Source organism: Chlorocebus sabaeus, chromosome 17 (genome assembly GCF_047675955.1).
Source record: "Chlorocebus sabaeus isolate Y175 chromosome 17, mChlSab1.0.hap1, whole genome shotgun sequence".
NCBI lineage: Eukaryota > Metazoa > Chordata > Mammalia > Primates > Cercopithecidae > Chlorocebus > Chlorocebus sabaeus.
In genome coordinates, this window is record NC_132920.1 from 16,001,471 (window position 1) to 16,145,649 (window position 144,179).

At 41.2% G+C, this 144,179-nt stretch overlaps 1 protein-coding gene and 4 pseudogenes across 2 annotated transcripts; 4 read left to right on the forward strand and 1 right to left on the reverse strand.

The window, feature by feature from the left end:
• Nucleotides 1-12,432: 12,432 nt before the first annotated feature.
• Nucleotides 12,433-79,421, forward strand: LOC103222126 (malate dehydrogenase, cytoplasmic-like; annotated as a pseudogene).
• A 21,291-nt stretch (nt 79,422-100,712) lies between these two features.
• MYLIP (myosin regulatory light chain interacting protein) lies at nt 100,713-119,746 on the forward strand. Of its 2 annotated transcripts, XM_007973622.3 has the most exons (7): nt 100,713-101,037; nt 102,184-102,374; nt 113,085-113,270; nt 114,186-114,383; nt 114,865-115,029; nt 116,059-116,479; nt 118,141-119,746. In XM_007973622.3, the coding sequence occupies exons 1-7, from the start codon at nt 100,951-100,953 to the stop codon at nt 118,228-118,230; spliced, it is 1,338 nt and encodes a 445-aa protein (XP_007971813.1). In that variant the 5' UTR covers nt 100,713-100,950; the 3' UTR covers nt 118,231-119,746. The 2 variants fall into 2 exon arrangements, with proteins under 2 accessions (XP_007971813.1, XP_007971814.1); XM_007973623.3 differs by lacking the exon at nt 114,186-114,383 and having other exon boundaries at nt 100,736-101,037.
• A 128-nt stretch (nt 119,747-119,874) lies between these two features.
• Nucleotides 119,875-119,955, reverse strand: LOC119626902 (small nucleolar RNA U3; annotated as a pseudogene).
• A 12,498-nt stretch (nt 119,956-132,453) lies between these two features.
• Nucleotides 132,454-133,032, forward strand: LOC119626861 (p53 apoptosis effector related to PMP-22 pseudogene; annotated as a pseudogene).
• Nucleotides 133,033-143,203: 10,171 nt separating this feature from the next.
• On the forward strand, nt 143,204-143,687 carry LOC119626758 (large ribosomal subunit protein mL42 pseudogene; annotated as a pseudogene).
• Nucleotides 143,688-144,179: the final 492 nt, after the last annotated feature.

A 144,179-nucleotide genomic window follows, 5' to 3' on the forward strand; every position in this document is an offset into this window, starting at 1 on the left:
TAATAGCTAAATAAAGATGTAAACATGAGTAGAAATTAAGCAGGCAATGGCCAGGCATGATGGCTCACACTTGTAATCCCAGCACTTTGGGAAGCCAAGGAGGGCACATTGCTTGAGTCAAGGAGTTTTAGATCAGCCTGGGCAACATGGTAAAAACCCTGAGGGAGATGAGAGGAAGGAACCAGTTAGGCAGATAGTTAGGACAAGGTTCTTGGTAGAAGTCCTTCCAACAAAAGAGCAGCCTGGAAGAAATCAAGCTGCAAGCACAGATAAGGAAGCAAGGTCCAACACCTTTGTCTCTTATGCAACCAGTGTGCTCTACCTATACACAGTGGGCTTCAGTGAGCACATTCCTTTCCTTTTCAGGCATACTCAGATAAGGGAACTTGCACAGGGGGCTTGCCTAAGACAGACCTGCAGGTGTATAGATAAGGAAAGTTCCACAGAACCAGACACATCTGCAGTGGAAAATTCCATCTCCTGACACATGCACAGTAAGGAAAATAAAACAACATGGAGTAATTCAGGCTAAGGACCTGCATGAACACTAGAGGGATGGGGTGGAGCTGATAAGAATTTGCACCGTTTTTTCATGCCTTATGCAAATGAAACAGCCTGATCCATTAGCTTGTTTATAAAAGCCTTTGCATTCAGCTGTGAAATGGCAACCCTCTCAGGCCCCCTCTCTGCTGCAGAGAGCTTTCTTCTTTCACTTATTAAACTTTCACTCTGACCTCACCCTTGGTGTCCACACTCCTTAATTTTCTTGGTTGTGAGACAAAGAACTTCAGGTAACACCTCAGACAACAAAACTGCTTCAGTGACCTTAGACTACTTCACTCCATCTCTACAAAAAGTACAAAAATTAATCAGGCATGGTGGCACTGCCTGTAGTCCCAGCTACTTGGGTGGTTGAGATGGGAAGATGGCTTAAGTCCAGGAGGTAGAGGCTGCAGTGAGCCAAGACTGGACCACTGCACTCCAGCCTGGGTGACAGAATGAGACCCTGTCTCAAAAAAATAAATTAATTAAGAAGGCAAAACAAGGTGACCAAAGGGATCCGTCTGTTCAAAGGCCTAGAACCAAAAACAGAATATTAGCTACTTCAACAGGAATGTGTCTATAAGGGGAGACCTGGTGTAAGAGCAGCACCAAGGGCCAGATTTCGAAAGACAGAATATGTAGGATTTTGTAAGCTGAGTTGAAATCTTTGGGATTGATTCTCCTGGTGATAGGAAACCATGGGAGTGTTTTCAGCATGTGAACCCAAGCTACATCTGGTACTGGAAGTGGTTTCAGAGGAACAGAATCTCAACCGACGGGTCTCTCAATTGGTGATGATTCCATGTCAATCTCACTGGAGTCCTCTGGGGCTGTCATTAGAAAGCTGCTTGATGAATTTTAGTTGCTAGAAGATCCTGTGGCACCTTCTGAGCTGATGATTGGCACAAAGTATGAGCTGGGTGGAGGTTGAGCTTTGGGATTATCTCTGTTTCACTCAGCTGGGCATTTTCCTCTTGGGCACTCATGTTTACAGTGAATTTGGAGAACAGAAACTAGTGATTAGGCTGTGTCTGCGCTGGAAATGTTCAGTACATTGGACAAGTTGTTCTTTCTGAAGCATCACTAGTAGCTGCTGAAAATATCACATTACTGACTAGAGAAAGGATTGTTTGTGAGGCTTGTTGTTTTCCAGCCTCCTGGTTTTCTGTGCCCTAAAGTATTGGGAGGCAAGTCTCTGTTCAGGACGCAGGAGTGCAGGACCTCTAGGGTATGCAGTGAGCACAATCACAGAATATTTTGTTCTTCACCAAATTTCTAGGCTTCAATTGAGCACAAACTCCAGTGCAGACCTTCATCACACTGTCATTACTATACAGTTGAGGGACAGTCCTAACTAGTGTCCTGCCTCAAGACCACCCCAACTTTGAGGGGTCAGTTCCCTAGAACATCAGTTCTATCCTACTTTAAAAAGTATTGAGTGGTTCCTCAGCATTGGGAATAGTAGGTCTCAGCTCCACCTGCATGTTAGAGTTACCTGGGGAGATTTAAAAATATCAATGACCCATGTTCACTATACTGGTGATGAGATTGATAGAAGCCCAAACTCAACATCACGAAACATACCCTTGTAACAAACATTCACATGTAGCCCCTGAATCTAAAATAAAAGTTAAAAAAAAAAAATTCTTAGTGCCCAGACTGTGGAGTTCTGACATGACAAGTAAGCAACAATGAGGAAGAGGCCCTAGGCGGGGAAGGGCCCCAGGTGGGGAAGAACAATGAATAATTGTTCTGAGAGACGGCTAATCACAAACAACTTGCAGGCACAAAGATTTCTGTGGTCACAACGACCTTGTTCTGCACATAGCCCCCTCCAGCATGACCCTATAAAACTTCCCTCCAGCTTCTGCCTCTTTGCAGACAGCCCCTTCTCTGCTGTCCTGCCTGTTGCAAACTTGCAACGTATTATCATTCCTTTTCTAATAATTCTACCTTTCTTTACCCATGACTGTCTTGGTAAATTCCTTAACCGCCTGCACCACCAGCTCCAGATTGTCACTACCTGCCACACCGACCACTTGAATCAGCATCTCTGTATTTTTTTTATATCTTCTCAAGTTATTTTAATGTGTAGCAGAGTTGAGAATTATTAACCTACCCAACAATAGAATCCAAACTTCTTAGTTTGGTATTCAGAATCCTCCAGAATCTGGTCATGACATGGATCTCATAACCTATCTCAGTGACCTTACATGTACCTCAAGAGGCCCTCCTACTTCTGAGCTATGGGTCATAACAGAATCCCACCTAGAATGCCCCTCACTCTGGTCTGCTACGTCTGTTTGTCCAAACCTGCCTGCTCTCCAAGTCCTTCACCAAGGCTCAACTCCTCTCAGATCCTCCAGCCTATCATGACCTTCCTTTCTGACTTTCTAACACTTCATTTTCCAAAAATACAACTTTATGGTAAGTCATAATGGTGACTTATATTATTATTGATCTTGATTGATCTATTTATTTTTGCTTGCATGTGTGTCTCTTCTCCCCAGCACAATTCTTGAACATTTCCTCAGGGCGCAAGATCTTGCATATGGCAGGTGGTTGGTGAAAATGTATAGAATAAAAGAATGAATGAACACAATAACAGCAACTTTTTAAAAGTCCCTCAAATCAATTCGGGGTAGGGAAAGTGTGAGGAAAGAGTTAACACAGCGGGTCTGATTGCTTAGTTCTGCCATCTCCAAAGGTACCTGGAACCATGATTTACCATCCTCTGGGAATGTGGCCCTCAAAGTATTCTTTATGCTAGTGACAGATTATTTTGTTAGAAATACCTGGATCAATGAACCATGCCACACCAGCTTGTCAGTTTGCTTTGCACAAACATCAAGATTGATAATGTGTAGCTGCTTTTACTGTTGGAGTCTTGAGTTTTCTGTTGCCATGGCTGCATACATTCTAGGAGATGCCTATGTGAGCAGTCCCCTACCCACCACATCCCCACCCAGACTTGCAGAGGCTTCGCTGGGTGGAGATACACCATATGTGTCCCTGTATTTCATTGCTAGAGAGAACATTTCAATGTAGTCTCAGAAGGGAAATGACATGAAAGTCTGTGTCTGGGCTTTCTGGACTGTACTAGTGCATATCTTTTTCTTGTTGCTTTTCTTCTGTGTCATTTGCTGTAATAAACCAGACCTGTGAGTATCAGATTTTTTTTTAAAGTGAATGAATGGAATAAGTGAAATGAAATGGCCAGAGGATCATGTGTTTCCTATTTTCCAGTGCAGAATGAATGAATCTGTGTTGAGATGCATTTACCTTCAACTGTAAAACCCACTCTGGCAAAGATGGGCTTTGCTTGGAAAAATATTTAACATATATGATTAAAATAGAATTTAATGAGTGCCTGAGTGTTTTAATGCTTGGATACCTCTTCGCTCACTTAGTTCCAAAGAGACACTTCTTCGACACAAATTCTTCTCACCAAATTGTTTGCCAAGCAAGCCTACCCCCCGTTGCCTGTCATACTTACCTGGTATAGTATGTTCAGAACACTTTCCTACCCAGGCAAAAAGAATGTTGCAGTTTCATTCAACATCTCCCCCAAAGGCAAGTTGAATATATGCCAGCATGTGGGTCACCTGTCTGCACACACAGGTAGTAGAGAATGGTTCAAATAAGAAAGAAAAGAGCAGGTAGGAGTGGTGGCTTATGCCTGTAATCCCAGCACTTTGGCAGGCAGAGGCAGATGGACCGTTTGAGCCCAGGACTGCAAGACCAGCCTGGGCAACATGGTGAGACCCCATCTCTACAAAAAAATAAAAAAATTAACTGAGCATGGTGGTACCTGCTTATAGTCCCAGCTACTCAGAAGGCTAAGGTGGGAGGATCACTTGAACCCAGGAGGTCAAGGCTGCAGTGAGCCAAGATAATGCCACTGCACTCCAGTCTGGGTGACAGAACAAGACCCTATCTGAAAGAAAAAGTAATGAAGGAAGGAAGGAAGGAAGGAGAGAGAGAAGAAAGAAAAAGAGAGAGAGAAAGAAGAAAAGAAAGAGAAAGAAAGAAGGAAAGAAAAAGAGAGAAGAAAGAAAAAGAAGAAAAAAAAGAAAGAAAAGAAAGGAGAGAGAAGAAAGAAAAAGAGAAAGATAAGAAAGAAAGAAAGGAGGGAGGGAGGAAAGAAAAAGAAAGAAAGAGAAAGAAAGAAAAAGAAAGGAGGGAGGGAAGGAAGGAAGGAAGGAAGGAAGGAAGGAAGGAAGGAAGGAAGGAAGGAAGAAAGAAAGAAAGAAAGAAAGAAAGAAAGAAAGAAAGAAAGTGAGCAAAAGAAAGAAAGAAAGAAAAGAAAGAGAAAGAAAGAAAGAAAGAAAGAAAGAAAGAAAGAAAGAAAGAAAGAAAGAAAGAAAGAAAGAAAGAAAGAAATTAGTTTGACAGTGTCTGCTAAGGAAGGCTAATGACACCAGTGGTGGGAAAAAGCAAGACAGCCATAGTTTGGAATCTGAATTCTGTTCACATTATGCACACTTTTGATAGAGAGAACATGGCAGGAACAGAAAAGAAGCTGGTGATAACTTGATTGGTAAGACCTCTGAGTGTGAAGGGCGAGAAAGGTGAGAGAACAAGTGTTACAACAGTCCCCAGACCTTTGCAAGTTCCTTACTAATGCTCATAATCAATTCTCTAAAAATAATTTTGATTTTTAAAAAATCTTCCTTCGACTTCCTTTGTCCTCTGTGTTTCAATAAGCTGTGGCAGACGTGTTTCCTGACGTTGACATTTTCATCCGTAGAGAAAGCCTGGGGACTTTGGTAATAGATGATCGCAGGAATCCTGGATGACCAGCATGGGCTTTGTCTCTTTGGTTCTACTCTAATTAGATGATCACAGCCAACTCTCTTGACATATCCACAAGGGGCTGAAGAGCCTTGGCAACGAATCCATCAATCAAGCAGAGAGCGCAAATGGGCTGGGTCAAAGAGGTAGCCAGAAACCGCACCTTGATGTCACATCGTTTGTCTGGAAATTAGTCCACAGGCTTAAAAAGGAGGGTATAAAACTTTGTAGATACGTAATATAGATGAATCTTGCCATATTTTATTGTAGGTTAAAAGATCTGAAATTTGAGTTATTTCACAGTAATTTTAAAAAAAAGAAAATTTTCACATAAACCCAGAAATGCTAAGGCAAGCTATAAATAATAAATTTGAGTAAGTCAATCATATTTTGATATGCTAGAATCACTTGATATTTAAAGGAATTCTACAATGGACATTTTTGCAGTATGAAAAAACATCCCATATGTTTCTCTGCATTTTAAACTGTTTTAGGATCTGGATTATTCTGAAAGTTGTGTCCACTGAGTAAGATAAAAGATACTGTATTTTTGGTTGTGGTTGTTGCTTCTTTGTCCATTGTCCCCGAGCTTATTTAGCCATGATGACAGAGCAGCATGACTGCAAATCAAGGAATTTTTTTTTTTTTTTTTTTGTATTTAGCTATAACCACATGAGACTCCATTATATTCCACCAGTTCTCTCTGCAGGAGAGGCACAGATAGAAGGCCACCTGAGCATTCACGTCCAGAGCTGTGAGGTGTGGAAGGCAGTCAGATGCCCCTGCCAGACAGGCATGAATCATTGACTCCTCTCTTCTTCCTACGTCTTTCAACGTATAAATGAAGTTGTGTTTATTTCAGGGCTTCAGGTTAAGGAACCCAGGAATGTTTATTCCCTGGGAACCCTACTGGAGAGTGTGGATTTTTTGACAGCCAAGATACCTTGTGTTCTAAAGCACACATCTTACAAGGAGATCCACTCTTTTCAGAAATTCAGGAATAGGGCACCCAAGTGCAAACCCAAACCCTGCACAGCTTGAGCTTTTTGAAGTAAGTAAGTAATTATGGAGGGCCTACAAGTCTGAGACTGTGCTGTGTAACCTGGATTACCTCCATTAGCCCACGGAATATCACTGTGGGCAGATGTTATTTATATCTCCTTATTACAAACAAAGAAGCTGAGAGTCTCAGAGGTTAAACTACTTGCACAGTCACAGCTAGCAAGTGGCAACATTCGAATTTTAACCTAGGAGGTCAGGTTCCAGAGTCAATGCCCTAAAAGTGTTGTAACTTTACTGGCCACATTCAGTGAAGAGCTGCCACCTCCATCTCAGCTTAGCACTGAGCTGTTATTTCCTATTGAATCCCTTTTCAGCTTTCTGGGTCCTTTTTATATAAGGACCCTAGGCTTGCTGATTTTCTGTATATATATCTGCAAGTGTGTGGGTGTGTGTGTGTGTATGTGTGTGTGTGTATACATATATATATCTGTATCTCCTTGCATCCTTCTAGAGTGCACTGCAAAGGAATGGTAATGGGTGCTGCTCATTTGTTTGCCTATTTGTGACCCCTGGTCTGGGGCACCATTTTTAGTCCTGATACAGTCTTCATTTCTATCCGTCTGAAGCAACAAGATGTAGAAAGAGACTCCCCGCCGGTCCCTGTCATATCTGTGAAGCTCCACTGGGACAGAAAGCCCTTGCTGGCTTCTCAAACCTCTGAATTAGGCTTTAAAAAGAGCACAGGGTTCCAAGCACAAACAACAAATCTTCCTTCTAATCTGTTTTTAGATCAAATAATTGTATAGTACCAGAGCATAGTAATACGCAAACCTGAAATGTATCCTTGATAATACTCTCAGTAATACTCAGTAGGTCTCATTATTTCAGTCTACACGGGGTAATGCAGAGTAAACAAAAGTTATATGAAAGTACACAGCAAGTGGTCTCAAAATGCCTACTGTGTGTCACTCAATAGAGATGTAGAGATGGATGGGATATTGACCGTCACAACGTAACAGAGAAATGAGACAATAATTATATAAGTTATATATAATGATAAGTGCAAAAGAAGTTCTCAAAAATTTTTTCTCAATATTTCATTTCCTTTTTTCTTTCCTTTCCCCTTACCACCTACACTCCCACACCATATGATGTCCCTCTCTGCTGGCTTTTCTGGGCCACCCACTGTGACTTCTTATGAAGACCTAAATTTTTCCCTAGCAGCAAAGTTGCTGACCTATGTCAGCCTTATCTCACACATCAAAACTTAATCTTACTGGGTTCTGCTTCCTCAAAACAACGAATAGACTCATCCAAAGATGTCAATTACTAATAAAGATTTGACAGTCATTTATAGGTTAACAACAGCCTGTAATACCTTGACCCCTAGGGGTAAGACACTGAGCAAGAGCTGAAAAGACAAGACACATTAATAGACATAAACATATTGTTAAGAAGCTAAAATTTGTAAAATTGTTTCTACTTGGGCTTCTTAACATGAGGTTTCCATCATGCCACCGTAGAAAACCCATTATTTATCTGGGCCTTCCAAAGTCTTCCCTGATCTGTATACGGGTTAAGAGAAGAATTTTATTTTCCTCCATAATGATTGATGTTCAAGTCAAAGGCATCAGCAGTGAGTGTAAATTTGCATTTTAAATTTAGAATGATTTATTTTTAATGAAAAGTGTCACTGCTGCAGTTGGTCTAGCTGTGATAGGGATTAAAGATTGATATTGAAAGAATATTAGAAATATGAGCATCCCTATGAAGGAAAAGATTGGCACACTTGACTTCGTAATAAAACCTCTGTACGAGAAAAGATTCCATAAACAAAATTACATGACAAACAACAGACCTGGAGAAAATACTTGCAACATACATAATCAAAGGGTTATTTAGCATTAAGACCCTGTGAAAAGTTCCTGGCACTCAATAAGCAAAAGGCAGGCAACCTAATTTATATGAAGAAAAAAAATAAAGACTACTCAGAGAAAACCACAAATGATTAAAAAGCGCATGAGATTCAAACCTTTAGAAAACTGAAGGAATTCCATTTCTTGAACCTCTATTTGTCAATTTTTCATAAATCCTCAAAATGCTTTGTAAGGAAGTTTTTCTTCTCTTTTCCCAAAGAATTGCTTGGGAAGGGCTGTGTTAATTTCAGTTTCCTTCACAGTAGGTGTCTGACGTTCTACTTCATTAGTCTTCACTGTCTTCAAGTCATCTTGTTTACTTCTGATCTTCCACAGCTCTTCTCTCAGCAGCGCAGTGAAACCTCATCTGCCCAGCAGCTACTTCAATCCTCTGGAATCTCCTGGCTTTCTCACTTAAGCTTGAAAATCTTCTTTTTTCTCAACCATCTAATTACCATCTGCATCCAGCATTTTCAAGTCACGTTTTGAAGTAATGGTAAGATGGACAACCTAGTTATTCACTGATTTCTTAGACACAGTAACATGATATACTCTCTGGAAAAGTAAGCAAGTTTTATGAGGGGAAAAACGTACTTGATACACAGAGCCAGTATCAATTCTAGAAGTCCTGATGTTCCTAATAGGGTAAAGGAAGTTAAAAACTTATTTAAGATTTTCCCATCTGTAGCTTAGATCCCGTAAACTTCTGGTATATATTATTTCAGTTAGTTTAGCTGTATATTAGTTGTCTTTAAAATAACACGTACATTTTAATGTCCTATTTGGAAATAGAAGAAAGTATTTACATAGATACAAAAAAATGCTTGAGAAGAAGCTTAACCTGATGAATTAAAGATGTGCGAGCTCTCTGCTTATCAGACTGGCGAGGCTGGAAAAGATTAATATTTAGTGTTAATGTTGGCAAACAGTACTGAGTGAGAGCATTAACTGGCCTCACTTCTCTATACAGCAACACAGCAACATTTATCAACAATATAAATAAATGTTTTTTTTGCTCAGCAAATCTTCCAAGAATCTTTATGGCATAAATATTTGCAAAAGTGGATGAATATGCATGTTCAAAATTCTTGATTGTAGCCTTGTAATAATGAAGTGGTGATAACCGTTTCAATGTTGGCCAACAGAGGAGTGGATAAACACATTAAAATACATTCACAGGCCAGGCGCAGTGGCTCACGCCTATAATGTCAGCATTTTGGGAGGCTGATGCGGGCAGATCACTCAAGGTCAGGAGTTTGAGATGAGCCTGGCCTAGTGGTGAGACCTCCGGAATCTCTACTAAAAATACAAAAATTAGTTGGACATGGTAGCACACACCTGTAATCCCAGCTACTTGGGAGGCTGAGGTGGGAGGATTGAACGAACCTGGGAGGCAGAGGTTGCAGTGAGCTGAGATCGTACCACTGCACTCCAGCCTGGGTGACAGAGCAAGACTCCATCTCAAAAAATAATAATAATAAGAAGAAATGAAATAAAATACATTCACACCACACATGCAAAGGAGCTAAAAAATGAGTAAGAGTGTACTCCTATGCAAGGATGTCACTTTCTTTATTTTTTACAGTTTCAGGACAATGTATACACTATACACACTTTTGCAATTAGCAACAAACACCATAATCGTACATCTAGATGTAAGTGTGGGTATGTGTTCATAGAAAAATGGGTGACTCAAACTGCTGCCAGTGACCTCTAGGGAGGAGCTTGGGATTGGAACAAGGGAATATTTTAAATTTTTATTTTAATTTCTAACTTGCATTAAAAAATAACTTTCATTATTAACATACTGAAAAAAAAGAAGAGAAGAAGAGTTTTAACATTTTCTTATAAAATAGTGTGCCAAATTACCCAGATTCCATTACAGTGCTACTGCATTCTAGCAGAATTCTTCTGTCTCTTCAAATGCCTCCATTGATAATGCATTTACCTGTATTTCCTACCAGTTATTTGGAAGTCTGGAAAGAGCACGACCCTGAAAGTCAGGATGTGTGAGTTCGAGTTCCTGTTGACCTAGCTGTCTGTTTGCAGATCAGTACTTTCACTTCTCTGAATCTCTAAAAATGGACATTGGTAAGATGAGTGATTTTCTAACTCTGCTCCCTGCAGACACAAGGAACTCTTCTCCACAACCACCTACCACCCACCACCCTGCTTTTCAGCCAGAGCTGCTCTGGTTCTCTCTGTTTTATTCATTTTCATATCCACCTATGATTTTGTCTGATTCTGAGCAACAGTCATTTGAAAATATTCAGCAGAGATTATTGTAAAGCTCCTTCTAGAACCAATACTTCTTGCATCTCTGAAACCCAGGTGCTGATTAGGGGAGGAAGTCAACCCTTAAGTTTACCCCAGCTGGGAAGCTGCCTGCCTTCCTCATACATCAGGCCAGAAGCATAGACCTTCTTTATTTTTTCCAGAACATAAAGTTGGGCTGTCGAGGCTGTAATGGAGATGAATGAGAAGAAACAAAGTGTGTGTGTCACAACACAAGAGGCAAAGAGGGCTGCTGGGGAAACAAGGAATTCTTGATCTCCCCTTTCTTCAAATGACCACTGAGCCAGTTGGCATTAGTCTTGGCGTAATGACTTTGCTTGTTGTGTATGAACATGCTCTGTTCAGAAATAATAGTTGGCAGAATGCCTTGAGAATACATTCACTAGGGAATTGTAATTCATGCCTTACTGTTAAAGGTCATACCGGAAACTAGCACCAGCTCTTAATCAACAGCTGAATGCGGGAGGGCCAGGGCCTTATCTTCACTTCCAGAGCCATTGAAATTCAGTGCCCGTGTTCAGGGGCAGCACCATTCAGCCCAGTAAATTGTGTACAATTTAATAATTTGGCCTCCCAGGAAGCCGACAGGCCAAAGAAAGAGGCAGACATATCCAGTTTCTCAGCAAGAAACTTTTAGTAGGGACTTAGGTATAGAAGCCGTGTCTGTCTCGGGTGGTGGGAAGACAAGATGGTAGGCCCTGTGCCATTATCCCCCAGACCAAGGGCTTATGTACCACAGGGGAAAAGTGATTCAGAAGGGATGTGTAGGACAATTGAAGTATGATAACATCAACATTGTTGGACCCAAGGGCAAGATTTATGGTAAGTACCTGCTCTCACGAGGAACAGTAGATAAACTGGAAATTTTAGAGGCCTTCCCAGAACTGGGGTTAATAAGGAGCCAACATGGTAGATTAGCAATCTAAGATGGACTTGCTTTGGCCTCCATGCCATCCTTTCAAGACTCTAAATATGTCATAGTGAACTCATCTCTAACAACACTGTCTGCATCATGAGTGGCATCCAGTGGCCATGGAACTATTTGCCAAAGGAGGAAGTAAAAAACAGTATCAAGATGGAGCATTCATGTGTCACATTCTTATTTCACAGCCCAGACATAATGACATAGATTGGTCATTTATTCTATCATTCTATTTTTTCCATAGGAAAGTCTTAATACTGTGTTTAAAATATCACCAACTGAACCTACTTGACTTTAACTCATTGAATTCCCTGGTTGCCTCTTAACACTTCTATATAGACCAGATATCGCTGAAATTAATTCTTATCCTTTGAATTTGTGTTATTAAAGGAAGGTTCTGTCTCCTATTTCTCTTATATCTCCTCTGAGATCCAAATAAAATGCTAACAGCCAGAAGACTAAATGTGACTAATTTGGTTTTTTGCCATTAAAGAGACAAGAAACAGGAGAGAAGCAATTTGAGATATGTTACACTGACAAATAAGCATATTAAATGTAACAGTGTGCCTCGGCTGGACACTTTAAAGAGTAAGCTACAAAGGAAGGGAAGAGTGGATAAATAGGGAGCTGTCTCTGTTATTTAAATTAAAAAAAAATGTTGAATCACCAAAGGACTGCCATATAAACAATTTTTAGGCACCTCTTACATGTCATTTTGTGTAAGTTATTTACTGACACAATAATGCTGAGAATCCAACCACCCCAAAACTCAGTGGCTTAAAACAATAAGCATGTATTTAGCTCAACACTCTGTAGATTAGTGATTTAGATTGGGTTCAGTTGCAGGATCTTTCTCATCTGGGCTTGGCCCACTCACACTTCTGGAGATGGGTTAGTTGTCAGCTGTTAGCTGGGTCACACGATTCTCATCTTCCAGCAGGCTCGCCCAGGCAGGCGTTCATGGCAGTGTCAGAAGGCAAGAGCAAGAACAAGTCTCAATATGCAGGTCCTTTACAAGCCTCTATTTGCATCATGTTTGCTAACAGCCCGTTGGGCAAAGTAAGTTGCATGGCTAAGCCCAGAGGCAGAGGGGAGGGCATCACACAGTTACAAAGTAAAGAATATGAACATTGAAGAAATAAAGAATTAGGGCCCCGAATACCATCTCCCCTCAGACTCTGTGCTCCCTTGATTGATACCACCTCATTTAACTTCACAATAACTCTAAAGACATTTTTACTATTATTTCCGTTCAATAGATATAAATAATAAGGGTAAGAGAAAGATCAACCAGCTGGTGATGAAGAGAGTCACTACCTCTTCCCCTCTTTTATAGGGTCTTCTGTCTGCATATATTTTAGAATTTCTCGAATCTTGATTATTTACAGAAAAGATTGGAAAATTATGGCAGAGAGAGTGAGAGAGATAGCTTTCAAATAGAATGGTGTTTGGCAGAGAATGGCAAAGTTAGGAGCCAAAGAACCTAGTCTATATATTCCATTTAACTCGGATCATATTTCCTTTCCAAAAGGAATGAATCTATTGTATGTAAATTATATCCAAATTTAAAAAGAAAAGAAAAAAGCAAATGAATCTTACTGAGCTAATCTGTACACAAAAAGAATACCAGATGGAATTGGGGGAAGAGGGAGAAACTAGTCAAGACGATGGTAAAAAATGTATGGAGCCAAACACAGTGCCTTGAGCCTGTAATCCCAACTATTAGGGAGTCTGAAGTGGGAGAATCACCTGAGGCCAGGAGTTTGAGACCACCCTGGGCAACATAGCAAGACTTTATCTTAAAAAAAATTTTTTTTTAATTAAAGAAAACATATGAGAAAATGAACAAATAATAACCAATAATATTCTGAAAAAATTAGAGCATTGGAAAGTCACTTGTCTTTCCATATATTACCATACATTATAAAGCTACAATAATTAAATCAGTACTGCCACATGTGTAGGCGGATCAACAGACAGACTAGAAAGTAGAGAAATATGGCAGATTCATGTAGGAATTTAGAATATGATAAAGGTGCAATCCAAATAATTAAAAAATGACAGATTATTTAATAAATGATGCTGAGATAACTGGATAGTCATCTGAAAGGTTTATTGTATTTCTACCATAACGTACAATAAAAATCTTAGATCTGTCAAATATGTAAAAGTGAATGAAACACAAAAACTATGAGAAAAAAATGATAATATTTTTAAAATATAATTTCAAAATGGAGGAAGACCTTTTGGGTTTAACACAAACTTGGATCCCACTGAGAACTAGCTGGGAGACTGTGGAACACTCCTCAGAATTATCCCTCTGATGGGTGAAGAGACCACGTTATTTATCCAGAAATCCTGTTGGTTGAGGGTACTGTTGGGGCATTAGCCCTCAGAACTTCTGGCTGTCATAGACGATCTTTACCAGTAGGCCAATGGGATGTGAGAGGGCACCAGTGGCATCTGATAGTATAAGAAGCAAAAATCGTGTGTGTGTCATTAGGTGAAATAGTGAGGGATGACTCTTCCACTTTTTCCCTTGGTTCTGTATTCATGAATATGGTTTTGGGAGAAATAACATTGTATATTTGTCACTTGTTCAAAAGCATGTGGAACATCTTGTAAGACAGACCTCCAAACTGTGAAAGCTACAGTCTCTCAGATTCCACCATAATTGATTCTTCGGCAGGCCATTCTACCATTTTTAAGGTCAGCTTTTCCTAGGTGGTGGGATTCAGGGTAAGACCAGTGAATCCCACATGTATGAGCTAATTGCCTCTCTTCTTCTGCAGTAAAATTAATTTCTTGTTTGGAAGCAATACTCTGTGGGACACGCAACCACTTTTGGATCTCTCAGGCCATAAGCCCCAAGTAGAAAAGCTGCTTGAATGTCAATTTGACCCTGCTGAAGAACCTTCTCCAGCTTTGGGCTACAGTCATGACCAGAAGCTTTGAGAGTTGCTTGGCAATAGGTTGGAACACTGTGCCTCTTTCTTAATAGCAGATAATGCAATGTGATGCAAATTGTCTTTCACTTGGAAGGCATATCCTGAAAGTCTCAGTTTACTAAGCCCCCAGAATCTTCACTGAGATTCACTGAGGTCTCTAAACTTTCATGGGATTTATTACTCACCCTTGGACACGTACATATTTTACCAAGACATCCAGGGTACTTGCTACGCTTGCTCAATCAACAAGATCTAATCAATAGGGTGGAATAGAATAGAGCCCTATGGGATGGCGAAGTGACCAAATCTCTAGAGACTAGATTAAAGCAGCTAGCTGGATGTTGGTAAAGATGTATTGCTGGAGAATGAAAGTCAACTGCATTGTGTTGTATCTGCTAATTGGTATAGGAAAAAAAAGTTTGCAATATTACCGTCTGCATATCAAATACCAGGCATTGTGCTGACTTGCTCCACAAAAAAATACCACGTCTGTACAGCATCTGCAATTGGAGTCACTACCCAGTTAAGTTCCCTAAAGTCCAGCTATTCTGCCCATTTCTGCACAGGTCAAAGATATCAGGTTTAAGAGAGATATGATTGGAATCAATTCCCACATACTCTCCAGGTCCTTGATGTTGACATGAATTCTGCATTTCCTCCTGGAGTGTGATATTGTTTTGGCTCACAATTTGGAGGGGAGGAGATTTCACACTGCCTTTCTTCCCATAGTAGCCCTGACTCCATGAGTCAGAGAAAAAATGAGGGATTCCTTCAATTGCTAAATTATGCATTCAGGAACTGGATAAATAAATACAGCGTATATACATAGAATCCACTGAACTCTCTGTGAGACAAACTCTGGTCAAAACTGTCTTTATCACTAGAACCCCAGAGCCCCAATCTGAACGGAATACCTGTCCCCAAGGTTCCAGGAACTCTGCATACAAAAAATGCTTGAAACCCCCGACTGACCATTGTTTCTGTCCAAGGAACTCATTTTACTTCAAGAAGAGAAGTAATGAGCCTACATGCATGGGGTTCAATGAAGACAGTATCCAGAACTGCCCCCAAAATCTGATATCTCTCCCCAGTGCACAGGCACCCTGTAAATGGCTACAGAACTCTGTAGGGAAGACTAAGATGATTTATAGTATGCACATGTAGGGAACTCTGAGCATCTTCTCTTGAGTAGTCACCGGACTTAAAGTTTCATCGGTTATATAAACCAACCTTAGTAGTAACCTATCTATTTCAGTGCTAGAGATATATGATCAATAATCTGCTGGAAAAAAAAATCCCCAAAGGTAAAACCATTCTGGTCATGGCTCCAGCCCTGTGGCCTGCTACAATAACCACACCCACCTTGTTTCTAATGGTTAACTTGGTTTCTGTCACTCTGGAATCTCATCATCCCCACTGAAATCAGGAATCCTGTTCCAATGGCAGCATCTCCCTGATTCATCCTCAGCCTCATTGCCAGGGTCATGTTTGTATCCAGAAGGCTAGCTGCAAAACAGTCTGGAAAATGTAATTATTAGCCTTCAAGCTCCTGAGATACATGAAAAGGCTGAAAATGGTTGATGAGTGTCAATAGAAAAGACCGTCACAATGAGAGAAAGAACATTTTCTATGAATTAGGAAAAAAGACTGACCTGATGCTGATGAACAGGGTAGATAAATGGATTAGGGATGCCTGTGGGGTATACAAAGAAGCTTATTGAATTTGAAGGAGTGTGACACATGTCCTTTTGTAAACATAGCCCTTTGATTGCTCCAAAAATAGGCATAAGAGGAAACACATGACCCCAAAAAGCAGAGAGCTACCAAATATGAATGTTTGCAATTAATAAAAATGATGTTTGCAAAGAACAATTATGCTGTGAGGAAATGGTGATTATATCCCATTGAGTGAAAAAAGAAACGTATGACACTACACTAATATGGTTTGACTGTGACCTCACCCAAATCTTATCTTGAACTGTAGCTCCCACAATTTCCACATTGTGGGAAGGACTCAGTAGGAGATAATTGGGAATCATGGGGGTGGTTTTCCCCTTACACTTCTTTTTTTTACTATTATTAGTATACTTTATGTTCTAAGGTACATGTGCACAATGTGCAAGTTTGTTACATATGTATACATGTGCCATGTTGGTGTGCTGCACCCATTAACTCATCATTTACATTAGGTATATCTCCTAATGCTATCCCTCCCCCCTACCCCCACCCCACAATAGGCCCCCGTGTGTGATTCCCCTTCCTGTGTCCAAGTGTTCTCATTGTTCAATTCCCACCTATGAGTGAGAATATGTGGTGTTTGGTTTTCTGTTCTTGCGATAGTTTGCTGAGAATGATGGTTTCCAGCTGCATCCATGTCCCTACAAAGGACATGAACTCATCCTTTTTTATGGCTGCATAGTATTCCATGGTATATATGTGCCACATTTTCTTAATCCCATCTATCCTTGTTGGACATTTGGGTTGGTTCCAAGTCTTTGCTATTGTGAATAGTGTCGCAATAAACATACGTGTGCATGTGTCTTTATAGCAGCATGATTTATAATCCTTTGGGTATATACCCAGTAATGGGATGGCTGGGTCAAATGGTATTTCTAGTTCTAGATCCTTGAGGAATCACCACACTGTTTTCCACAATGGTTGAACTAGTTTACAGTCCCACCAGAAGTGTAAAAGTGTTCCTATTTCTCCACATCCTCTCCAGCACCTATTGTTTCCTGACTTTCCCCATACAGTTCTTGTAGTAGTGACTAAGTCTCATGAGACCTGATGGCTTTGAGAGGAAACCCCTTTCACTGGATTCTTATTCTCTCTTTGCCTGTTGCCATGTAAGATGTGCCTTTTGCTTTCCATCATGATTGTGAGGTATCCTCAACCACATGGGATTGAGTCCATTAAATTTCTTTTCCTTTATAAGTTACCGACCTTCAGCTTTATCAGCAGCAGTAATTAGTAAATGAACTAATTAGTAAATTAGTAAACCAACTAATGCAGTAAGTTGATACAGGAAGTAGGGTGCTGTGGTAAAAATACCCAAAAATATAGAAGCAACTTTGAAACTGGGTAACAGGCAGAGGTTGGAACAGTTTGGAGGACTCAGAAGAAAACAGGAAAATGTGGGAAAGTTTGGAACTTCCTAGAGACTTGTTGAATGGCTTTGACCAAAATGCTGATACTGATATGGACAATGAAATCCAGGCTAAGGTGGTCGCAGATAGAGATGAGAAACTTGTTGGAACTGGAGTAAAGGTGATGCTTGCTATGTTTTAGCAAAGAAACTGGTGGCATTTTGCCCCTGCCCTAGAGAGACTTGTGGAACTTTGAACTTGAGGGAGATGATTTACGATATCTGGCAGAAGTTTCTAAGCAGCAAAGCATTCAAGAGGTGACTTGGGTGCTGTTAAAAGCATTCAGTTTCAAAAGGGAAAGAGAGCATAGAAGTTCAGAAAATGTGCAACCTGACAACACGATAGAAAAGAAAAACTCATTTTTTAAGGAGAAATTCAAGTTGGCTGCAAAAATTTGCATAAGTAAGCAGAAGCCAAATGTTAATCATCAAGACAATGGGGAAAATGTCTCCAGGGCATGTCAGAGACCTTTACAGCAGACCCTCTCATCACAAGCCCATAGGGCTGGAAGCTAAAAATGGTTTCATGGGCCTCCCTGAAGTATGCAGCTTAGGTACTTGGTGCTCTGCATCCCAGCTGCTCTAGCCATGGCTAAAAGGGGCCAAGGTGCAGCTTGAGCTGTGGCTTCAGAGGGTACAAGCCCAAAGCCTTCACAGCTTCCATGTGGTGAGCCTGTGGGTGCACAGAAGTTAAGAACTGAGGTTTGGGAACCTCTGCCTAGATTTCAGAGGACGTGTGGAAATGCCTGGATGTCCAGGCAGGAGTTTGCTGCAGGGGTGGGGCCCTCATGGAGAACCTCTGCTAGGGCAGCATGGAAGGGAAATGTGGAGCTGTGAGAAGAGGAACTGAGAGAAAAGGGCCAGCTTCCTGCAGATCCCAGAACAGTCAACTTACACTGGCAGTTCACACCATGCACCTGGAAAAGTCACAGACACTCAATGCCAGCCCATGAAAGCAGCCTGGAGGGAGGCTGTGCCCTGTAAAGCCACAGGGATGGAGCTTCCCAAGACCATGGGAACCCACCTCTTGCATCAGCATGACCTGGATATGAGACATGGAGTTGAAGGAGATCATTTTGGAGCTTTAAGATTTGACTGCCCCACTGGATTTTGGACTTGCATGTGACCTGGAGCCCCTTTGTTTTGGCCACTTTCTCCAATTTGGAACAACAATATTTACTCAGTACCTGTACCCCCATTGTATCTAGGAAGTAACTAACTTGCTTTTGATCTTACAGACTCATAGGTGGAAGGACTTGCCTTGTCTCAGATAAGACTTTGGACTATGGACTTTTGAGTTAATGCTGAAATGAGTTAAGACTTTGTGGGACTGTTGGGAAGGCATGATTGGTTTTGAAACGTGAGAACATAACATTTAGGAGGAGTCAGAGACAGAATGACATGGTTTGGTTGTGTCCCCACCCAAATATCATCTTGAATTATAGCTCCCACAATTGCCACATGTTGCAGGAGGGACCTGGTGGGAGATAATTGAATCATGGGGGTAGTTTCCCCCATACTATCCTTGTAGTAGTGAATAAGTCTCACGAAATCTGATGATTTTATAAGAGGAAACCCCTTTCACTTGATTCTTGTTCTCTCTTTGCCTGCCGCCATGTAAGATGTGCCTTTTGCCTTCAGCCGTGGTTATGAGGTCTCCACAGCCACATGGAACTGTGAGTCCATTAAACCTCTTTTCCTTTATAAATTACCAAGTCTCAGGTATGTCTTTATCAGCAGCATGAAAATGAACTAATATACATACATCATGTTCAACTTGTGTGCATGTGTACACACACATATAATGGAAGGAAGCATTTCAAACTGTTAAAAGCTGTTGGACTATAAACAACAAAAGGTTTTTTCTCTCATTTTTCAAAATTTTTGCAATTACTTGCATGCTAAAAGTTAACTTTATTTCAATAAGGCATTATACAAAAGAAAATGTAATAGTTAATGAATGTTGTATTAGTCCATTCTCATGCTGCTCTAAAGACACTACCAGAGACTGGGTAATTTATAAAGAAAGAAGATTCAATTGACTCACAGTTCCACATGGTTGGGGAGGCCTCAGAAAACTTACAATCATGGTGAAAGATGAAGGGGAAGCAAAGCACGTCTTCCATGGCAGCAGCTGAGAGAGAAAACACAAGGGAAATTACCACTTCTAGACCATCAGATCTCATGAACACTCCCTCACTATGACAAGAACATCATGGGGAAAACCAACCCCATAATCCAATCACCTCCCACAAGGTCCCTCCCTAGGCACATGGGGATTACAATCTGAGATGAGATTTGGGTAAGGACACAGAGCCAAGCTGTATCAAATGTGTTCTAATTAAGGTCTAAAAAAGACTAGTGTTATCATTATTCAAAATCTCTAAAATTTGTATCTAATACAGTATGCAGAAGGAAACATCATAAGAACTAGACTCAGGGTTAGAAGAAAAAAGTTGTGTTCCCAAAATCCTCAGTGTGGGTTTGATAAAAATTCTGGAAGTAAAACCAAGCTCTAGACATCAACAAGTTCACTGACTTTTCATACTTGATTTTCATAACAGAAATCCCTGTTGCTTTTACAAGAAAATATAGATGAACTCTAACGATAAAAATTAAACTGCTTCATTTGAAGCCAAACCCTCCAGGAGTATGCTTGAACTCTATAGTAACCTATTTGGAATCCACTGACCTAGTCCAACCCACGACTTTCCAGATGAACAGATCCCCAGATGGAAGGGACTCATCTTCCTCTTCTTTAATCCAGGGTCAGATAAAAGGAGGCCCCATGCTACCTCTCAGCAGTCCAGGGCCAGGTGACTCTTATCATCATTGCAAGTCAAAGATAGAGAAGAAAATCATGTCCCACAGGACTGTGAAAGGGAAAAGCCAAAGGTACAAACCATGTTGTCCTTGAAGGGCCAGAAGGCAGAGACTAAATCTAAGAGCCAGTGCCTGCTTTTCTGAGACTCCAGTGATGGCTTGCACAACTACTCCAGGTTAGTGTAGGGAGTCAGGATGGGGCAGATATTGAATGTCTTGCTGATGAGGGTCACATGGCCAACTAGTGAAACTCTAGGACTGAAAGCCAGGTGTTTCAACTCAGTAAGATGGCCTGGCTAATTCACACACACACACACACACACACACACACACACGCACACACACATAAATCTATGTAAACCACATAAACTTCATATTCCAGTGTTCACCTTATTGAAAATGTCCTTCCTGAGATCCTCAACGATCAACCTCAATGCCAATCCAATGAATAATTTCATTCGTTTTCCTATGTAATCTCTCCTTTGTCCTTTCCTTTGGCCATCTTCTCACTATATATTTTCTCAGAACTCTGTCACCCTCTCCCATTGCATCAATTAGCATCTAGTTTTAGTGATCAGACTCCAGTATGCTTAAGAGTCATCTGAAAAGTAGAATTAAAATGACGATCTAGGGCCCATTCCCAGAGGAGTTGGCTGCCAGGGTTTTGGGGGTGGGTGCAATGTACACAGATGGTCTTCGAGAAACACTGAACAATATGGTAATGATTCTCAAAGTGAGTCTCCAGTCCAGATCTTTCTCCTGGGCTCAAGGCCTAAAATTTCAACTGCTCGATACATTTGGAGAAATTCTGTCACTTTAAATTCATCATGCTCTTATCCACCCACCCTCAAATCCACTGTGTCTTTTCCTACATGTCCACTGTGGTCCTGCCATCTCTTCAGACTCTGCCACAAGGTTGTATCCAGGTCCTCAATAATGCTGAGTTCCCACCTATTTTCCCCCTTTGCTGGTCTCTGCTTTCTCTTTCCCTCCCTTACTTATTTCTAATGGCTGAATCTCACCGAAAGATAGGAAAAGCCACTGACTACACAACATTCGGTACTTCCCAAATCTCCGAGTTCAGTCATTACAATGACTGCTACCAGTTTTCATGGAAAAAAGGAGAAAATATAGGAATAAACATATTAATATTTCCATGCCCATACAATTTTCCCAAAACATTATTCATAAAAAGGATATCTAGTAGTCAACGTTGATGGAAGCTTCAAGACTAGTTAGGGGACAGGAAGTAAGAGCAGTTTGCCAGGTTGCTATGGAACTGATGGCTTAAAGCTAAATGTTAAGCAGACTTATTCTCAGAAGTCCTCTAATCTTGATCTCCTCCTCACCTCTTCATCTATTCAAGCCCACCCTCCCTTCATCTGACCTTGGCTCCTCTACTTAGCTTTCTTCCTCTCCTCCACACTCACTCACTGAGAACCCCCAACTTCCTGGGCATTGCTTCTGCAGAGCAGTTGAACTCTTCCTATATGTCACTCTAAGCCCATTCCAACTATGTCTAGAGATCAACCTCACTAACTAGAATGAACCACCAATGGATTTTTAAATATAGATATGTTTTCTCCTTCAAGAAAAAAAATCCCGTTACCAGCCCTTTCATTATTTTTTCCCTATGGCATAAGTAGGATCTTTTGAAATTGCTTTGATATTAGTCACAGTCTGACCACCATGATTTTTTTTATCTCTTCCTCTTGTGAGAACAGTTGAGCAGAGTCATTACAGTAAATTGCTAGTGAGGCCAGTGTCTCTGGTTCAGTCCTCCTGAGGGTTAGTTAGCTTTGTGCTGTTGCCAGATCATAGCACTCCTCCTCCCTCCAGCTAGGCGTCTTGCCAGGGCAGGTTTATTACTAGAAAGGCCAGTTTGAGGGCGGCAGTTTGGAGAAAGGAAGGAAAAGGGTGTGGGGGAAGAGAGCACCTTTTCTTTTTTCTTTTTTCTTTTTTTTTTTTTTTTGAGACAAAGTCTCACTCTGTCGTCCAGGCTGGAGTGCAATGGCGCGATCTTGGCTCACTGCAACCCCTGCCTCCTGGGTTCAGACGATTCTCATGCCTCAACCTCCTGAGTAGCTGGGATTACAGGCACACGCCACCATACCCAGCTAATTTTTTTGAATTTTTTGGTAGAGATGGAATTTCACCATGTTGGCCAAGCCGTAGCACTTTTTCTTATTTACCTCAAAATATCCAGAAACTTGAAACCAGAATCGATCTTTCACTGTGTTTGAGTTAATGGATTATATGACAATATTCACCAGCCCTGCCCATTTCCCCAGGAGCTCCTTGGTAAGATTAGGTTGCTTCCTTGTGAAATCTCTTCTTAGACAAGAAAACAGACTCTGATTTTATCCTTGGCCATAGTTAGTATCTTCCAATTTCTATTGACGGTAGCTTTGAGTTTTCAATTTTTAACTTCAGAATCTGAAACTTTACATGCATCCTAAGTGAGTGGGTCAATGGCAGAACCCAGCCCTTGCTTCAGATGGAACAACATTCGATGGACATGTTTATTTTTCACTTATTTATTTATTTATGAGTCAGGGTCTCATTCTGTTGCCCAGGCTGGAGTGCAGTGGTGCAATTACAGCTCACTATAACCTTAAACTACTGGATTCAAGAGATCCTCCGGCCTCAGCCTATTGAGTAGCTGGGGCTACAGGTGCACATGCCTAGCTAATTTTTTTAAAAATAGAGACAAGGTCTCATTATATTTCCAAGGCTGGTCTCGACTCCTGAGCTCAAGTGATCCTCCTGCCTCGGCCTCCCAAAGTGCTGGGATTACCAGCATGAGCCACTGTGCCCAGCCATGATATGTTTATTTTTAAAGAAAAAAAAAGTTTTAAATGTCATTCAACAATAGTGTAGTTATGAATAGAGATGGAAAAGGCTGATGACCCAATGGTTATTTTAACAGTGAACTAATTACAGAAAAAAAATTTATTGATGTGACTTATAAAAATAATTTTAAAGAGATTTAAAAACTTCGGAAATTTATGTTTATGGTTTTTTTTTTTTTTTTTTTTTTGAGACGGAGTCTTGCTAGGTCGCCCAGGCTGGAGTGCAGTGGCGCGATCTCGGCTCACTGCAAGCTCCGCCTCCCAGGTTCACGCCATTCTCCTGCCTCAGCCTCCCCAGTAGCTGGGACTACAGACGCCCGCCACCATGCCCGGCTAATTTTTTTTGTATTTTTAGTAGAGACGGGGTTTCACCATGTTAGCCAGGATGGTCTCGACCTCATGATCCACCCATGTCGGCCTCCCAAAGTGCTGGGATTACAGGCGTGAGCCACTGCACCCGGCCCGGAAATTTATGTTTTTATAATCAGATATAGAAACTAATAACTTGATGCTTTAAAAAACATCCAACAATATAACTAATAGTAACTCAGTAGCTCTAATTACAAACTATTACTGTTCTCTATCAGTAATTTTTAATTGTAAATTTTGTGAGTTTTTTTATGATGGCAATACAAGACGAGATATGGTCTGTGTATTTCAGTAAGGATTTTCCTTAGTTCCAGAACCATCCAGGTGATCTTGAACAGCACACTATGTAGTAGAATCCCTGGTTTCAACTTCTGTTAAATAACAGAAGTCATATTTCTAGATCCATTCATCTTAATACTCTATGATCTCTGACAAAAAAAAAAGAAAAACATTTAGTAGGATTAGCAATGCAGCCTATGCCAATGACTATTACACACATCTTAACCCACAGCCATCCTTACATAGGGCAATTTCAAAATTGTTCTCCTACTTCCGTTAAACTTTAAGCAGCAATTCTTTTGTGGCTCACGGACCCTTTAGAGAAGCTGATGGAAGCTATGGCCCTTCTCCTCAATTTGAGAAAAAGAGAGAAATCCATACACAATATAGTATTATAATTTTAGGAGAGCTACTGACCTCTTCAACCCTGTAAATGGACTTTGCAAAGAACCATAGATCCCAGTTTTTAAAACTCTGGATAAGTATTTACTTTTAGTGTCTAGCCTTAAGAACTAAACTCAGACAAGATGTTGAATGAATATAAAACAAGCTGCAAAAAATAATCTTCCCTACCTAACTCATATTTTACACTACCATCAAAATATCTCAAAGCTTAGCACAGGGGCATTTCTCCCTGTTTCTAGCCCTCTGTGACCCCATTACCCCTCGAAGTGAGAGCACAGGCCCCCACATGGCCTGCCAGTCTCACATCCACTCTGGCCTGTTGCCCAGGACTCCCTAAAGACCACGCCTGTCAAAACAGACATGACCCATTTCCCTGTGATACTCACCTGTGTGCCTTTTCTCACATTTTCCTCATTGCCTGCACTGCTACCTTCTTTCCTAGGTTTACCTGTTAATATCTTTCCACTTATTTGCATGTAAGATAGAGTGTCACCTCCTCCATAAAGATTTCCCTGAGCTTTTGTGCTGAGTGTAGAAAGGCCTGCCTTAAAACCCGTGGCAATTTATTATTACATGTCACCTAGTTCCTTAAATTGATTCACATGGCCTGCCTTGCCCAAATGACACATTAAAGGCTATTGAATGATCAAATGAATGAATGGTAATGGTTATTGAATGAATAAATGAATGAATGAATACCTGAATTATTATAATGAAAGTCTGACTGGATCAGAAGTTTACAAACTTGAGACACTGGGAAGTGAGAAGCGAATAAACAACTGGATGGGAAAAATTAGCACTGGCCTAGGAGCCAGAATTCCAGGGTTCTAGCCCCTCTCAAACATTTCTTTAGTGTGTCACCTTGAGTAAGTCATTTAATTTCTTCAGTGCTCACTTTTCTTGTGTAAATTAAATGAAATATAAAATACATATGTATGTGTGTGTGAACGTGCTTTGTAAACTAACTGACATCAAATTGTATATCACTATCATCATTTTATTTCATTATCATCATTCGTCACATGACTGTCAAGAAGTAAGTGGAAAATTGTACAATCCAAATAAAGGTAACCCAAGTAACTCAACTGTTTCAACTACCTTGATTTTATTCAAGCTTTGTAGACATTTACAAATTAAATCAACAGTACAGGCAATTGGTGTTTCTCAATGTGATGATACTGCCCAACCTTCACTTTCTCTGAATTTTTTTAACTTAAGTATTTAAACACAGTCAAAATTTATTACACAATAATTGCTCTAAGCAAGCTTTATTGCAGGGGTTCTCAGTGTGGAGTCCATGGACTACAGGGTTGTCAATGTACTTTAGTAGGTTCCAAGAAACCTCTGTAATTTTATGCAAAATTTTATGAATCTGCGTTCAAAAAAAGGATCTGAGGCTGGGTGCAGTTGCTCACAACTGTAATCCCAGGACTTTGGGAGGCCAAGGTGGGCAGACAACTTGAGTCCAGAAGTTTGAGACCAGCCTGGGAAACACAGCAAGACCTTGTCTCTACAAGTAGTAAAAAAATTAGCTGGGTGTGGGCTGGGTGCAGTGGTTCACACCTGTAATCCCAGCACTTTGGGAGGCCGAGGTGGGCGGATCACAGGGTCAGGAGATCAGACCATCCTGGCTAACATGGTGAAACCCTGCCTCTACTAAAAATACAAAAAAATAGCTGGGTGTGGTGGCGGGCGCCTGTAGTCCCAGCTACTCAGGAGCCTGAGGCAGGAGAATGTCGTGAACCCAGGAAGTGGAGTTTGCAGGGAGCCAAGATTGCACCACTGCACTCCAGGCTGGGCAACAGAGCAAGACTCCATCTCAAAAAAAAAAAAAAAAAAATTAGCTGGGTGTGGTGGCACACACCTGTTGTCCCAGCTACTCAGGAGGCTGAGATAGGAGGATGAAACAGGAGGATCACCTGAGCCAGGAAAGTTGAGGCTGCAGTAAGCCCTAATCACGCCTCTGCACCCTAGCCTGGGTGATGGGAGTGAGATGCTGTCTTAAAATAAATAAATAAATAAATAAACAAAAAAACCAGGATCTGTACTTCTTATCAAACCCTCAAAGGGACCTATGACCACAAAAAGTTTAGGAACATCTATTAAAGTTTAATGAAACCTGGAAAACCCCTTGGATTTGTACTTGCCTGACACAATGATAGGAGTAGGACTCCAAAATGTATGGTAATGTGAATCTAGCTAGAGAGTTGTTAAGAGCTGGCCATGGAAGGATTAAGAGGCCCTGATGTGGGGATTACAGTGGAAATAGAAAGGACAAAGCAGATGCAAGGAACATCTTTTAGACAGCCAATCCACCCTTGTGTAATCTGTCAATTTTCGCAGACGAGAGATTCTCTTCCATCACAAGGTATTCTTAGCTCTGTCTGAAAGTTATCTCTGTTTTCGTCTAGGGATTCCATCTTCCTTCTAGTCTTATATATTTCCAAAACTTAATGCATCAATAATTTATCCCTAATTTTGAAAGGATACCTTGAGGCTCTTGATGTATGAGTGAGGAATGAACGATGTTTTGCTGAGTTTGATTTGAGAAGCAGTATGGGGAAAAAGGGCCCCACTGTGGGGAAAAGTGGCTGGAGATGACACTGAAACAAAGAGGAGTTCCTGGGAAAGAGACAGGATAGATATAAATCTTTAGTCAAAGGAACTTTGGAAAAAGCACAGATGTTAAAAAAGGAATATTTAAGAAGCTTTGCTGTGTGGTGTGCAATGGAACCTTTTATACCCCTTTCGTGCCACTGATGTTTCAGTAAAATCCATGTTGTGCAGTTTGGCATAAACTCATAAATCTAGACTGATCACTGATTTTCAGCTTTGGCTGTCTGTTATAATCACCTGAAGAGCTTCTAGTAAATAGTCAATGTTTTGACTCTGCTCCCAGATATTCTGATATCTTTGGTCTTAAGTGGGGTCTCAGTATATTACTTTGAAAAAGTGCTGCAGGTGATCTAAAGTGATCTTAAAACCAACGGTTTAGGGTCTGGAATGGTGATTTGTAGTCTTCCTCTGATTCATCGGAATCATCCTAGGAGCTTTTAAACAGTACAGATGTACTGGCTCCACCTTACCCCATTTAAGCTGAATCACTGGACATTACAAGTTTTTGTAAAGTTTCCCAGGTGATTCTGACGCAAGATGAAGTTTAAAAACTGCTGGCTCTAGAAGAGAAATATACCAGGTCCTAAAAGACAAGATGAATCCCTTAAGAAGCCATATAGACTGCTTCTTAATGGCACTAAGTAACTAATTCCAACATATCTCCCTCTCAAAAGGTACTTATCAGCATTTTATTTCTATGCTAAATGAATGAAAACGATGGTAAGAGCTATCCAAGGTTGATCCTACCATCTAGACAAAAAAGAAGCGAGATGATTAGGATGAAAGCAAACTTCCAATGCAACTCTTATTGTGCTTTAAGAATTCGTGCTTTCAGACTGCTTTCTTATTAACAACAATTTGAAGTGGTAACTCATAGAAACTCTAATGTGAAGTCGTATGAAGGAAAAGGAAAAGAAAACCATCTTAGAAAACAGAGGTCTTTTCAATATTAATCTGGTTTGATTCAGCTTTGAAGAGAAAGAAAGATACACAGCCTGATCCATTTTCGGGGACCAGCAGGGACATGAGGGGCCAAGTAGAATGGGATGGGACAGTGGTGTCCTGTCAGAGGTGGTAGGTGGCCAAGATGTCCTCAATCCTTTCCTGTTCTGGAACATTCTGTGCAGGCAAGTTGGTGGCCTTTCAAGTGTTCTGGATGGCGGCACCCCCTACACACATAGTTATTTATTAAACAACCACTTCCTTTTGCCAAAAATAATAAAAAAATTGATCTGGTGTAAAATCATGAGGCCTATTATTCCACAGCAAGAAAACCACCTCATAATTCCTCATAATTTACTACTTTGTAGTGTGGGCCATTTTTCTTTTCTCTTTTTTTTTTTTTTTTTTTCCTGAGACAGAGCCTTGCTCTGTCACCCAGGCTGGAGTGCAGCGGCATGATCGCAGCTCACTGCAACCACCACCTCCTGGGTTCAAGAGTTTCTCCTGTCTCAGCCTCCCGAGTGGCTGGGATTACAGGTGCACGCCAACGCGTCCAGCTAATTTTTGTATTTTTAGTACAGACAGGGGTTCACCATGTTGGCCAGGTTGGTCTCGAACTCCTGACCTCAGATGATCCGCCTGCCTCGGCCTCCCAAAGTGCTGGGATTGCAGGTGTGAGCCACGGTGCCCAGTCAGTGTGGGGTATTTTTTACTACTGAAGTATTTGGGGCTTAAATTTATAAACAAGCACACATACGCACACACACACGCACGCACACACACGCCCACGCACGCCCACGCACGCACACACGCGCACACACACTCGCACACACGCACACGCATATGCACACACAGACGTGCACACACACACGCATATGCACACAAAGTTTCTGGGACATATTCACAGGCATAGACATTCATGCACGCACAGACATTCACTCATACGATTTCTTTCGGCTGATCCTGCGTGTTCTCCTCTTGTTCATAACATGGGAGCAGTTGACTGTTACTGCAGTGACTATTCCAATTATTAGGGCAATGAAATAGGTTGCCAGCAAGCCATAAAAAGCTCATTAGTTTTAAAAAATGCCAGCACTTTGTTTTTTGGTGAGATTAGTTCCTTACTTGCATAGGACAGACTGTAATTACTCAATAAAGCTGCATTTTGTCACTCTGAAAGCTGCTGGCATACCAGGTGTTTAAGAAAGCGATACTATGATTTTCCTCGTAACACCTGAATTCTAATCAAGAATGTTTAGTGCTGTAGTTTCCATATGAAAAAGAAAGGAGAAAGACAAAAGGCAAATCAAGAGTCTAACTCTGAGAACTGGCTAGAGCTGGTGAGAGTCCGTGGGCCAGTGCTGGAGGAATGAAGATGGTCTCTAATCATCCCGGATCATCCTAGATCAGCTCAGACCCAGTCCAGAGCCCAAGGGAACAATGCCACTGAGTTAAGACAAGGTTGATTATGAAAGATCTACAAAGCGTGAAGTGTACTGATACGAAAAAAAAGCCTTTCTACTGACACATGGAAGATGATTCAGACAGGATTTGTTTTGTTTTGTTTTACCATAACAAAGTAACAAATAAAATGAAAACCTTAATAATGATACCAACTGCTGTTACAGAATTTTTTAAAAATTGCCCTTATGAATACAATGGTAGAGTTTTCTGCTATTTTTTCAAAGCACTACTCACATTGATTGATTGCTTATATTTGTCTTCAGGACCATGTTTACTTTCGCTTTGCTTCTGTGAGTCAAGAGTGAAAAGCATAAATTCAGAGACAAGGTCCATTCCAGCCAGGGAACTTCATGACGCAAGGCTTGGAGTAGGAATGAACACAGTCTTGGGGAAATCAGTATGACAGATGACTCAAGAAAGACCTGGGTTGAAATTCTGACTCCCGTTAGCTATGCTAACCTGAAAAAGTTATGTAATCTCTGTGCCTCAGTTTGCTCATCTATAAAATGACAACACAAATACTGTCTACTTTATGTAGTCATTAGAAGAATCAAATGAATTAATGCATTTCATGCATTAATTCTTGTAAGCACTTAATTCAAGAGCATTACATGCATTAATTCAAGAGCATTGCATGCATTAATTCAAGAGCGCTTAGCACAGCCCTCAGTAAGTCTTAGCTTCTATTAGTCATCTTTGACTCATTCTTGTACCTCCTGCATCCAGCTCACTGCCAAGACTTACTGATTCTATCTCTATCTCTTATATCACCTCCACTTTTGTTTTTTTGTTTTTGTTTCTTTGACATGGAGTTTCGCTCTTGTTGCTGAGGCTGGAGTGCAATAGCACAATCTCGGCTCACTGCAACCTCCACCTTCAAGGTTCAAATGATTCTCCTGCCTCAGCCTTCCAAGTAGCTGGGATTACAGGCATGAGCCACGCCCAGCTGATTTTGTATTTTTAGTAGAAGTGGGGTTTCTCCATGTTGGTCAGGCTGGTCTTGAACTCCCCAGCTCAGGTGATCCGCCCACCTCAGCCTCCCAAAGTGCTGGGATTACAGGCATGAGCCACCGTGCCCGGCCCACTTTTTTTTTTTTTTTTTCAATTCCTACTGTGCTGTCCTGATTCAGGCAGATCCTCCTTATTTCTGATCTGAATTCCTATAGCACCTTCCACATTGGCGTCCTCACCCTTTATTTTTTCTCTCTCCAGTCCATTCTGTATACTGAGACTAAATTAATCTTCTAGAACTGCAGTTCACATCACAGCCCTCTCTTGGGCAAAACCGTGTGAGTGCCCAGTGTCTGTAGAATGAAGCTCCTGGCATCAAAGCTGTCCAGCGTAGGCCCAACAGACTCGGACTCCCACGATTCTCCTGAACGTCCTCTGTACCTCCAGCCCAAGCATGAGGCATGCATTTGAACAGAACATCGTGTGTGCCTCCATACCATCCCCTTCTTCCACACGGGATACCTCCGTTTCCCTCCTCCTCTTCCCTCTCCTTCACTTCCTTACTACGGACTCACCTGAACATTTCTGCTTGCCATAATTATAGATATTCTTTATGTCTGAGCTTAAATGCCGCCTCTATGAATCAGCCTGCTTCCATCTCATCAAACAGATTCTATTTCTCATCCTTTGTATCCCTACAGCACATTCTGGATGTTTATATAAAGTAATTTTCCCTCTGTGGTGCAGCCACGGGTATTTGTGTAATCTTCCCCTCACCGCTGTGAGTTTTCTAGGTCCTGGCCCTGTGTCTTATCCATCGTTGTCTCCGCTGCAGTCCCTAAGTGCTGTTGTAGAATTTAGCCTAGATTGAGAACTCAGTACATGTTTATTGAGTGAAAGATGTTCATTGATATTGAAAATGTTGATGTTTCAATATCCAATGTAAACACAAAAACAAAAGATGGTTGGGATAAAGTCTTAAGACATGAGAGGCCAAGACTAAGAATTCAAGAATATGTTTCCAGCCCTGAGCTGCGCCTACCTGGCATGTGTAATACATAATTATTGTGGAGGTAGTGTCACGTAGCCTCTCAAGGCAGATAGAAGATATTCCTTAAAGAATCCCTTGCTGTTTGTCCTGATTATGAATGACTTTTCCCAGGCACCTGTGTTCCTAGAAGGGAGTAGACTCCCTGGTAGTGGCACCCTGAAGTGCTTATTTTCCTCAGTAAATTAATCAACCGGGGCTTTGGTTTGCAAATCAGACCAGTGTGGAACCTTCTTTCAGGGCCTGATCCTTGCTGGCAGAGTGCCAAAGGCTTCTAGGTGTGCAGACAGCCAAGACCTTTGTTCTATACTTAGATGCCGTAGAAGAGTGAAAGACCAAGACAAAAACCAAACAAGCGGAAATATCATCCTTTAATAATCTTCCTCTCCTTTTCTTAAAACAAGGCTAAATTCTCCTCTGGGACTCTAGGACTTCAGGATCTTCTGATTCATGCCAAACCGACGTAAATCATCTCTCCTGCCCTCTGCTCAGGACCAAGAGGAAAGTTTCAAGGGCAGGGCATGGGAGTGGGGGCGTAGGACCAGAAGGTTACATAAAGCAAGAGCTGGGGAGAACCCTCTGCCCACCCAGGCCCTCCATCTTTCCCTTAAAAACCTGTATTCCTTCCAATCCTCCTTGCTCCTGTTGAGCCATCCCCACTTTTTCCTTGGGCTGTTTATCTCTGCCTGGGAGTCTGAATGTCAGGCTGTGTGTGTCTGTGTGCATCTGTCTCTGCTAATCTGTGATGCTATTAAAGTTGTTGGGATTGTATATATCAATATGCAAATTTATGCAACAACTAATGCGTAACTTAGCATTTTACTTTTGAGCCAAAAGACTACACATGACTACTTACAATGATTTTATGTCCCCCAGAAACTTTTGAATATGAAAAAAACAAATCTCTGCAGCTCATCTGGTTTAGCCATTGTCTCTGTTGTTGTTTCAGCCACCAGGAGAAAGCAGTCAGGGAATGTTAGCAAAAGGGCTGAAGACTGTGGAATCCGCCCTAAAAAAGAAAGCAAAAAAGACAAGTGTACAAACTGCTAGCATATGGAAGCCAAGAAGGGAAACTTCATACTGAAGACACTGAGCATAATCATTTTTAAATGGCAATGTGAGCTGGAAAATGTTTTGCTAACCAGTCTTTGGAGAATTGAGCTCTACACTAGAGAAGGAGGAATCAATAATCTTAAATGACCTGAGAAGAAAGCAAATAGCTGGAAATACTCATACACACCATAGAATTAACGAGTAAAGCAAGCTCCAGTTTGCTATATGGGTCTACGTACTTAGAAGAATAGATTTTTTATGCAAGTAAAGTCCTGGTACTTCCTATTTATTTTATTATTCGATAAATCAAGAGACTTAAAGGATCTAGCTATTTTGAGACCTTTGTTATATTTTTAAAAATCAAAAAAGTTTTATTCTCAATTTTCTGCCCTTACCATCCAAGGACAGCCAAGGTCACTTCTCACTGCTAGAACAGATCCATTCTGTAATGCCAGATACTCAAGCTAATGATTCAGGGATTGAGTTTCTTGTCAACAAGCTTCAAATTCATATGTTAAACAATTCTCAGAGGAAGCCTGACTATTCAAGCAGGTGCTCCAAGCCCCCAAGGGAAGGGGAAAGAGGCTTGGACCAGCCTGTAGATGTAGTGGAAAGCTTGGGCTGCTCAGCTACTCATGAGTAAACAAAAATGAGAAGGGACAGGAGAGGCAGCTCTGCCCACCATTTTACGTACAGAGATGTTTTGCTGTGCAGTTGCCTCTGTGACACAGCCACTTTCTTGTCTTCTCTGCCTCCTTTTCTCTCCTTAGGTTCAGTTGGCTCTAGAATCCCCTCTGACAGGGCTTTTTATGGTGTCCACAATGTGTCAGTTAGGATCACTTTGGGCTACATCTAACAAAAAGCCAACTGTAGAGGCCTCACCAAAGGGGGCTTTAGTTTTTCTAGCTGAATGAAAAGTCCACATGTTGGCAGAGCAGGGCAGACTTGAGGAAGCCATGGAGGGTCCTTCAACCAGAGTCCTTCTAGTTTCTTGTTCTGCTGTCCTGATTGTGGTTTTTGTCTTCCTGGTTGCAGGCTGGGTACTACAGGTGAGACAGCCAGGTGGGAGGGAGTCCTTGGAGAAACTCCAACCAGCCTGCCCACTGGGGTGGAGCCATGGGAAGTTCACAACGTTTGCAGCAGGGAGGAGCCTGGCCCCTCCTCTTCCTGTGTGGAACCTGAGATTCAAACGACATCTAGCAGGAGACTCTGGCCTTGTGGAGAGTCCCGGTTTCCCCCTTTTCTTCCTTTTCACCAAATAAAACCCTGCTTTACTCACCCTTCAAATTGTCTGTGAACCTAAATTTTCATGGCCGTGGGACAGACAAGGATCCTGTCTTTAGCTGAGCTAAGGAAAAGTCCTGCAACACAGGTACAGAAATGGTGTAGGAAGAAGTGGGAAAGGAAGAAGGAAAGGGAGTATGCTAGCTGAGCCTGTCCCTTTTCATGAGATAAACAATAGATTCCCAGAAGCCCCTCCCTATAGACTTCAGTTTTGTCACCAATCCGGGTCACATGGCTACTCCTACCCATAAGAGGGCCCAAGGGAGTAAGCATTTTTAACTGAGCCCATCATCATCCTGAATGAATTTACCTTCTCTTTGTAAAAAAGGAGTCGACATTGGGTAAGCAATGAATTAATCAAGACTGTTTTCCTGAGCAGTTATCAAATGCGAGGGTGGTGCAGGGTGTCATCTGTATGAGAAGATGTGTCTTACACCTTTCTATTATACAATGAACAAAGTGTTACTTAACAAATGTGTGTTGATTTAGGTTAAATTCAAATAGGTCAGACAGAGTAGCTTGGATATGCTTAAGCTTTACGGTAGCATAAAGAAAACGTTTCCCTTTATAAGTAGCACCTCACTGAGACTTGTTTCTCTGTCAAATGAGTCCACTGAACTAATCTCTGCTTTTTTTTCTAACTCAAAACTAGAGTGGATGTCAGCCATCCTGAAATGAGGATGAAAGAAATTGCAGTGTCTTCCCCTCAATTGCTATAGCAGGGGATGTACATTGACTAGCTTCGGACTGGCTTCATGAACACATCCTGTGCAGTTACACAGGGCCCTGCACTTCATTTAAAGCTCTGCTGCCACCATCTTGAAACTTGAAGAGTTTTTTGACAAGGAACCCTGTGTTTTCCTTTGTCATTGGGCCCACACGTTACGTAGCTACTGTTATAGGCCATTATAGGAGAGTGACTAAGAAGTCAGGCATGGGGTAGGCATGTCTAGCCCAAATCTCTGGTCTAATTTCTACTAGCTGAGCATTTTTCACAAATGATTTCACTTCTCTAAATCTCAGCTTTACCACATGTAAAGTAATGATGATGATAATTGTACCAACATCACAAGGTTGTTGGAAGAATCAAACATGATAATGTGTTTAAAAAAATATTGAGTACTGGCCGGGTGCGGTGACTCACGCCTGTAATCCCAGCACTTTGGGAGGCCGAAGCCAGTGGATCACAAGGTCAGGATATTGAGACCATCCTGGCTAACACGGTGAAACCCCGTCTCTACAAAAAATACAAAAATATTCTTTGGGCGTGGTGGCGGGCTCCTGTAGTCCCAGCTAATAGGGAGGCTGAGGCAGGAGAATGGCGTGAACCCAGGAGGCAGAGCTTGCAGTGAACCAAGATCGCACCTCTGCTCTCCTGCCTGGATGACAGAGCAAGACTCCATCTAAAAAAAAACAAAACAAAACAAAAAAAATACTGAGTACAGCACCTGAAACATATCAGGTACACAATAAAAAACAGCAATTATGATTTGCTATATTTCATATATTAAATTTATTCAGCAAAATATTTATTGAGCACCTACTATGTGCCAGGCACTGTCCTAGACACTTGGGATAAGTCTGTGAATAAAATAGACCAAGATTTCCACCCTAGGCCTGGGAGAGGACCTTCACAACAAGCCCAGTGAATATAAGTGGATGTAATTGGAGGTAAGAGGTAAATGGGTAAAGTAAAAACAAGGCAGGATAAACAGGGTAAGGCAGATGGGGAGGACAGTTCACAGCATCAAATGAGGAGCTTCAACAAAAAGACTTAAAGAGGTCAGATAACTCATCTGGGAGACAAGTATTCGAGAAGAGGTTTCCTCAGTAATGGAGGGCAATGCTTAACAGAGCCTCCACTAAAAGTTATATTCTTCCCAGTAAAGGCTAGATAAGTCCATCCACCAGCAATCCCTCTCCACAGCGCAGAGGAAATACTTTATAATTAGTCATTGCTAAAACATTTTAGAGTTGGAGGTTGCAACTCAAGCATTTGCATACATTTATAACACCCAATTAGGGAAACAGTTCATTTTATTAAAGTATAGTTTTGTGGAATAAAAACAGAGACAGAACATTTGTTATTTTTATTTTTTATTTTTTTTTTGAGATGGAGTTTCACTCTTTTACCCAGGATGGAGTACAGTGGGGCGATCTCGGCTCAATGAAACCCTCACCTTCCGGTTTTAAGTGATTCTCTTGCCTCAGCCTACCGAGTAGCTAGGATTACAGGCACCCACCATCACGCCCAGCTAATTTCTGTACTTTTAGTAGAGACGGAGTTTCATCACGTTGGCCAGGCTAGTCTTGAACTCCTGATCTGCTCACCTTAGCCTCCCAAAGTTCTGGGATTACAGGCATGAGCCACCATACATGCAAGTATTTAAAATAACCAAGAGAAGAGTTTCTTCTGAACTGACAAGTCCAGGATGTGAACAACTGGGCCAGCATGGATGATGAAAGATCAAAGGCCCAGTAGGCATTAATGAAGAGAGGAGACCAAGACCAAGCCAGGACCATGGTGCTCCTCTCAGCCACACCTGGCAAAGCTTTGTCATGGGGAGGAATCGTTAGAAAGCACCAGACCCACTCTGTATCCATCCTGTGTGCTATCGGTGGCAGGTTTTGCATAGCAAACAGTTTAGAATATTCTATTAATATGTCATTCCAGAATATGGGATCTGTTCTGCTTAAGGTATAATTAAGTAGATGACCAATTGGCAATTACCACCATAATCCTGGTATCTATGCTGAAAAGAACAACAAAGCAACCTCTTTTATAGAATAGATCCTAAACAAGATCTGCTGTTATGTGAGAGTGCCAAATTGATCCTAAACAAGATCTGTTGTTATGTGAGAGTGCCAAATTACCAAGTCAACCAGAAGAGGCGGAGGAAGAAGGCAAGGAGGGCTAGAAGGAGGAGGAGAAGGAAGGAAGGAAGGAAGGAAGGAAGGAAGGAAGGAAGGAAGGAAGGAAGGAAGGAAGGAAGGAAGGGAGGGAGGGAGGGAGGGAGGGAGGGAGGGAGGGACGGAGGGACAGAGGGAGGGGAGGGAGGGACAGAGGGAGGGATGAGAGAGGAAGAGAGGGAGGAGAAAAGCCACACAAAAATTTTGAGTTCCTAGTCATACCATTTGAGGCTTGTGTGTGCTGTTAGGGAAACCTCCTACTTTGATGTAAAGAAGATGAGCCACAGACAAATTGTCAACTTATAGAGTGTTTAAAATATAAGTCCAAAACTTAAACATAAGGGAGTCAGTTTTAAATCTTTCACTGAACAAAAGTAAAAGAAACCATGAAGTGAGTATAATTTGACATTCCAAAGACAATATTCCTGCAATTGGTGTATGGGATAATTAGATGTTCACAATAGAAATTTCAACCTGGCGTAGTGGTTCGGTCTCTGCAGTAAAATCTTAATAATTTAAATCCCACTAATGCACATAAGAACTGAGCTAAACTTTACCTTTGTACCATCTATGAGGAAACAGATTGCTTAGCAAATTAAATATGAATAAGGATTTAGATGGGTTATTTAACTTACCAAGAAAGCAAAACACTCCTTAGCAGCACCACTCACTTTTAATGTATTAATTAAGGTAAAAATTGGAAAATTGTGTCAGTGTATATTACTGGCTAAAACTTCACTTATTTTAAATACAGCATTGAGTAATGTAGATCACACTTCTTTATTTTAAATTAGTGAACTTTATATCCTTTTAGGCAGACTCTAGGTCTGGCTAAGGCCCATAGGAAAGAGCATCGAATTGCTTAGTCCTGGAGTTAATACAAACTATGATTCTGTCTGGTAATTTCTTCTCAAGCTAACTTGCCGTGAGAATGGAGTCTCTGTTTTCCAACACATCTTTGAAAACAGCCTCGAAAAGGCTGACATGTGGCAACTGTCAAGCTCCCACCTGAGTTCTAGTTCCCCGGACATGGAAACTCTTTAACCAGCTTTGCACATTTTTCACTAACAAATGATTTCTCCAGCTCCAGCATTGTGTCGCGACTCATCTGCTTTCCTAAGCACAGTCCATGCAGGCAGTTGTTCTTGTCATAAATCCACTGTGCCGTTTGGTCTCCTGTGTGATACTGTCTGTGACATGTTAGGTGCCTTCCCTCTGCAGTAATACCCTCATTCACCAAGCTCAGCCACAGGGTTTGTTTGAGCTGAGTGCTGGGGTTAATTGCCCACCTGTCCTCAGAGACTGGCCAGCCGTTCTCAGACGTCTTTCATGCTGGCTGAACCTAGGGGACGACTACCCTAAGGGCAGTGCTCAAAGGGAGAGAACAAAGGGAAGGAAATGGCTGGCACTTCATTTTCTTTGGGAATGAAGGGAAGTGGATGATGTAGCCACAAGCTTAGTCACTTCCTCGAATCTGTTCAAGGATAATTGAGATGCGTTAAATCCTTCTGAAAAGAAATGGGAGAGTGCTGAATTTTACCTGTTCCCGGAGTCAAAGGCATCCCTAGCAAGATAGTCTCTTCCCATAACACACACACACATAAGAACACATCAAGTGCAAAAACATAGACAGCGACAATATCACTAATCATCAGAGAACTGCAAATGAAAACCACAGTGAGATACCATTTCATACCCATGGGATGATGACTATCCAAAAAAAAAAATGGACGATAATAATTGGTGAGGATGTAGATAAATTGGAGCCCTTTTGCATTGCTGGTGGGAGTGAAAAATGGAGCAGCCACTGTGGAAAAGAGGATGGCAGTTCCTCAAAAATTAAATTCCACTTCTAGATATAAACTCAAAAACATTGAAGACAGCATCCCAATAGATAGTTGCATCCTCATGATCATAGCACCATTACACACAATAGCCAAAAGATAGGAACAACCAACTGTGTTCAACTGATGACTAGATAAACAAAAATATGGTATGTCCACACGGTGAAATGATATTCAGTCACATAATGGAATGGAAGTGTGATGCGTGTTACAACATGTATGTACCTTGAGGACATTATGCTCTGTGAAATAAGCCAGTCACAAAAGGGCAAATACTGTATGATTCTGCTGTATGATTGTACTGTACGATTCTGCTCATATGAGATACCTACAATAGTCAAATTCATAGGGACATAAAGTAGTGGTGGTTGCCAGGAGGTGTTGGTGGGGGGAAATGGGAGTCTTTGTTTAAAGGGTACAGAGTTTCGGTTTGAGATAATGAAGAGTAATTTAGAGGTGGATCGTGGTGATGCTTTCAGAACAATTTTTTTTTTCTTTTTGAGTCTCGCTCTGTCACCCAGGCTGGAGTGCAGTGGTGCAATCTCAGCTCACTGCAACCGCCGCCTCCCAGGTGCAAGCAATTCTCCTGCCTCAGTCTCCCAAAGTGCTGGGATTACAGGTGTGAGTCATCATGCCCAGCCTTGCAGAACAATTTTGATATACCTAATGCCAGTGAACTGTACACTTTAAAGTGGTTAAAATGGCATATTTTATGATATGTATATTTTACCACACACACACACACACACACACACACACACACACACACAACCCATGAAGAAGAAATGTGAGCAACAGCGCAGAGGGCTTCAGTAAGACTCATTTCTTTCGTAAAAGGGGAACTTACACGAAAAATTGCTTTTGCCTATTCCTTACAAAGTCAAAATGGAACTTGCCCTTCATTCTTAATGGTTGAAAAATCTTTCACAGAGTATTTGGTGAATTGAATCTTATCGTAAAATCAGATAAGAATGTTTAGAAATCCAGCCCATTAAAGGAAATTATACAATTTTACAGGTCAGCTAGGTAAAATGTTTTCCTTCTATTTTCATAGTCCATATCAACTGTTTCCCTGAGGAAGGTGGGTGCGTGGAAGGAACACCATGGGTGCCATCTCATGTGTCAAGGCTACATTGGCGGGAGTGGGGGAGCCACTGCCAGAGGCACCAAGCAGGAGGATGACCCAACACAGAACATGCCACCACGCATGCCAAGAGAAGCAGAACAGGGCCATGCCAGGGTCAAGGTATACCTGGGCTAAGTTCAGACTTGTTAGGTGAGCACCTTGGGGCTGGGCTTGTTATTTTTAACTAGTTGTGCCCTGCCTTCTTTGTGGCTACCTCTTGTCCATTTTATTTTTATATTTTATTTTATTTATTTTATTTTATTTTTTAAGACAGAGTCTCACTGTGTCACCCAGGCTGGAGTGCAGTGGTGTCATCTTGGCTTACTACCATCTCTGCCTTCTGAGCTCAAGTTGTCCTCCTGCCTCAGCCTTCCGAGAGGCTCGGACTGCAGGCATGCGCCACTATGTCTGGCTAATTTTTTTGCATTTTTTGTGGAGATGAGGTGTCAACATGTTGCCCAGGCTGGTCTCAAACTCCTGAGCTTAAGCGATTCTCCCACCGCGGCCTCCCAAATTGCTGGGATTACAGGTGTCAGCCACTACATCTGGCCCTGTTGTCCATTTTACAAAGGCCAGTCCAGTTAGTGTTTGTCAAATCAGGTTAAATAAGGTAAATTTATCTCTTTATTTTCTATAAATAATTAATGATTTTTAAAACTATGAAAGAAAATTAAACCTGCAGTAACAACTCTTGTCAAAAACCTCTGTCGTTGAAAAACCTCCATAGTAACATCAGTCAGAAAGAGAAAGCTTTGAAGTAGGATGATTCATTTCTTTTATGCATATAACTGTAGCATGTTACATAATAGGTCTAGAGCACGTTTTATCTTGTTCAAAGAATATATAGTTCTAATCTCAGGATGTAAAAACACGAACCATTTCATATACAATCACAGACCTCTCTATGGCTGTCTGTGTATTTGGGATGGAAAGTCTTTAAATTGTCATGTTTGAGCCTAAGAAACTAAGGGAATTAAAAATATATATATTGGCATGACAGCAGCTTGATAAAATTGGAGCAATTATTTTTGGTGAGTAGTATCACTGTCCTCTGTTGGGTGGTTTTTCCAGTTTTCATTATTAGGGCTCAGCAAACTTAAATGATTTTTCATCTTTGTGACACGCAGCAGAATTTCACACTCAGCTTTCTGTCAACATCTAAATCACCATGAAGATAGAATTACTGCTTCTGCTTTCACTGGGTCCTCTAGCTCAGGGAGATTTCTGCTGTTTTTGCAGAAATTTGAATGACCAACACTCCCTAGAAAGCAAAGGGCTTCACAAATTTTGTTTTGTCTGTTTCTTTTCTTTAAAACAACACTTTGAATAATGGTGACAGGGTATACGTTTAAATATGGGTTCTTTGAGTAAGTTTCACTGTTCTTAAAGTTATCTTCATTGTGTAACTTCCCTTCCTGAGCCTTGAAAGCCCACAAAGAATTTGCTAGGATAGAAACTACTGAGGTCTTCCATTTCTGGAAATACTGTGGATAAGCTACTCTGGACAACCTGCCTTCTGAAATAACTTGAAATGCTGGAGAAGCTTTATAAAAATCACTGAAAGTGCGTCACTGAGCTGGCAATAATGTAAGAAATCCAGAGAGGCCAAACATGCAGAGATGTCAGCAAGCAGCCAAGCTGGCTCTCACCCTGGCAGCAGGGCCAAGCCCCAGCAACTTGAAGCTTCGGCTTTGACAGATGTGTGGGGATACAGGGACAGAAAAGCAAAGACACCTGCCCATCCAAGGTGGCATCCTGATAACAGACTCTAATAAAGCTGGAATGCCACAGGACTATTCTCATTGTAAGGGCCTATCAGAAATAAACCTGCCTTACAGATGGAAACCACAAGGAAAAGTGCCACTTCCAGCATGGGTTTGGGTGGAAGGGAGGAAAATTCTACTCCAATTGAAGTCGAAAGCCAACTCTTGCAGATTTGCCGCCCAAATTCACCCTACATGTGTTGTCCTACAAACTTCCAGCTAATAATTTATTTTAAAGCATCATGGGTTTGTAATACCCCCGTAGCCTAGAAGAAGCCAACACAAATACTTGCTGCATGAACCAGAAGGAATTATCTATCAATCCTAAAAAAAAAAATTACTAATAAAACATGAACTTATAGTCACACACACATGTACACACACACACACACACACACATACACAACAAAGAAGCCACCACATGCAAGAGCCAGCAGAAACAACACACAGCAAAATCAAACTCATGGTAATTTTAGATTTTAGATAATTTTAGATTTAGATATGGGCATAGACTAAAAATTAAGCATGATTTAACTATTTGAAAATATAAAAGCGATCAAAGCATGAATAAGAGACAGTAAAACAAATAGAGCTAGGGAAAGGAAAGAAATATTTATGTTATTTATAAAATATAACTATATATTTATATGCCCCATATCTATTTATTTAAAATATAAATATATTTATAAATATGTAAATAAGTATGAATCGATTTACAAATAAATATTTATTTATTTATTTATAAATTATAAATTAACATGTAAAGCCTGAAGGACTCACTAATAGTGGATTAGAACCAGTTTAAAAAAGAAATTAGTGCGGTGGCTCATGCCTGTAATCCAGCACTTTGGGAGGCTGAGGCGGGTGGATCATCTGAGGTCAGGAGTTCAAGACCAGACTGGTCAACATGGTGAAATCCCGTCTCTACTAAAAATACAAAAATTAGCCAGCATGGTGGCAGACGCCTGTAGTCCCAGCTACTTGGGAGGCTGAGGAAGGAGAATCTCTTGAACCTGGGTGGTGGAGGTTGCAGTGAGCCAATATTGTGCCACTGCACTCTAGCCTGGGCAACAGAGCAAGACTCCCTCCCCTCTCCCCACCAGAAAAAAAAAAAAAGAAGAAGAAGAAGAAGAAAGAAAAGAAATTAGTGAACTGGAAAACTGATTTGAACAAATTACTCAAAGTGCATCATGGAGCAACAAAGAAATGAAAAATGTAAATAATTAATAAGGGTCTCAGAGACTAGAAAGAACAGAGCTCATATACACCCCGTTGCAACTTATTAATAGAATAGAGAGAATGAGAGAGAGAGAGGAGATGTTTAAAGAGATAGAAGTTCCAAAATTATAGCAAGATATCAATCTTCAGATTTAAAAATCCAAACAAAATACAGTAGACATATATATTAGAGTCATGCCATTCTCTGCTTAAAAATAATAACCATTTATTGATAGAGTACTATGTGCAGGTATTATCACAGTATTTTATAATATGGAGTGACTTCATAGTCACAGACTCAGGCATGCAAAAATGTGTCTTTATCTTTGAAAAACTCAATGCGATGTTTTGTCTCCAAGCTGTATTCTGTCTGCTGGAGATATTTAATTCAGTTGCTTCCATGGAAACTCAGTCCATTTGAGTGAGTGAATTCTCGGTCAATTCAGACTTGTAACTCAGTCACTTTCAGGTTGAAATTTCCCTCTTGCTTGTTCCCCAGCCTTTGTCCCCACAAGGTGTGGAGTTGTCGGCTTTTGTACTCAAGTCAGTAGTTTTCAACCCTGGCTGCCTATTAAAATCAGCCGAGATGCTTTTGAAAACTACCAAAGACCAGTCTCCCCAAGAGATATTTTGATCTCAAAGGTCTGGGGTGGAATATTCTGCAAGGCTGAAAATCCCTGATCTAAGCGTGAGATGGGCTCCCTACCGCAGGTCCACCTGGCCTCGTCTGGTTCTTGCCCAGCAGGTGAGCAGCAGCCTTCTCAACTGTAACACACACATGAGCTCCCTCCGATCTTCTTAAACTGTAGATTCTGAGACAGAAGCTCTGGGGTAGGGCCTGCAGTTCTGCATTTCTAACACATGCGCAGGTGATGCTGATGCTGCCAGTCTTTGAGCACCACACTTTAGGTAAGTAGCAAGGGAGGACAGAACAAACCGGATCTGTGGTTCCCAACCTTGACTCCACATTGAAATTACATGGGGGTATCTCCCCTCAGGCTGCCATAACAAAGTACTGTAGACTGAGTGGTTTTAAACAACAAAAATGTATTTCCCACCGTTTTGGAGACTGGAAGTCTGACATTGGGCACCAACATGGTGGAGTTCTGGTGAGGGCTCTCTTCCATTGTAGATGGCCGACTTCTCCTTGTATCCTCACATGGCAGAAAGAGAGCGGGCTAGCTCTTGGTCTTTCTTTCCTTCCTTTTTTTTTTTTTTTTTGAGACAGGGTCTCTAGGGTCTCACTCTGTCGCCCAGGCTGGAGTTCAGTGGTGCAATATTGGCTCACAGCTGCCTCGCCTTCCGGGTTCAAGCGATTCTCCTGCTTCAGCTGCCTGAGTAGTTAGGGTTACAGGTGTGCACCATCACACCCAGCTAGCTTTTTGTGTTTTTAGTAGAGACAGGGTTTCACTATGTTGGCCAGGCTGGTCTTGAACTCCTGACCTCAAGTGATCTGCCTGCCTTGGCCTCCCAAAGTGCTGGGATTACAGGTGTGAGCCACCATGCCCGGCTTCTCTGGTCTTTTCTTATTAGGGCACCAGTCCCATCTTAATGGTTTCACTCTCATTGTCTAATCACCTCCCAAAGGCTAAACACCATCACATCAGGATTAGGGTTTCAACATATAAATGTGGGGAGTCCATGGTAAGGAGCTTTAAAATATAGTACAGTCATGCCTTGGTATATGCGGGGGATCAGCTCCAGAACGCCCCTCCACCACCACATAACCAAAATCCACGCATGCTCAGGTTCCATAGTCAGCCCTGAGGAACCCGTATATATGAAAACTCCCTATTCTCGAGTTTTGCATCCCTGGAATACTGTACTTTCCATCTACTTGGTTGAAAAAAATCCGTGTGTAAGTGGAACCATGCAGTTCAAATTTAGGTTGTTCATGGGTCAACTGTAATGCTTGCATAGCACGGTCAGAGATTCTGAATGATGAGACCAGAGTGTGGCTCAGCACTGAGAATTGCTGAAGCTCCCATGATGGAGAACGTCTGTTGTAGAAGATGGGAAATCTACCGATGCTGACACTGCTTCCCCTGGGCTCCCTGGTTCTGGGTATCTGCTCAAATGACAGTTGCCACTCTAAGACCCCTGCAGGCCCACGGACCCCTCACTACTGTTGTCTGTCTCACACATTCTGCTGACTTCTTCCTCCCACTGGGGACCTTGGGAACTCTGAGATGTGCAGCAGCTGCCACCCTCTCATTTGGAAGATGCAGGAGTCCTAGGGTAGCCAGCGATCCCTCACCCTGCTCTTCACCATCCTTAGGACAAGTGACTCTGGGATGTCTCAGTGGGCCTGTGGGAGAGGAGACTCCTCTCACATCCACCAAACTTCACACTAAAGAGGCTGCTAGGACCTTTTCCTGCCCTCTCAGATTTGCCCTGGCAGGACAGGACGACCCATATCTAAGTTTTCTTGATGCTTCCAACTCTCATCTTCCTCCCTGGATCAGGGACAGGGCTCTCTATCTCACTGGGGATGGAAAGCATGGAAACTCTTTTCTCCCTGTTCATCCCCCCTTTTATAGGTGTTGTCTTACAACATCAAGGTGCTTTTAAATTTAAAAGCAAAGCAACCGGTGTGGAGACACAGAATGCGTGTGACTTAGCCAAGGATACTTGGTCAGTAGGTGAAGAGCCAGAAGCCGGGAGCTCACTCTTGTCACCGCCACCCCCAGGGGTGTCACAGCAGCCTCCTCATCACCTTCCTTGTCACCATGCCCTATTTTCTGACTTAACATCTGGTACCTTTAAACTATACATCAACCCTCCACATGTTGCTTAGAGTGCTTCAGAAGGCTGAGGATGGAGAAGAAACTGAGTTCACCGGTCACAGAAGAGAACATATTCTCTGTTCCTTTCTTGTCACTCATTCTCATTCTTTTTGCCTCACACTATTTCTCCCCAGAATCTTCTAGCCATATAAGCAAGTGAACTTAAAAAAAAGATTGGTGTATTTTTTAAAGATTAATGAGTTCATCATGGCCTGAAAACCAAAATCTTGATGCTGAAAATCAAAATCTCTGTCAAAACCTTCATTCTGGTGGTAAATATTCCTGATGCTATATTATATGTAAAAAAACTGGGACATAGAAATGTAGGTGTATTAATTCAAGATTAGAGGAGGAGGAAGGCCTGTGCTCACATTAAGAATAACTACTTGGCATTACAGAGTCTTATTTCTTTTACAGTCATATAGGATTGCCAGGCTCTAGTCAACAGTGATGTGAATTCAGCTGTGAGTCAAAGATATTTTTACAATTCATAATCTTATATATATTTTTGTTTACTTGTGGCAAGGAATGATGTTGGGTAATTCCAGCTGTGACTGCACAAGGCAAATATCTTAGGCTGAATGATACCATATGGCTGATAAAACAGTGTGTGTGTGTGTGTATGTGTATGTGTGATTTTCATGTTCCACAGATCCCAATTATAAGAAAAGATACAATATGAAAATATTTTGAAACAGATAAAATTCATCTCTTTATGAAATCTCGTAGAAGCAAAAATTTAAGTCACTATAAACAGTAATTCTAGAATAAGTCTTTTCAGAACTGAAGATATTTGTTGCAGGACACTTTCTTGGCCTCATTTCTTGCCCAAAAGCTGTGGAAAGTTAAGGAAAGTGGAGTGAGAAGTAGCCTAGTAATAAAGCTCTTGTTGGCTCAGGGACTCACATACTGACAGTTAACAAAGTCAGTGTAGCCCTCTGGGTTCAGGAAAGGCTCACCTCATTGTTACTAGAGAGAGATTATTTTCTATGTTTCATGACATCAGAAAAATAAGTTAGTCATAAGCCTCCCCTTACTATACTGCATAAAGTATTTTTAAGTGTTTAATGTGAATATTTAGTATTTAATATTCACATTGTAATCACAGTATATGTAACTGTGTGCCTGAATCTGTCTTTTCAGTGGTTATGATTTCAAATGTCTCCCACATATGGCATGATAAAGAATTATTAACAAGTGCTGGTGAAAAGAAACATCCTTTATGTTTATGAAGCTTGTTAGACATTCAAAGCACGTCTCTTCTATCTTCACACGACCCCTTAAAACTATATGTTCCCTGCTTATGACGTTTTCTTGTTAGGAATTAAAGAACTTTCATGTGAATGAAAATCAATGTGTTCATGTGACAATGGCCTAATGGGCATTGATCAATTCTATTTAAATTCGATTGCTGAATTTAGGATCAAAATGTGACTCAGGGGACACAGGATGATGGGACAACAGGGGTTGGGGGACTGCCTACATAGGCTGGAACTTCGGTGGGTTTTCCACCAGCCTCTGCCTTTTCCCTCTACTGCAAAAGCTGGAAAGAAATGGGGATTGACTGATGCTATGGTGGGTAAAACTTTCCTAGCCACCGTTGGGAGGAAAATAAATTACTCTCAATCTTATATTTCTAGAGCCAAACACAGTTGACCCTTGAGTAACATAGGCTTGAATCGCAGGGGCCCACTTATATGTGAAACTTTTTCAATCAAAGTTATGCCATGTACCTGTCCCTCCTGCTTCCCCTTCCACCTCCTCCACCCCTTCCGCCTCTGCTACCCTGAGACAACAAGACCAACCCCTCCTCCTCTTCAGCCTACTCAAGGTGAAGACCATGAGAATGAAGACCTTTATGATAATCCACTTCCACCTAATGAATAGTAAATATAACTTCTCTTCCTTATTTCCAGCTTACTTTATGGTAAAAATAAAATATATATAAAATACATATAACATACAAAATATATGTTAATTGACACATATGTAATCAGTAAGGCTTCTGGTCAATAGTAGGTTATTAGTAGTTCAGTTTTGGGGGAATAAAAGTTATACATGGATTTCAACTGTGTATGAAATTCCACCTGGGGGTGCCCCTAACCGCCATGTTGTTCAAGGGTCAGCTGTACACCCAGTATCCCTCAATTTAAGGCCTATCTGCTTAATCACAATAATTCAATCATAGCCGACATGCTTCTGCCTATTACAGAATATGAGCTCAGGAATTGTGTCTACTTTGTTGTATCCTTAATACTTAATATAGAACCATGTACACAACAGATAATCTAAAAGTCTTTGTTAAATAAAAGAATAAATAGATTTTCATAGAATCGAAAGACTGGAAATCTATGGAAATCTGTCCCTTAGGTTGTTTTCAGCTGCAGGTAACAGAAAACTCAGAGTAACTTCAGAGGTGGTCAACAGAGAAATTCCATGATACCATCAAGGCCTGGGGTTTCTTCATTTCTCATTCTGCCCTCCAGAATGTTGGCTTCGTCGTGATTATCTTCTAGATTTTAGGGTGACTTCCTTGAGGAAATGCAGCTGCAGGATTCCCTGTTTGTGTTTGGAGAGAGAGAAGCTGCCAAGAGTTCTTCCTTTCAGCCAAATTGAGCTGAATCAGGCCATCTGCCTGTTTCTTAATCACTATCTGACCACTCAGGTCTGGGTCCCTGATGCAGCCACACATGGGAGGTATAGGATTAACATGATTGATTTAACCTAATCAGCGTCTACTCTGAAACAGATCTCTTCTGCATACCCTATTGCTCTTCTGCAATGGATGAGAAAGGAGACAGAGTTGGGGAATCAACTGCAATGTCCACCTAAAGGAAGAGGTGCAACTAGAGATTTAGTTACATAGTTCACATCCAAATAAAGTGATGGTTGTCACATTTTCCCAACCAGTGCTGGAATTAGTAGTGTCTCTTTACAAATATGAAAAGTATCTCCAGCCAGGCGTGGTGGCTTACGTCTGTAATCCCAACGCTTTGGGAGGCCAAGGTGGGCAGATCACCTGAGATCGGGGGTTCAAGACCAGATTGGTCAACATGGTGAAACCCCGTCTCTACTAAAAACACAAAAATTAGCCAGGCATGAAGGCAGGCACCTGTAATCCCAGCTACTCAGGAGGCTGAGGCAGGAGAATCACTTGAACCCAGGAGGAGGAGGTTGCAGTGAGCCAAGATCATACCGCTGTACTCCAGCCTGGGCTGGGCAACAACAGCGAGACTCCATCTCAAAAAAAAAAAAAAAGAAAGAAAGAAAGAAAGAAAAGAAAAGAAAAAAAACTCTCCATCAAAGGTCTATGCTATGGATACCTAGAGTGCTCTTCAATCCCACACAACAGATGAGCAAATCTGGAGATTAAATTATGGTTATTGTTTTGTTACTATTGTTATTATGGCTGGGAACCCAGAAACTAAGTGTCCCTTTATTAATGGATTCAGAAGAGCTTGAACCTAAGACAAGGCTCCAAGGAAATGGATATCCACTTCACCAGCTCCTCTAAGTACCTCTAGATTTTAAATCTTGTGCAAAGCATACTTAGATGAGAAGTACAGGGAGAAAGCTCAACAGAGCAAGCCAGTTCTGCAGAGAAAATTACTCACTGCTACTTGCAAGAGGACAGAGAACATAAATGGAATGAATGGACAGGGCTGGGCTGTCCCCCAGGAGTCAGTTCTTGCCTAGGTCTAAGACAAGAAACACAGAGTAAGAAGATGGAACTTGTGCATTTGTCTTTGAGTCACACTAACCCCACCCATTAGTAAAATACTGCCCAATGAAGCCCAAATACACCCAATAATATTATCAACTTATCCTCCCTTGTGGGGGACACAGATGAAGTTCTGGTATTAGATGCTCCCCTCTCATACAGTTAGGAGATATTACAGATTAACTGATATCGACAAAGCACTTGACAGTTTGTATTCACAAGCACTCTCTGAGTTTTTCTTCCCCCTTATTCTGTGCACAGTGACAACTACTTCCCATTTTACAGATGAAGAGACTGAGATTCAAGACTAACCAGATTTTATCAATTCCACAGCATGTGCTCATGGGACACTAGGCTCTGAAAAAGGACACCAAACTATCTAAATTTAGAATAAATTGTTTAATAATTGCAAAGGGAGGAAGTGAACAATAAGGGCCAGCTTGTCTAGAAGCTTGCTCCTCAAAGTGAGCTCCAGGGACCAACAGCACCAGCATCACCCATGAGACCTTGTTAGAAATGCAGAATTTTAGGCCCCAGCCCAGACCTGGTCCATCTGAATTTTAGTAAGTTACCTAGAGGATCCAAAGTACATTAAAATATGGGAGGTATGTATCTAGAAGGGTCTAGAAGAGATGGTACACTGTCTGGGGCATTTTATCTTCTACTGGAGATCAGGAAGCGGGGACCCAAGGGAGAGGGTATACTACAAGGACACTCTATGGATAGACTTAAGGATTCAGGGGTGACAAGATGCTTTCTGGGGAGTCAATGATGGGCATTAGACAGTCATACAGCACAGACTGAGGTCTCCTCTATTAGCTTCTGCCTCTGTGTTCAGGGAATTTCTATGCTGCCCAGACTGATAAAGCATTCCATGGGAGTGCTCTGGACATACTTTTGTTGGTGCAAGGTTGGCAAGGCAATTATTCAGCTACATCTTGGTCTTCACCTTTGCTCATGCAAAGTCTGTTACCATGATTGCAAAAATCTTTGCAAACTGCAGGTCAAACTCTCCAGGCAACAGGTAAGGAGATTTTTATATTTTCTCTTTTCTCTCTTATATAAAAGGAGAGGCAAGAGTATTTCTTCCTGCAGATTGTAAATTAGTTCAGGCCCTATGGAAAGAAGATTGCAGATTTCTCAAAGAACTAAAAATAGAATTACCATTCGACCCAGCAATCAATCTCATTAATGGATATATACCCAAAGGAAAATAAATCATTCTACCAAAATACACATGCACATGTATGTTCCTCACAGCACTATTCACAATGGCAAAGTCATGGGATCAACCTAGGTGCCTATCAACAGTGGACTGGATAAAGAAAATGCAGTACATATACAGCATGGACTACTACTCAGCCATACAAAGAATGAAATAATGTCCTTTGCAGCAATGTGGATGCAGCTGGAGGTCATTATCCTAAGTGAATTAAACACAGGAACAGAAAACCAAATACCACATGCTCTCACTTACAAGGGAGCTAGACATTGGGTACGCATGGACATAAAGATAGAAACAGCAGACACTGGGGACTCCAAAAGAGGGGAGGTGGGGACAGGAGCAGGGGTTGCAAAACTACCTATTAGGTACTATGCTCCTTACTTGAGTGACAGGATCAGTCACACTCCAAACTTCAGCATTACACAATAAGCTCATGTAGCAAACCTGCACATGTACCCCTTGAATCTAATTTTTTTTTTAAAAAAGAGTATTTCCTCCTACAGAAGTGGTAACAGTTATGACCTAGCTTCACTACTTCCCGAGGCAAGACGAGTACACTTAAGTCTCTTTTCAAGAAAAGTTATCCCAAGAAGTCCAGTGGGCAAAGCATGCAAAGGGATAATAATAATCATCATAGAAATCAAGTCTTCCAAGAAAATTGGATTTTAATAACTGTTCTGTAAGGCTGGCATAGCCATCTGAAGTAAGGGAGGGGCCCAGCATATACCAGAGGACCAAATGCTAAAGAGAGTCATCATTTCTGCTCAATTACGTTCTGTAAGTTCACACAAGGAATTGTGTTTCATTTTTATGCTTCACAAAAACTCTCAGAAAAGACAGATTCTAAAAGCCAAAATATCCCTCTCCATAAAAAGCCCTTTCACATAATCAAGGCTTTTATTTCGGCTTTTACAATACTCTTTGCCCTTCTGTGCTTTGTCCTGAAATCTTATAAAACCGAGATTTGGCTCTTTTATAATTCATGGCATGTGATGTTCTTGGCCCTTGAAATTTCTTTAGAAAAAAGAGTGATTACATAGTTCAGTTCTGTTGCATGGGGCAGAGAGTCTTTATTTTTCCATGAAAGTCAAGGATTTAGACTTTTCCTGATAAAGTCAGGTGCCTGTATACTGCTGTCTCAGAGCGAAGTCAAACAAAGGAATATAATCAAGTGTCACTATTTTGTTTAACTAACTGGGTACGAGACCAGAGTAAAGCAATAAAAAGTTTGAGTTATGGACTCCACTTTAAAGAAATGCAATTTTATTGGTTTCAAGTATATAGAAAACTCAAATTAGGCCAATCAAGCAGTGTCAGATAAAGGTCCTTCGAGGATTTTCTTTAGCAAATAAACAAGGAAGAAGTGTAATGATTACAGTTCACTGACTAATTAATATTCTCCATTACATGGGTTTGTTATTATTACACTAATGCCACTGGTTTATTATCAGCTCACCAATACTGCTGATTTATTTTTATTCCTTAACAATCCTGCTTCTATAGCAAAACTCCCCAGTTTGTTCATTTAAATGATTGTAAAATTTTCCGTTTAATCTTTTTTACACTTTTAATTTGCCCAACAAAGGTTGATTTCAACTTTACCACTTTATAGTCAAGATTTAAAGGGAGACAACGGGTCTGTAACTAAATGATTTTTAACTCTAATTTGACGATTTTTTTCTATCAATGTGGTTTAGTGGGGGGGGGAAAAATAAAACTAAGACCTGAGTAGAAATCAAATTATTTACCCTCCCTGATCTTATTTCTTCCTCAGATTGGGATTGCAAGATACCTCAAAAGATTGTGTTGGGATGAAATAGGATTGATGTATATTAGTATTTTGCTTACTGTTCTGTTGACAGAGAGGCAGTATTCAAATGTTGGATATCATTATTAATAATACTTTAAACTCTAGATTAATGAAGCCCAAGTTAATGACTTTTTCTTTTATGTATGAAAAGAACTTGTTCAGTCAGACATTTTTCTATGATGAATCACTCCTTTTCAGTAAGGAAGGTTATTGGTAATTCCCCTATCTTTTTCAGGCCTCTAGAGTGCTAGCCTGTTTGCAAAGTATTACCCATGGTTTAGAAAAACAAACCTCTTTTTGGGGATCCAAATTAAGGTCTGCCTTCTCCAAGAAATGTGTTGTGGTTACTTCATTTCAGCTATTTCTCTGCCTCCTCTGATTGACTACACCCTGCAACTGGATGAAATTTAACAAACACAGACAGTCTTGACTCAACGACTTTTCCACTTTATGATGGTGCAAAAACAATATGCATTCAGTAGAAGCCATACTTTGAATTTTGAATTTTGATCTTTTTCCAGGCTAGCAATATGTGGTACGACACTGTCTCATGTAGCTAGGCAGTGGCAGCTCCCAATCAGTCACTCAATCACAAAGGTAAACACCTGATACGCTACAGCAGGCTGTGCTGCCCATGATTTTGCCCAGCTTTAGGCTAATGTAAGTGTCCTGAGCACATTTCAGGGAGGCTGGGCTAAGCTATGATGCTCAGTTGGTTAGGTGTATCAAATGCGTTTTCGACCTACAATGATTTCAACTTCAGGTGGGTTTATTAGGACATGGTTAAGTTGAGGAACACGTGTACTGAAAATGCTCTAAGGTTAAGACACCATCCTGGATGCTGGGGTAGGCCGTGAGGAGTGAGAAGGTCACGAGCTCCAACATGAAGAGAGAGCCAAAGGACAAATCCAACAGAGAAGCTCTCCAGGCCCCAGAATTCATAATCTACTGAAGGGCACACGTCGGACATTTATACCATATGAGGCAAGTAGTGGTAAATGAAAAATAGAAACAGAAAATGTTGAGTGTACAGAAAGAAGAGATTCATTCTGACTGAGAGCGTCTAGGAAGCCTTCTTAAGGAGAGGGGATTCTAGCAAAGTCTTGAAAGGTGTATTCAATCTGGGGAAGAAGTTAGATCTGCAGTTAGACCCAAGCTGCTGGATCTGGGGTAGGATTGCAGAACACTGGGGAAAGGAAGGAAGCTGGATCATGGGGCGTCTAGTGGGATGGACTCTTGACGCAGGTAGACACCTGTGTCCCTAAACCAAAGTGTGCCAAGTATCACCATTCTTTACTCTGCTTGAATCAACTTAACCTAGACTCTGAGCTTCTATGTCACCGAGCAGGTGGAAGTCCCATCTCAGCCATGACAGGCTTCTCTCTCTGTCCCTGGGAGTATACAATGCTTTTAGGGGCCACAGAAAAAAGGAGCAGAGGCGTCTATGCTCCAGTCCGTCACAGTCAGCACTGAGGTCTTCAGAGTCAAAGCCTGGGAGATCATATGAACGCTTGCTCCTTTCAGACAGAGAGTGAGGAGAAGGCATCTTTGCCTTGGCTGGCATCCCAGGGCTATAGTTCAGCCGCTCTAGACCCAGAATTCAGCCATTTCCCTCTTAGGCCTCTCACCTTCCTGGGACTTTACCCAAGAGGTAGCCACTCCCAGAACTTCTATCTCCTCTCTACTTGGGAAAAATCACTGACTCTCTCTTCTTCTAATTTCTAAGATAATGCTTTAATCTTCTTCCACCTCAGGGATCGCTATAGTTGTATGAGTCCATCTAGGCTGCTATAACAGAATCCCATAGATTGGGTGGCTTCAAGAAAAAACATCTCTTTCTCACAGTTTTGGAAGCTAGGAAGTCCAAGATCAAGGTACTGGCTTATTCAGTTCTTTGCAAGGGCCTTCATCCTGGCTTGGAGACAACCACCTTCTCGTTCAGTGCTCACTGGACTGACCTGGGTGGCAAAGAGAGCTCTCTTCCTCTTCTTCTCAGGGCCCTAATACCATCATAAGGATCCCATTCTCATGACCACATCTAAACCTGCTTATCTCCCAAAGGCTCCACTTCTAAATATCATCATATGGGGTTACAGATTCAACACATGAATTTCAGGGAGACACAAACACTCAGTCCATAACAATAATGTGTGCAATGAGCTTAGGTTTTTGCAAACTGCGGGAATGCTGTCAGCTCTGCAATGCAAGGAGTAGGAACAGTTCAGCTCTTTGTTTGAAACAGGTGGAAGAGTGGAAATACAGAAAACAAAGCTCAAGGTAACAGTATCTCAGGAATGAAATCAGCCACGTGGCTTATAGCTTTTCTCATATGGCTGTATTTTGCTGTTACTTCCCTTTTTATTTGGATGAATTTTCAACCCAATTGTATCATATATACCTTGAGGCCAATAAATATGCTTTATATCTTTTCATCCCCTGTGGCACTCAGGCAAGTTGTATGATTACAGAAAACACTGATGAATTTTTGTTGAGTCACAAGAAATGAATGTTCTCCAAGTCTCCCAAGGATACTACCCAGGGCGGGCTCTATGTGGAAAGCAGTCTATGGCTTCTCGTGAATATGGCATTTCCAACCATGTCCCAACACACACACAGATGTACGCACACACACTCCTTAGAGCACACATCAATCAATAAATAAGAATCTCAAAGTCACAGAAGAGTTTCTCATTTTGGATGTTATTTCCCTTTTAGCTTTAGGTGATGGAGAAAGTGGCACTTACTATCACTGCAAAATGTTCTAATTTGCTGTGTGACCGTCATACGGGTAATTTACCCAATAGAAAAGGTATCAGATATAGAAGAAAGACTATGCCCCCTTGAAACCACATTTCCAAAGGTTGCTGTAGTTGAGAGTCAGGAGGAACAGTAAGTTGGATAAGTCTTCATTATCATTATAATTTAAACCCAGTCTATAAGATCCCCTTCTTCTCTACAAAAGCACACGCCAACTAGAATACACACACAGGCATGCGCGTGCGCGCGCACACACACACACACACACATCAACTAGAATTCTAAATAGATGTTGTATTAGTTTCCTATGGATAGAAATAAATTTGTTGTAACGTTACTGCAAACTTAGTGGCTTAAATAACAGAAATTTATTCTCTCACAATTTTGGACTCCAGAAGTCCAAAATCAGTATCACTGGGCCAAAATCAGGGTGTTTGCTGGGCTACACTCCATCCTGAGGCTCTAAGGCAGGATCCATTCCTGGCCTCTTTCAGCTTTTGGTGGCTCTAGTATTCCTTGGCTTGTGTGCACATCACTTCCATCATCCAGGTCAACATTATCGAGTGTCTCTCTGCTCCATCTTCACATTTCCTTCTTTTCTTGTGTCAGATCTCTTTCGGCTTCCCTCTTATGAGGATACAGGTCATTGCACTTAGAGCCACCTGCATAGCCCAGGACCATCTCGTGACTTCAAGATCCTAATCACATCTGCAAAGCCCACTTTTTCTTACCAATTCAGGTAACATTCACAGGTTCCAAGGATTAGGATGCAGATATTTTGGGGAGGCCACTTTTCATCCCACCACAGAGGAGTTCTTATACCAACTCTAGAGCTCCCCTAAACTGTAATTATTAACAGGACAATTATCCAGTGTGTAGACTATTTGGACATTTTGCTTTTCTATTTTGTTATTCTCTGGACTTTCTGGGCCACATTGTTCTAAGAGTAGAGAGATGAAACTCAAAGAGTCAATTTAACAATTTAATTAATGAAAGGTTGATGAGTAGCTTTTCCTTGCATTGCAGCTCTGACAAATGGTTGATGAGTAGTTTAATTAGTTGGCTAAAATGAATATAATATTACCTGGGATTTGTTTATTCCTTGCTCAATTTAACTCAGATAATCAAGAATCAATAATAGAGAGTTGGGAACCCAAAAGGTAGATCAAATAAATCATTCATTTTCTTTTCGTGTTTTCTTTAGGCTCTTCTCTTGCTAGTTTCACAAATTATAAATTAATGAACCATGCAGAAGTAGACTGTGAAATCTGTCCTCTTGGGCAGGAGTCTCAGTTCTGTTTCTGTTTACTCTGGAATTACTCTGGCCAGTCACTGTGGGAAGTTTGAAAAACGATAAGAATTAATCTATTTATTTCTTTATATTACACTAGGATTCTTTAAACATAATGGATCTAATGAATTCAGTTTCTTTGTTTAACAAAAACTTCAGAAAGTGCTTTTGTATTTCTAATACATATTTAATGATGTGGGTTTAAATATTTATAAATTCATTCATTCATTTATCTGTTTATTTGGCCACTATTTAATCAATGCCAACTGTGTGTTTGCCACTGTTCTGGTCATTGGGGTACCTTAAAAGTCTGAATGTGCCTTGTAGTACTCTTAAAGCAAAGCTTAAATACTGGGAGAATCTAATTTATGTGAGTTGGTTTGCACTCCTAAGATCCTAGGAAGAAGGATGTTAAAGAAATCTAAGTCAACATTGGCCTTGACTCACTCCTTCAGGTATCAGGCAGTTCTAGCAATGCTGTGTTGTGGATAGAAGTGCCTCTTTCCAACTCCCACTAGCCTGACTGCATTGGATAGAAAGCTCTGATATGGTTTGGCTATTTCCCCGCCCAAATCTCATATTGAATTGTAGCTCCCATAATCTCCATGTGCCATGGGAGGGACCCCATGGGACGTAATTGAATCATGGAGGCCGGTCTCGCCTGTGCTGTTCTCATGATAGTGAATAAGTCTCACAAGATCTGATGGTTTTATAAAGGGCAGTTCCCCTGCACAAGCTCTCTTGCCTGCTGCCATGTAAGACATGCCTTTGCTCTTCCTTCACCTTCCACCATGATTGTGAGGCCTCCTCAGTCATGTGGAACTGAGTCCATTAAACCTCTGTTTCCTTATAAGTTACTCAATCTCGAGTATTGCTTCACAGCAGTATGAAGATGGACTAATACAAGCTCTAAAGCTAGGATAGTGACTGGAAGGCTCCCCTTCAGAGGGTTTAAACTTATGTTTCAACAACCCAATGTAAAATGAAGATCTGATCAATTAACCAGGTGATTGAATTGAGGAAGATAGCCAACCAAAGTTATTCTAACTTTGGAAAGAAATTTTTTACCACCTTCACATTCTAATAGATGAATCAAATGAATAGTGATTATTATCACATTAGCACTATAAATGCCTATGTGATTCAGTGTTATGAATACACACACTTCAATTTTGCCTAGGTATTTTCATTATTCTCTGTACCTCCATCATAACTCCACTGTGTATGCTTATGATTTTTATCATTATAAATAAGTTATTACTCAGACAATAAATGTATTTCTTTATTAAAACTATTTAGGATGATTGTATTAGGTTGTATTTAATCTCTTTATTAAGATGGTTGGCTGTCTGAATTATTTTGATATGCACTGAAAACAAGAAGTAAATAAATATAACTTAGAAAAAACAATAGGGCAAGAGATTGAAAGGAAGGTTAGATTTCACCATCTTGGTACTGAGTGTGTGTTCAACCCAGAAAACAGGAATTCTCTTCTTTTCAGAATGACTATGTTTTGGCAGGCAAAACTGCCACTAATTTATTGATTTCTTCTCTTCCTGTTAAAAAAAAATAGTGAATATTTCACTTAAGCCTAACTTGTAAGTATCAAGACAAAAATACTATGACATCGCTGTAGTATTTTTTTGAGTTGACATTTGCACAACTCAAACATCCTATCTACTTTTTAACCAAGGATTGTGTATTACTGAAATTGAGTGGCTGTGTTTTACCTCTTTGCTCAGATGTGTTTATGAAAACCATTGAGGGCAGGCATGGTGGTTCACACATATGAACCTAGCACATTGGGAGGCTGAGACAGGAGGATTACTTGAGCCCAGGAGTTTGAGACCAGCCTGGGCAATAAAGGAACACCCCATCTCTTAAAAAATCTTTCTTAAAAAATTAGCCAGGCATGGCAAAGGGCATACCTATAGTCTTAGCTATTTGGGAGGCTGACACAGGAGGATTGCTTGAGCCCAGGAGTTTGAGGCTACAGTGAGCTACTCTTGTGCCACTGCCCTCCATCTTGGGCAACAGAGAGAAACCCTGTCTCTAAAAATAAAAATAAAAATAAAAATAAAAAAAGGGTTGAGTACGAATAAGGATTTATTGGGAAACAGCTGTCAGTTTCCAGCCTTTGATCATCTTCCATTCCTCCCCCTGAATATTGCTTCCTGAATGATTGGTCAGGTGACAGCTTTAAGACTTAGCTCAAACCCGTTGGAGCCTGGCTATCCAGATGACCTGGTGTGGCTGGAAAGGATTTTGCCCTGCATGGATGTGACACTGTGGGATGATGTCAAGGGCTCTGGGGTGGGACAGAAACAAGTGGAAACTGGATCTGCCTGTCACTAGCTACTTGACCAGGGCCAAGAGAGTTTTCCCTTTCTGAGTTGCCAATTTCTCCACTGTGAACTGCACACAGTGGTAAGTACAGTGGTCACTGAGTGGGTGTAGTGGGCCTGCTGAGAGAATTCATTTAACCTTCTTAGGCTCAGGGAATGCCCACCTAGTGGGGCTTCTCTGCATCCTGTTCCTCTGGCCCTTGTCCCAGACCTCTGCACTCTACCATGAGGAAAATCAAACTGAATTTTGATTCAGTTTGGGCCGCATCTTTAACAGAAGCGCTATCTCTAGCAATCCTGTATTTTGTCTCTGGTTAGCGCACAAGGATTAACGTACTTCAGGTTTTACCTTTTCCTTTGGGCTGTGAATTCCGTCAGGCCACAGAGTTTGACACACTTATCTTTGTCTTCCCGCCATCTTACCCAACACCTGGAGAGGTACAGCTGTTTCATAAGTGTATGTTGAAATGAAATAAAATGAATGTAGTACATGGCAGAAGGTTGTCTCTTTTAAATACGAGTATAGACGAATCTATGCATTCATGCGTGCATCAAATTTATATTGATTACTTCTTGTGTGAAAGATCTCCAAGCTCTCTCCTCAGCTTCAAATATGTAGAAACCTTCTGTTGAGCTGACGAGGAAAAAGAAACATAAATTTTTTAAACGACCTAAGGTAATTAAGTTATTAAAATGCTTTTTCAGTGCAAAACACTATTACCTATCTATGCATATGTACCTTTTCATACCAGGTTCAGACTCTCTTTTCTACTTAGGTTATTGGGAAATGCTCATCAGCTTCAGCTGAGATTTTCATTGCTTTGAAGAACTCATTCCTAATTTTCATTGCCTTAAAAAATGATAAAAACTTCTTCGTTATTTTTATCACATTTTTGTCACATGCATTTATTGTCTTCTCTGCAGTCTCGCTATGCATCTCTCAACAGCCTCGTGACTCCACCGTGTTTTTGCATTGGGTCCTCTGCGGGAGTAGAACAATATGGCAAACACTCACTTAGCACTTACTGTGCGTGAGTATTATATTGTAAGCACTTTACACTTAATGACTCATATTTACCTTCTGAGGTAGGTTAAGAAAAAAAAAAAAGGTAGGTAGATAGTTTTTGCATCCGCAAAGCCCCACTTTGCAGATGAAAAAATTGACGTTAAGTAACTTGCTCAAAGCCCCACATTTGGTAAGCCATGGAGCTGGAATTTGAACCCAGGAAGTCTGTCATTAGAATCAGGGCCCACGACCACCATGCTCCACAGCCACAGGCTACAATGAAGATGGTGCATTGGACTCATTTGAATGTAATCCACATGCAGATAGAGTTTGCATATGCTACTGGGAAAACCCTTTGAATACTACCAGGACCCTATCATCTAGTCAATCTGTAACACCCAGAGGGAGTTCACATTTTTCTCTACTGCCATCCGGCGTAATGTCAGCTCTGTATTCAGGCACAGGAGGAGATATAGTTGTGGATACTCAATAAGTACTTACAAAATATGAAGGATCCCTAAACAGGAAAAGCAGATATTAATACCTTCACCTCTGTGGTTGTAATCAGTAGGCCTCCCTTTCATGAGATAAGGAATTACTTTATAATGTCAACGTTTTTCTATAAATCTATGTTGGGCCATTCTTGCATTGCCATAAAGAAATACCGGAGCTGGGTAACTTATAAGAAAAGAGGTTTAGGCCGGGCGTGGTGGCTCACACCTATAATCCCAGCACTTTGGGAGGCTGAGACGGGTGGATCACCTGAGGTCGGGAATTCAAGACCAGCCTGACCAAAATGGAGAAACCCTGTCTCTACTAAAAATGCAAAATTAGCTGGCCATAGTGGCACATGCCTGTAATCTCAGCTACTTGGGAGGCTGAGGCAGGAGAATCATTTGAACTCGAGAGGTGGAAGTTGTGGTGAGCTGGGATACGTCATTGCACTCCGGTCTGGGCAACAGGAGCGAAACTCTATTTCAAAAGAAAAAAAAAAAAAAAAAGAGTTTGGACTGATGATGAGTCTGCAGGGTGTACAGGAATCGTGGCACCAGCATCTGCGTCTAGGGAGGCCTCAGGAAGCTTAAAAATCATGGTGGAAGATAAAGGGGAACAGGGACTTCATATGGCGAAAGCAAGAGCAAGCAGAAGAGAGCCAGTGGTAGGAGGAGGTGCCACAGTTTACAACAACCAGATCTCACAAGGAATCACTCACTAACAAGAGGACAGTACCAAGGCATGAAGGATCTGCCCTGATGACCCAAACACCTCCCACCAGGTGCCATTTTCAACACTGGGGATTACAATTCAACATGAGACACTGGGGGATAGCCAAACGAGATCAGTATCCTTGAATGCAGCAGAATGTAGTGATCCTCTCAAACTGAGTGTAAGGGTTTGCTGTACAAAGCATATTACTCATGGCCTCTTTATTTACACTGGTGTGTTGGAATTTAAGTTGGCTGTTGCTGTAGTTTGATGTTCAGCCACTTGCAATCTTGGCTAGCTAACATAAACTCAGACGTTTGGAGTCATACAGAGATTCCTGTTTCCAATATAGTATGTAATATAGTGACTTGGTGTGGGGGTGTCAATTTGATGACTTCAATATCTGTTACCTAAACATATAAAAAAATACAGTCTGTTTCAGTCTTACAGACTGTTATAAAACCAAATGAGGTCATGCCCGTAAACTGCTTTCAGCTTTTTGGTGGAAAATACATAATAAACAGTGTGTCTTCTTCTTATACATAATAACTTGTTGCTGGGGAAGAGCTCAAAATTACCTTACATGGAATATAAGATATTCATGGAGATATGTGGAAATTTATGTCAGTCTCCCTTGTACTTATTTTTGGAAATGGCAATTTTTCCCAAATAAGAAATAGAAACTTATATGGGCAAATGTGGACTGTTAGAATAAAGTTTTCCTTTATCTAAAATTCTTTCCAAAACTAGACAAATAAGTAAAACCAGATAGGGCGTGTGTGTGTGTATGTGTAATTTTTATGAGAATTACAAATTGGGTCTGTTGATCTCAGGAGCTGTCAATCACAATATAATCAGAGAAGAAAATGTCTTGATGCTAGTATCTTTGTATGGTGGTTGTTTCTGAACAATACTGTATTGCTTTCCTATCAAGCACATTGATATGTACACTGAGGTTCATTCCGCATTTGCAAAATAACTCATGAACAAGTCAATGTTCAAGATAACTCGAGTGAAAAGAACATCATAAATGTGTAATAACTATCTAACTATACTGGATCCTGGCATGTTGGGAACTGGCAGAGGCCAGTCCTGAATGTGCTCGCTCACTAACTGGGATCCTAGGTTGTTTGAGAACCTGGAGGCAATGTCATATGCAGGCAACATGATCGCTCTGACTGACCCGGCAATGAGGCACCCAAAGCCCCATCAGAGGCTTCGGAGATGCCGTAGGCCAGGTGTGAGGCTGAGATGGGCACCAGATGAGTGACCAAGGGCCTGGCATAAAGGGCCCTGCATGGATTTAGCAGAGCATTCCTCAGCCATTTCAGCTGGCTTCTATGCCTACCTGCTTGGGAACATTTCCCTCCTTGGCAACTTAACAGGCACTAGACGAACTCTGGCCAGATATTTGGAGCAAACAGACGCAGTTCTACAGATCTGTACTGCAATTATTTGTTTTACAGAGATAAATAAAAACTGGGATCAAAACTTTGATCAAGAGAAATAAGTTATTAATCCCCCCAGAATTTTAAAAATTCATTTCTGAATCAATTTCATTAGAACAGAAATAAGTCTACCTCAATGGGACAGATACGGAGAGTAGTCTGAAATGAATGGAAAACTAGCTTGCAGTGCTGTCTGGTGGGTGTTGATAACAATGAGGTGCTTCTTTTACCAAAGCAGTGTGTCCAGGACAGGTGACATGCTCAGAGATCAGGGTAGGGCAGGACTTCAGGGGGTGCCTGGCCAGCAGGAAAGATAATTGTTCATTTTACAGTTTGACTTCAGGTCTAAAGAATCTGCCCGGGGCTGGCCTTGAAGAAGGTTGCATCGTCCCTGCTTTCTGGCAAAGGTAGACTTTCTTATTTGAATCCTAAAGGCTAAAAGAAAAAGAAGAAAAAGAAATTGTCATTAATAACTGTTGGTGACCTAAAACGTTACACGTCATTCAAACTAATATTCCTGTTGAATGTTGTTATTACATGTCACTCAAACTAATCCTGTTGAACATCATTATTTAATTACATTCAAATGATTGACTTGCTTATTATACTAATGAAAGAAAGAAAAACTGGTAAGTGTAAACCTATCAGTGAAATGGTGCTTCTGACTCAAGAGACTTATCAGTAGAATGACCCCATAAAGTTTTCACCTCAAGTAAGGCAAAGCCATATAAGGAAAAAATTCAGCCGGGCATGGTGGTTCATGCCTGTAATCTCAGCATTTTGGGAGACCAAAGCAAGTGGATTGCTTGAGCCAGGAGTTCAAGACCAGCCTGGGCAGCATAGTGAGACCCCTTTTAGTTTATTTGTTGTTGTTGTTGTTGTTAGTGCTTATCTATGTCTTGTTATATTTTTACCCCAAATACACTATTTGTATTATCTATTTTCAGTTCATGGAATGTGTATGTATTTCCATGGCAGTAAGTTTTTCTGTATAACCCATATAATCATTTCAATGGGTGTATTATATTCTATAATATGAATCCCTCATCATTTAGCTGATCTTAAATTTTAATATTTTTATTGAACATCCAGATTTACTTTCTCTTTTTGAACAAAATACAGATGGTAATTCCTATGTATATCTTTGTTTTCTTGCTTAGTGAGGGTAGAAACAAGGTCTCTTGTTTATTGCTGCATTCCCAGGAATTAACAAAGCACACAGTAGACATGTAGTATAATAAATATGAACTGAGTGAATTAATGGCCTGGTTATTTCTATAGGATTAGGAGTGGGACTTGATGGTAAGGCAGGCAGCCTAGTGATTGGGGTGGTTGAGCTGCTTGTGGCAGGGACCAGAAGTCATCTAGGTTTGCTGACGCTGGAGGTTGCCTGGGAGAGAGGAAGAGGCACAAAACTGGAGTTGACTTCTTCAGATATTTGCTGAATGCCTACTGTACACAGAAGGGCAGGAAATAAAAATCACTTCCTCTCTTGCTTTGTTTTTCCAAAGTGGTCAGTCTCCCTCCTGCAGGAAACCAACGTTTGAGGCTAGTTTCAGGCCAGTGTTCCTTGTCCTTTTCACCCTGTTATGCCAGCAGTAAGTAGAGAAGAATGGCAAAGAGCCTACCAGATTTAAGTCTCTACCTCTTACTGGCTCTGTGACCTTCAGTTGCCTAACCCCTGGAACGCTGGTCTTATCTCTGCAATATAGGGGTGATAATAATAGCTAATAATAATAGTTGTTGTGCCTTGCGGGGAGTAAGAGATTAAGTGTTAACTATTGCTAGCTAATATTATTATGGATTCGGTAAGCTTCCATAGGTTCCCTTTCACCCTTTTTCGTGACAGAAAGGCACTGGAAGCCCCAGACAAACCAATTTACTGACACATGTGTATAGGTTGAGTTTTCTAAAACACAATCATTTTATGAACTAGGGACCATCGGCAGCTACACTGGTTGACTGAGCAGAGAAATTTTTGTTCTTGTTCTCCTAGCTTTTAAGTCATGCTTTTCCACCACATAGCTATTAATAAACAACAGTGGCTGGCACCTTGGTGAAAAGAGTCACTATTTACCAACACCCCCAGTCCTACTCCCGCCCTCTTACAGTAGGAGAAAAGGTCTGTATGAGCTCAGTGGAAAGCTGTTTCTGAGTTTGGGATTGGGAGAACAAGCTGCAAAATGTCCATTGCGGGGTCCAGAATTTCAATGCATGTTGCTCTTTCAAAATAGAATAAATTGTTCATTTCTTCTCTGCTAACCACAGGTAACTCAAAGGTAACCCTAAAACCTCGAAAGAGAAGGAAGGAAAGTGAGTCCTGATGCAGAATGAGCAGTATTGTATATTACTGAAAGACGTGAAGCTCTGAAGATAAAAAGATAGAGGGTTAAGGGCCAGGCGCTGTGACTCACACCTGTAATCCCAACACTTTGGGAGGCCAAGGCAGGTGGATCACCTGAGGTCAGAAGTTTGAGACAAGCCTGACCAACATGGCGAAACCCCATCTCTACCAAAACAAAAACAAAAACTAGCCAGGCAAGGTGGTGCATGCCTGTAATCTCAGCTACTCAGGAGACTGAGGCAGGAGAATCACTTGAACCCAGGAGGCGGAGGTTGCAGTTAGCTGAGACCACGCCATTGCACTCCAGCCTGGGCAAAAGAGCAAGACTCTCTCTCAAAAAAAAAAAACAAAAAACAAAAAACAAAAGAAGAAGAGAGAGAGAGAGTTAAAAGACAGAGAGTATGGTTTACTTTAAGAAAAATTCTTGAATTCCCCACCAAAAGATCTTTCTTCTTTTCTTTGAGATGAAGTTTTGCTTTCTTTGCCCAGGCTGGCGTGCAGTGGCGTGATCTTGGCTCACTGCAACCTCCACTTCCCAGGTTCAAGCAATTCTTCTGCCTTAGCTTCCTGAGTAGCTGGGATTACAGGCGCCCGTCACCATGCCCAGCTAATTTTTTTCTTTTTTTGTATTTTTAGTAGAGACAGTTTCACCATGTTGGCCAGGCTGGTCTCGAACTCCTGACCTCAGGTGATCCATCTGCCTCGGCCTCCCAAAGTGCCGGGATTACAGGTGTGAGTCACCACGCCCGGCCCCAAAAGATCTTTAAAAATGACATTTCTTAGAATCCCATCAAGTTCAAAGGTGTAGAGTTAGAAGATGACAGGTATATGTCTCAGGGACTTACCAACTGGACCAGGAGCTGCAGGCTCCTGGTGGTAGACAGAAGACCAGGTCGTGTGTTCAACTTGAATCTTGGTGATGGGGCAGGTGACCATTCCTCTCTTGAATTTAAGGAGCCATTGATAAAACAACAGTTAATATGTTAAACACCCACCTTGAAGTCACAGAAGAGACTCCAGGTATCGCCCCACCTAAATCTCTATTAGTCGATTGTAACAAAACAGGCCATTATAGGTTGAACATCCCTAATCCAAAAATCTGAAATCCAAAATGCTCCAAAATCTGAAACTTTGTGAGCACTGACATGACACCACAAGTGGGAAATTCCACACGTGACCTCCTGGGACAGGTTGTAGTCAAAACACAAACTTCTTTCATATGCAAAATCATGAATGATGTTATATAAAACTACCTTCAGGCTACGTGTATGAGGTGTGTATGAAACATAAATAAATTCTGTGTTTAGATTTGGGTCCCAACCCCAAGATATCTCATTATGTATAATACAAATATTCCAAAATTTGAAGAAAATGCAAGGAGGTTTCAACTCTTTCCAGCTGTCTTCTTCCATCCCCTAGAGCAGAGATTGCTGTCATCAACAATCACTTCTATTCCAAGTCCCTTCTTGGCAAAAGTGTGGGCTTCCAGACCAAAACTGTACTGTTACAATCATATCTATACCAGCCAAGTGAGCGGCTGCATGGATTCTCCAGAAAGACCACCTCAGTCCCAGTGGACTGTGCCCTATGAAACTCTCTTGACCATCCTCAGAGAAAGATGCGTTCAGTGTAATTTGACCCTGTACTACTTCCAAAGACCTTCAGTTACCAAGCCACAGCACATCAAAGCTACCATCAAAACATAATGAGGCTGGTATTCTAAAACGTTCAAAAAAAGAAACCCGAATAATCCAGCCCTTGGTATAAACAGGCTTTTATTCTCAAGTCAGGAAGATAAACTGATACATATGCTTCCATTAAAAGGTTGACAAACTACTAAAAATATAGCATATGTACTTAGAATGTTTGCTTTCATCCGTGAGGTCAATATCAACTGGATTTATAATATTCCACACTTCAGATATTGACATTGGGATGAGTGAAAAATAACTTTATTAAAATGTTTTTTTATTGTACCCTTAAAAACAAAAACAAAAAGGGGCTGACTATTCTGCAAATTTTGGATACCATTTAAGACCTCAGAAAGTCTGGAGGGAACCACTGTTTCCAAAGCCTGCTGGCAGCGTCAGCCTAAGAGAGCAAGTGGCATGCACAAGTGACTGAATCAAGACCACAACAAAGTATGGAAGAACTGGGCGGACAGCATCAGGAGCATTGGCAGGAACTTGAAAACCACCAGACTGGTTCCCATTGCAGTGTGCAATAAATAGTCTTTCCTTTGCTTACAGTTATAGTTTGCTGCTCCCTGTGAGGAAGGCCCTCCTTCCCCTCTTCTCTCCTTGTCCACCCTGCTTAGGTGTCTCTTTCACTGATGATAAATAATGAAAATCTTTGGCAAGGTATAATCATAGCCTGATGACTACACTAAGTGTGTGCATTTGTACATCTGAGGGTCAGGGCGATGAAGAGGGAAACCAGTTCCTCTGTAATCAAAATAACTTGATAACACATATCATATATTATAAATATTTAAAACACAGTTAACAAAAATATTTCTGATATTTTACTCCCTCAAGGGCATAGGCCCTTTGTTCAACAAATATCATGCCTCCCTTTCTTCTAAAATGTATATCTGAATCTCTTTTCAGACACGAACCTCACTTTGTTTATTACCTTTGATTTCAAAATGTACATTTGAGGCCGGCGCGGTGGCTCATGCCTGTAATCCCAGCACTTTTTGGAGCTGAGATGGGTGGATTACTTGAGGTCAGGAGTTCAAGACTAGCCTGGCCAACATGGTAAAACTCCATCTCTACTAAAAATATAAAAATTAGACAGGCATGGGGGTGCGCACATGTGGTCCCAGCTACTCAGGAGGCTGAGGCACAACAATCGCTTGAACTCAGGAAGCGTAGGTTACAGTAAGCCAAGATGACACAACAGCACTCCAGCCTGGGCGATAGAGCAAGACTCCATCTCCAAAAAAAAGTATGTTTGAATCTGGTCTCAAAATATGTACTAGAGTTTGTATTGTATGTTTATTAACTTTTGAGTCCAAGGATTATTTTCTTTGTAGACTGCAAAACAATTTCCAGAAAGGTGGTGAGGAGGAGGGCTTAGGTTGTACTCAAAATAGAACACTTGGAAAATATATATGTTACGAATTCAGAGGGAGCTGTCACCAGGCTGGTGGATGTCCAACTCATTTCTTCCTGAATGTAGATTTCTTTTTAAGGGAATGGCAAAAGCCATATTAAAAAGAAATTCACTAGTAGCAAGAGTATGTGCTAACACAGATCTTCAGAAGATTTTAAAAGCTTACTTAACACCTTCATAAATCCAAAGCGTGGAAGTATGAACAAAAGTGTTATGAAGAGCTGCTGAGTCCAGCTACCATTCCTTTTCCAAGTCTCTTACTTTAACAACACCTACCTGTGTTTTTCCATTTACATTACAAATTAGAAGAAATTTAGTACGAGACAGACCCTTGCTTGCTTAAATGGCAAGAGTGAGGGCAAGGGCAAAGCCAGTTGATGAGTTAAGTTATTTATTATTGCCTGCATTTACTCATTCATTCATTCATTTATTCAACACTGAAAGATTGCCTTTTGTTGGGCCAGACCCCATGCCCAGCACCATATAAATAAGGCTTTGTGTGGTGAGATAAGGAAAAATTAAAGTAAGTACTATATGACAAGCAAAATAATGGAAGGAGATGTAAGAGAAGTACAGAGAAAAGATGGCTTCATTCTACTTGGGAGAAATTACTCAAAGGAGATCTCTGGGGACTTCAGCTGGTATTAAAGAATGAAGATGTCTTTCATTGGGTTTTAGAGGGAAGGAAGGAAGATTCTAGGCAGAGACAAGAGCAAGCCCAAGTGCACAGAGACATGATTCAGCATGGCACACTTAGGAAATTTCAACTGTCACTGGAGCACAGTTTGCAAGGGAGAAAGCAGCAATAGATGAGGCTAAAATTTCAGATAATATCCAATTGGAAGTCAAAGTTATTTTTGAAGCAATGGAAGCTGTGGAAGGGTTGCTTGTAGGATATGCTCCGGTCAGATTTTCATTTAGAGGGATCAGTCTGGTGACAGTCTTGGGGTTGGATGAGAAGGAGAAGCAGCAGAGAGTTAATCGGCAATAATCCTTGTGACAGAGGGTGGAGCCCAAGCAAAGGCTGGGGCAGTGGGATGGGGAGAACGTGTATTCAGTAAATATTTGGGGGTAGCATCAGCAGGTCTCTAGCCGTAGATGGATGGTACCATAGGTAAAGGCAGAAAGTTGGGATACCTGCAGCAGTCTCAGTTGCTGGCTTGTATTCATTATAGTAGGCCAGACTAGTGCTTCTCACACTGTTGTAGGGAGCTTTTACTTTCAATTTGTGATCACACTCACTGCCCATGAGTAGTATGTCACTCGCGCCATATGCAACTCACTACAGGAGTTCATCAGTACTCAACCCGGTTATACCCTGCTCAATGAGATGAATCCACTCATGACACTTAGGTAAATGGTAGTATCAAATTATTATAAAAGCTTCTTAATGCTTTACTCTCGAAACTATGTTTCTCTTATTGTGGACTAGTAATAAATTGTTCATGAATCAGCACCAATTCATGAACTACACTTTGAATAGCTAGATTATGATTAAAAAGTACATTTAAAATCATCCCCAAATCTCAATGGCTTAACACAAGGGAAGTCTGTTCCTTGCTCACTGTTCACTTAACTGTCTGCACCTGGTTGATAAGTAGTTCTCCTCCTCTTGGTGACTCAGAGACCCAGGCTCCTTGCACATTCTGTGCACCATCCTCTAGGGCCTTCTCTCAGACCCAGATCTATCTGCCAAAAAATAAAATGACATGGAGGAGAAACATCCACTTCTTAAAAACTGTGACCCAGAATGGCTCATATCACTTCCACTCACATTCCGTGGGTTAGAACTCAGTTGCATGGCCACACCTAATTGCAAAGGAGACTGGGAAGGGTAGTCCAGTATTATACCCAGGACAAAGAGGAAGTGAACTAGGGGGTTGGGAGACAGTCCACGGACTCTGACACGTGAGTATTCTAGATGGTACTCAGAATGACGCTGCTAACAAACCACATAATTCCCTCCAGAAAATATATTCAGCCTGAGGTGCGGTGAAGCCAAAGACAGACTCCTCAGAGGAGCTCAAGGCTTCCCCACAGTCCTGAGCTTCAACCTATCTCACAGCTTTGTTTGGATTAGGGACAGTTCAGATACAAACGAAGGCACATCTATAGCTTTTGCACAAGGCATACGTGCATGGTTAATTAAATATGCAAGGAGTGCCACATGCATATGCATGGACGCTCAGAGGTTGTTTATTACCTTTGATTTCAAAATATATGTTTGAGGCTGGCATATTGTGAATGGACTGGTTCACACTGTGCAGGAATAGATGCCCCTTTAAGCCCAAAGATTTACAATCTTCGTATCTCTACATACGGCTTTTATCTTGGCTTTATTTGGCAGTCTTGCAAGTCAAAAGCATACCTTTTGAGGTGGGTCAAGTTGATCGTTCTTACAAGACAGACTAGGGGCTTGGAGAGAAAGACAAGATCATTTACAGCAAAGGCTGAGCCTCTAAAACGTTCAATGTGGATTTAGACTTATTTGCTCACCACTTATTCACTGACTAAATAGCTTCTTGGTTCATTAGTTTTAAGTGCTACAGCTAAATCATTCACATTTCACAGAAAATGTAATGAATGCGATTTAAAATGTCACCCAAATAAAGAAATGTAAAAATGTCACCACCACTCTCTGAGTCCTCTTTAGTGCTTTTCCCAATTCAACAATTAGTTTCCTTTACTACCTTTCCATTTTCTCTGCAATACCCTAAAAATGGAATTGAGGCAAACATTTTAAAGGATCATTGGGTTAAATTCCAGACACTTAAGGAAAAGGTTGCCACCCTCTTCAGAAAACAACTCCTTGTGCCACTATGTGACAAGGCATCAAATATTTTAATACAATTGCTAAGAAGACAGTAGTTTTGGACCTGGCACAGTGGCTCATGCCTGTAATCCCAGCATTTTGGGAGGCCGAGGTGGATGCATCACTTGAGCTCAGGAGTTCGAGACCAGCCTGAGCAAAAAAGTGAAACCCTGTCTCTAAAAAAAATACAAAACAATTAGCCAGGCATGGTGGTGTATGCTTGAAATCCCAGCAACTCAGGAGGCTGATGTGGGAGGATGGCTTAAGCCCAGGAGGCAGAGGTTGCAGTGAACCAGGATTGTGTCATTGCACTCCAGCCTGGGTGAGAGAGCCAGACCTTGTCTCAAAAAAAAAAAAAAAAAAAAAAAAAAAAAAAAAAAAAAAAAGGAGGAGAAAGAAGAAGACAGTAGTCTTTTGTGGAGGTGTGGAGTTAGAATCCCTATCTGAGCTTCTCCATCTTCTAGCTCTGTGACCTGGGCAAGTGACCGAATCTGAGCCTGGGCTTCCTCTTCTGTGAGATTTGGGCAACCCCATAGGGTTGTTGTCTTCAGTCACATGTGACACCAAAGCCTGGCATGTAGCACACACTCAAGGAATGGTGGGTCTACTATTGTGGCAGTGGTTTGTGTCCATCAGAGAGAGACTTTAGAGGTCAAACTCCACTCTTCAATCAGTAAGCATCATAGGGATCTACCATTGTCCACTGTCTCCCAGTCTCTATTCTGGGAAGGACAAGGAGGAAGCAGAGCATGGTTACTGCCTTGCTGTATGGCAGGGTGTATCCATTTGCTGGGGATGCAATAGCAAAGCACTACACGCTGCATGGCTTAAAACAACAGAAACAGTCTCTCACAGTCCTGGGGGCAAGAAGTCTGAAATGAAGCTATTGGCAGGGTTGGTTCCTACTAGAGATTCTGAGGGAGAATCTGCTTCCTTCTCACCCACCTTCTGGGGGTTGTTGGCAGTCCATGGCATTCCTTGGTAGGTATGAGCTGCATCACCCCAATCTCTGCATCTGTCTTCACATGCTCTTCTTCCTTGTGCATGACTGTGTCTGTGTTCTCTCTTTTAAGAACATCTGTCATTGATTTCAATCTCATATTCTAATCTGTTGTGAACGGATATGGTTTGGCTGTGTCCCCACCCAAATCTCATGTTGAACTGTAATTCCCATAATCCCCACATGTTGCAGGAGGGGCCCAGTGGGAGGTGATTGAATCATGGGGGCAGCTACCTCCATGCTGTTCTCATGATAGTGAGTGAGTTCTCATGAGGTCTAATGGTTTTAGTTGGAGCTTTCCCCAACTTCGTTCTGCACTTCTCCTTGCTGCTGTCATGTGAAGAGGGACATGTTTGCTTCCCCTTCTGCTGTGATTGTAAGTTTCCTGAGGCTTCCCCAGCCATGCAGAACTGTGAGTCAATTAAACCTCTTTCCTTGATAAATTACCCAGTCTGGGGTATGCCTTTGTTAGCAGCATGAGAATGGACTAATACATGAACTCATCTTAACCTGATTACATCTGCAAAGACTTTCCAAATAAGGTCACACTCATGGGTCTGGGAGTTAGGACTTCAACATATCTTTGGGGACCATCATTCAAACCATAACACAAAGGACAGCAAAGAAGCAGCCATTCTTTCTCTTTGTGGTGTTTGATTTCCACGGTGCCCTGGAATCCCTTTCACCCATTGCCTTGGCAAAGGTGTAGCAGGGACAAGAAAGCATTTCCGAGAGAATCTAAGGTCAGTTAACCTGCACTAAGCATCACTTGGGCCACTTATCCGTTGAAACCAGAGCAGTGCCCGGAAGCATCTTGGATGAAAGCTCACTTCCCTCTTTTTTCCTTGACAAGTTTCAGAGAGGAACCTAGTGTTGTCCACGGCTGTCTTCATATCTTCTTCCCTTTGTGCTCTGTCTCACCTCCTGCACTGAGGGATAATGGCAGGGACATAGAAATTTTTCTCCAAGAAATATACTGTCTACTTCCAACATTGCCCCATGCAGCTAGCAAGAAGTTCTAGGACTCAATCATATGGGATCTTTCTTGAAACCTGCTTAACTATCTGCATTAATAATCAGCCTGAGGTCAGAATGGGTAAGAGTTGGTGGTGTTCATCAGCACTCCAAGGTTAGTACACATTGCCACACTTCAATTCCTATATTTTCTTTGTGGTCATTAGGCTTGCCTATGTGGAAAGAAAGACATACATGACATGAAACTTAAAAAATTATTTGCATGCATGAATAAAACACCATTTAAAAGTAATCAAATTGCTTTAATAAAGTTTTTTTATTCTGAATTGTGAGCAAAATTGCGAGCATTTGTGAGGGCCTGGGATAAAGAACAGGTGCTTCCAGCAGCTGTTTAAATTTTGCCAGGATCAGCAATGACCGCAAAGCCTGTGGCAATTACCCTCACTGACAAGTTGTCTTAAAAGATATGAAAATAAGGGGGCTCACCTTCCCAAATTCATCTTAGATACCCATTTTCATTGTTGTTAACATGATGCTTTTTTACAGATAATCAAAGGGAAGTAGGCCATGGTGTGTGCGTTACTGACTTGTTGAACTATTACTGCTTTACTCAGCCTTTCTTTGTAATTATCAAGTGAGAATAAAAGGTGATAAAGCACAGGTTTTTCTGGAAACAGCAATGCACTTACATTTCCTATTTGTATCTTACTGGGCTCTTTTAAATTGTTCAGAGCCCTCAAGAGGGGCCACATTCACACCAAAACATTCGGACCAAATGAAGACATAAACAATGCACTTTCTCTAATCGTTGAACCCAGTTAGACAACATCTGATGTAAAGCACAAGAATGAAGTCAGCCTGCAGAGGATTAAATCTGCCAGGCAGCACAGCTGCAGGTCAAGCTCTCTTCTAAGGTCAGACTCAAAGACCAACAAAAGACCAACAGGTGTGTAAAGTCTGGTAGGTTAAAGGTCTTGCTTGCCGTAGATATAGCATGGGGGAACAAGAGAGCCAAAGGTTTTGTTGAGACTTGTTAACTACAACTATAAGAGTTAAAAGTTGAGTTTGGATGTTGCTATACTTAGCTTATTCAAAGGATTATCTTATTTAGTTTTCTCTACCACTCAGAGATCTTTAAGATAACAGTAATAAGGCTATTATCTTAAAATGCGGGTACCAACATGGATTCCAAGCACAAAGAAATTATATCAATGGAAAATATAGCAATTTTAACTTACTTTAGATTGTTAGATATATTCTATTTTTATGCCAAAATGAAATGCCCAAAGGAGGAATATGAAATCCATGTTATTTTAGTTATACAGGAAGCTAGTCTATTCTTGCTGTTATTGTTTTTGTATGATAAAATTTATAAGAAAATGAAACTATGATTTTTATAAGAACAAATAATAAAACATCTAGAAGCACAAAATATTTCCCCTTTAAAAAATATTATTTGAAAGTAAAAGACTGGAACTGTTGTCTTTAAACTGAGTTGTTTCCTTGTTTGGTCTGATATATTACTGAAATTTACGGTTTTATCCTAAGGTGGAATTGTCTAAAATTTAGCATGTAGAGAATATAAAAATCTTTAAATAAACATTTAGAACTTAGGCACGACCAGGTGCGGTGGCTCACACCTATAATCTCAGCACTTTGGGAGACTGAGCCAGGTGGATCACTTGAGGTCAGGAGTTCGAGACCAGCCTGGCTAACATGGTGAAACCCCGTCTCTACTAAAAATACAAAAATTAGCAGGGCATAGTGGTGTGTGCCTGTAATCCCAGCTACACAAGGAGGCTGAGGCAGGAGAATCACTTGAATCCGGGAGGCAGAGGTTGCAGTGAGCCAAGATGGCACCACTGCATTCCAGCCTGGGTGACAGAGTAAGACTCCATCTCAAATAATAAATAAATAAATAAATAAATAAATAAATAAATAAATAAAACCTAGGCACTGAGAAGTTTACCAAAACGTATATACTTGTTGTAACAAATACATATAGATAGATCGTTAAGTGGTAGCTAATGAGGGGGAAGCTATGAGTTTTAGCTTTGTTAATTCATCATTGACTTCAACCTAACGTGTGATATATAAGGACGAATTCTTTCCATTTATTTTATTCACCAAGAGAATGCTTTCTACTGTGGGACTGAATGAGTGGCAGATTATCTTTCTTTGGCCGCCATAAAATGCCAAATAGTACTTGTGGTACAAGTATCCGGATCACAGAAGCATACTGCATGGTCATTTCCATTTTTCTTTTCTGTTTTGTAAATGGAAAATAACGGACTTGATGGTCCATGGTTCCACTGACCTCCACCCCACAGATGCTCTGCCAGATGTCTGGGAAAGCACATGATAAACTACTTGCTACCCAGGGGATGGCATCATTCTGATGTTCGGTGTTTTCCTTCGCTTTTGGCCCTGGGTCTCTGGAGCGCGGGCCAAGGGATCTGATCCCAGCGTGATCCTATTTCAACCCCTGGATGCTGGGAGCGTCCCAGCTAGAAGTTTTGTGAATTACCATACCAGATGGTGAGGGTCACGGTTCTCCAACTGGGGCTGAGTTTTATTACTGCTAAATTAATAACAGTGATTGACACAATAGGAGCTAACAAGAGATTTTTCCCTTCATTCTGGCCACTGTTAATTCTAGCATCTGTAGACATTAATTTCCTTAAATTAATTAGAATATTTGGTAATGCAGGGCAGCAAGGGGGACGGTGTGGTGGGGGGCAGCAACAATGATAGAATTTTGTAGACTTCTTTGAGTCCTGGTAAGAAAACTCAATAAGAACATACTCTTATTGTGTCCTGAAAACTGGTTAGTTATCATGCTCCCTAAAGAAACAAGACTCTTCATGCTAATTTCTGTCTTACTGCTTCCTCTGGTTAAGAACATCGGATTAATGAAGTATTGTATTACGGCAATCATTTGTTGGGAAAGTACCAGCCTGATATGGTGCAGGTAGGAGGAGTGAGGGCAGGAACAGGGGGTTGATCCCAACATGATGCCAGAGGTTTATTTATGAACCACTTAGACTGTACCTGTTTAATTAAAGACGGATTTTCTCATTTTGGGGGTAGAGCCAGGAGTAGGTATACCTTCTGCTATGCTGCTAAGGTTATGCTTGGAGTGGGCTGGTACTCATGAGGTACGAGTGAAACACAGTAAACTTAAATGCCACCTTCCATTAGACTGCTAGCAAAAAATGACTAGAGATTCTGGGTTTCACTGCTCCCGGAGGAGTGCTGAGCATGGGAGAGGATGCGGGCACATCCACAAAACCTGCAGGCAGATCTAGGGGACAAGCTGCACTACCACAAATCTGGGCGGGTACCTCTCAGCAGCAACTCCAACTGGGTTGTCCCCTCAGTCAGCCCTGGAGAGACGGCCACCATGTTCTCTCTGTTTTTGGAGTCACATGTCATTGAGAATCCCCAAGCACAAGCAATCCTCCAGTTTTTTCAAAATATATAGCTATACACCAAAAACATTCTTCAGGTTTTAATGTATTACTTGCAACTAAATTCAAACTGCTGCCCTAAATTTGAGTTGGATGGGCCAGCATGATATTTTAGGCTCACCAGCTGGCTCAGGGTAGTCTGCAGACCAAAGGCAGGCAGGCTTGTTACAAAGCAGCGTTATTTGAGAAAAAAACACCCCAAAAGTGCTAGGATTCTCACAGAGTTAATATCCAAAGTTTCCAGAGTTTCAATGGACATTCCACGATTACTGGGTTTCATGGCAAAACCAAATGAGGGTATACTCTCCCCAGCTTTTCGTTCTTGAGTACAACCTAAAAATGGCATCATACAGCCAAGACTCACCCACTTCAGCCTAAGAGGCATCAAATCACTTCCTGATCAAACCTGTATTAATTTAGAAGCTTCTAGATTATTGAATATCAAGCTTGTCCAATTCATGGCCCACAGGCCACATGCTGCTAAGGATGGTTTTGAATGTGGCCAAACACAAATTTGTAAACTTTCTTAAAACATTATGATATGTTTTTTGCAATTTTTTTTTTTTTTTAGCTCATCAGCTATCGTTAGTGTTGCTGTATTTTACGTGTGGCCCAAGACAATTCGTTGTCCAGTGTGGACTGGGGAAGCAAAAACCCTGGACACGCCTGCTGTATTAATATCTATCTATCTATATATATATAAATTATATACACATAATATATTATATATATTATATATATATAGTGGGTGCTTAATGCCTGAATCCCTTCTCTGGAGATTGAAGGAAGCAGTAGGATAACCTGAAGAGAATTCTAGGAGTAGTAGATATGGGTTCTTCCACTGGCCCAGAACTTGTTGTGTAATCTTAGGCAAATGCCTTAAAATCTCTGGGCCTACTTTCCCAGTCTGCACAGTGAAAAATTACATCTGGGTCTCTTAAGAACTCACTCATGTCTAAAACTCTAGGAATATCTCATCGTACTATAGGCCAGAAAAATTGTTTAGCATTCATTTTCAAATCCTATATCTAGAAACATGCTTGAGGTCCCTTTATGTGTTGAGTCAATATTTGCCTAGGAGAAGCTCCACAGGAATATTTTAGAGGGATAGTGACTTACACAGAAAAGCAGAACTCTTAAGTGTTTCATCACATTACTGGTGTCTTTCACAAGACTGTTTCTTCTTCTTCCTTTTATTCTTGAACATTAAAATGTTGTTAAAGATTGTGTCAGCCACGAGGCCACAAGTGTGAAGCAGAGTTGAGTTTGCCTGCATGAGAATGGGTTAACGTCACCCCTCTAAAGTGGGTTGTTTTAGTCTCTCCACAATTTACAAATAAATTTTGTATTTTACCTAAGCTGGTAGAAAGTAACCATTTTTAACCAGTAATGGGAGATGAAAGTATACACATGTATGTTTATGCACATATGCAAATATATTTGTGTATATATAAAGGCCATGCTAATTATCATCACAAGTTAAAGTACCATATTCCACCTCAATAATGCTTTAAAAATACAAGGCAAAATATATAATATTTATAAAAAAAAGTTTTAATGGGAAAAAGTTCTAAAACCACAAGATATATTCAAATCAAGACTTAAAATACTTAAGTCTCTCCTACCTGTCTCATTTCAGACTTCAGTAAACCAGCTCTTTTTTTTTTTTTTTTTGAGACAGAATTTCGCTCTTGTTGCCCAGTCTGGAGTGCAATGGCAAGATCTCGGCTCACTGCAACCTCCACCTCACGGGTTCAGGCAATTCTCCTGCCTCAGACTCCTGAGTAGTTGGAGAGGCATGCGCCATCAAGCCCGGATAATTTTGTATTCTTTTTAGTAGACACGGGGTTTCTCCATGTTGGCCAGGTTGGTCTCGAACTCCCAACCTCAGGTGATCCACCTGCTTTGGCCTCCCAAAGTGTTAGGATTACAGTCGTGAGCCACTGCGCCTAGCCACAAGCCGGATTTTCTTTTACTGGTCCTAAACTTGAAAAATGATTTTGACTTAAGTTTTCTGGGAACTTCTGTCCTGAGAAGTTTCCCTACAGTCTCAATATTATGATGACAGTCTCGTATTGAAGAAGACTGCTCTAAGCAAGTCTAGATTCAGAGAACTAGGGATTCTCCTTCCCCAATTCCACACAACACCAGACGTTTTTCAGGGGTGTGTGTGTGTGTGTGTTTGCGTGCATGTTTTCCCTCTCTTGTTTTAGTTTAACCAAACAAAAGCAGCAATGCCAACTATTTACTTACCATTTCAACATACCTAAGTATGGTATGATAAAAAGATTCTAACCCGTTGTATCACAGTAACTCTAATACCAATCTTCAAGTTATATTCAGCATCTGCCACAAGTCACATTTGTTTTTGATATAAGTTGAATTTACTCATGTGCCTATGAAATGGAATCATTTTTATTATTTATAGTGTATCATTTACCTGCTGTACAAATATTTTTGCAGCTTTTTGTATGTGCCAGCTACTTTTCTGAGCACTGGGTATTCAAAAAGCCAAACCAAAACGAAATATAAATATATGGTGCTAAAGGCGGTCACAAGTCAGTTGTGCAGTAGAGGTAACCCGACTCCCTGAGGCTCACTTTGCAAGTGCTAAAATTGTCACACAGTTCCCCGTTTTCTGAACCAATCCCAGTCCTTGCGACTAGGGCAGCTGGTCAAATCATATATTCACTGCTAAACAGTATTATAAATGCATCTGTCTTTGGTAAAGATTAGCCTATCATTCTTGTGCCATTGGATATCACCCCTGTGCTTGTTGTCCTGAACAGTGTCCTAATGGAACAGCAAGACTGTGCCCTTCCCCTCGGGAAAGATGTCATCCAAACAAATAAAGAAGTTGCCTTCAAAGACCTGGATGTGGCCATTCTCTTGGACTCTGTGCCAAGAAGGAAAGGTGTAGAGAGGAAATATTTACTGAAAATGTAAAAATCTTCAAATGGCAGGGGAAATATGACAAGAAGTTCATTAAGGTTATTGCTATGGGAAACCCAGCCAGTATCAACTGCCTGACTGCCTCCAAGTTGGCTCCATCCAGCTTCAAGGAGAACTTCAGTTGCTTGACTTGTTTGGATCACAACCAAACTCGAGCTCAAATTACTCTTAAACCTCGTGTGACTGCCGACAGTGCAAAGAATGTTACACATCTGGGGAAACCATTCCTTGACACAGTATCCAGATGTCAACCAAGCCAAGGTGAAGTTGCAAGGAAAAGAAGTTGTTTATGAAGCTCTGAAACGTGACAGCTGGCCCCAGGGAGAATTCACCACTGTGCAGCAACATGGTGCTGCTGTCATCAAGGCTTGAAAACCATCCAGGGCAATGTCCACTGCAAGAGCCGTCTCCAACCACCTCAGAAACATCCGGCTTGGAATCCCATAGGGAGAGTCTGTGTCCACTGGGGTTATCTCTGATAGTGACTCCTGTGGTATTCCCAGTCATCGTTCTACTCATTCTCTGTTGTATTCAAGAATAAGACCTGGACATTTGTTGAAGCTCTCTCTATTAATGATTCCTCATGTAAGAAGATGGATCTTACTGCAAAGGAACTGGCAGGGAAGAAAAAGAAACTGCTTTAGAATTGCTTTCCTCTGTCTGACTATAAATCATTTTGATGTTACTAAATGCCCGAAGCAGGAGAATCTAAATGTCGTCTTTGACGCTAGTACTAAATAGTAATACTGCTATGTGTAAATTACTCGTGAAAAACAACATGTTTTGAAGATTATGTGCTTCTCAGGACAGACCTGTGAGTGACAGTTTATTATCATGCCATTAATCCTGCATTCTAACTAAAAATATATGTTCAAATAAAAAATAATAAAGGCAGTCACAGGTTCCACTCTCTCTGGTAGACACTTATTCCATCTAGATTTTGCTTCTTCTCATTTCCTTTAGAAATAGATCCTAAAATGTACAGAGTCCAAGCAATGTGTGAAGTTCTATCCACATCTTCTTACCAGGCCAAGCTACTTTAAAAATATGCAAACAGTGTTTGTGTGTGCATAAGTAAGATCAAAATGTATCACCATGATTCCAAGGTGCAAAAAAAAATGAGAGATTTTCTTTAATTGACCTTATCTTGCTCTCGTTCTCTAAAATGCTTTATTTTTGTCAACTGAAAAGTAACAAATTCTTTTAACGCACTGTGCAGAGTTAACACGGCAGGCCTGAGATTGCTATCTTTAGAAAGCCCTGCTTGCGAGGTTGGCCCTTGGCTGGTGTGCAGGAATTTGGATTTGGGGAGGGTTTCCACCATTCCCAGAACGGATAAGAAGGACTCACTGTGCCTAAACTGTACAAACAATATGGTTTCTGCCAAACAACCTCTTTCCTTGTTTGGGGGTCTGGAATTTGGGTATGTGCCAGGCAGCAGTGCCTAGTGACCCGCCCCCAATAAAAACCATAGATCCTAAGCCTCTAATGAGCTTCCCTGGTAAACAACACTTCAGACCTGAGGTCACAACTTATTGCTGGAAGAATTAAGTGTGTCCTGTGTGATTCTGGTGGGAAAGGATCCTTGGAAGCTTGTGTCTGACTTCCCTGGACTTCGCCCCATGCGTGTTTTCCCTTTGCTGCTTGTGCCTGGCATTCTCCTGCTGTAATAAATCTTAGCCATGGGTATGATTCTATGTTGAGTCCTGTGAGTCCCCCTGGCAAATCCCTGAACCTGGAGGTGGACTTGGGACCCCTGGACACATACTAATTATTGAGGTGTCCTATGTGCCGAGCACTTTTCTGGGAGCTGAGGATATAGCAGTGAGCAAAACAAACGTCCCTGCCCCATGGATTTTACATGCCTTGGGGGTGAGAGGGTGGAGGAGGAGAGGAAGGAGACAGGCCATACCAAACAGACAAGTAAATTGTGTAATGTGCCTGACGATGAGAAGTGCTATGGAGGAAAATAAAGCCAGAAAGGAGGTAGGCAATGTTGGATTTGAGGCCTGTCACTTTAAATAGGGGAGTCATAGAAGGCTTTGAGTTAAGATCAGTAGGAGAAGGGGTAGGAATATCTGGAGACAAGGCTTTCTAAGCAAAGGTAACAGCTGGTGCTACAGGCCCTGAGCTGCAGGCATGTTCAGTTCGGGGACAGCAAGGCGGCCAGTGTGGCTGCAGGGCAGGGAGCCACAGGCCGGAGGGGTAGAATATGAGACCCAAGAGTACAGAGGGCTGGATCAGGTGGGCCATTGCCAGCTTTCTGGCTTTTATTCTGAGTGAGGCAGGAAGTCATTAGAGGGCTGTGAGCAGAGAAGCGACATTAAAAGGTTTGTTTTTAAAAGTATCACTGTGGCTATTGATGGAGAATACATTATAGGGTGGCAAAAGCAGAAGTAGGAAGGATGGTCAGGAGATTATTGTAATAACCTGGGACTCATGGGTGAATTAGATATGTGATGGGGGAAAAAAAAGGGGAGTCAATAATGATTCCAGGGCTTTGAGCCTGAGAACTTAATGAAGTTGCTGTTTACTTTGGGGAAACTGAGGAAACAGCAGTTTTGAAGGGGAAGGAGAAGATAGAAATTGGATTTTTTTTTTTTTTTTTGAGATGGAGTCTTATGCTGTCACCCTGCTGAAGTGTTGTGGCACAATCTTGGTTTGTTGCAGCCTCGAACTCTTGGACTCAAGCGATCCTCCCACTTGAGCCTCCCAAGAGTCTGGGACTACAGGCATGCACCACCACACCTGGCTAATTTTTGTATTTTTTTGTAGAGATGAGGTCTCCTTATGTTGCCCAGGCTGGTCTCGAACTACTGGGCTCAAGCAATCTTCCTACCTCGGCCTTCCAAAGTGCCGGGATTACAGGCGTGAGCTACTGCTCCCAGCATGGAAATTTGGATTTTAGATGTGTTAAATTTGAGATGCTTAACAGTCTAGTAAAGCCATACGGTTGATATTTCTATTTTATAGATGAGGAAACTGAGGCACAGAGAGGTTAAATGATTTGCTCAGGGCCACACATCTGAGAAAGTTTCAAATCCTCAGTCTGGTTCCAGCATGTATTCTCTCAACCCCTCCACTATACTGGACTTGCAATCTTCTAAGCTAAAATGACTTCCCATGATGCAATAATAGATATATACTAATAACAAATACATAAATATTATTCAAATAAGATTAATACAATATAATAAATAACAAATACTTATTTGTAAATATTATTATTATTATTATTATTTTTTTTTGAGACAGAGTTTCACTCCTTGTTGCCCAGGCTGGAGTGCAATGGCACCATCTCGGCTCACAGCAACCTCCGCCTCCCGGGTTGAGGTGATTCTCCTGCCTCAGCCTGCCATGTAGCTGGGATTACAGGCATGAGCCACCACACCCAGCTAATATTTGTATTTTTAGTAGAGACGGGGTTTCTCCATGTTGGTCAGGCTGGTCTCAAACTCCCGGCCTCAGGTGATCTGCCTGCCTCCGCCTCCCAAAGTGCTGGGAGTACAGGTGTGAGCCACTGCGCCCAGCCTGTAAATATTATTTATTTGCAGTTTGTTAGCATACGGATGGCTACTAAGTAGTTGATAAAATCCAGTTTTCCCCAGGAAGCTGTCTATTGGGAACAGAAGTTTCAAGACTGTGCATTGCCATTTGATATTGTTGTTCTGCCTATAATTAATGAAGGATAACCTAATAATACAATAAAGAGAAAAGAGGAAAGAAAAAAGGGAAAAAATACTGTTTAAAACACTAGGAAGACTCCCACACTATAAGAGTACATATGCACAAGGTTAGTCTTTGCAGTGTTATCTGTAATTGCAAAGTATGGGAAATGCCCTAAATGCCTGAACAGAAAAGTGGTCAAACTACAGTATGTCCACACAATGGAGAATAATGCAACTGTAAAATAGAATGAAGTGACCCGTATGAACTGATAGTGATTTCCAAAATATATTGTTTAGTTTTTCTAAAAAAAGCAAAGTCCAAAACAACGACTGATAGTAGACTACTTTTCAGGTAGGAAAGAAAGGAATTTTTATATATATGTGAATATACTTACTTTTTCAAAAAGGTATACCGAGCATGAAAGCTATTGTTCACCCACTAGAATGGTATGAAACAAACGAGGGGAGGCCGGGCGCAGTGGCTCACGCCTGTAATCCCAGCACTTTGGGAGGCCGAGGAGGGCAGATCATGAGGTCAGGAGATGGAGACCATCCTGGCTAACACGGTGAAACCCCGTCTCTATTAAAAATACAAAAAAAATTAGCTGGGCGTGGTGGCGGGCGCCTGTAGTCCCAGCTACTTGGGAGGTTGAGGCAGGAGAACGGCGTGAACCTGGGAGGCGGAGCTTGCGGTGAGCGGAGATTGTGCCACTGCACTCCAGCCTGGGCGACAGAGTGAGACTCTGTCAAAAAAGAAAGAAAGAAAGAAGAGAAAGAAGAGAAAGAAGAGAAAGAGAGAAAGAGAGAAAGAGAAGAAAGAAAGAAAGAAAGAAAGAAAGAAAGAAAGAAAGAAAGAAAGAAAGAAAGAAAGAAAGAAAGAAAGAGAAACAAACAAGGGGGCACCATCACTTTTATGAGTGTATGTTTTTATGTAATTTTGACATTTGATCCATGTAAATGTTTTACATACTTTCAAAATAATAATAACAATAAAATCAACAGGGGGAAAGCCCTAAAATGGAAAGTACCCAGAAACAAACCTAGTGCATTTCAAATGAATAACAAACCACACTAGGGGAGAAGAGGAAAGAAGGATTCAACCCAAGGCAACTTTGAACACCGTGTTTCAATTATATACTCTCAGACTAAAGGCAAAAAGAACTCTAAACAAATATTGAACTCTAGTTAATAGGTCTTTTGCAGTGGAATGACTGAGCAATTCTAAAACTGGTTTCAGTAAGTTTTAGGATTTAACCTGGATTAACAATGGATGCCAGGTCTCACTATCAGAAATGGGAGCTACAGGCCGGGCACGGTGGCTCGTGCTTGTAATCCCAGCACTTTGGGAGGCCAAGGTAGGCAGATCACTTGAGACAGGAGTTTGAAACCAGCCTGGCCAACATGGTGAAACCCTGTCTCTATTAAAAATACCACTGGAGTGCCACTAACTCCAGCCTGGGTGATGGAGTGTGATTCTGTCAAAAAAAAAAAAAAAGACAAGAAGAAAGAAAGAATACCTATAAATATGGAAAAGTAAAATTATACAACGAAACTTGTGGTGTTGAACTGGAATTGGAAATATTACTATAAACTTCTGTTTTTTTTTTTTTTTTTTTAAGACCATATCTTGCTCTGTCTCCCAGGCTGGAGTGCAGTGGCATAATCTTGGCTCACTGCAACCTCTACCTCTCTGGTTCAAGCAATTCCCCTGCCTCAGCCTCCCAAGTAGCTGGGATTACAGGCACATGCCACCACATCCAGCTAATTGTTTTGTATTTTTAGTAGAGATGGGGTTTCACCATGTTGGCCAGACTGGTCTTGAACTCCTGACCTTAGGCAACCCACCTGCCTCAGCCTCCCAAAGTGCTGGGATTACAGATGTGAGCCACCGCGCCCAGCCAAACTCCTGGTTTTTAAGACAGATAGATAGGTTCATGGATGGATGGATGGATGGATGGATGGATGGATGGATGGATGGACGGATGGATGGCAGACATTGATAGAGATAAGCCTGTGTGTAGATGTATCATCAGTAATCCCTGCTGCCCAGTCTTTTCATGACTGAAGGATTTATTACCAAAAATGCTGGAAACATTGTTGGCTAACAAGTCTCAGCTGCCAGCCCTTTTTTGGAATTGCCTTAGCTATTGCCTTAGCTCTCTTGCCTAGAGAGCCACCTTGCCCGACTTCATGAACCCTTCCTGGGGAGGCTCATATTCAATGACTGATTGACTCAGGGGTATGAAGGCCTGAATCCCTCACCCCAACTCAGAACAACTCTAAAGGAACATCCAGCATCAGAGCTCCTATGGGATCAACTGAGGTCTGTGTGGAGACTGTATCACAGCCTATCTTCTCCCTGTGCCCAATCCTGCTTCCTTCCCTTGCATTCCATACCACTGGAGCCTGGGAGGTTGAGGCTGCAGTGGGCCGAGATCACATGGCTACAGTCCAGCATGGGCAACAGGGTAAGAGACCCTGTCTCAAAAACAAAACAAAACAACAATTATTCTCCACTAAAAGGAACAACGGCTCCTTGGAGAAATGGCTGATTCCAGGGTTGGAAAAGAGAAAATAAAAAATGATCCTGAAACATCTTGAACCAGAAAGTAAAGAAGTGTTCAAAGAAGGATGGGGCCATGTCAAAAGAACACGGGAAATAGCTTGAAGGGTTCCCACTAGCCAAATCTTGTACAATTTGAGCATAAAAATAATGACAGTAACAAAGTATAGCTCACTGAATAAAATAAGAATCCATGAGTCTATACTGTAATAAGTAAATAAATGAATAAATAAATGAATAAATCAATGAGAAGAAAAAGCTCTTTACTGTAGTAGAACACCAGCAAAAAATCTAGAAGAAATGAAGTGATAGTCACCACTTGACAAACCTCATTGTTATGGTTGACTTGGGCAAGAATTATCAATGGATGTTAAAAACTATTGGGTAAGAGTTTTGATGAGGAATAGAATATAATCTATGCTATGTAATCTCAAAGTATCTTCCCACAAAGTACTTATCAGTTGCAAGGGGTAAGGGGAAAGGCAGAGGGGAATAATACCCTTACTCCAGGGAAACTGGGTAGATAGCATCTTAACTTAATGATCAAAGTTAACATCACCCGTAATGGAATAAATTTATATCCTGTCGCCTGATATCATGCACAGAGAATACAACATCACTTGTGTGGTACTCCTGTCAAAAATGTATAACCTCAATCTAATCTGAGGAAACATTAAGAACCCCCAATTGAGAGACATTCTACAAAATAACCGGCCTGTATTTGTCAAAAATATCAAGGTTATCAAGGACAGACTGAGGAGCTATTCCAGATTAAAGGCGACTAAAGAGATTTGGCAATGTGTGATCCTGGAGTGAACTCCGGACTAGATTTTTTTCTTCCTCTATTTTATCTTATTTTCACTATACAGGACATTATTAGAACAATTAACAAAATTTGAATGAAGTGTATAGATCAGAAAATACTATTTTATTAGTGTTCATTTCCTGTTTTAATAAATTATACTGTGGTTATTTTAGGAGAATGTCCTTGTTCTTAGGAAATACATACTGAAGTATTTAGGAGTAAGAGGGAATCATGTCTTCAATCTACTCTCAAATATTATATAAAAGTATCACACACACACACAATAATAAAGCAAATGTGGTAAAATGTTAACCATTGGGGAATCTGGATGAAGGGAATAGAAAACAACCTCTGTACAAAGAACTCTTTGTACTGTTCTTGCAACTTTCTGCATGTCTGAATTATTTCAAAATAAATAAATGTTTAAAATGTATAGAGGCCATTATTTTTTATTCTGATAGAAACAAACGTTACCATCTTAACCATTTCTTGTTGTACAGCTCAGTAAGGCTAAGAATATTGCACATTGTTGTGAAACAAAGCTCCAGAACTTTTTCATCTTGCAAAACTAAAACTCTGTACCCATTAAACAGCAACTCCCTGTTCTCCTCCCCCACCCCCTGGCAACACCCATTCTACTTTTTGTTTTTGCACATTTGAGTACTCTAGATACATCATGTAAGTGGAATTGTACAGTATCTTTCTTTTTGTGATTGGCTTATCTCATTTAACAAAAGTCCTCAGGGTTCATCCATGTTGTAGCATGTGACGAGATTTCCTTCATTTTTAAGGCTGAATAATATTCCATTCTAGACTGCACTTTCTTTATCCATTCATCTGTAGATGGGCATCTGGGTTGCATCCACCAGAGGCAACTTTTGAGTATCTTGTTTGATTGTCTGCAAAATCGAAAATATTCACTACTAGGGAAAAAATAAACTGCTAGAGAAAAAAAATGTTTGAGAGTTTGGGGATGTATATTCACTAAGATGAAGAATTAAAACAAGCTAAATCAGAAAACTAAATAAGTGTGCTAGATCAAATTTTCAGTATTCTACTGCTATACGTAGATGCCATTTCAGAGTATATGCTATATAGGCTCTGGTGCAATACCAAAAATATTTTTAAATATTATAATTGGAAAAGTAGAAGATAGTTATACCTACCAAATGATTACAACTGAAGGTGACTTGCCATAGTTTAGAAATGTTGATATGTTTTTTCAAAATTACTGTAAAGATGATTTAGTATTTTATGTAGATTTTAAGAATATTTTTTACTTTAACATGGCAAAGGAAATGCAGAAATGATTTTAATATACATTTCCAGGCAGTCACTGCATAGATATTTTAAGATAATACATTTAGCAATTCATTTAAAAGAGGAAAGTATCACTAGAGTCATTATTTGAATAAGTTTTGTGCAGTTGTCATTGAAATTTAATACTTTCTATATGTCTATTTCATGTTTGTAAATATGTAACTTTACTGCATCTGGAAGCTGCATTGATAGTTTTATTTTTAGAAATCATTACATTAACTTGAGAGAAACTACCTTAACCAAGCAATCAACGTCGTCAACGTCATGTGTCCATCCTGTATCCTTTCATAAGACACAGTGAGAATGTCACTTCGGCTCTGTGGAAATCTTACCCAAAACTTATACTTATTGTTGAATGTTTCATGAGAAAACATCAGACAAATTCAAACTGAGGGAGTGTCTACAAAAATACCTGGCCAGAACTCTTCAAAACTGTCAAGGACATGGAAAAGGGGGCAAGTCTGAGAAACTGTCACAGATCTGGAGCGACTAAGGATAACTGACAATTAACGTAATATCTTGGAGGGGATCCTGGAAGAGAAGAAGAACATTAGTACGGAAACTAGTGAAATCCAGAAGATGTCTATAGCTTCCTTAATAGTAATATATAATGTCAGTTTCCTAGTTTTGACAAATGTATGGTAGTTATAAGATGTTAAAATTAGAGGAAACTGGGCAAAGGGTATATAAAAACTCTGTACTATACTAAATTTACAAATTATTCTAAAATAAAAAGTTCAACAGATTCTATTAATATAAATTTATTCATAAGATTGCTAAAATCTAACTTGCTTTGAAAGTTGAACACTTATTCCCTCAAAAAGTATTTAAAGTGCCTCTCTGCTATGTGTCAGCTCAGAAAGGACTAAGTTAGCCCACTGAATACATTATTAAACAGAAGCACTCAGATTATTATTAGCCCGCATGACATCCCATTTTCTACTTTCAAGCCCAGAGGGGAGAAAATTTTTGAAAGCTTTTATTGGAAGTGGAGGAAACCAGATAATGAAACTGCAGACATAAAATAAGAATCAGTGATGATTCCATTCAAACATGGAGTTTTGAAGAATATTACCTATTAAGAAGTTGGACTGATGACCTGGAAAATAATCTCTGATTGAGGAAAAAAGGCTACACTATTTAGTATATATACACATATATACTTAGTATATATACACATATAACAGTATATATTTAGTATATATACACATATAACAGTCACAAAGATAAAATCCTTTGCTTCCTCTCATCTGTATAACTTTAGATTGTATTTAGAAAAGCTATATAATGTACAATTTAAGTCACAATCAGGAAGGTGGAGACTAAAAAAGGAAAGACATTATTTTACTGAAACAAAGTGATAAAATAGGAGAAGAAAATCCCACGACTGGCATAATTAGAAGTCTATAATTTTAAAACTCTGCACTTAATCTTAAAATCAGTATTTTTGGGGGCTGGCTGTAGTGGCTCACACCTGTAATCCCAGCACTTTGGGAGGTCAAGGCAGGTAGATCACCTGAGGTCAGGAGTTTGAGACCAGCCTGACCAACATGGTGAAACCCCATCTCTACTAAAAATACAAAAATTAGCCAGGCATGGTGGCAGGTGCCTGTAATCCCAGCTACTTGGGAGGCTGAGGCAGGAGGATTGCTTGAATCCAGGAGGCAGAGGTCACAGTGAGCCAAGATCATACCACTGTATTCCGACCTGAGTGACAGAGTGAGATTCTGTCACAAAAAGAAAGAAAGAAAGAAAAAAAGTCAATATTTTAACTCAAAGAAATCATTTACCATAAGCCTATTTTGCTAATATTTTTGCTGTTGTTTTTAAGGTAAAAGTCTAACTAAGTCCACCAATAATGAAATTGCCAAAGTGCGTTTAGTGACTTTTTAGTAGTTAGTAAAATGAAATGTCACGTAGAAATAACCTCCTATTTAGACATGTAGTCCATACTTGATCATCTACAGCTGTCTACATTGAGTTACATGTTCCATTCATAATCTACAAGTTTTCTTCTGCTGTTCAGCTACTACATTACCTACTTGGATTATATTAGTAGCCAGGACTCTGCTACATATCTGGCTACCATAACAGGCTTACCTTGTGGGTGCCCAAGATAGAGGGTTATTTAGGACAGTTGTGCCCGGTTCACTACAAAAATAAATCAGGTCCAACAGCAATGACAAAAATGTGGCCCAGGTTAAATATTTTCTCACATATTCAACAAAAAATAAAGGGAAAAAATATGAATTTGAAACCAATAGAATTAAACTCCAAATGAAATAGAATAATTCTAGTTTTGATAATGAAGTTTCAGAATACATACACTAGCCAAAAATGATTTTGATTATTCATCAAGCATGCTTCACTAAAGATGAATATACTAGGGACAAATTCTTTCTTAGGTAGCAGTAAGAAATTAGGAAAATGATTTTGTATATAACCTAATCTAACAGCCTCCCGGCTGGGCTGTGTCACCCAGGCTAGAGTGCAGTAGCACAATCTCTGCTCACCGCAACCTCCGCCTCCCAGGTTCAAGCGATTCTCCTGCCTCAGCTCCCGAGTAGCTGAGAGTACAGTTGTAATAATAGCCAGTATTTATTGTAGGCTTTCTGGGTGCCAAGGACTCTGCATGATTGCATTTAATCCTCACCAAAATCAAACAAGCAAGCAAATTCCTCAAAGATTAGGCAACCTTGAGGAGGGTTCTGCCTTAATATTTCTCCTGGGACATTGAGATGGTATTATTATAATCAGCAAGATTCAAAGGATTTCATGTAATTAGAGCATATAGTGTTTTAAAAAATGAGAAGCATGGATTTAGTAGAATTTAAAGAGAGGCAGAACTTCCTAATATCTTTCCAGTAACCTACTTGTCCAAATAAAAATACCTGCTAAACATCATTTGGGAAAATAACCTGAATCGTTAATTAGTATCTTGAATTGACAAAGTGGGCAGAATAATATTAATATTTATCCTTTGAAGTGCAACTAATGGAGTCTTGGTCTATTCATGTTGGAGGTTTATATCAAAGTTTAATGTTCTTGGTTAGTTTAAAATATCTCATTAATATTTTAACTAATTCTAAAAAACTGCCACACTTGAATATTTTTAGGTATTATTTTTAGATAACAAAAGCCATGGACACTCATTAAAATAAAGTTTAAAATTAAGTAAAGTCAGATAGTTGTTTTTTTTTTTTTTTTTTTTTTGAGACAGGGTCTTGCTCTGTTGCCCAGGCTGGAGTGTGCAGTGGTGTGATCTCAACTCACTGCAACCTCCACCTCCTGGATTCAAGAGATTCTCCTGCCTCAGCCTCCTGAGTAGCTGGGACTACAGGCATGTGCCACCATGCCCGGCTAATTTTTTGTATTTTTAGTCAAGACAGGGTTTCACCATGTTGGCCAGGCTGGTCTCGAGCTCCTGACCTCGTGATCCGCCCACCTTGGCCTCCCAAAGTGCTGGGATTACAGACATGAGCCATCATGCCTGGCCCAGATAGTTCTTTTCTTTAAAATTTCTTTTTGTAAATAGCTACCAGCCAAAACAATCAAGGCCAACATGAGTGTATGTCCTTCTGCGTTATTTTTCTGTATAGATTTGGTGTGCATTTAATATTCTTGTCACAATATTCTGCTGGCTGTTAAAACTTTATTCAGTGGTGAAGCAATGAGGGAGAGGAGGAGATAAGACATCACCCTAAAGTCTCTGCCAGCTCCATCAGCAGCTCGGGCAGGTTCTGTCTGCAATCTGTTCTTTTCTTAGATGATTTTTGATGAGTGAGGGGGTTGTTGAGCCCCCAGCTGCTATTCCCTCAGAGGTCTGCTTGCTCTTGGGTAAAATATGGAGACAAAGGCTGATAGCGCTTTGAAGTATGTACCTACTCCCTTAGGGCTGGAGTGTTTGAAAACATCTACACAGGACTCACTTATGTGCTGCTTACATATTTTTCCTGCCATTGAGTCAATGTGACACTTCATTTTCCATTGCCACAATAGTCGGGCAGGAAAGCTGCAAACAGGAACACAAACGGAAGAGCTGAGAGGCAGCCAGGCAATGTCCTCAACTGACCACAGTCTCATTATTAGAGAAGGTAGAAAGGTTATTTAAGTCGGAGGAATCGAATAGTCCCAGTGGATGAGAGATGAAATAGTGACTAGTGAGCTCCTTTTGTAGTTTACTGCTTTTAGGGACAGCATCCACTGAAGGCTTGCATAGCTCTGAGAAACCTGCAATGTGAAGGTTAGGCCAAGGCGAAATGGCCAACTCTTAACAAAGTTGACTTGCAACCCATCTAACTGGAATTTGATGGGGGAAAAGCGTGGCCCAACAAGTCAAGGCACAAGTAAGTCTCTAACCTGTTGTCCTTATGATCTTCAAATAAGAGTCCAGATCTAAAAGCCTCTTATATGACCATGAATTTAGATCTGTCCTAGAAAACAGCAAGAGTGTGTGAGGGACATTAAAGAGGTCTGGCTTTTAATAAATCTTTTATTCAACTTCTCAATGCATGTTACATTCTGCTATCTTTGCTTTTACCTTAAAAATGATTATTCACAAATTGAGGGATATCGTACAAGATCTGTACTCTTCAAAATGCCAATGTCATAAAAGACAAAGAAAAGACTGATGAGTTGTTCCAGATTAAGGGAAGATAAAGAGACTGACAACCTGAATGCAACACATAATCCAGGAGGTTTTCTTTGGCTATAAAAGACATTAATGGAACAATTGGCATAATATGAATAAGGTCCAGATATTAGATAACAGTACAGTAAGGATAAAATGTTAACATCTAAGGACTCATATGAAACTACATGAAAAGTGTTTGTACTATTATTTTCTGAAGTCCAAAATTCTTTCAGATAAAAATAATAATAAAAAAATACCCTTTAATGGTTAAAAAAAAATGTCGAAGATGGTTTTATTAACATTGTATAGGCCGGGTGCAGTGGCTTACTCCTGTAACGCTAGCACTTTGGGAGGCCAAGGTGGGTGGAGCTCGTGAGTTCAGGAGTTCGAGACCAGCCTAGGCAATATGGCAAAACCCTGTCTCTACAAAAACTATAAAAATTAGCCGGGTGTGGTGGCACATGCCTGTAGTCCCAGCTACTCGGGAGGCTGAGAGATGGGAGTATTCCTTGAGCCTGGGAGGTCGAGGTTGCAGTAAGCCATGATTGCAGCACCGCACTCCAGGCTGGGTGACAGACGGAGACCCTGGCTCAAAAAGAAAAAAAAAAAATCACACAAATATTACAAGGCACCACTGTAAATACCTAGGATAGTTTCAATTATTGCTAATATGTGTTTTCCTTTTCATGACATTCACCAACATTCTATTGACAAAATATAATTTTTCAGTTACAATAAGGAACAATCTAACTGGCCTTACAATGTGAGTATCACCTGGAGCAGCACATCCCATCAGTCATCTGCTAGCAAGAATTGTCTCCTAAGAAAACGGATTTACACAGCAGGACGTCAAATGGATGAAAAAGGCAGGTAACACAGGCAAGCAATTTAAAGGAATAATATCATTTTTGCACTGCACATTTGAAAATCACTTTTCTAAGTATTTTTGCCTCGTTATCTGTTTTTATACTTTGCATATATATACCATTTTTGGCTTGCCGTTTTTCAAGTAAACATTTTCACAGCTAGATGAGATTTTTTAAATATATATTTGAAGCTGGTTAAAAACAACTACAATCTGAGAAAGACCTCTTATTGACTAAAGTGGAGCTTAAAAAGAGAGAGAAGGATTTGGTTTGTCTCCAAGTGCCTAGAAATGTAAGTGATGCTTATTTTTAATCTATCGCAATCCTGTATCTAAGACCTTCCTCGGACAATCTATGATAAATCAAAATATCTTTGTCATGACAAGAACAGTGATATCCACCCAGGTAGAATCTTGATTTCATGAGTATGTATTTGACATAATTTATTACGGAAAAGTGAATTAAAACTTTGCATTACAAGTCTTTCCATCTAAACTAGACCCCAAGATCAAGAGATTTGGTGTTTATCTTCCTCACATCTGTCATTGGTGGCCAGGTTCTGAGAAGAACAAAGATTTTAAAAGATGACAGAAAAGAGAAAAATAACCATGAATTTTAACTTTCAATATTTTGAAAAGGAGGTAGATTCAAATGTAAGGGTTTCTCACACAGACAATTCCTCAATTACTTGCCTATTTAATTCTATTCAGTCTTCAAAACAAGAAGACAGTAAGCTCAGTAATTTTTGACAATAGATATAATTCAGATGACATTGTTATTCTGCCTGTCACTCCCTCTTATCTCCCAGATCATTTCTCCCTGCCCCAGACACACTGACCTCAGAACCCTCGAAAGCTTCCTGCATGGACAGTTCCTCTGTTTGGAAGGCTTTTTGCACAGATACCCATCCATAGCACTTGTCCATCCCTCCATCACCTGCTTACAGTCTTGCTTCTGTAACTTTCTTCATGAGCATTCCACGGCCAGTGTATCCAAAACTGCAAATCATGCCTTGCCCACCTCCCCATGTGCCCTATGCCCCTTCCTGGCTTTGTTTTCCTGTTTAGCTGGTAGGTGTTCTAACCAGCTGATCTGTAATGACACCTCTCCCTCAGGCCTAAGCATGCCCTTCTATAAAGGACAGAGGGGCCAACAAGATTCATTGTGTGAGTTTAGTGGGGATGGCTGTTCCCAATATTAATGGCACATTAGGGAGCCCCAACTTTCCAGAGAGAAAGCAACAACTGTTAGAAATGTTATAGATATACCAAGGGTATGCTAAATCAACCAGCGACGTATGTTGTGAAAGTGACAAGCTTTTGATCAAGATAGAAAACAAGATAAAAACTAAGAGCGTTTTAGGATGAGGCACCTTCTCATTAAAGTTCACTTACACCATCTCTGCCCAGCTTCTTTACTGCTATTGATATTTGCATAGTTTATAACACTTGGTATACAAACCTTACCCTCCTTCAGTTATTCAGTGTTGTGTCCTTCTGTGTTCTCTGAAATTGTGATTATTTGAAAATGATTTGAAAATGAAGGTCTCCTCCCTCGCAATCTCTCAGTGGCTATTCATATCTAGCATCCTCTGTCAACTGTTTTCCTGTTTCTCCACTTCTCCCCTCTTCTCTCACCCGGTTCAGAATTCATGGACAAGATTGCATGGGAAGCCATGGGCATTCCAGGGCAAGGAGAAGCACGCTGGTTCCTCCCTCCCTACACTGTCACTCTAAAACAGACATTTCTGTTCTCAGAGCTTAGGAACACAGCAAAGATTAGGGACAGACTGCGGACATTTCTCAGGTTGCCAAAAGCAAGAGATTCTGCTCTTCCTTGGGTCCAGATTTGCTGGAGAACAGGAGTCCAAGCATGTGCTCCTCAGTGGTTGGTGTAAAGCCGGTGCCCACTAACAGTTGGGCCAGATAGGTACCTTGAAGCCCGGAGAGCAAACCAAATCTTGCATTGAGCTACCTGGTTTTTGTGTAGTTGCCCTTGGAAATTCCTTAGTCTTATCTCTGGACAGAGTAAGGTGGGAATGGCCTCAGGCCCTCCCTTGGGTCTGAGTTTTAAAGCATCCCACAAGGCCAGTGCAGAGGCAATAGTATTAAACAGTAATTCCGAGAGAGTAATTCTAGAGAAAGGTGGAATGACCAGCTGCTCAAACTACATGGAATGTTCACCTCTTATCTCCCACCTTGGAAGATCTGGTTTTTAATTTCATTCAGGAAGACAGAAATGTTTGTGTACTCTCACACACGTTTCACATCTCAATGCATTTTCTATATCGTGGGCAAGTTCAAATGCATATCTATTAATGCTAACCTCGGAAAAGAACTGTTAGTTCATCAACTGAGATTCGGGCTTGAGTTGGAGCCTCAGGCAGATTGGTTGTCTGTTCTCTATTCTGTGGCTTCCAACTGCATCCCTAGCATCAGTGAGTCCCCAGCCTCATTCAAAACTAGAATGATGGTGAACTCTGCTGTGGGAGGCTATGCAGCTATGTGTCACTACCCTTGATAAGTAACTCAAAAAGACGTGCCTATTGATCATTTCCGTAAGTAAAAGGTAGGCATCAAAAACATTGTTGTTAAACAAAATGTACCAAGTTGGAATTTTCTCCCAGCTCTGAGCATCTCTCAGCGAAATGACACATGCTAAACAAATAAGCATATCACAAAATGTGACCTTTCAGGGCATTTTAGTAGTGAGAAAGAAGACAAACACAAGAAAGGTTAGTAGTCCAGAGAAGAAAAGGAGAGAGCTGAAAAACAGTAATAGTTGTAATTATTTTTGTGTGGTGGTTGTTCTTTCTGGTTATAACTTTCCTAATAGTCATAATACCAGGTTTAGATTTGGAACTCTGCATCCAAGTCTCTCTTGCTCTCTTAATATATTTCTGGAAATTAACAAGCAGTATTTGATTATAACATGATAAATATTTAGAGACCATCATATGCAAAATACAAGAGTGAAACATCAATACTAAATAGAAATGTCTGATAAAATTATAGGTACTTCATTTTTTGCCTTATACTTTTCTCTTTTCCAAGTATTCTACAATGAAGAGTAACTCTCCTAATTAGACATTTTTTTAACTGCCTGCTAATTAAAACAATGCCATTTCAGATCTCCCAGAGTTTTTAACATGAGTGCTGCCTATTCCTGCTTCATTCCTTCTTTTTCTCTTCAAACAGCCAGTTTCAGAAATGAGATGTTCCGGTTTGATGGTAGGCCAGGATCAAATTAAACTGCTCCTGAGTTTCACAAGTCTAATATTTCAAATGAGAGATTTCAGCTCATTTGACACATTCTAACATGCTTGTGTTTGATGAAGCATTACTTATGTGAACCATTAGCTTGAATAATGTGTGAAAGCAAAACGATGGTTTTTTCAGGCAGCCACTAATTGTTCTTCCCTCGGTGCTTCTACAAATGAGCCTTGAGAGGCAAAAAGAAGGGTGTGGCAGGTGATGAAGCCTGTCCTTCTCTGGAGACCCAGTACAGGGTTCCTGCAGTGGTACGCGCAGTGTTGAGAATGCAGTGCGCAGACAGGTACCTAGCCATCCGGATCAGACCCAGTGCTCAATCAGAAGGAAGATTTTGCAGCCAAATGATCATCACATCCCACAAATACGATCTAGTGCTCAGTCTTGAGTCCTAGTATGTGAGACAGAGAAAATCCGTGGTGCTCGGGCGTGTCTGAACAGCTAGGACTCCACTGGGTTCGCCAACTCTACCACCTAGTTATGGTTTCTATTTTTAAATTCTGTATTCATACAGCTGACCATTTTTTTTTTTTTTTTTTTTTTTTTTTTTTTTTTTTACTATGCTGGTTAATTTTAATGCTATCTTTAAAAGATGAGAGCTAATTGAAAGAAAAAGAGAGCAGACACAGATAACTTGGGCATCTCTCTGGCTTCAGTCATGGCTCAATCCAATATAGTTCCCACCCCGGGTGTTCAGAGTCTCTTATTTTGGAGTTAGACCCAGCTGGGGCTTGAAACTGGCTCCAGACGTTCAGTAGCATTAGCAGATGGTAGAATCCTCGAGGAAGTAATTCTACTGTGGGATTTCTATTCCCTAACCAGGTCTTTTGAGCATAATGTGCTTTCTCACCAGCTCACTCAGTCTCCTCATTCTGTAACTAACCAGTCTCTCCCTAGCTCTACTCAAGGAAGAAATTACAAAACAGAGATGAGAGAAACGACAGCGAGAGACAGCGAGGAGAGAGAGGGGTCATGGTTCAATATATTCCATACATGCTAGTGAGAAGCCAGAATTTTTTTTTTTTTTTTTTTTTTTTTTTGCTTCCTGGTCATAAGGATTCCTTACTGCCCGCCCCTCCTACCCTCAAGTGCCATTTTCCTATTTTTAGTTTTGTTTTTTAAGAAATCCTTCTCTTCAGTCTTATCTGGTGATTCTTAATTTCAAAACCACTGAATCTTCACCAACCATCCTACAGCAAAAGCACTATCTGGGTTTGGATTAGAAATATCCCTGTCACGAGCGCAGTGGCTCACGCCTGTAATCCCAACTCTTTGAGAGGCAGAGGCGGGGGGTCGCTTGAGCCCAGGAGTTCGAGACCAACCTGAGCAAGATAGCGAGAACCCCATCTCTACAAAAAAATACAAAAATTAGCCGGGTGTCGTGGCACCTGCTTGTGGTCCCAGCTATCTGGAGGCTGATGCGGGAAGACTGCTTGAGCCCAGCAGTTTGAGACTGCAGTGAGCTATGTTCATAACACTGCCTGCCCTCCAGCCTGGCAACAGAGCTATACTCTGTCTCTGAAAAAAAATTAAAAAAAAAAATTCTTATAAATCTTATACTTCCAACTATTTTGCAAATGATAATTGTTAAAAACAGTTTGGGGTGGTGGCTCACACCTGTTATCCCAGCTCTTTGGGAGGCCAAGGTGGGCAGATCATCTGAGGTCAGGAGTTCGAGACCAGCCTGACCAACACGGCAAAACCCCGTCTCTACTAAAAATACAAAAAATTAGCCGGGTGTGGGGGCATGGGCCTGTAATCCCAGCTACTCGGGAGGCTAAGGTAGGAGAATTGCTTGAACCAGGGAGTCGAAGGCTACAGTGAGCCAAAATCATGCCATTGCACTCCAGCCTGGGCGACAAGAACAAAACTCTGTCTAAAAACAACAACAACAGTATTAAAAATGTGGGGTTTTGTTTGATTTTTGTTTTGTTTGGGACAGGACCTCACTCCCTTCGGCCAGGCTGGAGTGCAGTGGTGAGATCACGACTGACTGAAGCCTGGACTTTCTGGGCTCAATCCATTATCCCACCTCAGCACCCTGAGTAAGCGGGACTACAGACACATGCCATCATGCCTGGCTAACTTTTTGTATTTTCAGGAGAGACAGGGTTTTGCCATTTTTCCCAGGCTGGTCTCAAACTCCTGGGCTCAAGGGATCTGCCTGCCTTGGCCTCCCAAAGCACTGGGATTACAGGCATGAGCCACCACGCCCAGACAAAAAGTTTTAAATAAATTAAAGCATGTCAGATTTTACCTATGCTTCTACAAACTATTTTACAAGCTTAGATTTTTTTAAAACAATGAAATCATACTTGCAAAAGAAAAATCCCTGCTAAAACCAAAAATCTAAGTTATTTTTAAAGTAGTCCACGAAGTGGGTATTTGGTTAGGGTTTTTGCTTGTTTTATTTTTGTTTTTGTTTTTGTTTTTTTCTTGACCAACCAATATTTCCCCATTCTACTCATTTCCACACCTGGTCCCATTGATTTCTGTGAGTTTCCAGTCAGCCAGCTTTAGTTTCTGTTGTTCATAAACAAAAATACTAACCAATACAACTGGTCTCCCTATTGCCCCTTGCCTCTTCTTCCTGTTCTGAAACTTGTAGCAATTAAGCATAAATTAGACAAGGAATGAACCAAATGCTATCTCCCAGATAAATTCCCCAGATTATTAGTAAACTGGAATTCAGGGAATAGGCACCGCAGTTAATACAAGAAGGGACTATTTCAGCCCACAATAGCATGAGGTGTATTTATAAGACAGAAAGATGTAAGAATGCACCTGTCCCTCTGCAACAGTGGGGGTTAGGACTTGGACAGTTTACAGTTTTACTCAGTCAGCTTTAGCAAAGAACTGTGTGTGGGAGGATCCCTCCTTTTTTTTAGCCTTGGGCTCTGATATCGTACCTACTTGATCAGAAATAAAGGCCACTAATAGATCCTTGGGACTTGTGAAGCAGGGTAGGGACAGGAAAAGTCATCATTAAGCATTGACAGAGCTGACCTTATAGCCTCCCTTACATGCACAGAGACATTCAAATGCTTTTGTGAACATGATTGTCTTTGCTTTGCTTCCCAACAATGCTGGGTGGAGACAGAGCAGATATTGCTGTCTCCATTTTACTGTTGACAACACCAAGCTTCCGACAGATGAAGTAAGTTTTCTCTTTTCTTTTTTTCTTTCGTTGTTTTCTTTTTGTTGTTGTTGTTTAGACAGGGCCTTTTGCTTTGTCGCCTAGGCTGGAGTGCACTAGCGGGATCACAGCACACGGCAGCCTCGAACTCCCAGGCTCAAGTGATCCTCCCACCTCAGCCTCCCGTGTAGCTGAGACTACAGGCAGGAGCCACCACACCTGGCTAACTTTTTTGTATTTTGTGTAGAGATGGGGTTTCACTATGTTGCCCAGTCTGGTCTCAAACTGCTGGGCTCAGGTGATCCTCCTGCCTCGGCCTTCCAAAGTGCTGGGATTACAGGTGTGAGCCATCAAGCTGGCCTGAAGTAAGTTTTCTAAGTTTCCATGGCTGAAACCCACATCATCTGGCTTCTATAAAGAAATCAAAAAGGTAGCCTATGTAATGTATTGGCAAAGAGGAACAAGCGGTAAATGAGTGAATAGTTGTAGACCTTTAATAGCTACTATTGCAGTAATGCAGTAATGCCACCTGTTAGGTCAGGAGATGGGCATCTTACCTTAAGAGAAGGACAACATCTGGTTGCCTGGGAGAAGGGACAGGCAGGGTATCAGATGCTGAATGAATGTTTAATGAATGAGTGAGATGAGGCAGGAGATAGAATGAGCAACCTGAGAGAAGGCCTGGTGCCCTGTAAGGCGTTTTGATTCAGCAGAACGAGTAAGGAGAAGCCCTTCTGGAGGGTAACACACCAGCACTAGACCAAGACACCTGGCTCACTGGTCAACTGCAAAAACTTTCATACTCAGACTGTTTTGCTCAATGATGAGGTCTTAATAAGGAACAACGATTATGCCTCCCAGCAACCCACTGTGGCTAAGCCTGGTGGAAAACAGTCTTTTTCCTTTCTTTTTCTTTTTCTTTTTTTTTTTTTTTTTGAGACAGAGTTTATTGCTCTTGTTGCCCAGGATAGAGTGCAGTGACACAATCTCAGCTCAGCTCACTGCAACCTCCACCTCCTGGGTTCAAGCGATTGTTCTGCCTCAGCCTCCCAGGTAGCTGGGATTACAGGTGCCTGCCACCACGCCTGGCTTTTTTTTTCATTTTTCTTTTTTCTTTTGTAGTAGAGACAGGGTTTCACCATGTTGGCCAGGCTGATCTCGAACTCCTGACCTCAGGTGATCCGCCTACCTCGGCCTCCCAAAGTGCTGGGATGAGCCACCAGCCCGGCCGAAAACAGTTTCCTTTAGGCTTTGGGTTGCTCCTTTTCCTTTTTGCTTTCACAACCGAAATGCGTGCTCGGAGTGATCCAAGATATCTGAAGAACAGTGGCAGCTTGCAGGTGTTTAATCACCGTAAATTCGAGATGGCAGAAAGGCGTCCCCGCCTGGAGCCCCGGGCGATCGCTCACTCCGAGCAGCGTCGCCCAGCGGGCAGAGGCGGCGGGTGTGCTCCCGTGCCTCCTTCCCTTCCCGCAGCACTTGGCGAGCGCAAGCTGCCACCTCCCGGGGCGGCCGGGGGAACTCAGCCGGCGCTGGGAGGCGGGGGCCGCGGTCGAGGTGCGCCGCTATTGGATGACCGGGCGGGAGAGGAGGGGCGGGGAGACCATGATTGGCGGGGACCCGAGCTGAAGGGGGCGGGGCCGCTATATCAGAGGAGTCCGTGTCGCGGCGCAGGCAGTTGAGCTGCTGGAGTGCGGCGCCACCGCGGAGGACAGGGGGAGCTGGCGGGCAGCGGGTGAGGGGGTGGCGGGGACGCGAGTGGCGGCCGCGGGGGGCAGGACAAGGGTCCGCAGAGCTGCAGCCTTCGAGGGCCAGCCCTCTCCGAGTCCGGGGCTGGGTCCCAGCGGTGACAAGGCGGCAGCCCCGCGCACACCAAAGAGAAGGCGGCTGTGGCGGCAGCGGCAGCCCCAGCCATGCTGTGTTATGTGACGAGGCCGGACGCGGTGCTGATGGAGGTGGAGGTGGAGGCGAAAGCCAACGGCGAGGACTGCCTCAACCAGGTGAGGGCGAGGGGTAAGAGGGGGCCCCGGAGGGTCCCGCGAGACCGAGGGGCCTCGCAGCGAAGCCTGGCACCCTGGCGCGCCGCCTACTAGGGGCCGGCAGGCACTGCGGCTGCAGCCGGGGAGGAGCGCGTCCCCTCCTCTCCACGGGCTTGGGGCGCGCGGTCTCCTCCTGGCGTGCGTGGGGTGCGCGGAGAAAGCGCGCAGCAGGGGTCCCCAGCGCTGAGGGCCTGGCGCCGCCCGCAGCCGGGATCCACCCTCCAGCCCCCCATCATCCCCCCAATCCAGCACTTTCCCGGAAGAAGGCGGCTCTGCACACCTGCCGCAGGTATGTGCGTGATACCGCCTGTCGGGTCCCTGCGGCGCCTGGCAGTGCCACCCGCGTGCCAGGATGGAATGGAGTGACTCGAAGCAGTCTCGGGCCCCAGGGGTTCTTGGCAGATAAGCCGGGCCCTTGTCTCACGCTGCTTCTCAGGCTGCTGCTCTCAAATGCACCGTTCACCTGCATCTCCGGGTTTGCGGGGGACGGGAGGAATAGGTTTGGGTCATCTACTGCTCGGTTGTTTTTAAGCATGTGGTTCCTTAAGAGTGAGGGAGATCGGTGCCAAATAGCGCATAGGTGGTATGGCAGACAGCAAATGTGATCCCAGGAAAACGCTATACCCTCAACCCCTCTAGCTCTGAGATGTTTGGGAAACCGCTTGTGAAGCTTAGCCGACACTTGTGGCGTGTTCCCTCAATGTGTTTGATTTTTGGAGTCCAGGTGGTTAAAATTGCCCAGATAATAAGTCGCCAAAAATCAGCTGTGCAGAGTATGCTGGTGGAGGGAATTCCGGTCATTGGAATGAAATGGAAAATACCCTGTAGTTTCCCCTCCTCATCTTTTGGAAGGCTACTTTTGAGGACTCCTTTTTTCTCTATTGCAATTGGTCATGCCCTAGATGTTAAAAGGAATTATGAGTCTCCATACTAGAGGTCGTAGTTTGGTGTCGTTGGAGCCGTAGAACTTTGTTTTTCCAGTTTAGATCAGGAATTGTAACACCACTGAACTTTGTAAAAAGTACCAGCAGTCGGCCTCAGGGAGTCGTTGGGTTTGCTTTGACATGTACCATTTGCTCATCCAGGCTGCATTCCTTTTTGTTTTAGGTGTGCAGGCGACTGGGAATCATAGAAGTTGATTATTTTGGACTGCAGTTTACGGGTAGCAAAGGTGAAAGTTTATGGCTAAACCTGAGGAACCGGATCTCCCAGCAGATGGATGGGCTAGCCCCTTACAGGCTTAAACTGAGAGTCAAGTTCTTCGTGGAGCCTCATCTCATCTTACAGGAGCAGACTAGGTAAAGTGAGCTAAAATAAACCACTGTCAAATAGACCTTTGGTTCCCTTTAGAAGGGCCGCTGCACCTTCCCAGAGATACTCACAGGCAAGTTTGTTTTGATGCGGAGTTCCATCTTAACTTACGTTTTCCATGCCAGTCCTTTTGTTGAGGTGAAGGACCTACTTGGTCCGAGTGCATTTTCCAATTCATTTTTTAGTTTTTCTTGTCTTTACAAACTTGATGGGTGAGCAGAGTTGAATTCTTACGAACACTTCAGATAAGTGCTACCCTAGAAAAAAAAGAAATAAAGAAAAACCACCTGACCCGACTGACTGACTTCCTGATAGCAGCATCTAATGCCCGATAGTAACCTCTGCCTCAGCAGTGTTACTATAGGTCATTGCAGACTGTTCTAACAGAAAGCAGGAAACAGTTCCTCTTGGGTTACTTAAACTTGGTCAGTTTCTTCAGCCTAGTGTCAGATTACAGTGTGCAGCCAAGAGTTCTGTTTGACTTCATGCAGAATTTTTAAAGTTTTTAAGTTTCTTGAAAATGTAATTTCATGAACTCTTCTGAGGCTGCTGTAACTGAATTCCAACCCACAGATATGTTACACAGGATTGGTGAGTTTAGATTGAATTTATCTCTCTACGTTGTAAAACACCACCAGCAGTGGTAGACAACTGAAGCATGTGGTCTCATTTTTCAAACAAAGTATGTTCTCCCCTGGACTCACTCTAATACTTTTCTCAAGAACGAGCCAAACTAGGAAATTGATATTTAATATTTATTGAAAGGCAGGAGACTTCAATCTTACAGTGGCATATAAAATATTAAAAAGGAAAGCAGCTACTTTAAAGACATAGCAAACTTTGGATCTAAGTTCTAATGCTTTTCATCATTCTTTGGCTGAGAAATATGCCATGCATGTGAAAAATGTGATTCTAAAAATTTTAAGTAATGATGAAGGAGCGTTATCCTTTAACAGTTTTTTACATGACATTTGCTTGTTTGTTTTACCCAAGGACTTATAAAAACTCATTTTGAAAAACTATTCATTTGAATTTGAAATCTCCACTTTGCCTTGTAATCGAGCTTTAAAGGTTGAGGCAGATGTTTAATTTTGTTTCTGAATGAAGATGGTATATTGAATTCTTGGTACTCCTGAAAATATCTTGCAAAATATTCAAGTGATTGCATGCTTCAGGATGTTTTAGCTGTCTGTATTAATCAGAATAGGCTTTTAAAAATGATTATTTAAAGCTGATTTGTGAAAGCTTTGTGCTTCACTGTCATAACTTGCAGTCGAATACAAGATATAACACAACATACTGGAATTTTCATTGTGTAGTCCTATTATGATTTTGTAATTATTTCAAGATCTCTAGATGCAACCCAGTTTTGATGGCACAAATTTATTTTTTAAATCTTCAGAAGCTTGGAGTACCAAATAACTGCATTTAAACAATGGCTGCAGTGATAATAGCGTAATACATTTGTTTTATGAATGTATTCAGACTTTATAATTGACTAGTAGATGGTCTCTACCTGTGCTTTCCTGTAACTGGATTAGTAACTATTATCAAATCAATTTTATTCATGTAAGAAATAGGGACATTTTATGAATTAGAACTCAAATCAAATTTCCTGTCTTGGTTTCTCCTTTATTGATTCAATTGACTTGGACTCTTGAGATTCATAATAGTACTCAAAGAATGTACATACCTAGTTCAACTAGGTAATTTTAATTGATTTTAATTCCTTTTTGAAATTGTATTGAAAAGTTAGTGTGGCCTTAACTTTTAACTTGCTTGTAATATATTGGTGAATTTTACTTGGTTTTGTGGGGTTGGCTGAAATACATAACTGACACTTAAGTTTTAGTAACTAGATAAAGTGATTTGTAATTAGCATTTATACCTCTTAATTAGGACATCAGAAGCTGTACTGGATCCAGTTTACAATTAGCATTGTTTTTGCATGCATGAAACTATAGAACAAAAATACTTATATTTACAAATGCTAGCAAATGAAGCTGGTTCATAAACTTCTTTGATGTTTAATTATTGGTTGTAAAATACTTACATAAAATGCCATGAATATACAATAGGTCTGTTTATGTAGTGAGTCAATTTAGCTTTGACAATCCAGTTATGAGAGGTGATTTTTTTTACTCTTTTCTAAATCATGAGAGTGCATGTAGTATAGTACACTGAAAGTGTCTAGACGGTTTATTAAATGGTGCTGAAATATCCTGGCAGAGTTGTCCTCTGGGGACAATCAAGGTAGCCAAATTGGGGAGGGCAGTTAACATATTAGTTCATATCAGATTAGGGAGGGCCTTGTGAGAATGATGGGCAGGAAGGCCTGTTTGTCATAGGACAGCACCAGGGAACCAGGCACAAGCCCTGTATTGTAGTTTCAGCTCTGCCACCAACTTCCAGCCATCCAGACTGCCATGGGCCCAGCTCTGCATCCTACTTGAAAGCCCCTGAAGAGATGGTTTCTCAATTTCTCTTAGCAGTAACTTTTTTCATTGCTTTCGTGTCCTCTTTATATTATTTTCCTTAATGTTTTCCTAAATATGTGTCTCCGAAAACAGAAGAAGCACATCGAGTGTTTGTTTGCTTAGATTGGTAGGTAGAGTTCTGATTTGGCCTAATTTTAGATTTGATTCTTCTATCTAGATTATGCTTTGCTCTTGAATATGAACCTCAAATGTAAAAGGAGAGTCTTACTTTTCAGCTGGCATATTTCAGCGATGGAGACAGCAGGTATTTTCAGCAGATGCTTGTGATGCCATGGAATAAAATGAATAGTGAAACAAATTAATGTATTCTGGAAGTAGATCTGAAATAATAATCATCTTGGAAATTCTTGCCTTTCAAAGGCTTTGAGTTTACTGCAATTCTGACTGGATTTTGTCAACATTTTCAAAACCAGAGATTAGAGAAGTATATGCTTCATCTTCACAATGGTAATTATACCATCCACTGCCAATAAAAATCTGTATTTTTTTCCTGACTTAGCCACGTTTTAGCAGAGCTCTGAAGTCTTTGCTAGGAGACGTTTTGCTTAGGTAAGGTTCACCAACACATGGATTCTCTTTTCCAGAAAACAACCCCAGTCCAAGAGCTCTGTGAGTCCCAAACTAAATGTTCACAGAAATGCTATAATCCTGGATGTTAAATTTCATCCAGATTTCAATGATGCCAGGAGTGATGAGTTTGACTCTGACTCGTCCCTTGTTAAGTCTGTCCTATTCTGACCTCAGCTCCATCCTTAGCCCTTGGGAAAGCCTTCTCTAGCCTTGCTTGGGAGACTAAACTCCCCCAAGACATCATGTATCTTTCCTTTACAGCATTTAATGAGCTTATAATACTACATATACTTATGTGGCAATTTGTTTATTATCAGTCACTCTAATAACCTAAACTCCATTAAACAGAAAGCTGATCAACGTTGTATTCCCAGAATCTAATAATAAGTGCCTGTTGCATATTTGTTGAATCATCGAATTAAGAACTTGGAAGTAAACAAAAGTGGAGTTAACTGATATGTTTTCCTAATAGATGTTGAGATGTTTTTCACTTTGCTTCTATAAACTGAAAAGTTGAGAGTATCTCAAAGAAATCTCACCGTTTAAAAAATGTTTTATAGTGATTATTTTCTACTTGAACTTAACTTAGAGCTTCCTCACATTCTTTTGCTTCCTTTCTTTCACCCCCTCTACCCCATCCTAGACCACGTGTTTATTGTGGCTATTAGTTCTTTCCTAAAAGAAACCACCACTTATCTGGGCCGTCTATGAAGGTCAGATAGTTTTCAAGTTACAGCATCACTTTAACTGCAACCCATTTATAGTCCTAAGTACATATTAACTAGGTATTTCCGTCTTCCAACAAAAATCACTTTTAGATGTGGAAATCTAGGAAAGATTGCATGCCCAAGCACAAAATAGGCCCTGGAAAGTAAAAAGAGTAAAAGCAGCCATGTGGTTATTTCCAAAGAAAGTATTTAATCAAATTTTGAATTTCTGATTTAATTTTTTCTTTTGTTAAGGCTATAGGATGTTTGTGTTATTATATGTGTTTATTTCAGCCAAGGAACACCTGTCTGGGTACCTTTAGGCCCTTTTTGAGTTTCTGGTACTTATATATTTGTATGAAATATTCAAAGAAGGTTTTTAAAATGTCATTTAAAATTAAATCTGAGCATTTAGAAGGCACCTAGGGTCAGACTCAGGGTGACCAGTGTTGAGCAGCTGTAGGGACACTGGGTGTGTTTCCTCTGAATGGTGTCCCACTGTGGCCTGTTCCCAGCCCTCTTCTGTACCAGCAGCAGGACCTAGCAAGTAACTCAGGATGTAAAAAGATGATGAGGTCTGAAAATTCCTGAACCTTCCCGGCCTCATGGAATAAATGTACCAAAAGGCATTCCTGGCTAATCTAGATTGTTGAGAAAGAGATTGTAGTTAACACTTTTAGATTTCAGGACTGCCTAGATTGGTGTTTGCCTAGGATGGGTATCTACTGTGAGTGAATAAGCACATTTTTTAGAAGTGCAGATTTTCTGCTTTCAATTAGAAGTGTTCTTCTGGTGTGGGTTGTGATCACTTTTGAAGTTGGAAATTTTCCCAGCTGCTGCCCTCCACATCTTTTAACTGCTTTAGAGCAGGAACACTTTCATCAGTGATTCTCGTTTTGTCCTTTGGGCTTTGAAAAGGATCTCCTTAAGCCTACATAGAGGCCTAACTTGGTAATTATTTGGCTGTGACAAGTTTCTCAGTGGCAAGCCCTCCAGGAAGTAGATAGATGTGGTGGTTCATGTTAGATATGGCTAGTGATTTGAATCCTTGACCCTAAGGGATTTTTACTAGTATTACTTTCTTAAGTTCTTATGAAAATTTTCAAACATACAGGAAAATTGGAGATTTTTTACAGGGAACACCTATATACACACACACACACTATATATATGTACACTATATGTACACTATATATTCTATATAGTGTATATATACTATATATCTACTTTAGTATGTATTACATATTCATCCATTTATCAGTCCTCTACCCACCCATCAATCTGTCTTACTTTTTAGATGCATTTCAAAATAAGTTGTATATAAGTATTTCCCCCTAAATACTTCAGCATGCATAACATTAACTAGAACTCAATGTTTGCAGTTTTTTCTTTTGATGTAAAATTTATGTAAATCCTAATTGCACCATTTAATGATTTTTGACAAACGGCTATGCTTGTTTAAATAAAACTGCTATCAAAATCTAGAACATTATCCTCACTCCAGAAAGTTCCCTCAAGCCCTTTCTGCAGTCAGCCCCTCCCCTTCTTCCCCACCCCCATCCGCCGCCTGCCACACCCCTGTCATGTGTTCTTCTACCACAGATGAGCTATGCCTGTGCAGCTTTATCTATGTGGAATCTTGTGGTATGCACTCTTTGACGTCTGGCTTCTTTTGTTCATCACAGATTTTTTGAGATCCATCCACATTGTCGTATGTATCAGTGGTTGGTTCTTTTATATTGCTGGATAGTATTCCACTGAATGACTCTAGTGTTTGTTTATCCATACTCCTAATAATGAACACCTGTTTTCCAGCTATTATGCATAAAGCTGCCATAAACATTCTAGTATGTACCTTTTTTTTTTTTTGTAGACACATATTTTCATTTCTCTTGAATAAATAAATACCTAAGAGTAGAATAGCTGGGTCATGGAGTAAGTAATCATTTCATTTTATAACTGCCAGACCTTTTCCCAAAGCTATTTGGCAATTGTGCTATTCTGTACTCCCAGCAAGAATGTAAGAGTCTAGTTCCTCCACATACCTGCCAGCTTTCTGGTGGGTGTGTAGTGGTGGAGTGTTGTGGTTTTAATTTGCATTTCTCTGACAATTAATATTAAACACTGGTTCATGTTTTTATTGGCCTTTCATGTATCTTTTTCAGAGTATCCAAGTCATTTACTCATTTTTGTTGTTTGCCTTTTTTTTTTTTTTTTTTTTGAGTTGTACAAATTCTTCATGTACCCTAGATACCAGTCCTTTGTCAGATATATGTCTTGTCAGTGTATTTCCTCCTGTGGCTTACCTGTTTTTCTGGTGCCTTTTATGAGTAGAAGTTTTTAATTCTGGTGAAGCCTAATTGATCCACTTTCTTCTTTTGTGATTTTTGCTGTGTCCTGAGAAACCTTTGCTACCTGGAAGTCATGAAGATACTCTTACATTTAGTTTTTAAAGCGTTACGATTTTAGCTTTTACGTTAAGGCCCATGATCCATCTTGAACTGACTTGTGTTTTACTGAAATTAAAGATACAAAACAGAAAACTCTCATAGCAATTCTGTTGTGATTTGATAGTTTTTAAATATCACTTGGCAGTCAAAGTTTGGTTTAAAATAAACTGTGGTTAGGTGACTCACTGGACTGAGGCGGGCTGACTGATGATCACAGTGGCTTCTGACAAGGGGAGAACAGAACCAGCCATTACTCTCTATGGCTAGAGTCAGCCATAGCTTTCCAGGAGAAATACAGTTCAATTATTGGTAATTGAGAGTTTGAAAAAAAAATAGCTACTTAGCTGTTTTAAAGATGTAGGTTAGTTCTTAAATTTTGAGTTTAATAATGAATCTGGATATAGTTATTTTACATTTGTCATTAAAAGCTCTTCAAAATGGTGTAATTGGTGAGGTAACTGGAGGGCAGTAACTGAGAGGAACCCTCTGTGATGCGCAGATCAATAGCTTCCAATTGGTTTGCAGGAAGTTCTGCTTTGATTCCTCAATAATTGCTTTATGAGACAAGCCAGTGTTTAGAGGAAAGTTCTCTGATTACAACTCTTAAAAGATAAATGATCTAACTTCATTCCTTAGCACTGTAAGAAGGAATTCATTTTTAAAAGAGAGAAAATTTGAAGTACTTTGAAAGAAAAATACAGTAAGAATATGTGATTCATTTTTAAAATAAAATATGGCATATCCTCACATTCAATCCATGAAAAAAAAATCATCCATAATGCTCAGTAAATGTTAATTCATTTGTGCCCATGATGCCAGGACATGAGTTACCCAGAATCTTATGCCTGGGGCCCCAAAATGTGATCCATGTATTAAAAATGTCAGTTTTCTCAGTAACTGGGTAAAACTTAGAGAAGAGTCATAAATTAGAAGGTATAACCCAAAGAATGTTTAAAAGGTGCAGTTCGAGCTCAATTTGTGCTCATAGGACGTATTCATGGACATTTGCTTAAGACAAAGAAAACAGTTTTTTCCAAAGGCTTTCTTTCTGTTTGTGATTCTAGGATGTAGCCTATATTGAATTGAATATGTCATCTACTTTTGATCTTTAGTGCAAGAGCATTCACTGCAGGCACAACTTCTTTGACCACTTCTGCTTGTTTTGATATGATTGGTAACCTTTCGCCTACTTTACCAAAAAAAAAAAAAGGAGGGGGCAAAACCCAGGAGCCCAGATAGTTACAATCCAGATGGTTGGAGGGGAAAATACTAAGAGAAAATACTTGATTCAAAACCACCCATAAATATTGAGCCATCATTGAAGTTCTTGTTAGAAACGTATCTCTGAGCTCTGCTATCCTCTGTCTTGGAAAGAGCCTGTTAGAGTGCTGACCTTTGCTACTAGTACTCCGTCGTGCTGTTCTCCTGGAGAACATAAACTTGTCACCCAAAAGCTAGATTGTGGCTGGAGTTATTTTGATGGGATATGTCTCTTCATTCTAAAAGGCTGTACGTCCATCTAAAAAGGAACTCTCAGACATGTTTACCCTATAACCCCAGCTTAGGGCTGGGCACAGAGGCAATGCAAGACAAATATTTATTGACTGGAAATGAAAAGGTTGCTTTATAGCCATGAAACTGCAAAATGCAGGAAGGGCCTATCGGAAAGCTGACATTGACAGTAAGGAGAAGGATCTTTCATGCTTACCAGGCATCCTCTGCAGTCCAGGCTAGAATGTGGAGTATGTCCAAAAGGTCCATCATCCCCCTTGCTAGACCTTTTCTTAAATTCTGGCCCATATGCTGAGAAGGATCAGTGGTGCTCTCAGGCTGCCTGTCACTTGTTTACATTCTGTTACTGCTTCTTTGCCTTTGATTTTGGCCACTGTCTCTCCAGAAGTGTAGGCATAGATAGGTTGCAAGAAGACGTGGAATTGATTCAAAACTCTTCTTACTATTTAGTAAAGCAGGAGCTAGTCTCTAACTTTAGACTTGAAAAATAAGTTAAAAGTCACTTTTGCCTGTAATCCCAGCACTTTGGGAGGCCAAGGCAGGAAGATCACGAGGTCACGAGATTGAAACCATCCTGCCTAACACGGTGAAACCCTGTCTCTACTAAAAATACAAAAATTAGACGGGCGTGGTGGTGGGTACCTGTAGTCCCAGCTACTCGGGAGGCTGAGGCAGGAGAATCGCTTGAACCCGGGAAGCGGAGGTTGCAGTGAGCCGAGATCATGCCACTGCACTCCAGCCTGGGTGACAGAGCAAGACACCATCTCAGAAAAAAAAAAAAAAAAGACGCCACTTTTACATAAGCAGTAATTAAACTAAGAAGACTTAGTTTGTGGCAACATTCTTCAAATCTTTCAGAGCATAATTTCTTCTTTAACATAAGCATAGATGCAGATTTTAGTTTCCTAACAGCACACCTCCACCCCAGTTGAATACAGAGATGGGTACATTCACCAAGATGATGTTTATCAAATGGTCATCTAAGAAGCCTTTTGAGGCCTGCAACAGTGTGGTAAACCGTGGCTTGCTGAGAATGCTAGATCTCAGTCCTCAGAGAGCTATTTTATAGCAAGTTATTTTTGTGGTGATTCCTTTGCCCCAGTGGGGGCTCCCTTCTTAATTTAGCAGTATGTCAGAAATACTTTAAAGATTAGCAGATGTTTGGGTTAATAAAAAGCATGTTTATCTTCTTTCAGGCTATTACACATTCTTACTATGATTTCTTTACAGGGACTTTGAAAAAAGAAAAAAACTGTAGTATTTGGCAGAGTTTCATCATTTTAAATATTTCTTTATCATTACAGAATGCACAAAACATTGAATTTAAACACTTCTTAGTGAAAATAAGATTAATGGCTCTTGTCAGCCAGACATTTTAGACTCTCAGTGTAGCACTTGCTTAGATTTGTAGCCTCACTGTCTCCTCTTAGCTGATTCTTACTCGTTCATGTTCCTCTACCTGGAATGTCAGACACAGATATATTATAAACAGAAGCAGTGTTAAGGACGTCGCACCTGGCCAAAGTTATAATTCATTTATTAATGGGAGGAATATTGTGGCAATATTAACCTTGTTTGAAAGGTTATGACAAGTCATCAGAGGAAGGTTAAAACTTCACATTGGCCAGGGACACATGTTATAACTGAGGCCAATCTGTCTACAGCAGTTTAGATGCTCTTCAGAGTTTTGGGCAGTGTGACGAGTATCTGAATTTTACAGGAGTTTTTAAGTGTGACATACCTTTTAGTAAATGTATAGTATTGTATACAATTAGGAGAGGCTCAAACAGGATGAAACTAAGGTTAGAAGGGAAACTAATCACACATAATATGCAGTCTTATGTACATTTTTGGAGCTCTCTGATGTTCAAGGCACTTAAGAAGTCAGATATAATATACATGTTATGTCAAATACTGTAGTAGAGGAATAGAGGATTTGCATGTGATACAGACCAATGGGTATCCAAGCAAGGGGACAGAAAGAATGGCCATCAGGACAGAGGGAGCAGCAAGACCAGAGACACCATGGCATGAACATGCTTCCTGGATTTTCCAGAGAGAGGAATTGTTCCCTCTCCTGGGGCATAGCAGCTGCCGGGAATGACAGGAGATGTGGCTGGAAAGCTGGGGCCAGATGGCGGAGACTCCTCAGCTCCACGTTAATGACGTGCTCCCTTGGCAAGCCGTACAGATCCCTTGAAGGATTCTGAGCAGAGAAATGACAAGTTTATACTAGAAACAAGCAGCATGGAAGGTAGGCTGCCTGCATGGAGTCTGGAGGAGGAGAGCAGCTCAGAGAATAGCGTAAATTCTTCCTGCAAGTAGTATTGAGTTTTCAGAGACAAGAAAGTCAAGTGAAATTGGACAGAGTCCAAAGTCAGTCTGTGGTCTCCATTGGGAGAAAAAGGGCTTTGGAAAGAATATATGGAGTTTGGTTTTGAATGAGCCGAAATTGAGGTAGTGAAGAATATCCAGGTGGTGAAGCCTATAGGAGATTGGACATTTTTCCTGTGATTCTTAGGAGAGAAACTGGCACTGAGACTAGAGATAGGGGTATCATTTGAATAAAGGTGAGAATTTTGTCTTTATGTATAGGGTTCCTTAAGATTCTATCAGAATCTATGTCAAGATACATTTTTTTCTGATTAAAATAATTTATTTTAAAACACTATAATGCAGAAACGTATGTGTAATTATTTTATGTTTTGTAGCCTTAATGTTACCAAACTTGTATTAAATAAGTTTATCTTGAGTCACAACTTTTATTCCAAAGAAACTCAGTTCTTACTTTGATTTTGTCTTAATACTGATGGTTTTTTTTAAAGTTCTTTAATGTTAAGCATTTTCAGTGTGACTTTTTAAATTGCTCTCCTTAAAAGTGACTGTGGAAATTGCTAAGTAGGCTGAGATTGATGTCAGGTTATCCCCAAGCATAACCTCACTCTCACCTTGCTCTGCAGGCATATCTTTTTCTTGCACATCAAGGAGGCCCTCTTGGCAGGCCACCTTTTGTGTTCCCCAGAGCAGGCAGTGGAACTCAGTGCCCTCCTGGCCCAGACCAAGTTTGGAGACTACAACCAGAACACTGCCAAGTATAACTATGAGGAGCTGTGTGCCAAGGAGCTCTCCTCTGCCACCTTGAACAGGTGAGGCTGCCATCAGGGCTACTGCTTATATTCATAGAGCTATCAAATGTATACGCATTTCCAGAAGAAGATGAATCTGTGGTACATACACATAATTCATGAGGTTAAGACTGGGCCATTGCCCAATTTAACCAAGTATTTTTTTTAAATTTGTTAGCCTTTTATTTGAAAAATATATAAACACGATATGAAATGCTATATAATGAGAATTTTTAAAATCTCTGCCTTTAAGTACAAATCTCCTAAAATAAAAAAATCTATTATGTATATTGGTGTTTTCTTCATCCCAGCAAGAATTAAACCAGGAGATCTAACACAGGCATTTTAGTTATCTATTCCTGAATAACAAGTTACCCCAAATCTTAGTGGCTCAAAACAACAAAAATTGTCTCACAGTTCTGTAGGTCAGAAATCTGGCCATGTCTTGGCTGGGTCCTCTGGCTCATGAGACAGTAGTCAAGCTGCAGGTGGAACTCTGTCTCATCGGAAGGCTCAACTGAGGGTGGCCTCCATGCCAGGTTGACTCCTGTGGTTTGTTGGCCTGCCTCCTTCCCAGGCTACAGGGGCCTCAGGGATCAGCTTTATACTTATAAACTATATGTGGACAAATGCATGAGACTTTCCAATATGTAAATTTGACTTATGTATATTTTTAGAGACTTTCCATAATTCTTCAATTCATCACCCATCCAGCATCCCCAAAGTGTTTTTACCAAGTATTTAATAGTTGAGATCCCAGTGTCTTAGAGGTTTTTTATAGTAAGTTCGCTAAATACATGAAACATCAGTAATACATGAGTTCTAAGCTGTTGTGATTCATCAGTGTTAGTATATTTCACTTGTGAAGACTACATGGGTTTATCTCTAAAGTTAATATCTGTATACTTAATTCTCTGTCCTCTTGGTGTCCTCCAGCATTGTTGCAAAACATAAGGAGTTAGAGGGGACCAGCCAGGCTTCAGCTGAATACCAAGTTTTGCAGATTGTGTCGGCAATGGAAAACTATGGCATAGAATGGCATTCTGTGAGGGATAGCGAAGGGCAGAAACTGCTCATTGGGGTTGGACCTGAAGGAATCTCAATTTGTAAAGATGACTTTAGCCCAATTAATAGGTAAGCCAAGACTTAACTTTTTTTGACCTAAGCATGTGTATACATCTGTAGCTCTCAACATAATAGAAAGTAGGAAGGGATTTACTCGACAGTCAGCTCTTAGGAATGAAGTATTTCATTTTGGTATGTATATTAATTTTATTCAGGCCTGAATAACCATTTTAAATGTTACTCAAGGTATACAATGTGGCAGAGTTAACATTTTCCAAATAACCCATTCACTGCCATAAAAAACTTGTTTTCACCTCTAGACATGCATGTGTACACACCCAGCACTTGCTCCTACACTTCCCTCCACATATGCCCAACTGCTTTTCACTGTATCTTTATGACGAGGCAGCATCATGGTGATGTGATAGCCCCAGAGGAAGTGTCTGATTTTTCTCCTAGGTCATGAGCAAATGGGGATCCCACAAAGGCACACACATGGTGAAGAATCAGTCCTTCTAGATCTGCTTTCTTTTCTCTTCCCGTCTCTTAGGATAGCTTATCCTGTGGTGCAGATGGCCACCCAGTCAGGAAAGAATGTATATTTGACGGTCACCAAGGAGTCTGGGAACAGCATTGTGCTCTTGTTTAAAATGATCAGCACCAGGGCGGCCAGCGGGCTCTACAGAGCGATAACAGAGACGCACGCGTTCTACAGGCACGTATCTCATGTGCTTGGTCACCTCAGCACCGCAGCTCTAAGGCTTTTAGGTGACAACCAGGTTTCTACAGTTCCTTGGATTGTTGTGTCAATGAGTCTAGTACAGAATTTAGGAAACTCTGAACATTTTGTTTCTGCAGTAGCAGTGGAGTCCTTGTTAATGTAGTCTTGTTTGACCCACAGAAGGTGCATGTGTGTGAGCCACACAAACACATTCTCTGCTTGCCTCCTACCACATTTTCTTATGCCGTTAATCTAGACACAAAGTGTGTTAGGAGATTTCTACGCCTATTTAATCAATACAACAACCCTAAGAGGTTAAGTATTATTACCCTAATGTTAAAGATGAGGGAACTGGGAGAATAAATATTTACTTAGTCTAGCACTCAGGTTCAAAGCCAAGTTTGACTACCCTAAAGGTAACCCTGAGTGGGTGCGCCTGCTCCACTGCCCAGGAGAAGGATAGCACAGGTCATCTTTTCTTTCTGGCAGAGCTGCTATCCTGAATCCTCACTGTGTACGAAAGGATTTTTTAATAACAGTATTGATCCCCTCATTTCAGAGGGTACTTTGAAGCCAAGTTGTGATTGGACTCAGGTATTTGGACAATTAAAGTTAAGAAATTTAAGTCGTAGGCATCTTTAAACTTTTTTTACGTTAAAATAGATATACAACTTGTGAAACAGAATGGAATATTTGTAGACATTTCTAACATAAAAGCCAAGACTTAAGGCAGATGCCCTTTTTCTTCCATAAGCAACTTGACTCGGTAGCGTCTGTCCTGGGGAGGAGGTATGTGCTCACTGCCCTCTGTATTTACTGCTTTATGGAAACCATAACGTTAGGAGACGTTAGGGAAACAGAGGTGTAATCACTGAGGATATCTACCAGACGTAAAACTGGAAGGACTTACTTTCATACGTGCAGACAAGAATATGAAACATTGCTTGTTCTTGTTGACAACAGCTAATAAGGGGGCTGCTGGGCTCTGTGGTGTTAAAGTAGATGTTCAATCTTGCCTTGCAGGTGTGACACAGTGACCAGCGCCGTCATGATGCAGTATAGCCGTGACTTGAAGGGCCACTTGGCATCTCTGTTTCTGAATGAAAACATTAACCTTGGCAAGAAATATGTCTTTGATATTAAAAGAACATCAAAGGAGGTGTATGACCATGCCAGGAGGGCTCTGTACAATGCTGGCGTTGTGGACCTCGTTTCAAGAAGCAACCAGAGCCCTTCACACTCGCCTCTGAAGTCCTCAGAAAGCAGCATGAACTGCAGCAGCTGTGAGGGCCTCAGCTGCCAGCAGACCCGGGCGCTGCAGGAGAAGCTGCGCAAGCTGAAGGAAGCCATGCTGTGCATGGTGTGCTGCGAGGAGGAGATCAACTCCACCTTCTGTCCCTGTGGTCATACTGTGTGCTGTGAGAGCTGCGCCACCCAGCTACAGGTAGGGGAGTCAGCTGCCCACTTTTGCCTGCAGCCTCACCTATCCCTCCTCTTAATGGGGAGTAGGAGCCAGGTACTGGCTTGCTCATGCACCGACGGGGAATGCCCATCTTCACCCGGAAAGGGTCTTTGTACTTGGTGACCGAAAAGGTATCGACCTTTAGAAACATTTTAGATGAGTGTACTATTTTCAACAACATAATTACTCCAAATTATACAGTGTTTTCAAGTTCTGAAAATGAGGCTCAGATTCCTGGGTAACATACCTAGTTAGCAGCTGACCTGAGGACTAGAATCCAGGCCTCCTGAGGCCTGGCCCAGGGCTGCTTCCTCTATTTCAAGTTGCCTCCCTTTTTCTGACACTTAGGAGGATGGTCTTTATTACTTAAGATATTTGGGAAAGAGGCCGGGCGTGGTGGCTCAAGCCTGTAATCCCAGCACTTTGGGAGGCCGAGATGGGCGGATCACGAGGTCAGGAGATCGAGACCATCCTGGCTAACCCGGTGAAACCCCGTCTCTACTAAAAAATACAAAAAAAAACTAGCCGGGCGAGGTGGTGGGCGCCTATAGTCCCAGCTACTGGAGAGGCTGAGGCAGGAGAATGGCGTAAACTCGGGAGGCGGAGCTTGCAGTGAGCCGAGATCCGGCCACTGCACTCCAGCCTGGGCGACAGAGCAAGACTCCGTCTCAAAAAAAAAAAAAGATATTTGGGAAAGAATACTTCTCAATTATCCATGGATGGGTTGTTAACTCTGATATTGGTGATTAATTTCCTTTTATGATTGCAAATGCCTCAAGGGCATATGAGTTGACTGTTATTTATTAGCAAGTCAAACTAATTTTAATATTAACAACAATAAAAAGAGAATTCACATATAGTTTTCTTCCTTTCTTGCATGAAGAAGAATTTTTAATTTCCTCTTATAATAAGTTTTTTCAATTTGTTTTTATTTCTCAGGTGTGTTTGCCAAATGTCACTATGGTTTTATGTAAAACTGATCCTAAATAATACTTAGTCCTTCAGAAGCTGCTAATTTCAGAGTTAATAAGACCAAACGACCCCTGTGTCCTTTCCCCAGAAGCAGTCATAGGCTTGTCTTTTTCTGCCCACCCAGTCCAACTCTCATCCGTAAGTCTCTCCTGAGGGCTGATGATGGGCACGGACTTTCTGAGAAGTCAGCCAGGAATGTGGAGCTGCCACCTACAGCTAGGAGCAGAGCCACCCTCCCTGGCCATGCGGGCATCAGCCCAGAAATGTTGGCCTGACTCAGTCAGCTGAGCTAAGGACACACAATTTCAAGAAGGGTCTCCTGCATTGCTGCCTGAAGTGTTATAGTCTACTCACGTAGAGACCACATTCTGCACAGAAAGACGTCTTCAGTAATTGCTTTACTCAATGTACTTTGTTTAGTGTTTGACTAAAAATATAATTAATTTCCTTCAGTTTATACTATTTCATAATATTTATGTTTAAGCCCTTGTAAAGTATAAACTTTCAAACTTGTGAGACAGCAAAGATCTCTATCATTTGAAAGCTAGAAATCAGTGTGATCACACTTGATTTAGAAAATTAAATGCACTAGAGACCAGGGGTGCACGCAGAGACACAGGACCCCACCAAGGCTTGCATGCTAACAGAGACTGTTGGCTTTTCTTTTCCAGTCATGTCCCGTCTGCAGGTCGCATGTGGAGCACGTCCAGCACGTCTATCTGCCAACCCACACCAGTCTTCTCAATCTGACTGTAATCTAATCTGTTGTGCTTTTATTGGACTTGCCATGTTTCCATGAACTGCACTATTATAAACTATAAAAATGATAGATTGTGGAGAAAGTAATTACTCCAACACCCATCTGCCATGCGATGTTAAAAAAAAAAAAAAAAAAAGGAAGAAAAATAACACAGCTACTCCTCACTGCAAAAACATATCCATGTGTAGAATCAACAACTGCAGTGGTGGGGACCAGGAGGAGCTCTGGGACACAGACATGTTCCTTGGATGTTGATTTTTTTTATGATCAAGTGAAGGAATAGGTAAAGTCTTTCATGTCAGTGAAGTGGCAACATAGCCAAAAAGTTGGGTAGCTTTTAGGAAATGATGTTGTAAGTCTCCTTAATGTATCCCGAGGTAAGTTTCCTACAGGCAGCAGATTTTGTAAGAATTACTTTTAAGAATTTCGTTCTTTTTGTATGGTCACGGAGCTCCAACCATTTTTAATAGGAAAGTTTTCCGTAAGTCGTCGTTTTAATGTCATTTCTGTCTTTATAACTTGATCAAGAATGATTGGAAGGCAAACAGATTTACAAATCAATTCTGTGACTTTTAAAAAGTTGACGATGTCAGATCTAAACCAGTGTGGCTAGTAAAAAGCCGCTCACTCAATGTGGGTGGCTCCCTATTCCTTTATGCTCCCTCTATCCCTACCCCCACAAGCCTTTCGATTATAAAATACTACCAATTTTGTTATAAGATTACTGTGGAGTAGTCAAGGACTCCCCGGGCCTTCTGAGCTGGTGGAATATTTCATTTCGGACTGAAAACAGAGAGCACTCTCCTTGGGAAGGGAAAGCAGAGCTTGCTGAGTGAGAGACGGAGCCTCATGGTGTACAACTGAGGGTAGTTAACTCATCACTTCTCCCAAGCACTCGATCCCAGCTTCACCCACTGGTGTTGCTTTGCTTGAACTGTCAAGCCTTTTATAGCCTTACCATAAGTATTTAGATATTGTGTCCTTTTCTGTGTGTTGTTTTTTTTGGGGGGTGGGGGTGGGGGGAGGTTTTGTTGTAAAGTAACTGCTTAAGTATTAACTTTGGGTTGTCCCCTCTGTATGTTTCAAAGGGGTTTTGGTTCTTTTTGCTTCTGTATTCTTAAACATGTTTTCCACTCCCACTTGGGCATTTTGGAAGCTGGTCAGCTAGCAGGTTTTCTGGGATGTCGGGAGACCTAGATGACCTTATCGGGTGCAATACTAGCTGAGGTAAAGCTAGAAACCTACACTGTCACTTTACTGAGATTTCTGAGTATACTTTTCATATTGCCTTAATGTAGCAGTAATGTGTGTATGCATTTGTTTCTTTGCACAGACATTTTGTCAAATATTAAAACTCTACTTTTTTATGGCACATATTAGCATATAAGCCTTTATTCCAAGAGGTATTTATTTTTTCACTTGTAAAAAAATAATGTTTCCACGTAAAGAACTCTGTTATATCCTAGAGGACTCTGTCTTTTTATATTCAGGATAATAAAGACTTTAAAGCAAACATGGATGTGTGTATTGTCATAGTTATTGTCATTTAAGCCAGTTTTATTTCATTTCAAAGAAATAAGCAAGGGGTAACATCACAGTTGGTATCTAACTTGCTCCTACCTGGAATTTTTTTTTTTTTTTTTTTTTAATAATTTCAGTGCTCTACAAATTCAGAGAAACTTCTCTAGTAACAAACTATAGAAATGATCCTTGAGAGTATAGTCTTCCTTTTTTTTCAAGAAAATTTGAAAATATTTAGGGTATTGGTTCTAATGGAGCTCACTTCACCTAGTTACTCTCTTATTTATGTTTTTGGGTGGTTGGGTTGTAACGTAGTAGAAAATGGGGTCATGTACATAAGCAGATGAAAAGAAAAAATTAGGAAAAGTATTGGAAGCTATTGGAGAAGGAAGGAAGTGGCAAAGTTGGAAGTTAACAATTCAAAAACCCAGCTGGTGCTTGTGCTGCTGGTGTGTGGCCCGCTCAAGACAGGGGAGTGGCCTAGGTCATAGTAGTAAGGGCCTCGGGCTACAGAAGCTCGGACTGTATTCCCGCAGGACTGCTGGTCTACTCTTGCTAGGCCCTAACTGCTCTATGCTTGCCAGTGCATGGTCATCTGTTTCTCCAGAAATACATTTTGGAGTAAAGAATATTGTACATAATATATATAAGTGATCATTATCTGTAGCAATTGGAGGAAGTAAATTTATTTTGTTTAATTGGAGGCGGGGGATTTGTTTTTACTGTGCCTATAACCTAAGTCAATCTTCCATTAATTTCTAGGAATTAACTCATTTGTTCATTCAACACATTTATTGAAATCTAAGTTATTGAGCCCCTGGAAATTTAACAGTCATCAAGACATAAATGATTCTGGATGCCTGTATCATGTACTTAGCCTGTAACATGTACTTTTGTCTCTGCATGGAAGTTAGATAATATTCAGAATCCAAGAATATTGGCATCAGGCATACCAGTCTTAAAATGCTAGCCAGGTTGATGGAGGGATGGATGGATGACAGGCCGACAAATAGATAAGATTACATATTGTTCACCCCACTAGACCATATGGATGCCTTAAGCTCAGTGACTAACATGAAAACCACTGTATTACATGGTGGCATCATAGAACTAGAAGCGAAGTGCAGTGGAGGCACAAGAGGCAGGGATTCATTCTGCTTAGGAGCCAAGAGTAAAGGTACTTCACAAAAAAGATCACTGAGTAGAGCGTTGACATTCTAGTTGGAAAAAGAAAGTGCATAGCCCATGCCAGGGCTGGAGCGCAGTCTGCTGGGGCTGGCCCACCCCCTGCATGTCAGTGAAGTGGTAAGAAATTGGGCTCTGAAGGAACATGTGAAGTAGAGTCACAGTGGTGGGGAATCTTGAATTCCTGGTTTAACGTGGACATGGTTCTCCACTGCCTTCAGAACAAGGAACTTTTGGGACAGGGGTGGCAATCAGATCTGGTTCTTGCACAGAGAAGGGGTCCAAGAGTAGGAAGAGAACAGTGGCAGAGAACTCAATTTTGACCATCCGTCAACATGAAAAAAATGAGACAGAGTCAAAATACTTTAGAAATACGGTCAGCATTACCGAGAGAGACAAGTCATACGAAAATCCTGTTTCTGGCTTGGAATAGATAGCCTTTAATGGAGAGACAAAAAAGGGAGCAAGTCCTGAACGTAGAAAGGAAATTGCAACAGGGTTTGGCCACGCATTTGAGATGCCTGGTGATGGGCAAACCTGGAGGCAGTTGAAAGTCTGGGTTGGAACTTTCAGAGGATGAAGATAAAGAGAAACATGTAGTGGCCATTACATTTCATTGATATTTGAAGTCATGACGACTTAGAAGTCATCTATAGGAGTGTGAAAGGGGGGAAAGAATGAAGCTGAGTGTGTGTCAAGGACCCACATCTAAAGGACCCACATCTAAAGTGAACAGTGAGACGACGAAGGTATTTGAGAAAGAACCGGCAACGGGATAGGGATAGCGAGGGGCAGAAAGCTAAGCCAGGAGGCAGTTGCAAAGAGGCGGTCAGCTGTGTTAGGACTGCTGCAGGGTCAAGGAGGGGGGAGTACCAAGAAAGTCATAACATGTGGCAGTATGAGGAAGTGTCAGGGCTTAAGAGTGGGTGCATGTTCAGAAGTGAGGGGATACTACAAGGTTACCAGATTGCAGTGTGCCATGTTGGTGTGCTGCACCCATTAACTCGTCATTTACATTAGGTATATCTCCTAATGCTATCCCTCTCCCCTCCCCCTACCCCACAACAGGCCCCGGTGTGTGATGTTCCCCTTCCAAGCATGCACCACTGTAGTACATAGGAGAGGCCCTCCTCTCCTCTATGCCTACCCAGGGCCTCCCGTTTAAAACACAAAATCAATGTTCTCACTCATAGGTGGGAATTGAACAATGATTTTGTGCTTAAATGCGAGGCCCTGGGTAGGCATAGAGGAGAAGAGGGCCCCTCCTATGTACTACAGTGGTGCAGGCTTGTAGTTCCAGCTACTCAGAGGCTGAGACGAAAGGACTGCTTAAGACCAGGAGTTCGAGAAGCGAGGGTGAACGAAGATTCAGCTAAGGGGACCAGAGAGGAATAAATGAAGAGCCTGGATCTTTGGAACACTGGAGAAACTGAAGACTCAACAGGCTGATCTGCCAAAGGTAAAATTTACGGGACTTGAACAAAAGCATTCTTTGGTCTTTTTATTAAGGGTTTCAAAAATCAGTGATGAAACTAGAGAGTTATTCCCATCCTACCCCATTCCAGTATGTTTACTGTATATTTATCTTGTCACAAGATGAGCTCATGCAACGCTGGGAAGTTCTGGGGGGAGGTTCCCCTTAACTCTGCCATTGAACACCAAGTATCAGAAGCCCCACAGGAAAGCACACATGGGTAAACGCATTAGCTCTTCGAAGAACAACATGATAAAAAAGGTATGCCCTGTAGAACAGAAGTGTGGGGAGATTTCCAAACACAAGCATTAAAGAAAGTGCAGCGGTGGTTCACGCCTGTAACCCCAGCACTTTGGGAGGTCGAGGCAGGTGGATCATGAGGTCAGAAGATCGAGACGATCCTGGCTAACACAGTGAAACCCCGTCTCTACTAAAAAAATACAAAAAATCAGCCGGGCATGGTGGCAAGCGCCTGTAGTCCCGTCAACTTGGGAGGCTGAGGCAGGAGAATGGTGTGAACCCGAGAGGCGGAGCTTGCAGTGAGCCGAGAACTCGCCACTGCACTCCAGACTGGGCAACAGAGCGAGACTCAGTTTCATAAAAAAAAAAAGAAAAACAAAAAGTGCGTGCACACGTCACTGCATTTGCATGTGCGCCTGAAGAAGGAGGGATCCAGGGATGTTGGTATGTTTAGAGAGCCAAGAATAAATTAGGAAAGTTGAAATTTTTAATACTGTCTGACCAAGCGATGGGGAAAGGTACCTAAGTGGAGTTTAAGCACAATCCAAATTTAAGACAAAAACACAATCATTCTTGTCTTTCTCACTGCTTATCACATTGAGTGCCTTCTCATAGACATTCCAAAACATTGCAAATTACTTTTATTCATATCTGCAGAATCTTCTTGAAATTCATTTATTTAAAAACTGCAGGATATTAAAGAGTTAGCCCCATGCCTCTTCAAAACAAAACTATGTCAGGACCACACAAATGATACAGATTGAACAGACCTCAAAGAAAAAATACGCTTTAAGCAAAAGCTAAACATCTGTTGTTCATAAAGCTCGCCATAGTGCTAAGGGCAAGAAAAACTTAAAGGGGTAAGCTCTTTTTTCTATCAAGGAGCGATTCTTCTAGTTGAGGAGAAGGTATGTATGTGAAACAAAAAGATAAGCAGTTCTAAAACCAAAACTAATGAATATATAGATATATGTGTATTATATATGTATTCTTATATGAAGGGGTGCCAGTGAACGGGGCAGTATCTTTTAAAGTGGGTAAGTTGTTCTTTGTCTTGAAGTAAGTACAGGATTTGGATTGATGGAAAGGGAAGGCATGAGAATGCAAAAGAGCCCACAGGCGAGGAGCAAAGGATATGAGAGAGGACAGAAGTAGAGCCAGTTCATGAAGAGACGTGACTGCTGGAATAAAGATTTCAGCTTTGCTTTGATACGTGCGTAAAAGCTACAGTAAGGTGTTTATATGTTTGATTCATGTGGGCTTTTATTCCTTAACTTGGGCATTGATTTACTAATTCAGCAAGTGCAGTGCACATTACATACCTAGAATATATCAGGCTCTCTGTTAGGGCTAGGGCAGTGGTTCTGGATCGGGGCAATATTGGCCCCCAGGAAGCACTGAGCACTGTCTGGAGATGTTCTTCAAGGGTCGCAATGCGGGTAGGTGGCTACTGGCATTTAGTGGGTAGAGGGCCCGAATGCTGCTAAACCTCCTACAATGCACAGAATAACACCCCCCACAGCAAAGAATATTGAAATTTCCAGCCCCAAACATCAATATTGCTGCTGTTGAGAAAACCTGGGCTGCATGGTACAGGTATCTGAGATGTAGTTCTTACCTGCTCTGGGAATCCAAGGGCAGTTGAGGCTGTAAACTAATAATTCCACTTTAGTAAGTTCCCACAATCGAAGCAGGTATCAGGTACTATGGAAGAGCAGAAGATGCCACTCGCTCTGCTTCAGGTTGGAAGGTGTCCTGGAGGAAAGTTGCATGGGAGAGGAGTCTTGGAAGGTGAGCCAGAGCTTGCCAGGTAGGGAAGGTGGGTGGAAGGAGCCAGTTCAAAAATGTAGCATATTTGGGGGCCAGTGGGCAGTTTGGCATGACTGAAATACAGCGTATGTGGTTGGATGGGTTGGGATGAAATAATGGGAGATGGGGTTGGGAAGTTAGGTTGGGGTCTTATCCAGGAAGGTGCTAGAGGCCCTGGTAAACCCCTACTCCCAGCCCTACTGATAAGGTCAGTGTCCACAAAGATCATAAAAGGGAATCAAGAAGTGCTGGGTTCCTCAGTTCTGTTCACTGCACTCTTGTCTCTTGTCCATAGATCTTGCTTCCTAGCCTGGGCTCTGCCAAGCACGTGTCCTCTGAGTTTTTAGTAAAGTAAAGGGAATAGCAAAATAAAACCATTGCTAGTAATGTACCCTAGAGATGGGAGCTGTCAGGTAACCATTTAGAATTTAAAAGCTCGTCTCCACATTCCTTCAGATGAAGAAAACGGTAGGATAAAAATATAGCACAGCTTATTAGTAACATCTTACCCATTTTTTCCCTAAATGGTTAGAACACGCTGCCTTTCCATGCTCTGTACATCAGCGTTTCTGTTATTAAAGCTATTTTTCAGTTCTAAATCCTAGGAGGATTTTCCCCATGAATTTAACATGACTAAGGAAACTTGCTCCAGGGTAAAACTTTGCTGCAAATTATCTGAGATAGGCTTCTTAATAAAGAGACCAAAAATGAATCATAGCCTTTTAGTAGTTTCAAATGTGGAGTTACCGTTCTTCTTCATCCCCACTATCATGATTATTCATAATGGAAACGGGCCAGCTTTATAAATAATTACACACAACAAAAGTCCTTTGTGTTCAACGCTGGAGGCTGCTGCTGATGCGGGCCGGGAGAGTGTGTGTGCAAGAGTTAGGGGAGAGAGCACGCGAGCCAGGCAAAGCTGCTGCGTCTAAGCTTCTCAAAAGGTCATCCCTACACATGAGGTACGACACCCCTAGACCCAGGCAGCACGTTCTGCAATGGCACTCGGGTTACCTGTTCAAGCCCAAGGCCCTACAAATGTATCGCCACGATTTTCCTGGTCTTTAGATATTATACAGGCTCTTGTAAATGCAAGTGTGACTTACACAAATGAACAATTGTACTAGAAAAGCGAACTATTAAAACAGCTTTATAAATCCCTCCGAGCACCCTCTCTTCTCTTCCCTCGCTGCAGGACAAAGGGTAAGCCATACCCCTATGCTTTTGTCTGTGGGAGCCATGAGCCCCACCTCTACTTCAGTAATAGATGTTAGAGAGCTTTTTCCTCTTCATATCACCTCTATGTTTGAAAGCTCTTTCTTCTTTAAAAAAATTAATTTTTCTTTTTTTTTTAAGGAGGTGGCGGAGTCTTGCCATATTGTCCAAGCTGGCCTCAAACTCCCAGACCTCAGCCTCTCGAGTAGCTGTGACTACAGGAACATGCCATCTTTCTCCTTTTAAGAAGAAGCCATGCCTCCCTTCTCCCCTCTGGTATTTAACCTAAATTTACATGCTGTACTTAAGGATCTTTGGTGGAGTCCCTGAGCGGGTGGTTCTAAAGGTTTGATGGGAATTGGTTCATTTCATTCTCATAACATGTCTATGAAGCAGAGATTCTCCTTGGCCTCATTTTACAGATGAGGACCTGAGGCACAGAGAGCCGGAGTGACTTGATCAAGGTCACAGAGCTGGAAAGAGGAGAGCCAGGAGTCACATACAGGGCTCCAAGTGTTCCCCACCCCCACCCAACCCACAGCACTGCTTCTGAGGGGCAGCCTTACACATGGCCAGGGATGCTTCAAAAGGTTTACCTTACCACAGACCATCTGAAGGGGTGAAATGGCCAGTACACTTGTTCTCTTTGTTTTGCTTTGCTTTTAAGGAGTGTGACTAACAGCCCAGACCCTCTCCACTAGCGCCCTGGAGTTTGAGGGCACAACCTTTGATTGCACCAGTCCTCATTAGCGAGGGCTCTTTTGGCTTCCCTCTTTGGGCAGCCCCATCCCAGCCCAGGAAGCCATTTTATAGCAATATATGTGTATACATTAATTACCATGCATTTTTATGGGAAAACACCTTAAATAAACAGAAGGCAGACAGGTAAATCAAATGGGATGACAATTCTGGGATCTCCAGTTGCTCTTTTTGACTGAATGAAAGGACTGTAGAAAACAACTGAAGGACTTCAGTCCTGGCAAGCCTTCGCGGTTTCAGAGTTTCCATGTTATTACTCATCTCCTTACTGGCCCTTCTCCTCCCAGCGTCGAATTTCCACCACTAAGCCCTGGGGAGAGAACAAGAGCTGTGGGCCAGTCAGGCCTTAGCAGGGAGGCAGAGAATGCATGCTCGGCCTTCAGCTGTGCAGCGGACCCCCAAGGGCAGCTCCTGTTCCAGTCCCACACCCACCGGGAATCTGGCCAAAAGACCAGAGCCAACTCCACAAAGCACTTCTGAGAAATGGATATTTCACTCAAGGCTTTGAGGAAAGATTCTCATTATATAGGAAATGTGGCAAAAAAATACCTAAAACCCCCTAACTTAAGCATCTCTGTTCCTCCCTTCCAGACACAATAAACAGCAACAGAGAGAGGGGCAGAAGAATGAACCTAATGACTAAAGGAAGGACAAAGTGGAAGAAGAGAAAGAACAAGGGAACAAAAAACACTTTTCTGTGAATGTAGGTGAACCAAGTATCTTCGCTGGCTGAGTTAGCAAAGGGGAAGTCTATGGGGAGATGACAGCGAAGCAGGAAATTTCCCTGACCCCTTTGCAGATGGGAACTGGAATGCAGGTGCTGGAGCTAGCCGGCTGCTTTAGCACCAGCAGGGGCAAACTCCACTCACTCGAACCCATTGCTCTCAGCCCCTCGCAGGAGGGAACACACAGGTGAGTGGATGCAGGAACTGGGGTGAGTGCTTTCAGGCACCAGCAGGAGCAAAACTTTCTGTGGGTCCTGTGGCAGCATCTAGAGGGGAGAACCTGTGATTCTGTCCACAGACAACTGAAGTATTAAACAGCTCAGTGTTGTAGTGAGCTGAGATGGCGCCACTGCACTCCAGCCTGGGCAACAGAGCGAGACTCCGCCTCAAACAAAAAAAACAAAAAACAAAAAACAAAAACAAAAGGACCCAAATAAACAGCTCAGTGGGCCCTCTGCCTTTTTGCATGAGGTAGTTGCTTTCCACCAGCAAGGGCAGAAGGTCAGTGTGACAGCCTTTGGTATCTGTACCTGTGGCACCTGATCTCTTGTTCAGTGTCCAGGAAAAAATCAGGTAGCATGAACAAATTGAAGAGTGGTGAATGTGGAGGATTTTATTGCTGATGAAAGTGATGAAGGGAAGCTAAAAGGGGATGGAGCAGGAAGCTATGCTGTCAAGCTGTCTCTCTGATGTCAAGCTGCTTCTCTCCAACATCCAGCTGCTTCTCCTCCCTCTGACAGCTGAGCCTGGGGGTTTTATGGGCACAAGACTGGGGGCAGGGTAGGCAACGGGTGGTTTTGGAAAAGGCAAAATTCCAGCCAGAAAACAGAGATGTAAACTCTCACTTTGGGCCACGGTATTGGGCTTTTCAGCTTGAGGGTGGGGCCCTCACCAGGGACCTGCCCTCTTCTGCCCAGAATTTCTCAGCCTCCTGTCCCTATCAACAGTAAAAAAAAAAATGTGAAATTAACATATTTGCTGCTTCTCTTCTCTTTGTGGCACTGTATTACTTACGAACCATGAGGGTAAATTTCAATGGCAGGAGAGTGAAGGTGGTGGGATTCTTTCCAAAATTTCTCTGACCATCTCTATGCAATTTGTCAAGAGAAGGAAGACACAAGCTGCACCTCTTACTGCAGGCCTTACTGAGGCTTTATGCAAGAAATCAATTACAAGTTATCCATAGAGAGAAAGTTCTGGGGCACCCAAGTTGCTCAAGTACAGCTGTAAAAGGAGGATAAGTCTATCTGGCAGAGCCTCAGTTTACTGTCCTAGAACTTGAATATCCATGGCTTGGGAATAAAGGAATGATCACATTTGAATGCAAATATCCAGGGAAAGCAGATGTAGCTTGTTATCTCGAATAATCTGAGTAATAAGACAATGCCACCTGTTACCTAATGAAAACCAAAGACTGTCCTTGCCTCAATGCCCTAGATGCCAGCCACAAGGGCCAGCACCATTCCAGGTGTCTCCCTACACATGGACAAGCATTTCATCTGCCAGTCTTGCATCTGTAAACACATCTGCTCAGGACATTCCCTGCGCAAAACACTCAGTAACTCCCCATGGCATGCAGAGTTCAACTCATACTCCTCAGCGTGGCAGTAAAAATCTTTCATCACTTAACATCTACATAACTTTCCATCTCAGGTCCCTGTCCCACCTGCCATTCCACCCACTGTTGAGGCTGGCATCAGCTACTCAGCTCCCTGAATGTGCTTTGCATCCCCCTCTCTTCTCACTCCTGGACTTTTGCTGAAATATTTCAGATGCTTAGGGAGCGCTTTTCTCTTGCTTCCCTGTACTGCAGCGATATTCACCTGACCTAAACTTTCTTCAGGGGCCAGCTTAAATCTCACTACTTGCCAAATTCTTCCATGCAAAATCAATTTCTTCCTCCATTGTAATACCATAGCACTTTGCACCAACACATATCATCAGAGGCATGTATGTGTGTTTCATGCATATGCCTAGATTACAATAGTTCCTTCATAGCATTTACCATTATCTGGCATATTATACATTTACTTATGTATTTTGTATTGTCTGTCTCCTCTTCCAGAAAGTACAAACATTTTGTATGCTTTGTTTATTACTGCATTCCCAATGCCTAGAACAGTGCCTAGCAGATAGTAAAGGCTCAATAAATATTTGCTAAATAAATAGATGAATGGGAGCCTAGAGATCCCAGACTGTCTTGCTCATCTCCTCATCACCCCAGAGTGGCTGGCGAAGTGCTTTGCACATGCTTCTTGAATCTGACTGGATTGAAGAGCTGGCCACCTGGGTTTGGCTATGTACATCTCCTCTGCTTTGAACAGAAGACATGGATTTAACTGCCAGTTACACAGCTGTGGTGCTATAAGCCAGGCAGACATGATGGGGGCTGAGACTCATACAGGAAACCCCTAGGTTAATGGGCAGCCCTAATTGCTAAATCTAATTAGGAAGGAAATCAGTTAAATTAGGAATCCTTCACGTAAGAAAACCAAACAAAAAGCTGCTGAGCAAAATTTTTCATTCTTCATTCGCTTTAATCAGCTTCCTTGAAGAAGAGAGGATAGCAGGATTTCAGCAGGAGTGTTTTATTGGGCCAAAAGCCGTGCTCCCATGACTACGGAACCCCAAAAAGAACGAACAACATGGTCTTTGGCCACTAGGTTCCTCTTTGGCATGTGCTCTGGAGGAAGCTGCCTCGTCACCTCTCCAAAGAGCCTGAGGATTATCGCTGTGAAAGCTCAGGCTCTCAGGCTTGAATCGTTGCCAACAGGCTTCCAATTTGAAGGGCTGATCCTCCTAATTGAGCAAAAGCACACCGTCCCCACCTCCCCCAACTGAAGCAAGCGACGCAGAAGCACCATGCAATTCACCTCTATTGCTGAAGCGGTTACTTGTGTGGTCTTCAGTCATTTGGTCCGAAAAGACTGATATTTTTCTCAATATTTGCCATTTTAATGTGTTTGCATCATCATCTTCTGTAGCACCTTAAGTATCACAGAGCTGCCTCTTTCTTTTTTTCCTGAGAAACCCATCAGATAGATATGAAAACAAAGAGATACGATAATATGAATATCCCTAAGAATTACTATCAATACCAACAGGATTGATATATGTGAAAAACTATATATACATCTATACAGTATATTCAAGGCAAATATTCAGGAAGCAGAGTGGTCACGTTAGTATCAGCTCCATCAGGATTCTAGGTAAGCTCTTTCACAAACCTTGTGAACTGGGACAAGTCCAATAAGCTCTCTAAACTTTGACTTCCTCATCTGTAAAATACGAATAAAGATAATATCTGTTCATGGTCATTTTGTGAAGATGAAATGAGATAATGCCATAAAGCACTAAACACTGTGCCCAGAATGTAGTAACCACTCCGTACATGTTGATTGAATACATTAATAGGCTGCCAGGCATCCTCCAACCACTGACCCAGACTGGCTACATTTCTGAGACAATGGGACTTATTCTCATCCTCAAAACGACTGGGTCCTGAGGCTATGTTTACAGCTGTGCTGGTTGCACCATTTAAAGTTTATGCCTCAAGGATCTAGATATTGACTATTACAATTTTACAGGAAATTATCACAATTTCCCAAGAGATGGAAATAAAGCATCGTGAGGAGTGGGGAGACTTTTTCCACTTTGCACAAAGGCACTCTACGAACAAGCCCTGGCCCTGGGCAGTAAAGACAAGCATTGGCGCCAGCCCCCTGGAAGAAAGCAACTCAAGTTAGATGACTGTTGTTTTAGCCACAGTTGGGCATTCATGGGACTCTAAACACTGTAAGTATTGTGGAACAGGGCTCAAAAGCTGCTCTTGCTGGACGGTCTTTTTGGTTTGTAAATGTTAGCTAACCGTGTTTGCTGTCCTTATTATAATTATTATCTTATTTTACTAGATTCTTTGTTGTGTCCAAGCAGTCTGTTCTGTTCAAACACAGTGACCATATCTGTTCATCAGCACAATCCACCTTCCATAATAACGATGAAAAGGCCACCCAAGCTCCCACCACACCATCCTGAAGCCAGTCAGTCCTGCCTGGAATAAGGCTCTCTGCAGACTCAGCCTTCCTCTTTGGAATGGGAACATGTTCTGAATCTGGACAGAGGACTTGAATACCCTCAGGCTGTCTAGCTGAGGGTTGGCAAGAAGGATGGACAGAATAAAGCAAGGAATGTGAGCCCAGGGGATCAAAAGGAACCATCAGGGCAACTACCGCACAGCAACCAGAGATGGGCGTCAGGAATGGTCACCTGAGCAAGGGGTCCTGGGAGCCACAAATAGTCATAAGGACATGGCAGGCCACAGCTCCAGAGTGGGAACCTCTCACTTCTTCAAACCCTGATAATATGCTGTCTGTAGCTCCCTGACTCTGCTTATACATTGCCTGCTCACCCTCCTGGAAGTTTGTTCATACAAACGTGTAAGAACCATGACTCTGTCCTCCCTCTTACTTGTTTCTACCACAGTAGTAAATCCATGCTGGTTGAGCATAAACCTATCCACTCTCTTTCATCCTATACCTTTCTCTGTCTTGATTGTAGTGATGGTGATCACACAACTGTATGAATTTGTCAAAACCCTAGAGCCATATATACCACAAAGAGTGAATATTACTGAGTGCAAATTAAGAGAGGAGGGTTATGGCAGTCGCTGTTGATTGCCTGCACAACAGCGCTTCTCCCTGACTCTGCTTCTTTTCTCACAAAACCCTGATTTTATTTTATTCAGCCTCCTTTAGGGGAGGCTAAACTTTCCCAGCCTCATGGGGATACATCTCGATTAATCTAAACCAATCGGGAATTCGATTCCTCCTGTCACTGATTGGTTTGAAAATGGCATTTGATAAGATTCTTGCCAATCTAAGGTGTGAGGGTCTGCGCCAGGTGCAGTGGCTCACGCCTGTAATTCCAGCACTTTGGGAGGCCGAGGCAGGCAGATCACTTGAGGTCAGGAGTTCGAGACCAGTCTGGCCAACATGGTGAAATCCCGCCTCTACAAAAGACACAAAAATTAGTTGGGTGTGGTGGCAGGTGCCTGAAATCCCAGCTACTCAGGAGGCTGAGGTGGGAGAATCACTTGAACCCAGGAGGCAGAGGTTGCCTTGAACCAAGATCATGCCACTGCATTCCAGTCTGGGTAACAGAGCAAAACTAAAACTAAAAATAAAAATAAAAACAAAATTAACCTAAAACATTTTTTAAATAAGATGTGGAAGCTTCTGGCTCAGGTTCTCTTTACAAAGGTGCTTCACCCAGCTCTCTGCTGCCACCCGAGCCGATTATGGACCAGGGCCTGGCGGGGCTCCTGCTCTGTGCCATAGCCTTTGACATCATCACACTGGCTGGTGGGGGCTGGCTGCAGGCAAGTGACCACATCTGCACATCCTCGCTGGAGTGGAGACACTCCCACAAGGGCGGCCGCCAGGGTCTCGTGGGGGAAGAAATGGCGAAGAGCAGCTGCTATGCTCCTCTGTGACTCTGTCACCCTTGAGATCTGTTCCATCCTCTGCTTCTTTGCCCTCTATGGATCCCAAGTGCTTGTCTTCGTAGGAGTGACTGGAGCCTCTCGCTCTGGCTGCTGTGTTCCGGATCATCCTTCTGGTAATACACCCGTGAAGTACACCCAGACCTTCAACCTTCATGCCAAGCCTGCTGTCACATCTATAACTGGACTGACAGCTTCAGATGGGTGCCCACAATTATCCTGACCGGCTGTGCCTTCTCCTGCTGCTGCCTCCCAAACTGCGAAGATGACCTCCTGGGCAACTTCAGACCAAGTACTTACGTACATCACCTCGAGTGGGGAATGAGAGAGGGAGAAAATTGCTGGTGGGAAGATGGATTTAGAGGAAGGAACTAGTTGCAATCCATCAGAAGCCATGCTATACGATTAGAGCCCAGTTAAACTTGAGATGATAATATCAAGCCGTTTTTTATCCTTAGGCTGTTTTCCCAGGCCGCTTTGAACCTATTTTTTGGCAGTTGATGTCACTAAACTAGTCAAAAATGCTAGCACAATTTGGGAGAAAATATTGCTTAAATACTGTTATAATTTCATGTTCTTTTTTGATATATGTTTTGTGAAGTTAAACAAGACTTTCTTTCTTCTAATTACCTCTATTTGACAATATTTTCTTATATTATCCATAGCATTTATATCACATTTGTAAAAGAATATGAATATCAAACTTACCTCTTTATATAGTAAAAATGAGAAGGCTTTCAAGATTTAATAATCTGATCAAATTTTTGTTTTCTCTAGATGGAATGGACTGAGTCTATTAAGGGCTAAAAAAAGATATTGGTAAAAATTGTCAGTGACCAAACATTCCAAAAAAAAATGCAAGAAGATAAATATTTTCGCAACCCTCCATCTACTTAAAGCAGCAAAATAGTTTCCTACAGGCATAACATTTGTGAGAATTTGTTATTACTATCCTGCATAATAGATTTTTTGCTAAGCTTCACGTTAACTTGATGTACCACCTAGGAACGTATTCTTTCATGGCCAAGGCCTGTGTGGTAGTCAGACCTCCTTAAGAAGTGAAACGTGAAAATGAAATTTTCTCTTTTGAAGTGGTTTATGGGGTTAGGGTGTGGGAAAATGCTGTATTAATAAACCTGTACTGTTTTATGTCTATATGTTCAGGCCCAGAGCAGACCAGATTGAAAGATGAACTGGGTCTAATTCATCATGACTGATAGATTTGATTAGATTGTGTAGTGAAGCATTAGAAGGGCCATTCCTATCACAAAAAGTGCCATTCCAACAGCCTAGGGGTAAGAAATGGCTTGATTTTTGTTTTCATCTCAGGTTTAACTAGGCTGTAATTGTGTAAATACAGCTTCTGATAGATTGCAACTGTAAGCAAAAACAACATATAGTTAAAAATGTGGTCTTCCTTGGTAAATAGATCCAAAATGTCTAATGTAAAACATGCAGCAGAAGATTTAAGGAGTGTGAGTTTCTCTCAATGACATATATATGATATATCCAGAGGATTTTTATATTGTTTGTACTTATACAGTGAAATTCATTTTACGGTCGGGCATGGTGGCTCACGCCTGTAATCCCAGCACTTTGGGAGGCCGAGGTGGGAGGATTGCTTGAGTCCAGGAGTTCTAGACCAGCCTGGGTAACATAGTGAGACCTCATCTCTAAAAAAAAAAAAATAAAGAAAAAAAGAAATTCATTTTATATATCAAATCATTATTTTGTAAGTTGTGAAATAAGCAATTGCAGTTTTCATTATGATTTTTCCCCCAATAACCAGGTATTCTAATTTTTAAAAAGAGCAAGGGGGCGGGGATTCAGCAAGATTATGTGCCCTCTGCTTTTCTGGCTTTTAGTATTGTGTAAGGATGTAATGCCTGGAGCTGCCACTGCAATCTTGGGAAGATGAGGGGTGCTAGCGCACATGATGAGGATGGCAGACCCGATAGGTGGAAAGATCTAGCTCATCCTGACAACATTAAGCACCTGAACTCACTGATCCCAGAACTTCAGGCCACCCCATCCAGCCCTTACCATCTCCTGTCCTACTGCCATGGGAGGTAACACACTTTCTGCTTATTGTTGAAGCTGCTTTATTTGATTTTCCTATTACCTGCAGCCAAAAGCATTGTGATTAATACACTGGTCCCATGCTGCTAGAAATGAATCATGCCTCCTGTAGGGTTGTATCCAACAACACACCCATGGCAGGTGTCTGTTTTGTCATCCACAAGATGCAACGTGTTTGTTTCACAGAAACTGTCTCTATCACCTGTGGGCTTTTGCTACCCATGGAGCTACTTGTACCTAATTCAACCAATTAAAAAAAAATGCTAGAAACTTAAGCCAACAAAGCTGTCAAAATTTGTCTTGGGTTCTTGGGTTAGACAACTTGTTGAGATTTTATGATACGTTTCCTTTTTTCTCCTCTTTTTCTAGGTTCTTTCCTGCTGGGTGCAGAACACTCAATTATCACCTTCTCATGTGTGTAGGCTCCCTCACTGAGTCAGCGCTCACCGGGGCCTTCCCATGACTTTTTTGTTGTCTTTATCTGTCTAAAGCTTCATCTTCCTTTGACATTTATCTTCATCTGGAAATTCTATATTCTTCCTTTTCCTCTTGTCTTCATCTTACATAGAATCAACATTGTCCACTGAAAGTTATGTTTAAGAAGCAATGTCAACAAAACTACCACGAAGTCCCTTGTACCTTGTTAAAAATCACTTTATTCATCACTTTGTTGTTTTTTCAAATATATTTTTCTCTGGATTGAAACTGCTTAACATGCAGGTCATTGGAAGTCTCTTTATTCCCATTAAACTCTTTTTCAGGTTTGACATCTTTGTCCTCTATTAACTCAACTTTGAGTGTCTCCGTTTTAATCCAACAGAAAAAGCTCCTCCCCTATCCTTCCAGCCCCATGACTGTAAGATAAAAAATTTCCTGCTACAGACATCTTGCAGGCAATGTGCCAGGCAGGCAATGCATCAAACAGCCTACATTGATCAGAACTCAGCCCTTGTCATATATCTCTTCCTAAAATGCCTAGCAGAATAATTTGTTGAGTACATGCTCAATAACTTAAATTGTTTTGAATTAAATCAAATTAAAGTTTTACAGTCACTGCTGGAGGGAGAACAGGCAACATGCATGAATTCTCACTGTTTGGGAGCATATGGAAAAAAACATCAATACTAGTAGCCTCTCAAGATCCCAGTGGCTAGACTGAGCCTACCCATGACAGTCAAAGTTTACTATTTATGATGTGGATTATCTCATACTAGTCCATTGCTTCACTTTCTACTGGCTGACACCTCTGGCATATTTCATCCTTTTTCTTCTTCTTTTTCTTTTTTTAGAGACAGGGTCACCCAGGCTGCAGCACAGTGGCATAATCATAGCTCACTGCAGCCTCGCTCCTGAACTCAAGTGATCCTCCCACCTCAGCTGACCAAGTAGCTGGGACTAGAGGCATGCACCACCACACTGAGCTAAGCACCTTTGATTCTAATATTGAAAATATCATTATAAAATATCTAGTAGGTATGGATTAATGAATGAGCTAAATGGCAGGTGTCTGACCTTAATAAGTAAAGGTGTGGGGACACCAGGGAGATGGTAATATCTGGGATCTTCTTAGCCCTCATTACCAGGACAAAAAGAAACAAAATGAAGTTTCTCAAAATGCCCATTTAGTACATTATTTTTATTGTAATAAACATATAGCTTTTTCAGATCTTATTTTTGTTCCTTCTATTGTTAGTCCTGAGTCTCTGTGGTGACAGCCAGATTTCATTTCATTCATTCGTTTATTCATTCTGACCATCACATGGGGGCCAAGCACTGTGGTGGGTACTTGGGGCACACCAGTGAACAGAACAGACAAAGCCCTATCTTCTTGGAGCTTACATTCTAGTGCAGGCAACATAGAAATATAATAAATCCATAAACTTAGGAAGAACTCAGTTCTTTTTAGATCAATAAGGCCTAACTGTGAACTGTGAACTGTGAACTGTGAAGGGACGGCTTCCCTGAAGAGGTACCGAGACCTCATTTTAAAAGAAGACTTTTTATTTTTGGACATTCTTTAGATATTGACTTCTGTTCTCTAGTAGAAGTATCTTGCAGCAAGGAATAGAAAGACTGAAGTCAGTTGATGTGATATTGGGAAAGTCCTGTCTTTTGCTTCTCTGGGCCCCTGTGTGGACTTCTGTGAATGAAAGAATAATAAAAAAAAAAAAGTGTTTTTCCTATCCTCTCACTCAACAACGATCAACACAGAAGACTTCTGTGCCCTCTGGGCAAGAAAAAGTTTGTGGAGATTCCTCCCAACCCACAGCCAATCAACCAATCTATCAATCCCGCAGAGGACACTAGCTGGGTATCCTCTTATTCAATTCAATTCTGATGCTATCTATCTGGAGACAGCATCAGATCCCACAGGTTGAGGGCTCAGTCCCACAAAACTGCCCTCCACCAACCCAGGATCCTCTCCTTTTTTTAGGGCCCATTGATTAGCAACCTTAATTCCGTATGGAACCTTAATTCCCCCCTGCCAAGTGAGGGGGAAAAACACACCCAAAGTGTTTCCTCTATTCTCTCACTTAACAATAATCAACACAGACGAATCCTGTGACCTAACTGAGGTGGTGTTTCTCCCATGCACCAAGCAAGCAAATAATTCCTCAGTGGACACCAACGGGGTGTCCTCCAATTCAATCTGATTCTGATGCTATCTACCTGGACAGAGTGTCTGATCCCACAGGTTGAGGGCTCAGACCCACAAGACTGCCCCACCCCGCAACACACACACCTTCCCATGCAGATCGCAAGCCCCAGGTTGTATTATCTGTGCTTCTGACCAACTGGCTATACATTGGGGTACCCACAACCCTCCTGGGTTCACTTAGTTTGTCATGGCAGCTCACAGACCTCAGGGAAACACTTAAGTTTTCCTGTTTGTTATAAAGGATGTTACAAAGGATACAGATGAAGAGATGTGTAGGACAAGGCATGCAGGAAGGGGCACAGAGCTTTCATGCCCTCCCTGGGCACACCACCTTCTAGCCACCTTCCAGGAACCTCCACTATCTGGAGGTTCAGCTACCTGGAAGATGCCAGAACCTAGTCCTTTTTTGATTTTTATGAAAGCTTCAGTAGGGAGGCATGATTGACTAAGTCATTGGTCACTGGTGACGAACATAGTCTTCAGCCCTTCTCCCCTTCCCAAGGTGTTGGGGTGGGGCTAATAGTCCCAACCCTCTAATCTTGCCTTGGTCTTTCTGGTGACGAACCCCATCCTGAAGCTACCTAGGAACCCAAAGCTATCAGTCAACTCAATAGCACACACAAATCTATTTACCACTTTGAAGATTCCAAGGCTTTTAGGAGTTGTATGCCAGGAAAACTGGAACATAACCAAGTACTGTATATATTTCACAATATGACAGCCTCACTTTCCATGATAACAAAATAAGGATATTAGATAATCAACAAGGCTCTCTGTAGCTCTGAAATGTTAACACTGTGATTTTATGGAACACAAATAAGAAATCCTCTAGCTTTTTTTTTTTATTTGACTTTTGTGATAGTTAACGTCTTTTTTAAATATTAGAAATCTAAGTAGTCAATACTCTTTTTAAATGAGCTTGTCTATCAGATCACCTCATTTTATACATTTATTATAGTGAAGTTGCTGCAATCTTAGCATTTCTGTGAACTGGAGAACACGATTCAGACTTGTTGATGAGGTCCAAAATAACTGGGGAACATATCTCGGTAGGGTTTAGATTGTCAATCAATGAAATCAAGGAGGTATCTAAAGGAGTTCTGATCTTGCCTAATAGAAAAAGTTCAGGAAACACAGGAGAGAAATAAGCTTTAAAAAAAGAAAAAAATCTCTGGAGGCAGCAGGATCTGACCAGGAAAAACCACCACTAAAATGTTTGCAAGTGCCAGGGGGAAGGAGGTAACATTCCTCATATTTACAGACCTTTGAAGCTCATTTTAACTTGGGAACTTTATGGACATAAGGATAAGTCCAGGGCTGCCTGGTTACGGGTTGGGTCTCATTACTGCCTAGTTAACAATTCACATTTTAAAATGAAAGAGCCAGATTTAAATGTAATCCTGTCTTTAGGCTTGAAGAGTAGTAAAATGCTATTTTTATCTAATACATAAGTAAAAGCAAGAAAATCCCCTCTAGAGAGTGAAAGATGTTCACGACTCTTGTAATTTCTGTCTGCAAATGTGTGAAAGAAACTTTCAGGGGAAAAATATTCCAGAAAGTAACCTTTTAAATGTTAAACCACTGCACTTGAGAAGCAAGATAAAGAGCTTTGTACCCCAAGCTATTTCTCTGTTCCTTTTTCCTGAGCTAAACCTCCTGTGTAATAATTTCTCCGGAATGCTTTGTTCTGAAGAGATGTTTCATGTGGCTGGTGCCTCGTCTCAGTAATCAAAGGCACACTGAGGCAAATTTGGCCTTTGGAAAACAACCTGGATAATGACTGCCTATAATTATATAAATGCTTAGATAATAACTGATTTTCCATTTAATTTAATGGAGACAAAACTTAGCACATCCTTACCCAATGCCTCTCCTTGTAAATGGCCACTGTGTCTTCTGGGTAACTTAAGAACCTGGCAACTATATCAGGAACATAGTAAGTGCTTAAATAGTAGATGAATGAATGAATGAATGAATGAGTGAATGCTTAATAAATGTGCTTGATCTGATCCTAAAACAATTTTTTCCCTTTTAGAAATTCAGCCGTTTAGTCATCATTTTTTGAATCGTATTTCAAAAGTATACTAATATTGAAGAGCAATTAACAGAAAGCAACTGACACTATGTCTTCATTAATGCTGTCCCCGCTTCCCAAATAAATTTCATGGTTTATAGCTCTTCAGAGGTGAGGGAACAAAGCCACCTGGGAGAAAAGTATCTGCTGGGGTTTTTGTTTTTTGTGTTTCTAAAACTGCCTCAAATTCAGAAAAAAACGCCATGGTTTTCATGGCTATGGGGTCCACAGTCTAGTCTGTGCAGAATCTTTCCCTAGCGACTGGACTTGTTTGGGCAGCCCTCAGGGTAAGTTACCCTCCTCCCTAGCCCTCAGCAATCACACAGGCTTAACTCAAATTCTTCTTGTAGAAATGGGATGTGCACTTGGTCTCACCACTTGAAGAAAAAATGTTTAAACACTGCACAGTTTACCAGATCTTACTTTGATGTGTTCTCTGGGGTTAGCCAAACAAAGGGAGAAGGTCTAAGTAAACTGTTGAAGGCTTTCAGCCAATGCCAAAAGTGCAGTGCTGGAACTGCCTTTCCCCAGAGAGAGGGTAACTCTGAGGGTGCCGTTTCTAGATCAAGGCCAGGAGGTGCTGACCACAATGGGGGCATGGGTAGAGGGGGATGCCTTAGGCACCACTGAGGAAGTAGAGGAAAGATCTAACCCTGGAGATATCTTCCTCTTGATTTTTTAGTTTTTCTGGAGAGCCCCTCAGAGTGTGGGAAAGTGTGTAGTGGACTCGGGTTTGGGAGTGTTACCTTCCTCCCAGCGACCCTCTCCTTTTCTATCCACTTCTTGCTGATACAAAATCTCCAGGTGCAAAATTGTCTTGGTGACCTCTGTGCCCAGCTGCAAGCAGCTTCCCTAGAAGGCAAATGTGACCTCAGCATTACACACAGGCATTTTCAAAAAATAAAGGATATTATTTAAATTAAGGAACAATTTAAGCAAACAAAAGACAGAATAATAAACAGACTGTGTGTGCCCACTACCAGGAGTAAACAGACTTGAATATTTTGCTTATTGATATGGTCTGGCTGTGTGTCCCCACCCAAATCTCACCTTGAATTGTAATCCCAACTGTAATCCCCAGGTGTTGGAGAAGGGAACTGTAATCCCAGGTGTTGGAGGAGGTGATTGGATCATGGGGGCAATTCTCCCATGCTGTTGTCTTGTGATGGTGAGTTCTCAACAATTATCTGACGGTTTTATAAGGGTCTGTTCCCCGTTTGCTTTGCACTTCTCTCTCCTGACACCTTGTGAAGAAGGATGGGTTTGCTTTCCCTTCTGCCATGATTGTATAAGTTTCCTGAGGCCTTCCCAGTCATTTGCAACTGTGAGTCAATTAAACCTCTTTTCTTTATAAATTACCCAGTCTGGGGCAGTTATAGTAGTGTGAAACCGAACTAATACACTTATTTACTTTAGGCCTTTTTTTTTCTTTTTTTCTTTTTTTCTTTTTTTTTAAGAAATAAGATTTTATAGAGTTAAAAAAAAACCCCTCTCTCAATGGAAGTATCTGCACAGCTATTCTTTCTATTCTTTTTTATCTTTGAATTGCTCATAATTAAAATCAAAATAGTTTGTGTATTTGTAAATTGTTTTGATTTTAATTATAAGCATTTCAAAGATAAAAAGAATGGAAAATAATACAATGACTATATACTCACCATTAAGATTACATGCATGATACTATTTTGTCTTATTTGTTTTAATCTTGTTCTAAATTTTTGTTGTGGAAAATTTCAGACACATACAAGAGTAGGAAGAATAGTATAATGAGCTCCATGAACCCATCACCCAGCTTCAACAATTGTCTACTCATGGACAATCTTGTTTTATCTGTGGGGCAGTTATAGATAATATAGATTCTATATTCTCCCATATATCATTTATCTACACATATTTCATCAGGTATCTTTTAAAGAGAAGAACGTTTAAAAAAAAAACCTGCAATGCCAGTATCGTACTTAAACATAGTGATAATTCACTAGTGATTGCTATTAGCCAGTATCCAGTCAATGTTCGAATTTCCAAAAGTTTTATTATAAAAATAATATTTTTTTTCAGTTTTTGTGTTTAAATGAGGATTCAGATAAGGTCTACACCAAGCTTAAAGCCAACGCGCAGCCTGTAGGCCACATGGGGCCCAGGACAGTTTTGTAAACACAAATTTGTAAACTGTCTTAAAACAGTATGAGATTTTTTTTGCAAATTTTTTTCTCTTAGCTCATCAGCTATTGTTAGTGTTAGTGTATTTTAGGTGTGGCCCAAGACAATTCTTCTTCTTCCAGTGTGACCCAGGGAAGCCAAAAGATTGGACACCCCTCATCTACACATTGATATTGATTTGACAGAGATAGCTATATCTCTTTCTTTCCAATTTTTATTCTTCTGTTTGTTTTTATCTAATTGTATAGACTAGGACCTCCAGCCCAGTATTAAATAGCAGTGGAGATCATGACTATCCCTTGCCTTGCTCCTTACTTTAATGGAAAGTCTCCAGTGTTATCATATTAAATAAGATGCTGGCTTTTGAGCTAAAATACACACACACACACACACACATAATCACATCTATAACATATTAAAAAACACATATGAATATAAAGTATACATATTTCAATAAATGATGTACCATATATAACCATATATAATGATATATGTAATTATATATAATCATACATATTTAAAAAACTAGTCATCAATGTATATTTTATAAGTGTTATCAGGTGCCTTATCTGCCTCTGTGATGATTATATGACCTTTTTCTCTTTAGTTGTCTTAATATGAAAAATTATGTTATTAAATTTTCTAATAATCAATCACTCTTGTTAAAGATGATGCGGATTCCTCTCGCAACTAGAATTATAAACGGAAAAGGCTACAAATTATCTTAGAAAAAAAATCTAGATCTCCTATTTGATAGGGCAAGAGAATTTATGTACCATATATATGTGTGACTAAAATAATCAACTACTGATGTTTAATTTTTTAACTCTCTCTGTATAACAACTATAATTAGACATGAGTTTCATATACACCTTTCAGATGCCATTGCCAAGTATATCCCCAGTTTCTAAATATGTTTCTATTCTTTAGCAGAGTAAACAGCAAAAGGTGTTAGAAGGCAAATAAATGTGCAGGGAGACAGAGCAACACATGCCCAGAGTATTTTGTGCTGCCCAAAGCCATCTGGCTTTGAAGAGATTCAAAGGAACAAACATCTGATGTTCAGACACTAAGATGAAAGAGTTAAAGGGCTTCTTCCCAAAAACCCATAACCCTAGACTAATCGTGAGAGAAACATCCTTTGAATCCTAATTAAGGGACATTCCACAAAATTCCTGACCAGGATTTCTCAAAACTATCAAGGTCATCAAAAACAAGGAAAGTCAGAGACACTGTCACAGCCAAGGGGCACCTAAGAGCAAATGACAACTAAATGTAATGTGAGATCCTAGATGGGTTACTGGAACAGAAAAAATATGTTGGGTAAAAACGGAGAAAATATGAATCCATTATGGGCTTTAGTAAATAGTAACAACGTTGATTCATTAATTGTAACAAATGCACCACACAAATGTAAGATGTTAATATTGAGGGCAACAAGATGGCAGACTTGAGCTGAGGAGCTGTCAAGTGATGAAAACTGGTGTGCCTAGAAGCAAATTTTCAAAGCATTTTCTCTTCAAAGCATCCTTTTTGAAGATATTTATACCACCTGACAAGCATCTCAATACCCCATGGCTGTAGCAGCAGTAAAATAGATGATAGTAAAGCAAATTGTCCTGAAACATTTATTGCCAATGCAAAATGGAGCTTTATATTGTGTGTTATAAATCTATGTATTCTTCTCTACCTGAAGACTATCATTGCAAAGTAGAGCTTGCTGTGACTTCCAACAGCAGGACGTGAGCCTGCTACCACTCTTCTGTGGACATTCCCTATGAACACACAAAACCCATCCTTCAACCAGATTCTGTGCACAATAATGAAGAAATACAAGATCAAGTGCTGGAAACCAGACGGGAAGAAAAACGTGAACACTTTGAGCAAAGACCAATGAAAAAACAACTTAGCAAACGTTCTTTACTGTTACGCACTGTCAGTATCCTCATGGACAGTACTAAAGATGGTGCAAGAAACTAGATCTTCTAAAAGACAGATGACTGAGGTACTCAGGGGAATCAAAGAGAAATGTTCATTTGCCATTTGAGAAAATGCAATCCGGGGTGTTCACTAACATGTTATATAGTAAAGTCAGAATAATGAAATGTCTTTTCATATTAAAAAAACAATAGGGGGTAGTAGGTGTGGAGCAAATGAGGACTGTCAGCACTATCACAATAATTTTTCTGTAAATTCAAAACAGCTGTAAGATTAAAAGTTTATTTTTAAAAGGTAAAGGATCTTAAAAAATAATACAGGTACATCTTTTCTCCAGATGCCAAGATAAGTAGAATTATATTCTTGAATTCCCCATCTGCTTTTTTCAAGCTACCCACTGGTGCCAGCTCAAGGAGCAGTTTGCTTTTTTCATTTAGAAGTATATTTAGAGGCCAGGCACGGTGGCTCACACCTGTAATCCTACCACTTTGGGAGGCTGACGCCAGTGGATCACCTGAGGTCAAGAGTTCAAGACCAGCGTGGCCAATCTGGTGAAACCCCGTCTCTACAAAAATACAAAAATTAGCCGGGCATGACAGCAGGTGCCTGTAA

What these genes read in the sequence shown, in the direction of transcription:
- MYLIP (XM_007973622.3), top strand. Translation starts at nt 100,951, where the DNA reads ATGCTGTGTTATGTGACGAGGCCGGACGCGGTGCTGATGGAGGTGGAG. An exon ending in GACTTTAGCCCAATTAATAG is followed by an intron (nt 114,384 to 114,864) that starts GTAAGCCAAGAC and finishes CCCGTCTCTTAG; the next exon opens with GATAGCTTATCCTGTGGTGC. An exon ending in GAGACGCACGCGTTCTACAG is followed by an intron (nt 115,030 to 116,058) that starts GCACGTATCTCA and finishes CTTGCCTTGCAG; the next exon opens with GTGTGACACAGTGACCAGCG.